This window comes from Cheilinus undulatus, linkage group 16 (assembly GCF_018320785.1).
Source record: "Cheilinus undulatus linkage group 16, ASM1832078v1, whole genome shotgun sequence".
NCBI lineage: Eukaryota > Metazoa > Chordata > Actinopteri > Labriformes > Labridae > Cheilinus > Cheilinus undulatus.
This window is the reverse complement of record NC_054880.1, coordinates 44,698,163-44,817,778: the sequence shown is the minus strand read 5'-3', so window position 1 is coordinate 44,817,778 and position 119,616 is coordinate 44,698,163. Positions and strand designations below refer to the sequence as shown.

General features: G+C 39.7%; 2 protein-coding genes across 3 annotated transcripts; one reads left to right on the top strand and one right to left on the bottom strand.

The window, feature by feature from the left end:
* The first annotated feature begins 3,463 nt into the window (after window positions 1-3,463).
* yars1 (tyrosyl-tRNA synthetase 1) lies at window positions 3,464-15,507 on the top strand. Its single transcript, XM_041809177.1, has 14 exons — window positions 3,464-3,562; window positions 6,561-6,634; window positions 6,728-6,874; window positions 9,682-9,857; window positions 9,959-10,088; window positions 10,218-10,298; window positions 10,498-10,590; window positions 10,664-10,799; window positions 12,697-12,782; window positions 12,891-13,026; window positions 13,147-13,259; window positions 13,374-13,567; window positions 13,654-13,795; window positions 14,833-15,507. Exons 2-14 carry the CDS (start codon window positions 6,578-6,580, stop codon window positions 14,941-14,943), a joined length of 1,602 nt encoding a protein of 533 aa, XP_041665111.1. The 5' UTR covers window positions 3,464-3,562; window positions 6,561-6,577; the 3' UTR covers window positions 14,944-15,507.
* Window positions 15,508-15,609: 102 nt separating this feature from the next.
* Window positions 15,610-106,697, bottom strand: kiaa1522 (KIAA1522 ortholog). Of its 2 annotated transcripts, none has more exons than XM_041809121.1 (10): window positions 106,563-106,697; window positions 105,536-105,921; window positions 28,732-28,890; window positions 27,456-27,499; window positions 27,208-27,346; window positions 24,330-24,437; window positions 24,081-24,247; window positions 23,801-23,992; window positions 20,292-23,703; window positions 15,610-18,745 (listed from the first exon to the last, which is right to left on the bottom strand). In XM_041809121.1, exons 2-10 carry the CDS (start codon window positions 105,759-105,761, stop codon window positions 18,705-18,707), a joined length of 4,488 nt encoding a protein of 1,495 aa, XP_041665055.1. In that variant the 5' UTR covers window positions 105,762-105,921; window positions 106,563-106,697; the 3' UTR covers window positions 15,610-18,704. The 2 variants fall into 2 exon arrangements, with proteins under 2 accessions (XP_041665055.1, XP_041665056.1); XM_041809122.1 differs by having other exon boundaries at window positions 20,320-23,703.
* Between the last annotated feature and the right edge of the window lie 12,919 nt (window positions 106,698-119,616).

The following is a 119,616-nucleotide window of genomic DNA, read 5'->3' as shown; positions in this document are numbered from 1 at the left end:
CATCAGAGCAGAATGACCTCAGTAGAGTAACTGATCTTTAAAAGAGTAGTTTAAACATGGACGTGTCAATGAATGTGGCTGTCATTGAAAGTTGTTTCTGAAACAAGGAGTAGGGGAGACTCGGGGCATTTTTCACATTTTCCTTCATAACTCCCATATTACCTGGAATACACACGCTGTTTTTAAGTGTAAGAAACATATAATTTTGCACTAGTTGAAAAAGCCATTGCTGTATTTTAACTCATAAAGACATGACTATTTTGTTCAGTTCAATCAAAGTACTCAAGGTGTTGCATTGACCAGAAACATCATGTTATTTACCCTCTGTATTTCAGATTAGGGTTAACTCTAACAGAGGGTTACTCAACACGTGGCTCTTTTATGTCTTAATTTGAAATATTATTCCCTCAGGAAACCTTAAAAAGGGAAACTTTGACCTCAGAAATTATCTATTGCAAGTCACTTTATTTAGGTTGTATCCCACACTTCTGTAGGTTTCAGTTTTATTCTTTGTCTGAGTATTTCCATTGCCTTTATTTGCATTTTTTTGCCCCTTTAAAAAAAAAATCCCACTTTTTTATAGATTTTTGCTGCTTTTAGCCCATTTTGCCACTTCTCTTTGCTAATTTTTATATCCTGCTTTTGGTTGTTTGCAGTTTTTCTGAATTTTTGGCCACTTGTTGATCATTTAAGCTGCCTTTTGCTAATTTTTGCCACCTTTTTGCTGCTGTCACTTTTCACTCATTCTTTGCTACATATTTGCCAGTTTCTGACCATTGTTCCAATTCTTTTTGCTACTTTTCCCCCCTTTTTGCCACATTCATCCTGCTTTCTGCTATTTGGAAAATTTTCTCCTTTTTGCCATTTTGCCCATTTTTGCCACTTTCTTGCTGCTTTTTGCCCATTTTAGTCACTTTTAACTCATTTTTGCTACATATTTGCCAGTTTCTGACCATTGTTCCAATTCTTTTTGCTACTTTTTCCCCCTTTTTGCCACGTTCATCCTGCTTTCTGCTATTTGGAAAATTTTCTTCTTTTTTGCCATTTTACCCATTTTCACCACTTTCTTGCTGCTTTTTGCCCATTTTAGTCACTTTTCATTCATTTTTTGCTACATATTTGCTTGTTGACCATTTTGACCCTGTTTTTGCTACCCCCCCCCACCCCGTTTTTGCCACCTTTATCCTGCTTCTTGCTATTTTAATTTTCCCCCTTTTTTACCACCTTTTTGCTGCTTTTGCCCATTTTAGTCACTTTTCGCTTGTTTTTTAATATTTGGCTACATATTTGCCCATTTAAGCTGCCTTTTGCCCATTGTTGGCCCCTTTTTGCTGCTTTTTGCCTATGTAAGTCACTTTTCACTTGTTTTTTGCTACATATTTGCCCCTTTCTGACCATTTTGCCACCAGTCACTAATGTTTTTGCCACTTTTCTCTTGTCACCACTTAGACTGTGGCTCTTGCAAAGACATTGTTTTTTTTTTTTTAACAGTTTGGCTCTTTGGTTGAGCAGGGTTAAGTAACACTGCTCTAAAGTTCCCATAGCTGCTACGGTATAATAAATTTACCAAGATTTTTTACAATATCATTTCTTATTTTTTCTTTTATTCAAGTAGGCTATAAAATGAATTCAAAGCAGAACATGCATCTGTTTATGGACACACCAAAGCTTTGTGCACTAATAAATCACAGTAAGAATCATTTTATAATCAGTTCATTTCTATTATTTTGATCTATCAAATCATTTCAGATTCATCAGTCGAGAATTCTCTGCAGCCAAACTTTAATAAAACTGTGCAAAATAAACACATTAACATCACAACTCAAATGGGATTGATTATAATATATTTTTATTTTAAGATTTGTGAAATATATCTATTTAGAAGATAGAGTAAGTTTGCATTTTCTTACTTGAGGCAGTATGGCTTGTAATAGGCTATGACAATTGTAAAAGTGTTACAACTGCCCCGAACCCAGCAGCCATAATAGTCTCTCACACTATCTACTAGTTCTGTTAGCACAGGTTGTTCATGTTGACTTTTTCACCAAAAGGCCAGGGATCAAATTAAACAGAGTTTGACTTTATTATCTAAACTTTAGACGGCAGAAGAAAACATCTATCAAACCAAAGAGCAACTTTTGTACCACAACATCAATATTTTTGAGGACATCTTCTGTGGTGTGGAAGCATTCTCGCTCTTTTTCAGCAGGCAGAGAGAAAATCCTTCTGAGCATGTGCAGAGATAATGTCATCACTCTAGCTTGTTTCTAATTGGAGGAACTGAGTGTGTTAGCCACCAAGAAAAACATAGTTAACATAGAATAGTCCAGATTTAACAGCTCATAAGATTTAGCTTTAACTGTTGAGTAAATGTAGCAAAAAGGTGAAGATGTTGCCCTCTAGTGGTTAAAATGCCCTACTGCATAATTTATAAATGACCATACTCCAACACTAACGCTGTGCCTACCCTTAAAAAAATTACAAAAAAGTCCTTAAAATCACACAGAAAATGTTCAACAGAACTTGTAAAAAATAAAAAAGGAAGTACAGTAATTTTCTGGTCAGCACACAAAATTATAAGACAAACTGATGTTTTTATTTAGCAAATATATGAGATAAAATAAGAAATCATGAGTTCTTAAGGTCAAAATATGAGATAAAATTTAAAATTGTGAATCTTAACAGTCAAAACATGAGATAAAAAGTCAAACTTGAGAGCTGACAAGGTCAAAATATTTGATAAATTCGAGACATTGAGTTTAAATGGTCAAAATATGAGATAAAGGTCAAAATCAAGAGTTTTAAAGGTCAAAATATGATAAAAAAAATGAATATAGAATGTCAAAATATGAAATAAAAGTCTGAATCATAAGTTTGTGAGTTTTAAAGGTCAAAACATGAGATAAGTTGTCAAAATCACGAGTTTTACAGATCAAAATATGAGTTAAAATTTTAAATTGTGACTCTTAAAGGTAAAAATGTGAGATAAAATTCAAAATCATTAATTTAAATGGTCAAAATATGACTGAAAATTTAAAACTAAACTTTAAAACTGAATATAAAGGGTAAAATGCTGGATAAAAAAATCAAAATTATGAATTAAAGGTCAAAATATTAAATAAAAATATAAAATCATAAGTTTACGAAGTTATAGTGAGATGTAAAATTGAAGCTATATAATGCAAACACATGCTAATTTCTTTTTCCACATTCCTGACTTTTTATCTAATTATTTTAACACTTTTTTAAATAATCAAGGTTAAATTTACATTTTTATACCGGAGGAAATCTGCAGACCTCAGACTGGTGGGCTAGTTATGATAAAAATATGATACGATCTTGCGGGTATAACTGTACCACGGGCCGGATTTGGCCCCCGGGCCCTGGGTTTGACACCCCTGACGTGAATGGTCTGAACCATACGCTCTGCACTCGATTGCTTTCGCCTGAGTCTTGTGTGAATCGATGACAGAGCTGGTGCTACTGCTGATGCAACACACTGACAGGTCCACCCAGCCGGCTTTTCTCACACACGACTCACTGTAAGAAGGCAGGTTTAGAGGTAAGTCCGCAGGCCTTACTCTACATCTTTGTGTTGGACTGATATTTTTCCCTGAACACTGAAATATCTGCTCTGAAAGCTGAAATTGAAGCAGAAACATCCCCAGAGCTGGGTAACGTTAGCTGCACATGGTTTGTTGCTAACTAGCTCCTTAGCCGGGCTGACTGATTCATTCATTAACAGCGGACGTAGAAGAAGATAGCTTGGATATGATCTTTGTGTTAACGAAGCTCCGACATAGAGTTTTAAATAAAGACATTCTTGTTAAGATTCTTACACTAGACGGCAGTATAACAGCATATAAAGCTATGAAAACACTTACTTTAGGCCAGGTAAACGTCTACGTCACTGTTCCTGGTGTCAGGCTCAGCCATGTATTACATGTCAGGTACTGTTTAATAGACACTGTGCTTAAAAAGCCACTACTTACAGATGAGGGCTAAATTATTAACCCCCCTGTGAAATTTCTGTTTTTCCTCCAGTATTTTCTCAGTGCTGCTAGAGTGGAGAGTTTTTAACACAGATTTTCCAAACACAACACAGCAGTGATTTCCCAGTTTACACCCAGTATAAAAGCCCCATAAAGAGTTTTAGCTGTCACTTGTGAAGGCGCCATGCCAAAACCAAATGAAACCAGTTTAGATTGAGAAAAGAAGGATCTACAAAGTTATCAGAGCGTTTCCAGGAGTCAAGAACTGGAGTGAGAAGTAAAATCAAGAAATTCAAAGAGAGCCACACAGTCAGAACAAGCCTGGCAGAGGGAGGAAGAGATTTTAAAGACTCTGGAAAGAAAACTAGTGAGAGATGTGTCTAAAGACCCCAGAACAACTGACAAGCCTCTAGGGCAGGGGTCATCAAGTACATCTGCACAAGGGCCAGATTTATTCTCAGCAGAGACCCTGGGGGCCGGACTTTGAAAGACACAAAAATCAAATAAATATTTTGGTCTGATTTAAATATTATTGCAGCAGAACTTGTTTTTTCTTTCAAAACGCAGGACAATTTTAGTCATTACCAGTGAGATCTATCCCTATCTATCCCCCATTTTTGACACTTTTAACCCTTTTTGATACTTTCTGCCCATTTTTTCCTCTTTCACCAACTTTTGCAAGATTTTAACCTCTCTTAAACCACCTTTCCTGCACGTTTTTGCCACTTTTTAACCCCTTTTGCAACTTTGCACATCCATTTCTGCTGTTTTTGGCAATTTTAACCCATTTTTGATATTTTTTGCCTCTTTAACTCTTTTTTTTTCAATTCTTGAGCCCATTTTAAACCATTTTTCTGCATGTTTTATCCTCTTTGTGTCACTCTTTTATCCATTTTTGCCACTTTTCTTCTATTTTCCACTTTTTAACCCCTTGTCATTAATTCTTTTCACTATTTTTTCCACTTTTAACCCATTTTAATACCATTTGCCACTTTTTTCCTCTTTCACTAATTTTAGCAAGATTTTAACCCCTCTTAACCCATTTTCCTGCATGTTTTATCCACTGATATCCATTTTTGCCACTGCTCAACCCCTTTTCTTTTTTTTTTTGCACAATTTTGACACTTTTAACCCATTTTTGTTACTTTTGCCCCTCTAGTCCAGTTTTCATAATTTTTTTTTCACCAATTTTGGTCCCTTTGTGCCACTTCACAACCCATTTTACTAATTATCACCCATTATTTTTGTAACACTTCTGCCAGCCTTACCTCTTTTTAAATATATAAGTATGACTGAAAGTACATTCCTGTAAAAACAGATCGAATGTTAAGTCATTCTAAAACTATATCAGTGTTAACTGTTTGTGGGATTGATTTAATAGCTGCAGACATTTAAAGCCAAATGATACTCTTAAAACCACAACATCTTCTTTTCCTCCTTTTCTGAATTTAATGATCTTTCAGGGGCCAGACAGGAAGCTTTGGGGGGGCCTGATTTGGCCCCCAGGCTGCTAGTTGATGATCACTGCTCTAGGGAATTCCTTAGCCAAGTCAGGAACTGTAGTCTCAAAGTAGACCACCACTAAAGTCCTGCACAGGAATGGACCAAGAAAGACCCCATTTCTGTAGAAGAGACCCCTTCAAGCCAACGTGAAGTCTGCTAAGGACAACCTGGAGAAGGATCATGAACACTGGAAGCGTGTCCTTTGGTCAGATGAAACTAAACTAGAGCTCTTTGACCACAGAGACGTTGGTGATGTTTGGAGAAAGAAGGCAGAGGCGTATCACCCAAAGAACACCGTCACCACAGTGAAACATGGTGGTGGGAGGATTATGCTGTGAGGATGCTTCAGTGAGTCTGGAACTGGAAACCTTGTCCAGGTGGAAGGACCCATGAAGAAAGAAGGAGATGTGGAGATTTAGAAAGAAAACCTCAAGCAGTCAGCAACAAGACTGGGTCTGGGTCGTCGCTTTGTCTTCTAACATGAAACACAACCCAAACCATGCGTTGCTTCTGGTGAAGAACTGCCTCAAGAAGACAAAAGTGAACTTTACTGACTGGCTTCCACAAAGTCCTGACTTGAATCCCATTGAAAATCTGTGGGATGAACTGAAGACAAAGTTTCATCAAATCTGGAGGAGCTGGAGAGCTTCACCAAAGAAGAATGAGCTGCAGGCTGCAGGCAAAAAATAAACACAGCTTTGGCAACTTTTATAACTTTGACCCTTGTATTTTTTTTTTTTTTTTGTGAAATAATTGTATTTCTGTGTCCAAAGAAAAATAGTATGAGAATCCAAAATAAAACGAGGATGTTTGGAAAAGCTGTGATGAAAATTCTTTGCTCTGTTTAACCTCACTTAAGAACTACTGTTAAAAACAGAAATTTTCACAGGGCCTAATAATTTAATCCTCATCTGTATAGGAGCAAACTTAGCTGCCTTTGAACTTTTTAATGAAATCACAAATGTGGTTTCTGACTGCTTGCTCACAACAGAGCATTTCTGCTGAGAGAATAGTGGTTTTAAACTAACATCAGAGCTTAACAATGTTAAATTTCTATCTGTCTAGTGAGATCTCCCTGCATCATGGCAGACCAGCTAAGTCCAGATGAGAAGTTCCATCTCATTACCAGGAACCTTCAGGTGAAATATGCTCACAAACAAGCTGACAGTCCACGATGTAAAAGCCGTTCACTCTTCAGTCGTCTAATGTGTGTATTATGTGTGTTTTTTCAGGAGGTTCTTGGAGAGGAGAAGGTGAAGCAGGTCCTGCAGGAGAGAGAGCTGAGGGTGTACTGGGGAACAGCGACCACCGGCAAGCCCCACGTCGCTTACTTTGTCCCCATGTCCAAGATAGCGGACTTCCTCAAAGCTGGATGTGAGGTAGGTAGATTATACTCAGAGGTGGGAAGAGAACAAACTTGCTGTGCTAAATAAAAGTAGTTACACTGGCTAAAAATCATTCCTGTAGGCGTAAAATCACTGGTCTATAAATCTACTTGGTTAAAAGTAAAAGATATTTCTTTTAAAGTTTACTCAAGGTACAATAAAGCAGTGGTTCTCAACCTTGGGGTCGGGACCCCCTTTGGGGTTGCGAGACACTGAGAGGGGGTATACTTTTACTTTACTAATACTTATACTAATACTTTTAAAATTACACTGTTGCCATTTTACAACAATTTTGTCAAAATTGTTACCCCTTTTCATCATTTTTTCCCACCAGTTTTAACACATTTTTACCATTTAACACCTATTTTTGTCAGTTTTAAAGTCTTTCCACCACTTTTTTCATTCTGTTTTTGCCACTTCTAAATCAAATCTTGCCACTTAAGCTTAATGTTGTCTCCGTTGACCCATTATTGCCACTACTAACCCCTTTTATTCCAGTTCTTCCCATTTTAACCCCATTTTACCATTTGATATGCACATTTTTGCCAGTTTAACCAATTTCTGCCAGTATCTGCCTATATTCTCTTTCTCAGTTAACCCATTTTTGCCAGATAAATGCAATTTTAGCCACAGTCTGACTCATTTTTACCACTATTTACACCAATTTTTGCCACTTTATCTCATTTTTGCCATTTTTATCTAATTTTTGTTACTTCTAAACCATTTCTGGTACTTTTAAAATACAATTTCACCACCTTTTCCACCATTTTTTGCCAATATTAACCCATCGTAGGAATTTTAAAAACATTTTAAATATGAAATATGGATATCATCGCTTAACTTTACAATGGACCATGGTTTTACTGACCCCCATGGTCCCCCAGTTTGGCTGGGCACCAGAACACTCGCCCCTTTATCCCCCTTTATGGACGGCCTTGTCTGCACATGACTATTCCTTATTGTGCATGGTTGTGTTCAACCACCTTCAGGTTCAGTGGGGGTCCCCGGTCTCTGGCACCTTTATTTTGGGTGTCGCGGGCTGAAAAGGTTGAGAACCACTGCAGTATAGTGTGATCTTTCCTTAATATGCAGTAACAACATGAGAGTATGAGTCTCCAGGTTGCTGAGGGAAAGGCACGCCTCTTTAATAACAACAGTTGTTTTTGGTTGTAATTTGGAGTCATTCTCTTAAGTCTGTGTATTTTACAGCCAAATAATTTTTATTTTGCAATAAGAGACACAGGACCAAGAAACAACCCAATTTCTTATAGCTGTTAAACAGAAAAAAATGCTGGTCTTGACTGTTTCAGGCAGTTTGAATGAAGCATTTAGACTGAAAGTGAAATTTAGACTCTCTGTTGTGTATTGAACTGCCTAAAGGGGCCAATGCCAGGGTAATTTTTTCTTAGTGTTTTGCCTTCCTGTTTTTAAAGAGCAAATGTAAACAGTTTATTTCTTGACTTTGGGTTTCTCATTTCAAAATATTGGGTGTAAATTGCAAACCCTCTCTCTTTCTACATGCTACCAACAGTTAGATGATCAAAAGTTAAACTACTGGCCGGTTTCGTGTCGTTGACAGAAAGCTCAAACTTTCTTTTCATGACTTTTATTGTTTATTTATTTACTCAGTTCTTGATGCTTTTAAAAATACTTCCCCCAAAAAATACTTAAGTAAAAGTAAAATCACTGGTTTTAAAACTACTTAAACAAGCACAAGTACAAAAAAAGCCAGACTAAGGCCGGCCTTACACCAGAGGACTTTCCTAAGACCTTTAAAAGACTCTAAAAAGACTGACACCCGAGACCCTCTCACATCTAAAGATGATTTGCCAGCAGCTCGCCTAGTTTTTAGTCTCAGACTGAGATTTTGCAAAGACTGGCGGTCACTAACTACAAGACTAGAATAGGATTCCTTTTGAGATCATTCCCCATCATGCATTTGGTGGAAACTCGAAACGATTTTGGGCAAAGAACAAGATGTAGAAGGAGATGGAGATCACATTTGAGTTAATATCTTCTACTTTTACGTTTTTAAATGATTTACATCGAGTAGAGACAAAAGAAAAGTTAAACACTGAAGGAACTTCGCATGTTACTGCAACAACAGAGGAACTATCCTGGAAACACTTAAGAACAAAAGCACTGTATGAAAATGCGAGTCGTCTCACAGCGGAAACAAACTGATCGGGCTTTTACTTTGAAAATCCCAGTGGTGGTTTACTGTTCCTGCCATGTCAACCTGGAATGAATTGACAGACAAACACACAGGAGCAGAGATCTGTCTGCAGCTCTGAGCAGAAACGCTTTTTTTGTTTTGTTTTTTCTGAAAAATCTCTTGAGTTCTGAGCAGACATTCACCGGCTCTAGATTGATCTACAATCTCGTTCATATTTTGAAGAATGAAGTGAAGTAATGTGCTTATGCACAACACCGGCTCCCATTGGTTGTGGACAACACAAATTGCATTAGACTAGACTAAAGACTTACGACCACCAGGACTGAAGAAAGACCGCCTCAAAATGGCTAAAATTGAGTCTTATGACCATCTTACACCTGACGACTGAGACAACGGGAGCGAGCTGCAATTTTAGAAAGACTCTTGGGATTTTACTCCGACTTCATAATTTTATCTGAGACTTTGACATTGCATGAAAAGTTGTTAGGTGTAAGGCCTCCTTAAGTGTAACATAGTTACTTTCCACCTCTGATTATTCTAAGCATTTTGTCTGATGTGAAGGAGTTCTGCTTAGTCTCTGCATCCTACTTAAAGGCATGCTTTTGCTCTTTACTCTCCTCTTTAGGTCACCATACTGTTTGCAGACTTGCATGCCTACTTAGACAACATGAAGGCCCCCTGGGAGCTGCTGGAGCTCAGGGTGAAGTACTATGAACAGGTCATTAAGGCCATGTTGGAGAGCATTGGCGTGCCTCTGGAAAAACTCAAGTTTGTCAAAGGAACAGACTACCAGCTCAGCAGGTCAGTTGTGCTGACGTTGCCTAAACCTTACAATTGACCTAATATATATTTAGCTCACAGCTAAACCAACGGCTTACATTTGTTTTTGTCATTTCTGTCAGAGAGTACACGCTGGATGTGTACCGTCTGTCCTCCATGGTCACTGAGCATGATGCCAAGAAGGCTGGAGCTGAGGTTGTCAAACAAGTGGAGCATCCTCTGCTGAGTGGTCTGCTCTACCCTGGGCTACAGGTAACAGTGCTGTCCCAGGATAAGTTTTAAATAGCAATAAGAATTGATGTCCGATTCTCCTCAGAACCGTTAGTGATGAAGTTAGCTGCCATTGTTACTGTCATTAACGTGATTTTTTTTGGTCACCAGGCTCTGGATGAGGAGTACCTGAAGGTAGACGCCCAGTTTGGAGGAGTTGATCAGAGGAAGATTTTCACTCTTGCAGAAAAGGTGCCTTCTCCCTCCATCTTTATGTGTTTATTTTAATGCTGCATGCATTCTAACAGTTCATCCCCTTTCTTCCTGTTACAATTATAATTCTAAACCAGTCATTAATAATAAATATTTACACACAGTGATTCTGTAATGGTTTTCAGAATGACATGTCTGTGTAATATAAACTTTAACAGCAGCCTTTAACTCCTTCCAGTACTTGCCGTCCCTCGGTTATGCGAAGCGGGCCCACCTGATGAACCCCATGGTTCCTGGACTGACGGGGGCCAAAATGAGCTCCTCAGAAGAAGTATGTCACATTAAAAGGTAGTAAATAAATGGTTGCAGTGTTCAGGATAAGCCCTAACTGATTTTGCCTTCAGGAGTCAAAGATCGATTTGCTGGACTCCAAAGAGGACGTCAAGAAGAAGCTGAAGAAGGCTTTCTGTGAGCCAGGCAACATCCAGAACAACGGAGTCCTTTCCTTCGTCAAATACGTCCTCTTCCCTCTGCGTGGAGGTGGGAATTGTCTCTTGAATTTCCTATGTCTTTGCCACAAACATTTCCTCCAAACCACTGATCATCAACTGGTGGTCCGAGGGCCATATCAGGGCCTCCAAAGCTTCCTGTCCGGCCCCCAAAAGACCATTAGATTCAGAAAAGGAGAAAAAGATGTTCTGTTTTAAGAGTATCTTTAGGCTTTCAATGTCAGCAGTTGTTAAATCAATCCCATAAACAATTAATTAAATATTTTTATAAAGACTTAACATTTGATCTGTTTTTACAGAAACTCTCTTGTCAGCCATTATTAGTAAATGTTTTAAAAGAATTGGTTAAGACTGGCAGAAATGTTGCAAAAATTGCCAGAAAAAGAGGTGAAAGGGGTAACACAGTGGAGAAAGGCTAATAAGCGTCAAAATTGGTCATGGAGTGGCACAAAGGGACAATAATGGCAGAAAAAGTGGTGACAAGAGCATAAAATGTGGCAAAAAACAGGGCAAAAGGTTTTAAAAATGGGTTAAAAGTGGCAAAAATTGATTAAAGAATAGCACAAAAGGGATAAAACATGCAGGAAAAGTGGTTTAAAAGGTGCCAAAGAATGGCAAAAAATATCAAATGGGTTTAAAGTGGTAAAAATGGTGCAAAAAAAGTAATGAAAGGGGATAAAAAGGGGCAAAAATGGATAAAGAGAGGCACAAAGGGGATAAAACATGCAGCAAATGTGCTGAAAAGAAGTTTAAATGTGGCAGAAATTGGTAGAAGAGGGAAAAAGGTTTAAAAATGGGTTGAAAATGGCAAATAAGGTGCAAAAAGTAATGAAAAGGGGAGAAAAGTGGCTAAATAGAAGAAAAGGGACAAAAATAGATAAAAAGAGGCAGGGAGAGGATAAAACATGCAGGTTTTTAAGGGGTTAAAGAATGGCAAAAAAGTATCAAAAATGGGATTAAAAGTCTTGAAAATAAAGTAAAATTAGCTTGACAAAGTAGCGTAAAGGGGTTTAAGTTAGGGCTGCAACAAATGATTATTTTTTATGTCGACTAATCTGGAGATTATTTTATTTAATTTATTTTTTTTATTTTCTGAGTAGTCGACTAATCATGGCTATTTGGCATACTATTTTGGATCCCCGTTTTACCTTGCCTTCTTATGCATGCACACCTGTGAAAACTTAATGGTTTAGCAAATTGACATGACATGTCAAGTTGCTACATCGTCAAGGTTTGTTTTTCCTCTAATATAAAAGTACTGAACTGATAACTAAAGTAAATTGCACACTGAATAGCGTTACTGAAAAACCGTTACCCTAACAACTATCAAAGATGGTTTTCCGACTGATTAACGTACGGCACCAACATTATAAGTAGGCTACTGGAATTAATCCTCGTGCCTGAGGCACAAAGGGCTCAGTAACTAAATGCAAAAGATCTAAAAGATCTTTTATAGTCGACAAAAACGATTATGTCGACAAATCGTTGCAGCCCTAGTTTAAGTGTGGCAAAATGGGCAAAAATTGGTTTAAAAGTGGCAAAAGTGGGGTTTGAGTGGCAAAAAATATTGAAAAAGTAGTGAAAAGGGGTTAAAAAGTGTTAAAAATTAGTTACAATTGGTGCTAAATCACAAATTGGGGAGGGACACTTCTCTGGGATTTTCAGAGGTTCAGCCAATCCTGTGGGCAGACCTGTCTCCTTGTGTCCTGCTGCATTATAGATAAAAGGGATAGATCTCACTGATAATGCCTACATAGTTCCTGCATTTTGAAAAAAAAAAAAAAAAAATAGAAATACTGAAACAATAATATTATTACCAGACCAAAATATTCATGTTTGTTATGTTTTTGTTATACAAATGTACTTGGTGACTGCTGCTTTTAACATTTAATCTATAGAAAGAATTGATTATTGATAATGTGTTTCAGAGTTCTGCATCAAAAGAGACGCCAAGTTTGGTGGAGATAAAATCTACGCTGCATTTGAGGAGGTGGAGAAGGACTTTTCTGAGGAGGTGAGGTTTATCTGGTTTATTTAGATAAAGGCCAGTCTTAAAGTAAATCCCTGTTGAAAAAAGCTCTAAATGTCCTGTTGTGCTTGGTCTTATCTTTGACACTGTCAGGCCATCCATCCAGGAGACTTGAAGGCGTCAGTCGAAGCAGCACTGAACGAGCTGCTGGAGCCAATCAGAAAGAAGTTTGAGTCCCCTGAGCTCAAGAAACTCACCAACTCTGCGTACCCCAGCCAGTCAAAGACGAGTCAGTATTTCCCCGTCATCCTGAGACAGTCTTCCTCTCTCATGCCATTTTAATTATTTTAATCCAAATACAGCGGCGTGACCGGTCTGATATAGTACTCGTGTTTATTTGCATAATCAGAAGGAGCAGTAAAGGGTGCCAAGGCAGGAGGAGGAGGAGGAGGAGGAGATGATGATGAGCTGGCTCCTTCCAGACTGGACATCAGGGTGGGCAAGATCATCAGTGTGGAGAAGGTGAGACACCAGATCATCGTTTAATGTCTGATCAGAGGTTCATTGAAGAATTACCCTTAGATATGCAGATATTCAGCCTGTATTAAAGCTGTTCGTCCCCATGGCTTTATACAGCATCCAGACGCTGATTCGCTGTACCTGGAGAAGATCGACGTGGGCGAGCCTGAACCCAGGACCGTAGTGAGTGGACTGGTAGCCTACATATCCCAGGAGGACTTGCAGGACAGGATGGTGTTGGTTCTGTGTAATCTGAAACCTCAGAAGATGAGAGGGATTGAGTCTCAAGCCATGCTGCTGTGTGCCTCCATGTGAGTGTCAGTTGTGTTTTTGAAGTGGACATGACTCGGGTTGTTTTTCTCTGTTCATCTGTCGTCATTTCTCTTTTGTTTGGTAGTGAGGGGGAGCCGAGGAGGGTGGAGCCTCTGGACCCTCCAGAGGGGTCATCTCCAGGAGAACGGGTCTTTGTAGAGGGATATGAGACGGGCAAACCAGACGACAGACTCAACCCAAAGAAGAAGGTGTGGGAGAAACTACAGGTGTGTATCATTGAGGGTTTACTGTTCAACACTGTAACAAAACTTCTTCTAATGGAACAGTGGCATTATAATTTCCTCTGTGGGTTGACCAAGCATGCATAAGCCCATCCACACATGCACATGACTCCTTTTTTTGATTGATAAAGACTTGTAGAATTGTTGCAAAAATGGCCAGCAAATATGATGAAATGGAGTAAGACAGCAGCAAAAGGCTGATGAGCATCAAAATGGGTCATGGAGTTGCACAAAGGGACAAAATTGGCAGAAACAGTGGAGAAAATAGGTTAAAATGTAGAAAAATAATAATAAAAGGGGGGGAAAGTTTAGAAAATGGGTTAAAAGTGGCAAAAATGGATAAAAGAGAGGCACAAAGGGGATAAAACATGCAAGAAGGGGAAAAAGCATTGCAAAAATTGGTTTAAAGGGTTGAAAGTATCAAAAGTGGGTTGAAAGTGACAGAAATTTTACAAAAAAAAGTTATACAAAATGGTTAATTAGAAGAAACTACTGGCAAAATGGTTTAAGGAGTTGCACAAAGGGGATTAATATGCAGGAAAAGAGGTTTAAAGGAGGTAAAAGAATGGCAAAAATTGGGTTAAAGGGGCAAAAAGTATCAAAAATTGGATTAAAAGTCTCAAAAATAGAGCAAAATTAACCTGGCAAAGTAGTGTAATGGGTTAAAATGTGGCAGAAAGGATCAAAAATAGGTTAAAAGTGGCAAAAAATGTTGCAGAAATGGCCGACTGAAATAGTGAAAAGGTGTTAAAAGTGTCAAAAATTAGTTAACATCACGATGGGGAGGGACACTTCTCTCTGATTTTTAGGGACTCAGACAGTTCTGTGGGCCGTCCTGTCTACATGTGGCTTTTTCTCCTCAGATAACACTGATTGGTCCGCTCCATTGTCAGACTTGGCACAGCCGTTTCAGACGAGGACAGATTATACTCATGAAGCCTCTTTGTTGTTTCCCACTAAAAACTGGAAAGCCTGAATGAAACCAGCTGTAACCGATGACTGTTTTACGTTCGTCTCCTCAGGTGGACCTGAAGATTTCAGACGAGTGTGTGGCTCAGTGGAAGGACAGCCAGCTGATGACCAAACTTGGACAGATCACATGTAAAACACTTAAAGGAGGCAACATCAGCTAGACACCCGCCCTTTACATTCACCACTGATGCTGCTCCTGCCGGCCACAAAATTCTCATCCACAAATCGTCATGGCAACAGTGGTCAGCCTTCACCTGGATGTCTTTGTGAAGAACAATGGGACATTGATGCCAAAACTCTCTTACTTTGATGGCTTACATAAATTCCCTCCCATTACTTTCAAAATGTAGAAAATTAAGTGTCTTGTAACTAATCATGGCTCGTTTCTGCAGAAGAGACGATGCACTTAAAGAATGGAAGTTATCTTTCTCTGATGGTTCAGTACCTGCCGTCTGTTCCTGGAGGATTCTCAGGTGATTGAAAAGGGACTTCATGTTTCTCTTCTGGGTTGTAATCAAACTGTGTTGTTTGCCTTAATGTCTAATCTGCAAACATAAGGACTAAGACTGGGGTTCTGTGTATCAGCAATCAGATGTTTGTAGAAGTCTGATCTTGTACTGTCACACATAGAAAGGTTGAACTCAAGGAAGCGTTGTATAGAAAGAATATCCGATCATAAATGTCATATAATGAAATAATTCATGACTAAAATAAAAGCTACCTGGAGTAAGTGGTCTGGAAAATTAAATATGCATGTGTAAAATGAGAGATCCTTTAAATGTAAAATGTAAAAAAAAACAAAAAACATTTTTAATACACTTAAATTTTATTTATAGAAGTAATAACTGTACATAATTCTTTATAATTATCAAGATGTAGATTTTTGACCCGTGACAGAGTCTGTAAAATTCACTCGCCAATGATTCTGCTGGGGTAAAGCATTTTGTGCAAAAAGTACTGAGCTTGGTTTTCCACAACAAAAGGGTCAGGGGTCAAAGGTTTAGATACAGAGCATTTAACATAAACACTGCTTTCACACTGAGGGCCAATCCCACTTCTACCCCTCAGCGTGGATCCCAGTTCTCTCTTGAATCAACGACTGAAACTGAGGGCTGTGATGAATTTCCCACCATGCACTGCGTTCACTTGCAAAATGGCACAACAGACCACCAAGGAGGCGCAGAGATATAAATATTTTCAGCATTTACAAATATTATAGAAAATACGACAGTTGTGTTTCACACATATCTCTTTAGCTACTAGGAATGGGAGTTTATTCTACACGTGTACACCAGGGCTATTAACTGTATGAATGTATGGAGAAAATTAACACAAGAGACCTCCAGTATTAACGAGATGGACCAAACTTTATTGACCGTACTACGTTTGATGAGGGTGTTTTGTTTATGTGAACTCAATGCAGCTGAACCTGAAGGTGGTTTGAACGCAGTCATGTGCAGACAAGGCTGCCCATTCAGGGGGGGCGGGGTGCTTTCTGGGGCCCAGTGTTACTGGGAGCTGAAGGAGTCATTATATGTTACACTATGAAATCTATAGTTTATTTTATTCCCGAATAATGACTCTCATCAAAGCAACAAAAATCTTTTCTAAATTAATTTGTGCCATAGTATAAAGCCATCTTATAGATCCAAACCCCTTTTCTTTAACAGCATAAAAATGGGTTAAAAGTGGTGAAATTTAGATAAAAGTGGCAAAAATGGTTAACAGTGGCAATATTGGCTTAAAAGTGGAAGAATTTGGTGAAAAAGGTGGTGAAATGGGATTTAAAAACTGGGTAAAATTGGTCTAAACTGGCAATTATAGGTTAACTGAGGCAGAAAAAAGTAGAAAGTGGCAGAAATGGTTTGAACTGACAAAGAAGGGCATAACAGTGAATGTGGTTAAAATTGGTATAAAAAAGGGGTTAATCGTGGCAATACTGGGTCAACAGAGGCAACGAAAGGGTGGAAAGAGGAAATATTTTTAAGCCCCATAAGCCCCAGCGTATGGGCCTACGCTATTAAAACCCGACTGGTTCGGTTTAGGCGTTTAAATCCGACTGGTTAGATTTAGGCATTAAAATTGGGGTAAGCCTGTCGGCAAGCGGATAGAGCTGAAATTTCGTCACGTGCAATATACGTCACGCCCCAGCGTAGAGGTCCGTCGGCTCGGGCAATATACATCACGCCCCAGCGCAAAGGTTACGCCCCACCATAGAGGTCTCCAGCCGAACGCCCCTGCGTAGAGGTTTGCTCGAGGGCTGCAGCCAGATGCCTCTCAAGCAAGCAGTAACAAGAGACTGGTGCAGATATGGTGGGAGACACTAGCATGGATGCTGCTAAAGCGCCAGTTTTATCAGAACTTCACGACATTTCCTCATTAAAAGAAGAACAAAGAACAGCAGAGAGTTGTTTTCTTTTCAAAAACCACAAAAGTGGTGTGCTGACATGTCTACAGTTGCCATGGTTCGTGTTATGCAGTTCTCTATGGAGTTTACTTGTCGGTAGGGGCTACGACACATATTTTTTTGCTCTGATTGGCCTGTAAAGATGTGACTGACAGAACATTCATCCAATCACCCTCTGAGTTTTTTTTTCAAAGGCTCTGCCCTTTCCCAAACGCTGTGTAGGGGTGGTTTTCCAGATGGATGTGTGAAACAAATCCATCTGACGTGTCAGGTATTAGAAATGAGTTTAATGTGGCAAAAACTGGTGGGAAAAAGTGGTTGAAAAGATGGCACAAGTGAATACTTTCAACATTAGAACTCAAAGAATGGGAGGGCCCAGTCTCTGGTTTGTCAGGGGCCCAGCAGATTTTTAAACATTACTTTAATTCCAGCATAAATCTCACCAAATGACTATTTTATTTTACATTAAACCAACTTTATGCATATATTTTCATAGAAATGATCAAATATACAATTTGAAATCATTAAAAAAAAATCTAATTTTTTTAAGGCATCTGGCGAACCCCTCTCTGCGTCCCGACCCCCACATTGAGAACCACCCTTCTAGGGGAAGGTTTTGACCCCTACCCCTTGAAGAGGAAGGGGTAGACAAAGGGGTAGAAAAGGGATTGGCCCTGAGTCTACTAGGGCCATTTTTCACTCCCATGGTCCTAAAAGTGTTTCTCATTTGAACTAGACTGCTGGTTGGTGGGAAGGGATGACGGACAGTGCTTTAAGAGAAACAACGCAGAAATTAATGTCCTAAAAGGTCTCTGAGTACCTGTCAGACTCTTTATTAAACCTGAATGGACTGTGTAAAAGCATCATGGCATTAAAGCAGTCGCTCTTATCTGATAAGTAAATCTTAATGTCTCTGTGCCAACCCAGCGTGACAAAAGTGCCTCGGTCCTATAAAACAAACATTACTGGGATTATGCAGCATCCCTTTTCTCAAACTCTACATACCAGGGCCACATTTCAACCCCTGCAGTGAAAAGCTGAGTGAGATTAATCCTGTTTAGATCTTGAAGCATAAAAGTGACGAAATAGTGACGTAAATTCATTCTATTATAACAGAGGGAAAGACTAACAGATGGAAAACCTTTGTACAGAAATGTTGTGAGACGAATCTCTGTTGAGCTGCAGTGAGCACTACCCATTTCTACCTCAGGGAGGCGATATCACACTAGACAAATATTTACAGTTCTGCCATTGTCCAGCCTTTCACCCTGAGGGGCCTCGATAAGAGAACTAGTTTAGAAAAATACTCCAGAATAAAGCTTTCATAAGAAACTCAGAGCAACACTTTTTTTTTTTGCATAAATACGAAGGAAGGCCGTAAGAGGCTAAGGCTTTTGGAGAAGACCAAACACACAACACTCTTGAAGTCTGTCCCTTTGTAACGTCCGGTTTTGAGTTGTCCTTGACTTGCTTGAAGTCTTTCCGTGAGCCGTCGTCAGTCATCTCCAAAATCGCTCAGAACAGTGTTTCAATTGTGTCTGCTGTCACTCGTGTAGCTGAGAGAGGAAGACAAGAGGACGGACATTAATCAGTGTAATACAGTTAAAGGGGGAACATGTAATGGGTATTCTGTCCTAATCAAATTCACTCACAGACGCATGATCATGAGCTTCAGGTTAAAGATGATTGAAGGACATGCTTGCACGTTTGACTGGCTGAGTTTTTAAGCTTGAGTGTGCAGTTATGCAGAACAAAAGTCTGCACTTTAAGGCAGTATTAAACTGCTTTGTTGTTCAAGATCGTGGTAATGATGAAATTTGCATTCTGCTTTTTCATGCTACTTTGATACATGCAGTTACTGACGTAGCATTATCCAGTCTCCACACTCAGCAGGCACGCTAACCCAGGGGTGTCAAACTCAAGGCCCGGGGGCCAAATTTGGCCCGTGGCACAGTTATACACAGCCCAGCAGTATGAGGTCTGCAGATTTCCTCCAGTACAAAAAGGTGAACTTAACCTTGATGATTTCAAATATCCCCGACAAGTCATAATAACTATAAATAGTAAAGAGTAGAAATTATTTGATTAAAAGTCAGAAACATGTAAAAGAAATTTGTTTTCATTTCATATTTTCAATGTTGGATCTCACAATTATGACCCAAAGTTATTGTTTTAACTTTATATCTCATATTATGACCTTTTCATCCCATAATTTTGACTTTTTCTCTGATATTTTGACCTTTCAGATTGACAATTTAAAATTCTGAGCAATATTTCGACTTTCAAAACTCATGATTTTGAATTATATCTCATATTCTGACCTTTTAAACTCGTGATTTTGGCTTTTTTTCTCACTTTTGACATTTTCAACTCCTAAGTTTCATCTTATTTCAACCTTTAAAACTAATGATTAAGAATTGAATCTCATTGTTTTGGACAAGAAAACTCGTGATTTGGAATTATATCTCATATTCTGACCTTTTAAACTTATGATTTTGACTTTTTTCTCACATTTGGACATTTTCAACTCCTAACTTTGACTTTTAAACCTTATTTTGACCTTTTAAACAAATAATTTAGAATTGTATCTTATTGTTTTGACTGAGAAAATCTGTCATTTGTAATTTTATCTCATTTTTTGACCTTTAAAACTCACAATTTTGAATTTGATCCCATAGTTGACCTTTTAAACTTGTGATTTTGACTTTTATCTCATACTTTCACCATCAAAAATCATGATTTCAACTTTCTATCTCATATTCTTGCCTTTTAAATACATTATTTTGACTTTTAAAGTAGTGTTTTTACCTTTTGTACCAGTAAGTTTGACTTTTTCCTCTCAGATTTTGAGCCTTTAGACTCATCATGTTGACTCTTTAATATCAAAAAATGTTTTTTTCCCCCCATAATTCATTTCTGGTGAAAACGAAGGTGATATCTAATGGTTAAATATTGACCCTGTTAGGCCCTCAGGTTAGACCCAAAGTCAGAATCCGGCCCCTGCTGTGACTGAGTTTGACACCCCTGGTCTAACCTAACCACACTAATGAGGCAGATGTGATGGCAGAAAAGCATGCTTACAAATAGAAATGCTGATCTTACTTGTCTCAGGGTATGTTATTCCACTCACATTCTGTACTCCTATGGCTCCATTTCCTCCAACACTTAAGTCCATCTTTGCTGAATAAGCAGGAAGATTTTGTGAAGGATATGCACTCCCATGGGCTGGTTTCTTAGCTACAGGTGGGGGTACTTTATCAGACTTCACCCCACCGTTGGAGAAGCCGGCAGTCTTTGATTGGTCAGTCAGCTGCAGAAGCTCAGCTGCCAAGCTCTGCTTCAGACTCGCCTGAACTTCTGGGCAGGAAGCAGACGCGGGCTCTATGACAACCTTCTTTGTGCTCCTGGAGAAGATGAAGCTGGCGGTATTGGCTGGCGACTTGTGCACGTCATGTCCTTCAGGTGATTTCTGCTCGCCGACAAAACTGTAGGCAGCTGACCTCACTCCCAGTCGAGACGTGACACAATCCCTGGAGGACATAGCAGCAGTTTTCATGCGTATGGCTTCCTGTAAGCGCATGGAAGGGGTGGTAAGTGTCACGGAAGATGTTTTGACTGTCTTTGGGGGAGATTTTAGCGACAGTGACTTGCGGATCGGCTTCTGTGGAATGTTTTGAGGTCCCGGGGTTAAGACTGTGCTATTCTCAAGAGCTGGAGCTTCTTGGTTTGTTGGTTTGTCCTCTGATGGAGCTTTTACCGGGTCCTCAGCCACGTTAACGGATCTAAGACGAACCATCTGAAGCAGTGAGGGAGTAACCAGGGGTATGTTAGCATCCTCTTTGGGAATGGGTGCGCTTTTGTGGCGAGAAAGGAGCTCCTTGCTCCTGGTGTCTCGATTTGCTACACTGTGCTGCCTTCTGAAGTTAACGCCATGGGCTAAATTCTCTGCTGGTAGTGGGGGGGCTACAGGAGGCTCAGAGGGAGGCGGATTTTCAGTCTCCATAGACTCTAGCATCAGAGCGGTACTTGAAGGAGCTAAAGCAGAGACGGACACTGAGTTCTCTTCTTTCGTGACAGGTTGTGAAATAGGTGCATCCACTGGTGCAAGTGGCTGGGTGTCGTCTGAAACCGGCAAAGCATTCTGCTCCAGCCTGCAAGCAATCTCATCACAGGAGTTGGCTTCTAAAACCTGTACATCAACCTCTGGTTTGACTGCTTGAGACACATCAGGAGTTTCTTCACGGACAGAAATCCCAGCTTCACTTGCATCCTCAGTCGTCTCTTCCACTTCCTCTGTGGGTCCCTCTGAGAGATCCAGCTCCGCCATATCACTGTCCATCACTTTTGGCATGCTCTCTGTCACAAAGGGTGGAGGAGGTGGAGGAAAGTCCACCTCATCTCCTCCGTCAAAGACAGAGTCTCCTTCCATAGGAGGTGGAGGGGGTGGCCAGCAAGACTCTGCAACATGGCTCTCTTCCTGAACCCTCTCTAGATCATCAGGTGGCGTAGATACTGACGATGTAGGGGTTTTTCTTGATAGAGGGGGTGTGGGGTGGTATGCTGGGGGAGGGGTAGGAGGTGGTGAGGTCCTACTGATTTTGGGGACTTCTACAGAAAGAGTCTGCATTGGTGGGACCTCTCTTTCTGTCTCATTCTCACTCTTATCAGCTAAAACAGAAACCTCATCCAGTGATGGGACTGTACTGTTCTTAACAGGTACAGCTTCTTTTGTTGCACTGCTGCTTATCTGATTTTGCTGCCTATCCACGAAGGGCTCCTTCAGATCTTCTCTGTGCAGTACTGTCACGGGTTTCTTCATGACAGGAGGGGGCTCCTTCTTTGGAGTCTCTTGACTCTCAGAAAGCTTGACTTCAGGGTTACTGCTCTGTTCTTGTTTCTGAGTGTCTGTCACTGCCTCTGTTCTGTCTTGACTGTCTGCAGACTCCCTGTTCTCCAGCTCCTTGTGAGCAGGGGCTTTTTCTGGCACCGCCTCTGGCTTGGCGGTATCCTCTTGCAGCACTGAGGCAGATTTGTCCACAGTTGATTGTTTTTCATCTAAAACTTTGATCTCTTCGATGGCTTCAGTCTGCGTTCCTGCTTGCTTGACTGTGCTGTCCGGTACCTCTGCTGGTTTCTGGGCTCCTTTGCCGGCATCGGGGCAAGGCCCACACAGGAGCTCAAAGGAGCGTCTGTTGTGGACCCACGTCTCTGGAGGAGGAGAGCATGGTGCTTGGACTTTAGGAGGTGGTGGGATGTTTAACAGCTCTCTGACTTCAGCCCCTAAAGATGAAGGACTGTGTTTTGGCATGTGCTCTTTTGCAGCAGCATTAGGGGAAGATCCCTGCGGAGGGGGACTGGGGCTACATGTGGAAACATGTGGATGGACAGACTCGGATGTACCGGAAGAGAGAGAGGTTAGAGAGGAGGAAGGAGAGGCTGCTGAGGATGAGGCCCGGGACACTGATCTGTCTGGTTTGACTGGTATCTTCTTCTGCTTTTCGGGGGAGGTTGGAGAGATCCCTTTTGGGGACAGTGTTGGTGTGCCACTCTGACTTGAGTACCCACTGGAAGGGGACATGGTGCGTTCAAATTTCCCTCCTTCAGAGGGAGTTTTCTGTGGAGATGAGTTGGTGCATTCCGACTTGGGCTCTGTTGCCTTTTCTGTGGTCTGTGAGGGGCTCAAGGGACTGGTAGAAGCCTCACAGGAGATGGGCCCAGTAGAGTTTGACACAGGATTCTTAGTGGTATCCTGAGCAACTGAACTGCTCTTGTCCTTCACTACAGTGTTTTCTGTATCATTTGCCAACTTTCCAGACACAGATTCATTAAGTTCTTTGCTCTCTACCAGAACCCTGGAGTTGCTCCTGATCCTGTTACCATGCAAAGAGTTTGTCCTCCTCGGAGGTGCAGGAGGTTGCTTTGTCTTCATAACAGACAAACTCCGAGCGAAATTCTGCTTGGTTTTTCCATCCTCTCCTGGTGTTGCCAACCCTGGAACACCAGACTCGCATCCTTGACCTGTAAAAACACTTTCACTTCTACTGCTGCTCATGCTAACTGAGCTACGGAGGCTGGCAAGGTCATTGTCCCCACCGGAACGCTCTTCCTGGGTTTCTTGCCCATTTGGGGTCGCTCTCTGTGAGTGAGCGCTATGTGTGCTACCCTTAGAGGATCCGGGAGAGGAGTGTGAAATAATCGTCTTTGAGGACTGGGGCTCGCTCCAGTTTGACCCTGAATCTGAAGTGGGCATAAGTTTGGAGTTGTTGTGAAAAGTGTCTGCCTGGGATCCATCACCGGCTGATCTTCTGGACAACAAAGGGCTGACTGATGAATCTCCTGATGCCAGGCTACTTTTGCTTACAGCGCGGACGCTGCCGCTGTGGTTCATACTGCTGCCACGTGTCCGGCTGCTGCTGCGGTCGATCTCGATGACTTCAACCGATGCTGGCAAGACTGCATTTGGGATGATCGTGGACAAGTAGGTTGCCTGAGGAGAAACTGACATCACCGGGCCCTGAGAGAAAGACAGAAGTACAACAGAGAAGTGATGAGGACTTAAATAGTTATGATGCTTAAGACTGAGGTTTCATGAACGAAGTTTTTATTCCTACCTGGGGTTCCTGAAGAAAGCTAAGCATTGATGCAGAAGAGAAGGTGCATGAAGTGGTCATGCCAGGTACTGCAAGGGACTTAGGTCTCAGATTTGAGGTGGGGCCGAAGCCCTGGTGATTGAAGGGCTGCTGGTTTTGATTCATCGCCTGGAGGTGCTTCGTCAGAAGCTGTTCATCTCTGGATGCAGCATGCTTCAGAAAGGAGAGAGGACCATTATAAGTCTTTAAAACTTGAGAATTTTTAACTGAATTAGTGCGTTCCTTGTAAGCACCCCTTTACCTCTAGCTCTGAAAGATGCACCCTCGCTCCCTCCTTGTTTGCAACTGGAGTTCCTCCATCAACCGTGGGAATAATCAGAATGCCCGATTGGCTGGTTCTGACCTGTCCGTCATGATTAAGGGGCTGAGTGGAAACAAGTTGCTGGAAGGTGGAGGTTCTGTGCAATGCTGGGAAGAGGGAAGATCACTGTAACTAACATGTTTACCACCGAGGATAGATGATGTCTACAGGATAATGGCAAAGACATACCAAGTTCTTTCTGGACCTGGTTAGGAATGCCCATGATGGTGGTCCTCCGGCTCCTCTTCCTGCTCCTGTCCAATCGTTTCACTGGGTTCAGAGGCTTGAATGTAGAACCTGAGAAAAAAGAAGACAGTCTTCTTTTGAATACGCTGAATGTGAGAACTAAGGCGGCATATTAGGGCCACTCTAAAAAATCTAAAAAAAAGGATCCAAAAATGTTCATGGCAAAAATATAAAAAACCTTTGTGTTTATTAAGTCAGTGGTTCTCAGCTGGTTGAACATCAAGACCCATCACCATCTCCCTATAGGAAACTGTGACCCATATTTTAAACATTTTCAGTGGCTTAAATTTCTTGACGTTTGCACCTTGGATGTAAAAAAAAAAACATAATAGAGCAAAAAGACAGGACCAAACATTAAGATTTTAAAAGTGCATCGTTACTGAAGGGCTTCATGTTTCTTATATTTAACTCGTTTCCCAACATGGAGAGCATGGAAATTTGGCAATTTCACAAGGAATTACTTTGATATCTTGGGAATGCCAGCTTTGACATCCTGAGAAAAGGAGATAGATAAGTTGAAGTCTTGAGAAAATTAAAACTAAATATTTGGATGTATGCCAGCTAAGGGCTTCCATGTGCCATGGGCTTTTTGCCACTTTTTATTCCAAGGCACCCATTTGCAACCCACTGGAAACAGCTACATGACCCACTTTTATGTCCCCACCCACCAGTTGAAAACAACAGTATAAAGTCATATATTTTTATGATAAACTAAACTCAACACTTTTGGTTAAAAACTCTCAAATTAATGATAACAAAATGCAATTTTCAAGTTTACAAATGGTCAATTTTGAATTCATAAATTACAGAATTTCAAGTTTATAAAGTCATACATTTACATCCTTGTAAAGTTTTACATTTACAAAAAACGAGGTTGAAAAGTGCACGACTAATGTACTCTAGTAAAAGTACAGTTACTCAGGTTAAAATCTACTAAAGTGAAAGTAAAGATAGTGGTCTCTAAATCTGCTCAAGTTAAAGTTAATGCATTTAATTTAAAGTTTAAGTACTGAGTAACTACTGAGGAGTGTACTGAAAAAATATATTTCCTTATTGAAAAGAACAGGAGAAAAGATCTCCAACCAGGCTGTTCAGGTAAAGACACACCTCTATAATAAAGTTATACACTGCAGAATTAACAGTGTAAAGTTAACTCATATAGAATTTAAAAGTGTCTATTTTGGTCTAAACCAGGGGTTCTCAAACTTTTTCAGCACGCAACTCCCAAAATGAAGGTGCCAGAGACCAGGGACCCCCACTTTATCTGAGTTTGGTTAAAGCATAGTTGGACACAGTCGTGCATATTCAAGAGTATTCATGTGCAGACTTATATCTTAAGGAATTTTTTAAAATGACTTTCATTAGAGTGTAAATATCCCAAAATGACCATGTTTTACCTTACATTTAACTAATTTACTGCATAGATTTTTCCAAAAGTGGGTAAAATATACAATTTGAAATGATTTAGAAATATTATTTTTTGGAAGGCATCTCATGACCCCCAAGGGGGTCCTGACCCCTAGGTTGAGAACCACTGGTCTAAACAAAATATGGTTGAAGTACACTCCTGAAAGTGTTGGATATTTTATGGTATGACAGAGCTGCACAGACTCTTGAAAATCTGTAGTTAGGTTGGGTTCCTCTGGCTTAACAAAGCAGAGTCAACTTCATAGCAAGGCATTTCATACTGAGGAAGAATATGCACTGTGTGTCCTTTGGGGTCATGTAAAGTCACATGCAGTAACTCTAACTCTGTGGATAACTTCACCCATGGTGCAAATGTGTCTCACATCAAGAACATTCACAATCCACCTGAAGACTTAACTAAAAGAACCCCAGCAGGGTTCAGAGTATGATCCACGACATCCAAACACAAATGAACACCTATAAAACACATGTAAACACTCTGCACAAGAGCATGATGGGGAACTCTGCCCACACATCCCCACAGATTTGAGACTGCAGTGGGCGGAGTTTAGATCTATTTACTCTCTACAGAGTTGAACCAACACTGGTGGATCAACACAGACCATCTCACTCAGAATGGAGTTAAAATTACACTTCTGGAGGTAAAAGCAACACAGAAATATTCAACACTCATATATCAACACTCTGGTTTTTGCTGTTTTGGGTTGAGTAGATTTCAAATTGCTGGTTAAAATGTACTCAAAAAGTGCCTAAAAAACTACACAGTTACAATAACTTGAGTAGATGTTATTAGGTACCTTCCACCTCTGCAGGACACAAAATTCCAACATTAGTTGGATCTGCGTCGTCTCCCTGTTGCTGTCAGTGTTGTTTTTTATGAATAGCCCTTCTTTACAGTGAACAATGTGCAATGAACAAATGCATTAATACCCAGCAAGCATGCTTGGGAATTTGTTTCTCTAAAGGATTTTAAAAATGGATGTCTGAAATATGGATCAGAATATCAATTACACATCCTCTGTGCACACGTATTCTCTACCTCCCAGCTGTGATGTGCAGAGGCAGCCACAGCGCTATCATCAGATGCTTAGAACTTTTGAGAAAACGAAAAAAGCCTCAGTTGTGTGTGTGTGTGTGTGTCTGTATGTGTGTCAAGTTTCTCCTCTGATATCAAACCATAGCTGCAGAGGCTCTGAGCAGCAGGGAATGAGATGTGCATGCTAAATCAGCACCCGACTACGACTCTTTTAAAGCGGTGAATTTCTGGAAAAGCTTGAACTGATGCGCTGACACAAGCTCTATGTTTAGCTACTATTTCACCTGAGATATGGAGATACATAGGCGTCCTCCTTCTCTAAACACACACAAACAGACAGGCCTGCTCAGTGTTTACCTTGGCGGGTGAGCACAGGCCTTGTCGACACAGCAGAGGTTACTGTGGTATCAGTGCTCCCTGCGGTGGATCTCGACTCCAGAGAGAAACCTCCGTCCTTGGAGCTGATATCCTGTTCCGGGCGCAGAGTGTCTGTAGACTGCAGCAGACACACACATGCACAAATACACAACAGTGTTTAGTTAGGTGGCATCTCAGCGTGCAGGAAGTGAAGGGAAAATGATCCACAGAGCTTTCAAGACACTTACAGCAATGCTCTCATTGTCAGGAAAGTTTACTCCATTCTTGTGTTCTGTGTGAAGCAGGCAGAGGGAAAACAGAAAAAAAATTCACCCAAACTCCAAACATCAGCATCCACATACAGATTTTATTATGGCTATGCTTCAGCTGCAGGGCCTATTGAAAGTATTTACCCCCTTTTTAATATTCCTGACTACCATTACACCATGAGAACAAAAGGACACTCCAAGCAACTCAGAGAGAAGGTTATTGAAAAGTACAAGTCAGGAGATGGATACAAGCTTCTGAACATCCCCCAGAGTTCAGATAAATCATCATGAAGAAATGAAGGAATCTGGCACATGTGTAAATCTGCCTAGATCAGACCGTCCTCACAAACTGAGTGGGCATGCAAGAAGGAGACTAGTGAGAGAGGACACCAAGACACCTATGACTACTCTGAAGGAGCTCCAAGCTTCAGCAGCTGAGATGGAGAGACTCTGCAGACAACAACTGTTCACCAGTCAGAGCTTTATGGGAGAGTGGCAAAGAGAAAGACACTGTTGAAGAAAACTCAGATTCAGTCTTGAATAAAGTTCCAGACTCCATGGTCAAGTGGTTTGATGAGACCAAAATGGAAATTTTTGAGCCTCAGACAAGACGCCAAACACTGCTCATAACCAGAAACACACCATCCCCACTGTGGAGCACAGTGGTGGCAGCATCATGCTGTGGGGATGCTTCTTGGCAGCCAACACTGGAAAGCTTGTAAAGGTAAAAACACTCCAGTTTTGGATTTCTGCATGTCTTAAAAGTCCTCTGTTTCAGCCCTGCTCAGAACAAGCTGTTTCTGTGTCTGTGGCTTTAAATGTTACTGAGCTGTCTGACTCCGCCCCTGACTCCGCCCCTCTCCGGAAATGGATGTGGCTCTCCTGCCCCTCCTCTCAGATTAGGAGAGAAGGACGGAATTTTCTACCAAGAGTGGAGGGCCAAACAAACCTGGGGGTGGGGCCAACTCCCCACATGACATCATGAGGGGAAAATCTGAGAATGGCTTGTTTCAGCACACATTTTCTGAAAGGTGGAGAAAGAGGGGTGGGGGGGGTCTTATTGTTGGGGGGATTGTGGACATATTTTTGTTAGAAAAGCCTTCAAGTGTATGTTGCATAATAAGTGACCTTTAAGTTGTCATTTACAGTTTGAAATAAGGAGGTAAATCAATCAGCCAGTCTTTAAACACTATGGGCCTTATTTTGCAGGGTTTTCACCCTCTGAAAATAGCACAGTTGTCTTGCTCAGTCTTGCCTTCCTGCTGTAGGATCTTGAGGCCTTCCTGGGCCTCCGTATGCAGGTCCTCCAGGTACTGTGGCCTGCTGCCCTCGATGAAGACATTCTCCTGGTAGTGCTGAGAGGTTGTGTAGTGGACGGTCAACCTTTTCTGGTCCTCATTAGCTTTCTGGCCAGCTGTGTGGAAGAGGAGAGAAATAAAGAAGACAAATTTAATTCATATTTTAGACACTGAATGTTTAAGGAGATTAAGTCTGTAGTTGTGCACATCAGAAAAATCCAATGCAACCTGCACACAACATGCAGCATACACGGGTGGTAGAGTCATCAACGAGATGGTTTTAAATGCAAACTGAAAAAGTCTACATCTAAAGTGTGTGTCACTGACACTGAACAGAGACAAACACGCCTGTCTAACTATGGTGACAGATCAGGTCTGTTTATGTGTATAAACCTGTAAAAACAATGAAAATAAGAGACGAAGAGTCTTCGCAAATGTCTCTTTGTTTATTTTTTCCTTATTGTATTGACAAAATATATAAATGCAAACATCCATGAACACACTTGACTAATTCAAATTAAACACAGGGACCGCTATGTCCATGCACAGAGGAAAATGTTAAAGATTGCAGCAGTCTGAGCTGACCTGATGTTCCTGATTATTGATGTTACTACTGTATAAAGTCTGATCTCAGAATTATACATTAAAATAAACTCCCTGAGTGTTGTCATGTTTGTAGTTAACATTCACATAAATATAAGAATGCTCTGACACCTGCAGAACACAGAGGGAAACAGTAGGCACGTCTCCAGCATTTAAAGTCATTCAAAGGTTTCTATACTTCCTGTCTCGTTTCTCCTTTGACCAAAAACACCAAACCTCATTTGCACTGTTTTCCCTCCTCTATTACCACAGGCACACCTTGCTCTCTCAGGATACAAACATCAGCAGGTAGATAAACAGACTCAACAGGTGTCCGCTGGCCTAATCATTTATCAGCTTTTCAGTGAATCCCCTGCACCTCCACCTGGTGTGACGCAGCACGCTCTTCAAATCTCCTCAGCCAGCAGTCGGGTGGGCAGTCTTCCCGGCCTGACCGGGCTCTCAGCAGTAAATTAGACTGGTAAATTGTCTGGGTAATCTCCTGCAGTATCGCTCTGCCTCCTTATAGTCCATGAAGGATTAGATTATCTGGATTGTCCACATTTAAAGATGCCACTTGACCCCCTGAAGGGTGACCGCCCATGTGAACTGGATGTGGCCCTGCCAGAGAAAATCTGACATTAAATTTAATACTTAATAAAACCTTTCATAAAACCCTCTTCATACATTCTAGCACTTATTCATCTTCAGTTTCTAACCAGTTATATTAACAACACAGCTACAGATATGTTTGTACTAAGGCATGACAACAAAGAAAATAAAATACCAGCAGTATTTATAATGCTTTATTGGAACATTTTGAGATCAGACTATGGGAAAAAGAACCCAATACCACCAGGAAGCTAAATAAAAGGTCTTATTTTTTACTGAAGCGACCTAAAAGTAGTTATACCACAAGCTTAAAGTGCCTTTTTACAGCATGGTTAAAAAGAACAAGTTGACCAGTACACATCAATGTTCAAGGAAAAAAATAACATGGTTTGGGTGCCCATGTCTATTCTTATTCTTGTTTATTCTGATGTTTCCATGGTCAATGAATTCAGTTTTCATAAGTCTGGGTGTAAGAATTTTCCAGGCATGAAATAATGGTGAAAAATTGACTATACTGAGAAAAGCTTTGAGGATGTAACAGCTCTTCAACGTCAGACTGGTAGAATTTAGAAAATCTCGTGGTTAAATGTGGACATAAAAATCAATGCAGAAAACTAGCCTGCAACCTATTTAGATGGATAGACTAAAAATAAATTAATAAATAAAAGAAATATAAGACCCTTTCAAATACTTTGAAAAAGCCTAAATTTCAGCTGAATCGATTTATCAACGTTTTATACTTTTAAAGACCCCACAGAGACCCAGTTTGATGATCAGGGTTCCTACATACCAGTCTACCGATCCACATTTTGTGCTGCAAACAATCAGAAATAAAAGCAGGAGTGATCTATTTTTGTAGACCTGACAGAGCTGAATATTGTGGTTTAATGCACTATTCATGAACATCAACTGATACAGGACAGAGCGATCCTTGGTCATAAATAACTTAATCTGGTACCCTGACACGCCAGATGGATTTGTTTCACACATCCATCTGGAAAACCTCTCATAGACAGTGTTTGGGAAAGGGCAGAACCTTTGAAACAAAACTCAGAGGGTGACTGAATGAATGTTGTGTCTTTACGGGCCAATCAGAGCAACAAAACACGTGACGTAGCCGTGACCGAGGAGTAAACTCCATATAGAACAGCATAATGCGAACCATGGCGACTGTAGACATGTCAGTACTCGACTTTTGTCGTTTTTGAAAAGAAGAAGAACTCACTGCTGTTCGTTGTTCTTCTTTTGACGAAGAAATGTCATCAAGTTCTGATAAAACTGGCACTTTAGCAGCATCCATGCTAATCTCTTCCACCACCATTGCAGCGGCCTCTTGTCGCTGCTTGTTTACGTCACGACTCTGCTGCGCCTGAAAGTACTGCCCCTCGTTGCTGATTGGTCCTGTCACCAAACGGTTCAGATGGGAGCTTTGCAACATGGATTCACCAGTAAGAAACATGGAAATGGGCGGATCCATCTGCTTCACAAGGTTATTTATCTGGTGATTTCTGGCACATTTAAAGGTTCTTTTCTATCAGTATTCACTTTAGTGTTATTCAGCATAACACATGAGACAAGCATACGCTCAAAAATGAAAGATTAGAAAACAAAGATTGGAAAAAGACAATTCTGGGTCTAAGTGCCCTCTAAAATTCAAACCACTCACTGGTAAAAATGAGACTTTTTTAGACTTTCTGTGATCTTACATTCAAGAAAAGTCCCTGTAAAGCACTGATCATCAACTGGAGGCCCAGTGGCCAAATCAGGCCCCCTACGGCTTCCTATCCGGCCCCCAGAAGATCATTAAATTCAGAAAACGTGTGGAAATGTGTGATGGTATTTACATTGTCTTTTCATTTTCAAAACTCCATACAGCTATAGAAGGAACCTCAAATTACGGGAGATTGAAACATTTTCCCCTTGATTGGCTTGATGCTTGACCAGTTTTAGAAAATAAAAACAATAAATAAGATGAATGACAAATACATACTCATCAGTCCATTCCTGTTTAAAGCTGCTGGTTACAGGATCAACAAACCAGTTCAGGTGCTTTGAGAAAGAATTTTTCCCTGCCAGGATATCAAAAACAAAAGACCTGTTTCATGCATGTGATTTTCACCAAGCAGGATTTGACTTGTTTGACTCATACCCTGCAATGAACAGGTCCTAAAATAGGTGGCTAAAATATCTCAGTCGCCCCCTTGTGGCTGACTGCAGTATAGACAACAGGGACTGAATTCCCTGCTAATGGCAAAAATAAGGTACATTTCAAAGGAAATTAAACACATTTTAAACAAATCTTATTTGCTTATTTAACAGTCTGGCCCCCAAAATTTATGTCAAGGTTTCATCTCTAGGTTTAGAAAATTAAGCTTCAAACTCATGAAAATGAGGCAGTAATATCTGCTCTAGGATGGTGTGGGCGTGTCTGCTGAATGAGATGAGCTGAAGCCACGCCCACTCAGGAGAAATACAATCCACTCAAATAAAAAAGAAAAATGCTTCTGATCAGAGCTCAGCTGCTTGGTTCTGTGGCAGAGCAGACATAGAAGCTTCGGATTCAATTTACTGTTTTCTGGTACAAATCTCTCTGTTATGATGCTTTCAATGACCCGTAGGCCACCATGACTGACAGATTTAAGAAATTCGCCTTGAAACACAGCATGTAGCTGGCTGTTAACTTTTAATTCAGGCTAACGTCAGACTGTACTGAGATGAACTGCTCTTTGACTTTATATCATTGCAGTGTTAGGGGGCGGGGTCATTCCCCATAGGGACTGATGGTGTTATGGGCTCAGATATTTGCCCTGCCCAAGTACAACCCAGCCAGGAAAGAGGTGAACAGCTTTCTAAGGGTCTAAATCAGAAATTCAGTCATAGATGTCAGTGTTTTCACATGTTTACAGCGACCTAATCCCGACATCCAGCCAATAAAGGCAAAGCTTGCAAGGCCGGTGGTAAAAAGTCATTCTGCAGTGTTTTGCTGGCTCACATTGGTGTTTTCTTCAGCTGTGAGGGGAATGTAGGTTATATAAGTTGTATTGTCTCTTATTAGTGAATCAAGGTCTCCTAAGGTGTCTGCTTTCCTTCCTTTGTCACTTCTAACAGTGAGGCGCTCAGTCTCACCTGGTTAGGTAACACTGTGGGACCCTGATGTACATACTGTACATGTTTGTGAGTAGCAGGAAACTCCCACCCCTATCCTCCCGCATTCACACAGGTGAGTCCAGACATAGACACAATACCTGCCCCTGTGTGTCCCTGGGAAATCTCAGGTAACCTTCAGAGACTGAATTGGCAAAGGTAGCGTGCATATTTCCACTCTTGCTGTGCCGTGCTGCAGCTACACGCTGTGATTAATTGGAAAAGCATTCCTGAATGCCGCCGGACCCCTGCAGAAGGTTCAGGGCTTTTGGTCAATTTAGACGGTCGCTGGAAAAGTCAGTTAAGCCCTTTATCTCATTAGAGAGGACCCCCATATTGCTTCAAAGCTAATTCTTGTGTGTCTGTGTGCGTGAGAGGGGAAACAACGACCGGCACGGTGAGTCTGTAATCATCATCACATCTCTGAACTGAATGAAAACTTCCCATAAATCCACCACCTCATTACCACCACTGTGTATAACAGGATTTTTAGGATATATTCTGCATGGTTAAATGTCATCTTAACACCAGAACCCTCAAACATGGCAAAGTCAGAGTATTAATGTTGGATCATTTCTGTCAGCAGCTGAGAGTCAAAGCTCCAGCTGGCATGTGAATCAGCACTCACCCTTCTTTTTGAAGACAGACAGCAGAGAGTGGATGCTCTTCCTAAAGTAGACCACCATGCCTACACCAGCGCCATAGCACGGTTAAAGGATACAGGGCCAAAAGAGTCCAACAGGTCCTCCCTGAGGAGATTCAGTATGTTTGACAAGTAAAGATCCAAAAGCTCTGACAGCAGTTTGCTTGTGAGCCACCGTAGATGGACTCTCCTCTTCCTGCAGACTGCCTGAGTGACTGGGGAAGGACAAGTGCACAATGAGATCTGCTCCAGCCAAGCAGGCTGTCCCAGCTGCCTTATCCCTGAGTCTGATACCTTCCTCCCTCCCCCCTCTGATCTCCCTCTCTCTCTCTCTTTCTCCCACTATTTGGCGCCGTCGCTCACTCTGGCATTCTTCATTTCAATTCGGTCCCTTTTGTCATGCTAGCAAAACGGCTGTCAAAGTTTGGCCCTCAGGAGGCATCAACCCCCTCTTCACTCAGACAGACGCGTGTGATTGTGAAAGAGCACATAAAGCAATCAGCTGAGTTTCCTCCAACATGAAACGGGCTGTAAATATTCAACTGTCAAAGTAAAATGTGTCACATTAGGAAAAAAAAAAAAATTTAGTGTGTCAGCAATGTTTCCCGTCCTTTTGGGTCTCTTTTCAATAATGATGGGACTCTTAAAGTGTCTCTAAACCAGTGTGGAGGCAGACAGGTCATCAAAGACGCCAGCTTTGCTGGTGCTTTCTGCTTTAAAAAGGCCATTTTTCTTTACCAGATGCTGACTCCTGTGATCAATGTTGGGCTTTGCTGTAAAAAACAGTAAATAGCAGAGCTTTAATCTTTGGTAAAGTGCTATAACATGTCAACTTTTGTGTCATATTGAGTAAAATAGATGGATTTAAAGACATATGTCCCAGATTATTTATTCAAAATCTATGAGAATGTATTCATGAAAAACATCCTAAGAAAATCATGTCAAGTTTTAAGTTTTTTATAGACAGTACAGCTGAAAGAGACGGAAAACTGTGGGGAAAGAGATGAAATGTGCCCTTAGATCATAGTTTTTGGAGCTGAAGTATTCGATTTTCTTGGGGTAAAGGATGCTGATTTTCCCAGAATAATATCACAGCATAATGGAGTAAAATTTCTCAAAGGATGAAGGAAATAATTTCTCTTACTTTCTAAAATACATCGTCTGAATGCACATCTTCCTGGAGCTTCTGTAACTGTGTGTTTTTCAACATGTTTGTTTTGTCCTGTCTCTTAATTCAGTGGTTCTTAACTGGTCTAGCATCTGGACCCAGCACAGGTTCCATAAATGTGACAAAATCTTTTGGATATATGTGTCAGCATACCAAATGTATTCAATAAAACGTGGCCCTGTTTGGACCCACATAGAAACTGGACAGAATAAATACCGAGGGGAATTATGAAAAATAATATCCACCCTTTTCCTGCTTATCCCGTTGGGGTCTCGGGGGGCTGGAGCCTATCCCAGCTGTCATGGGCGAGATGCAGGGTACACCCCGGACTGGTCACCAGCCAATCCCGGGGCTAACACACTCACATCTATGGGCAATTTAGAGTCACCAATCAAAGTAATGAGCGTGTTTTTTGCGGTGGGAGGAAGCTGGAGTACACGGAGAAAACCCACACATGTACAAGGAGGACATGCAAACTCCACACAGAAAGGCCCTGACAGGGAAGTGACCCAGGAACCCTCTTGCAGCCTCTCTGTGCAGCCCTAAACTGCAGAAATATTACTGGACAAGACTGCTATGAGAAAAGTTCTGAAATTCTCTTGTTCCTTGAGAAATCTTCTTAGTTTTAGAGGAAATGTCCCAGAAATGAGGATCAAAAGTTTCAGGGGAAACGCCTAAAGAAAACTCTTTAAAATTCTAGAAAAAAATCTCCAACCTTTTTGAGAAAATTAGCCAAAGTTCCTTTCAAAAGATGGTAGAGAAAATCTTCTGTGAGTTTGGATGAATTCACAATAAACAAATTTCATGTAGTTCAAAGAAAAAAAGCTGCAAAGTAAGTTTTAGAGGAACAAAAGGACTTAAAAGACTCTTGGATGAATCTGCGACCCACTGAATACTGCTCCGGGACCCACTTTTGGGTCCCATCCCACCAGTTGAGAACCCCCGTCTTAACTTATTTATATGTTATGTTCCATCAAAGTTCCAAATTGGAAGTTTTATTGATTATATTTTTCTTGAAATAAACTTAAGCTGGTCAGGAATATTAGGTGGTAATTGCTCTCAGAGGTGATGGTGGTCCTCAGGATAGACGACTGCATCGTTTGCATATGTAGCCAATAAAAAAACTAAAGAAAGCAGAAATAATGATGAATAGTCTGTCAACAGAAGAGTGATATATATTTATACTACCTGACTAAAGACTAAGATAACAGGTGTCTACCAGGCAGAGGAAGTCACCTTCTGAATAAGCAGATTTATTTTTATTGTCAAACATGAGAGAAATGTTGGCGTTGTTGAAATCACCACTACTTTTTTTTTGTTTGTTTTTTTCTATCATTTTTTTAGTCTCATTGTTGTATCTAATGATCAGATTTGTTTCATTTTACACTGATTATTTGTGGATTTATTTAATATGCAAATTTGTATTATGTGTAAATATTTAGTGCATTTTTATTTTTTACTCTGCTTTGGCAGTAACTGATCTGTCCATGCCAATAAAGAAAAACTGACATTGAAATAGAAATCTTACACTAATAAAAGAGATGAATGAATCACTGGCATGAGAGTTGGTTAAATTGTTATTTAAATAAATAAAACATCTCTATTATTTAGCATGCATGCACCATACTTGCTTTTATTTATAGATATCCCGATGTATGCAAATTATTCTGAGCTGATACTGGTATCATTACTGGCATTTAAACGTAGTTCAGACATTAAACTTTAGTCCTTAAAACACAGTTGAAGGCAGTGGTTCTAAACAGGTGGGTTGGGACCCAGAAGTGGGTCATGAAGCTCTTTTCAGTGGGGTTAGGGCTTCCTGTGATGATGAGTAAATGTCAGTATTTGTCTCAAGCTTTCCTCTTATTTTTCTCCTTTCCTTTGGATAACAAAGCAGATTTTTTTCCCAAGATAATGAAAAAATTCCTCAGAAATGTATCAAATGTCCATGCTAGTGATGTCTTGTCTCTTTGTTGAATGTTTTCTTCTCATTTTTAGGGTCCAAAATGTTTATTTTCATGAATTCAAGTGGTTAAACATTTTCAAAAATCCCTGGTACCCTGCATGATCAGAGGAGTTCATCTTGTTGGATAGATATTTCTACCTCTCATACATATATTGAACTAAAAAACTCACTAGATATCTGCATTTTGAGTCAATCAGAGCTCATATATTCACCAGGAGGCCGCCATGTTTTGGTCCACGCTGGCAGGCTACCGTGACGTCACTAGTGCTTCTCGCCGTTCCTGTGCAGTAACCTGTTTTTCCAGATAGTTTTTCTGCTTTTCACACCAGACATGAGTTTGCTGCGTGTTGGTTTTGTCTCCCTGCTGTCACAGCTCTGTCATTCCTCCTAGGTTTTACCTCAATAAACCTCCCTACAAGTGACTGGATTCAGCGTATAGAGGAAGTGTGCTGTAGCTTTTCAATATAAAAGCATTATGTGCATACGAAGGGAGTTTCTCAAAAGGAATGCTAAAGTGGACTTTTACTTTGAAAAGCACAAACTGAAAGTGTTTTTTTTTTTTTTTTTTTGCTGTTTATCTTTACCTGCAACATTTTGAACCGTGTGGAAACAGAAAGCCTCATAAATAGTAGAAGTTTGGGGAACAACTTTATTAAACAGATGCATTTTAGCTTGTGGCCTTCATCTGGTTCATCGATAAATAGATTTCAAACATGTGGACGTAAATATTTGCTACAACAAGGTAAATATGGCTCTGTATTTATCATTTTCCTGTCTAGTTTGACCGATAACCGCTCATCTCTGAGACACAGCCCTAAAATGGCTGCCAGTGTGGACCAAAACATGGCGGCCTCCTGGTGAATTTAGAAACTCAAATTACTCAAAATGCAGATATTTAGTGAGTTTTTTAGTTCAGTTTACATATGAGCGATGCATCATCTATCCAACACGATGAACTTGCAGGGTTCCTTTTAAGGTGGTTTGGTGGATCCTGATTCCCGACCAGTTGAGAACCCCTGGTTTAAAGAGGAGGATAAACAAGGAACAAGACTTGGGCTTTCAGGGTCTGCTGGTCCTGCCTGAAACTCTAAAAACTTAGTTACATGGCTGATATTTACAGCTGATATACTGACTGTAAATCTGTGCAGAGATTTCTTCTGAAGCTAACATCTGCTGATGCTACAATCATTAATATGATTAACTGCAGTATTCCCAAGCTTTAGTCACAAAAGTATATTTTTAATGGGCTTGGTGCGATAAAAGAGACATTCCTACTTTGGTTTATTGCTATTAGTTTTAATTACAGCTGTAATAAAACCATAATCTTTGATTTACTGGAGGGTTAGTTTGTCATTGTCCTGCTCCTGATGAGAGCCTGCAGCGTTTTTCACCCGTCTAGCACTCTGTCTCATTATCTAAAGACTACAGGGGCTGAAAGTGACAGCTAAGGTTGTGTCCTGACAGTGAGAAGCTAAATAACTATTATGATGGAGTCTAAACTCACGGCTCCCTCCTCTTACAGCCACAGAGGTCTAGATTGAGTTATTTATAGCTGACACAGTCTTGGTTCATCGTGGCTGCGCTGTGTGTAGACGAGTTTCTGCGAGTCTGCTAATGTTTCCTGACAAACTGCAGAGGGTATGAAATATAACACGGCTATGGAGGGGAGGGGGCTAAAAGGCTGACTCTCTATTAGAAAAACAACCAGTGCTGTGTTCAGGATTATTTTAAAGAGGCAGCATTTCAGTCTGCTTGTCCTCTGAATGGACCCATGAAAGAGGAACAGCAGGGGGCTACAGCTGGCTCCTGCGCTCACACCAGCTGCTGCAGGCTAACACAATTAGCTTCAAACATACACACGCCTTCCCCTCCTCACCGCCTCGTGTCTCCTGATGCTAGGGGCAAAGCTGAGGAGACACACCTCCTATCTCCATCCAGGGTCAGACGGCCTGGTCTGGGGTGCTGATGCTGGCTCTCACAGAGGTTGCATGGGGCCAAGAACGTTAGGGGAGCAGCTTTACACACTGAGGATTAAGTCTGTCAGTGGATTCACATGTCTCCACCTGATGCCTCCTCACACCTGACTTTTGTTTTCCCTGAGTCAGTCACATAATCCCGGCTCAGACTCAGGGTTTAAACATGACACCTCTTCATCACAGTAAAGTTTCTGTAAAATATAAATCATAAACTCCTTTCATATTAAACTGTGTATAAAAATCCTGCAGGGATCAAGCTTCTTCCCTCTCTCCACACCCGTCCCCCTAAACACAGACCTTTACAAAGTGCCAGTTTTGGGCGTCTTTGGTCCAGCCTAAGCACCCCCCTGTTGTTAACCAGGACCCCTCATATCAATATTCATTAGAAGGCCTAAAGAGACACCATCTGGTCTTGTGGGGGAGAGGCCAGAGGGCTTCAAACGCTTTTGATTCAGTGCAGACAACACACCATTCCACTGCATGAGCAGAAAATCACAATGCATTACAATAGAGGGAAGTAGCATATGCTAACTTCATGCTAATGTGGATTTTCCATACTCTTTTTTTTAACTTTAAGAGGATCCTCAAGAAACCGTGCACACTGACTGCCAAGTAAACCTCGTTTCAGTTCTGTTAAATCAAATGCTGTTACTTTTTAAAGGCTTCTCAGATGTTTAACGGCCTGATCTGTGGTCTAAAATATCGTAAATCACTTGTTAGTTGTTCCAGCAGCCGGTTAGAGGACAATCCCAGTTTGGACAGCCAAGAAAAACAGCATTGTTAAAATGTCAAAGGCTAGATGAGGCTCGCCTTGTTAGTAAAGAGTTGTGTTGATTTGAACGTTAGGATCTGACACATGAGTCCTTTCTCTGTGATTTACACATCCATGATTCAGTGGAATAACTTTCATTAACACATTTAAAATCAGCGATCAGCGATACTCAACAGCTGGCTCTGGAGCCACATGTGGCTCTTCGTGATGACCTGTGGCTCTTTCAACTCTTGCTGGGAAAAATACCCCCCCCCAAAACCTTATAAAGAGGGGGCTTTGGTATGCAGACTTTACTGTTTTATATTGTTGTGCTGCAGCCTAAAGCTTCAGTCTTTACAAATATTTTTTTTTCTCATTAATCTACACTCAGTGCCCTGTCATGACAAAGTGAAAAGACAATTTTTGATTTTTTTTCAGGCTTAAGAAAAATAAAAAAACTGAAATATCACATTGACAACAGTATTCAGACCATTTGCAAAAATACTGTAAATCCAGTTTAGGTTCCTCTCATGTCTCTGAATCATTGCTGAGGTGTTTCTACACCTTGATTGGAGTCCACCTGTGTGAAATTAAACTGATTGGACATAATTTGGACACACCCCTCTCTACAGTGATATCAGAGCTAAAACCAAGAGGTCAAAGGAGCTGCAGAGATGTGAAGCTTGCTTGGAGTTTGCACTAAAACTCCACCTGAATGCCAAGAGGCCATAAGCCCAGATCAGTGGAGGTCTGGAGAGATGGTTGTCCTCCTGGAACTCTGTCCCATCTCCACACAGGATCTCTGGAGCTCAGCCAGATTCACCACCAGGTTCTTGGTCTCCTCTCTTACCAAGGCCCTTCTCCCCTGATCGCTCAGTCTGGCCGGATGTTCAGCTCTTGGAAAAGTCCTGGTTGTTTTGTAAGCTGTGCATTTAAAGGTTAAAACATTTTTTTCCTTAGATTAAATTTCAATTTAGTCTTCACCTTTTGTTTTAATGTTTAGTTTAGTTTTAATCAGGTTTTACTGCTGATTTTTTTTTTTATTTAAGTGTATCTTTACTGCTGTCTTTGTGTAGTTTAATTTTTTTAAAGAAAATAAGAGAATCATCATGTTTCCATGCTATCAGGGGAAAATGGAGTAAATCAGAATTTCCTTCATGGTTCAAATAAGAATCTAAATTTCTGCCTGAGGCGTCTGATGTGCTATTTAAAGCTGTTTGATGTCCTGTATCTTTGTTCACTCATATACAGTATTTTTACCCACAGAATGTGCTAGAGATTCCTTTTCCCTTTTTCAGCATGCAAAAATGTTTTTTAGTTCTTTTGACAGATGCTCAGCCTTGAATGGGAGAGCTTTCTGGGGGCCAGCAAAATCATGGTCCATTGTAAAGTCTTGCTGGGGTATTTTATATTTAACCTGAATATTAACCACTCCTATCAAAGAAAAAAAAATCATGAATTTGTGCAGTAAATAGCCCTCTTAAAAATAATACTTTTGTTAAAAACAGAAAAAAAAGTCAAAAATAGCTAAAATGGATTAATAATGGCAAAAAGTGCTGGGAAAGGTGGTGAAACTTGCTCGTAAAAGTGGCAGAAGTTGGTTAGAAATGCCAAAAATTTGATCAAAGTGACAAAAAAATAACCAAAAAATGACAAAAATGGGTTGAAGTGACAAAAAGGGCTTAATAAGTAGTGAAAGGGGATTAAAAAGTGGCTGAAATAGTGTTAAAGTGGCAAAAATAGGTGGAAATTTGGTGAAATAAGATGAAAATTAATATAAACTGGCAAAAATGGTTAGATGAGGCAGAAAAAGTCATAAACTGGCAAAAATGGGCATATCAAATTATGAAATATGGCTTAAAAAGTGGTAAAAGGGGTTAATAGTGGCAATAAAGTGTCAACAGAGGCAACAATAGGCAGAGAGTTGTACAATTTGGTTCAGAAGTGGCAAAAACAGGCTGGAAAAATGTGCTGGAAAGGGTTTAAAATTGATGAAAATTAGGTTTTAAGTTGCAAAAATGTGTTAAAGTTGGTAGAATTGGTTGGAAAAAGTGATGAAAACTGGTTATAATTGGGCAAAATTAGTCTAAATGGAAACAGTGTAATTCAAAAATGTTCCTAGTTTTTTTGAAGGCATCTGGAGACCCCCCAATGGGGTCTCGACCCCAATGTTGAGAACCCCTGATTTAGGAGCAGATACTCCTGGGTGGGTTTAGATGCTCCTGGGTGGGTTTAGATATACCTGGGTGGGTTTAGACATACCTGGGTGGGTTTAGATATACCTGGGTGGGTTTAGATACTCCTGGGTGGGTTTAGATACTCCTGGGTGGGTTTAGATACTCCTGGGTGGGTTTAGATACTCCTGGGTGGGTTTAGATACTCCTGGGTGGGTTTAGATATACCTGGGTGGGTTTAGACATACCTGGGTGGGTTTAGATATACCTGGGTGGGTTTAGATACTCCTGGGTGGGTTTAGATACTCCTGGGTGGGTTTAGATACTCCTGGGTGGGTTTAGATACTCCTGGGTGGGTTTAGACATACCTGGGTGGGTTTAGATACTCCTGGGTGGGTTTAGATACTCCTGGGTGGGTTTAGATACTCCTGGGTGGGTTTAGATACTCCTGGGTGGGTTTAGACATACCTGGGTGGGTTTAGATACTCCTGGGTGGGTTTAGATACTCCTGGGTGGGTTTAGATACTCCTGGGTGGGTTTAGATACTCCTGGGTGGGTTTAGACATACCTGGGTGGGTTTAGATACTCCTGGGTGGGTTTAGACATACCTGGGTGGGTTTAGATATACCTGGGTGGGTTTAGATACTCCTGGGTGGGTTTAGATACTCCTGGGTGGGTTTAGACATACCTGGGTGGGTTTAGATACTCCTGGGTGGGTTTAGATACTCCTGGGTGGGTTTAGATATACCTGGGTGGGTTTAGATACTCTTGGGTGGGTTTAGATATACCGGGGTGGGTTTAGATACTCCTGGGTGGGTTTAGATATACCTGGGTGGGTTTAGATACTCCTGGGTGGGTTTAGATACTCCTGGGTGGGTTTAGATATACCTGGGTGGGTTTAGATACTCCTGGGTGGGTTTAGATACTCTTGGGTGGGTTTAGATATACCTGGGTGGGTTTAGATACTCCTGGGTGGGTTTAGATACTCCTGGGTGGGTTTAGATATACCTGGGTGGGTTTAGATACTCCTGGGTGGGTTTAGATACTCCTGGGTGGGTTTAGATATACCTGGGTGGGTTTAGATACTCCTGGGTGGGTTTAGATACTCTTGGGTGGGTTTAGATATACCTGGGTGGGTTTAGATACTCCTGGGTGGGTTTAGATACTCCTGGGTGGGTTTAGACATACCTGGGTGGGTTTAGATATACCTGGGTGGGTTTAGATATACCTGGGTGGGTTTAGATACTCCTGGGTGGGTTTAGATACTCCTGGGTGGGTTTAGACATACCTGGGTGGGTTTAGATATACCTGGGTGGGTTTAGATACTCCTGGGTGGGTTTAGATACTCCTGGGTGGGTTTAGATACTCCTTGGTGGGTTTAGATACTCCTGGGTGGGTTTAGATACTGGTGGGTTTAGATACTCCTGGGTGGGTTTAGATACTCCTGGGTGGGTTTAGATATACCTGGGTGGGTTTAGATACTCCTGGGTGGGCCACCCTAGTGTCAATGTTTTGTTATGTTATGTTTTGTTTCACTTATTGATTAAAGGCTTCTTATGACCAGTGAGCTGAAACTTAGTGTAACATCCCTTTAAACCAGAAGTAATAGGACTCATTTAGTCATTTCTAGACAGCCTGGCCCACCACACCTCCTGAGGAAAGAGGAGAAATATGTGACATAAGACTGCTGAGTCATTTCAAAAACAGACAGATCTTATTAATAAAAGGGGAATACATCATTTTACCAGAGCAGACACAGACCTCAGTCCTCTGAGGGAAGATCGCTCAGATACGCTGCCCTGTATCAAGTCTGTCATTTCTTCTACCCAATCATATACCACCATGCACCACTAGAGAGCGCTGCACCAACTCTGACTAAGAGGAAGAGATGAGACTGCAAAAATAAGCGGTCATCTGGTGTTGTAGAGCCAGCTAAATGTAAAATATGACTCCTAGAGGACAGACCAAGCCCAGACTCTGACACTGAGAGACACCCTCACTGGAAAACAAGACGCAGTGACCACATGGTGAGTATGAGGTCATCGGACATCCTCATATGACCCTCTCACTTGTTGCATGAGGAGAAAGGATCCAAACAGAGAGAAAGCAAAAGCTCCTCTGCCTTTGTCATAACGTCAACATCAGTATCAGGTGATGAGGAGTAACAGGGTTTCCACTTCATGCCCGGGTGGGCTTGAAAAACCGCCACTGTGCCTGCAAATTAAGGCTGGTGTGGTTCAGTGCCTGCATGCTTTAATCATGAGAACCGAAGGGGACAGAGCTGTGAGGACAAAGTGGGTAAAAACGCAGGTTGCAGACACACCTGCAGATCCTGCAGAACAACAACACAGCTGTGGAAGACATGAGGACAACAGGCGAGACAGGATTACAGCTCCTCATCCCCTCTAGAGTCTGATGTGTTTGGGAGATTAAGAGAAATTCTTTTAGAGGAGTTATCTGCAACAAATCAATGACATGAACTCCACTGCTCTGCCAGAGTTTGTGAATCTGACCCAGAACCCTAAAACATTTCAAAATGAGATGTAGATACTTAATTTTTAAAGGCTTCCAAAGAAGTAGCTAAAAATAGAGGCCTCTTCAGCTGCAAACAGCAACAAACACATGTTTTTGGGGATTTATCCTCAGATGGTGGAATTATGCATGTTTTATCCTGTAGTCCAGGGCTTCCCAAAGTTTGGGCTGTGATTTATCAGTCTTCAGAGACAGTACTGTGACCAGGAAAGAGCCTGAGGAGCCACAAAGTGTCTTTAGAGGAATGGAAATTAGTAGAGGTGAGAATATGTGTGCTGCAGCAGTATATATTACGGTAATGTCGAACAGCACCGCGAAAACGGCAGCTTTGGCAGAAGACGAGTGAAAAAGGAGAGTGAAGGAAGAGAGTAAAAGGAGAGCGAGCGAGAGTGGTGTTTGGTTTTCAAAAAATAGCGTTAGATAGTGGCATTTGTTCGTGTCTGTCATGTGCAATAACAATATGTTACTTGAGAATGTTGAGAATGCATTTTTCCACCTTTATTTGCACTAATTGTGGCCTATGCACAGTGCTTAACAAATTTATTAGACCAGCCTAACCCTAACCAAAGTAAGGTTTATGCCACAGCTGCCCTAAATTAACAGCATTGGTAATTACCAAAATCATTTTTGATGTTTCTGCAATGGTTAATACACCAATATGTAGAAGCTCTTTAACCCAAATGATATTTTTAATGCTAAAATAGAATTATTATTGTTATCCATGAATTTTCAAATTTACTGATTAACAAAAAAACTGAAAAAATAGTAAAGCACATTAATATTTCTTGATTAATATGTCAAATTAAAGTTATTTACTGTCATTCCTGAACAGAAAAATGAGTTTTAGTGGTTGAATGTTATGCTTGATTCATTTCTGACTTCTCAGAGAAGCCCAGTGAGCCGGCTCAAATTTGGGTATAAAAAGGTGAATTCAGTTTGAAATTCCTCATTCCTGTTCAAAATGGTAAAACGTGGAGAGCTCAGTGAAAATGAAAGAGTCAGCATTAAAGCACTTCATGATGCTGGATGGTCTCTGAGACAAATATGACAGGTGGTCTAATACATTTGTTAAACACTGTATATATTGCAGACTTTTTGGTACACAGGCTTGACATTTGAGCATGAAGAAGCCTTGGTGCCTTTGCTGCTATCCACATGAATCCCTCTGTTTAGTTTTTCATTAAAATATCAAAATATCCTCATCAACTTACACAAAGATTTGCAGGTATCTAATACTGTCATTTTAAACTTTTCTTATGCAGTGTGCACTACAAAGATTACCACGGGGAATTTGTTATCAAAAGTATTTATTCCAATACTTTTTATTAGTATTTATTATTTATTTGTGTGACATCACATGCCAAAGGTCAACCTTTTGAGTGCCAAAAACAGGCATTAAAAGTGTATTATACACAGGATTTCACAGTAAAAGATAAACCACAGAGGGGGTGGGGGGTTTCTAGTTTTGCAACCTCAGGATTTCATTTCTCCTTTTGCAGATGTTGTGATTCTGTTGGCTTCTTCATCCACTGATCTCCAGAAGGCGTTTGTGCAGTTTACAGCTGAGTGTGAAGCAGCTGGGATGCAGATCAGCACCTCCATGCCCATGGCCATGGTGCTCTGCAGGAAAGCAATGGATTACTGGCTTTGGGTAGAGAGTGAATCTTTGCCTCAAGTGAAGGAGTTCAAGTATCTCAGAGGCGAGGTTGGACCGTGACATTGACAAGAAGATTGGTACAGCATCAGATGTACTGCAGATGTCCTGGACCGTCATGGTGGAGAGGGAGCTGAGCCAGAAGGCAAAGCATTTAATTTACCAGTCTTTCTTCATTCCAACCTTCATCTATGGCCATAAGCTTTGAGCAATGATAAAAAAAAAAATCTGATCCTGCAAAATGAGATTGCTCAGGGTGAGGAGCTCGAACATCCGGAGAAAGATCTTTGTGCAGTGTCCTCTCGTTTGCATCAAAAGGAATCAGAGGAGGTGGTTTGGGAAGTCTTCCAGGCACGTCCAACTGAGAGGACACCTCAGGACAGACCAAGAACTCGCTGGAGGGATTATGTACCTCACATGGCCTGGGAACGCCTTGGAATTGTTGCTGGGCAGCAGTGTTGATTTTGGCAGCTATTTTGAATTTTAGTCTTATTTTTAGTCTTTAAATGAAATGCATTATAGTTTTAGGTCAAGCATTTTAGTCTTTTCTATCCTTCATAGTTTTAGTCTAGTTTTAGTCAATAAAAAGTTCTCACATTTGAGTCGGAACTTTTAGTCCAAGCATTTATTTTCTTGTCTAAATCTGGTACCAAATCATGGTAGTGTGTTCTCTGCACTCTGTCTAATCTGGGGTCCCTGCTTTCTACAGCTGAGAGGCAGAATAGATCCAGATGTATTTATTTTGACAGATTTACCCACAGTGGAGAAATATCACAGATTTTGAATGTCCGACAAAAACTACATTACATTTTAGGCTGAAAAAAAAAAGGTGTTAATTCGTCAACTAAAACTATGACTAAAAATGTTCATCAACAGCCTTTTTCTCCATGAGAAAAACTAGAGTAAGACTAACAAAAATAGATCTGTGATGACTAAAACTGACAAAAACTAAGTTTAGTTTTTGTCAAGATGACTAAAACTAGACTGAAATGTAATTTAGTTTTCATCGGACATTCAAAGTCGGTTATATTTCTCCACTGTGGATAAATTTGTCAAAATACAATGCATCTGTATCTATTCTGCCTCTCAGCTGTAGAAAGCAGGGACCCCAGGTTTAGCAGAGTGCAGAAAACACACTACCATGGTCCATCCATCCATTTTCTATACTACTCATCCCGTTCGGGGTCGTTGGGAGGGCTGGAGCCTATCCCAGCTATCATTGAGCAAGAGGCGGGGTACACCCTGGACTGGTCGCCAGTCAATCGCAGGGCTGACATGTAGAGACAGACAACCAGGCATATTCACATTCACACCTACGGCCAATTTAGAGTCACCAATTAACCTAATGAGCATGTTTTTGGTAGTAGGAGGAAGCCGGAGTACCTGGAGAGAACCACGCATGCACGGGAAAACATGCAAACTCCACACAGAAAGGTCCCGACTGGGAAGCGAACCAGGGGCCTTCTTGCAGTGAGGCAACAGCGCTAACCCCTGCGCCGCTGTGCAGCCCACAACCATGGTTTGGTTGCAAATTTAGGCAAGAAAAATAAATGCTTGACCTTAAAGTTCAGACTCAAATGTGAGGACTTTTTATTGACTAAAACTAGACTAAAACTAAAAAGGGCAGAAATGGATAAAATTTGACTAAAACTAAAATACATTTCATTTAAAGACTGGAATTAAAAATAGCTGCCAAAATTAACACTGCTGGGCAGAGAGGTATGCTCCAGCTGCCACTGCAGCACAGCTCTGGGTAAGAGGACAATAGATGGAAAAACCACAGGTTGTGATTGAGACAACACTGCCTTCTGCCTTCAAACATTAAATACTGCACACATACTAAAACTAGCCATCAGGTCATGCAATTTACACCATACTTATGCACATTCTCTTCATGTCACATGACTTTATCAGTCACATAGAATTTAAAAATCTTTACAAATGATCAATACTTATGCAGCTGTGCAGATGTGTGGATATTATTACACCAAATATAAAATGCATCACAGTTAGGGTAACATTTTATTTATTTATTTATTTATTTTGTGCTGCTTGATGGCTGACTGGCAAGCTCTGCAAGATAGTATGGAGATTTGCAATGCATTGTGGGGCAGAATTGCAGATTGCAACAACTTAGTATGCATAAAGGATTTATTGCATGCATATAATTGCATACCATGAATTTGTACTCAACGTGCTGTCATAATTAGTATGAATAGTACGAAGGTTGGAGGTGGAGCTGCAGTTTGCATGTTTAAATCTAATGAAAGATCATAGATTTCATGGCAAAAACTAATTATTTTTCCTCCACAGACAACATTTAGTGGAAGCATCCCTTTGTTTCTATGGAAAAATAGTGTATTTTTTACTTCAGGGTGGGTTTGCACTTTAAACAGCCTATCAGTAGATGTGCAGAGGCGTCCTGCAGCCTGATGACCTCAACAATCGACTGCACGTCTTCCACTCCCAGTCGCTCTTTCCATCCTATACAGAGGCAATGAAACTGCCAGAGTACAGGAAGAGAGGGTTAAAATGTGACCAGCAATAAACCTCTGACTGCCCCAGCGCACAAGCACAAACACACACTCACACACACACACACACACACAGGTGTCATTATTCAGGTGGTTGCTGCTCCCCTGATTTGTATTCTATGGCTGCTGTGCTGGACTTGAGTTATGAGCTCCACCACATTGACCGGTGTAGTATTAACCAGAGAGAGTGAGCCAGGCTAACCTCCGCCTTCTTTGCACATATCTGGAGGAATTTGTCTTGTACCTTGTTACGATAACATCTAGCGTTGCAGCATATAATATCTAGCGTTGCACCATCTGTTCAGAGAATAAAACATGAGCTGTGTGATAGGGCTGTTTGTAACAGTGACGGTCTGATGAGGGTGGATAAAAACAGAACATACAGAATGTGCCCCTAGCTGTGAAGAGACCCTGGAGACGACGTGAAGATGTGTGGAAGGAGAGGTAGAGGTAGAGGGAAGGTGAGGAAGGAAGCGAAGGAAACGGGAGGAAGAAAGGGGACGGGGTAGGTGGAGGACATAAATCACCGAGTACAGTAACTGTCACTACCAGGAACCGTCGGGATTTCAGAGTTCCTCTGGATGGCTACAGAGAGGGTGGGAGTGAGTGGGTTAAAAAACAGTGAGGAAAGACATAAAATAATAAAAAGCAAGAGACAAACTAGAATAGAAGTCTGAACCCTTGGTACGCATGTGGGTAAATTTTATGAGTCTAAGCATTCTTTCTTTAATGGCGAGATGCTTTTTGATATAAATTGATCAAAAACTTGATGTGCATTTTTTCTTTTTTGTGTGTTTCTTTTATTTTCATAGGTATCAGTGAAAAGCAGAGAGCTATCAAAGAAGCTACTGTTAAACTTTCATAATTATTAGTGGGGATGCTGAGCATCCACACTATTTATACTCGTGTCAGCCATTTTGTTTATTCTTCTTCTTCCGTGTCCGCGTTCTCCTCCTTCATACTTTGTCAGATCAACACCGTTTCAACTTTAAAAAATTCCATTTCTTCATCATTCGACTGCTATGACTTTTCTAATTCCTAACTTTAATGATTTTAAAAATAAAGCTATTTTCAGCTAATTCTATGCTGTTTTCAGCCATTGAATACAATTTTAAGCTACTTCTAGGCTATTTTCAGCTATCTTTATGCTATTTTCAGCTATTTTAAGGCTACTTTTAGTTATTCTTAGGCTATTTTCGGCTTTTTAGGCTACTTTCTGCTATTTATCCTTTTTTTGAGCTATTGAATGCCATTTTAAGCTATTTTTGTGCCATTTTATGCTATTTTAATGCTATTTTAAGCTATTTTTGTGCTTTTGGCTATTTTCAGCAGTTCTTCCACAATTCAGCCCTCAGCATCCCCACCCAATTACAACTGAAATTGCAATTTTGATCTAGTTTAAATGTGAAACTAAACTAAAACCAGCATTAGCTTTATTAGCATTACTAGATCACTTTACATCTTCCTTATATCAATGTCGCTTGTCTTTAGCAGAAATCTATCAAATATTTGCTGCTGTTTTCTATTTCTGATCTGCGTATTTCTGCAACATGTAATGAAACTTACTAATATGATCGTGAGACAAAACAGCAGTTTGTGCGTTGGAAAACACCGGCATCACCAAGGATGAAGATAGCACCACAAAGCGAGTCCAAATTCAAGGCCATGTGGTTCCAGAAGGGTCAGAGGTCAAGGGTAAATATTCTTACACAAAGGTTCTAGAAAACCTGAGAGGAAAAAGTCTGAAGAAAGAGAACACAGTGGAAAAATGGTGTCATTCTTTATCAGAACAACACTGCAGCTCACACTGAGCTCTCAGTAAAGATTTCCCTGGACCAAAAACAAACCGCAGTGATGATCAGCCTCTCTATTAGAATCTGTGCTCAGAGGAACAGGTCTGTGTCAGAAGATAAGAACCACAGAGGCTCTGAGACAGAGGAAGACCTGCTGCACTGTCCTGATCAGTGAAGACATGAATGCAGCGGTGACGAGGAGGTTGAGGAGAAAGACACTGAAAAAAAAGAAAAATTAATAAATACTGAAATACTTAAGCGTGGATGGCATGTTCCTTTCGTCCTCAGAGGTCGCTGTGACTTCACCAACACACTGCAAAAATGATCTGACTAGATTTAAGAAAAAAAAAAGATTCTAGACTGAATCTTCTCAAATCAAGTGAAATTATCGGCCGGTGCAGTGAGATAACTTAACTTGGCAAGATTTGTTGAAATAAGATTGTTAAATTTAGAAATAAGTGAGTTGGCAGAACCCTTCAAAAGGCTTAAAATAAGCAGAAAATGCTGCTTTTAATGTTAAAACTGAACTACAGCATATACGTATGTTTCTAATATTTCAACCTAACGAGCATGGTTTTGGTGGTGGGAGGAACTTGGAGAGAACCCACGCATGCATGCAGAGAACATGCAAACTCCACACAGAAAGGTGCTGACCAGGAAGTGAACCAGGAACCTTCTGCTGTGAGGCCACAGCGCTAACCCCTGCACCACCGTGCAGCCCCTGTCTAAGTCCATGTTAAAACTAAACCATAAAACTTAAAACCAGTCCATATTTGTAGACCATACATCCTAATGTTTCTACTGAAATCATAACCAGGATGGCCAGTATGATAACTGTCACCATTTATTAAACTGTCAGCACATCAACAGAGAGTCAGGGTTACTGCACATCCTCAAAATCAGTCTGACAACATTCAGACCTTTTATGGCTCAAAGACATTTTAACAGAACTTTAGCACCGCAGAGCGAATGGCAATCATCAAACAAAAATATGTTGTTGATGTCAAAGGAAGATGAGACAATCCAAAAGAAAAAAGGAAGAATAAAGATTTAAATCATGCGCCGTTATCTCTCAGCCATCTCAGTTCTACATCAACATTTTTCAATAGAAATATTTTTGAAATTCAGACCTCTGTAAAGTAAAAATGAGACCTAAGATCAACCCAGTGAGTGATTTAAACAAATAACACAGAAAAATGTGGAATAGCAAGCAATCGTACTTTTTGTGTGATTCTTAAATCAACCAACTTGAGTTTGTTACTGAATCTTGAAACGAGATTTATTCTGATGAGACTGTGGGTGAGAGAACTAATGAAGAGTATTTTAACAGTTATTTACTTAGTTTAACCCTTAGAGCTCGGCACATCCCTTTATAAATCACTTGGAAACGTTTGAACCGTAAGTCGCAGGCACTAAGTTGTTTTTTATCTGAAAGCTCCCTGTTGTGCCTTTCTGATGATGTCCTCCATGCATCTGTAGCTCTTACAGAACATTTTCTAGTGAGCTTTGCTGACTCTCCAGGGTCTCTGAGGACGGTGTTGTCATAAATAACGAGAACTCACTAGTTTATTAAAACATTAATAACTTTTGAACCATAAACCAAAGACACTCTCTTTACTGTTTTCCTCTAAAAGCTGACTTTCTTGTTGTTCGCTTGCTACCCTCGATGTCCGTGGCCCTAAAGGACGCTGTTCTAGCAAGCCCTGAACTTCAGTGACTTTTTGGGGTCTTACAGATTGAATCCACATTGTTAGATCCGATAATGAGCGTCTTTTTATCCATTTTTAATCCATCTTTGATCTCTTACTTCGGCTTTTTGCCCAGGGCATACCCATGTTGTTTACTGCAATGCACTGTGGGAGTTGTAGTCAACCAGTTGTGTCTCTACTGCTTTGAGGAATGGCACAAATGGATCGAACTGCAAAAATTACGCATGGACTTTTTCGTTGTATATATGTAGATATTTTGAAAATCGTCAGTCATAAAATGTTAATTTTTTCCCTGAGATTGAGAACAAGTCTGTGCAAAGAAAAGGCTTAGTCACTGATGTTTTCTGTCTGTTATAAATGGAAATCTCTAAGTATCAAATTCCAATTTGTTTTTTTCTTTTGTCTTTGGAGTCCTATAACTTTTTTAAAATTTAAGTGGCGTTGCTTTAGTAGATATATTCTTAAAGCCCAGGTTGTCCCTGAAGAAAAGCCTGTATATAGTTTGACTGTGCACCACAGGGTTGATATTTGATGATGAGACATGATGTTGAAAAAAAACAGCTCTGAGCTCTAAGGGTTAAAGACTTCCTGACTGATTGAGACAAAAAGATATGATCATGCTTGATTTAAGATTATACTTTAAAGTTACACACTAGAAATAAGAAATTCACTTTTAAAACAAGATCAATTATCTAACACTTCTTCATCTAAGTTTATAAATCTTGGTAAGCACCAAATCATTTGCAGTGCAGGAGGCCAGAGCAAGCCAACATTTCCACCTGACTAAGATGTTTCTTATATTCCCAAAATGACACATTGCACCTTTAACAGACTGAATTATATGGAACAAATAAATGACTTATTTCCTCATTAATGTATAACCAGCAGGAAAAAAAATAGATTTGATGCATTTTTATTTTTAAATGTGTCTGATTTCTTTAAGTCTCACTTGTAACCTTGAAGGACAAAGTCAGCATAAAAATGCCCTGACATTACAATAAAAACAATGTGTTTCGTGTTTATATCTCAGTTGTTCACTATCTCTGATAAAGAAAGAGTGTATTATAAGTCATAGGAGAGTTTTTTACAGTGTTTTTGCAAGCTGAATTGAAGCTCAGTAAAAACATTCAATTACATTTCTGTCTGCATTATCTTGGGGACACAGATGAGACGCTGTTCACTGCATCCATCTTCTGTTTTCTAACTAGATAATAAATCGATTTGTTGCCAGATTGTGTGGGAGTTAGCAGAGGAGAACTCTGAGTAACCCAGGAAAATTAGAGGGTACACCAGACACAAAGGCCTCCAGATAAAGCCACCCAAAGAGAAGACAGACGGAGCACCAGTGCAGAATAATCCCTCTGAACTTACGCTGAGTTCAAATGCAGAGTCACACAGACCGACAGAAGTTCAAGCTCTTATTCAACCTTTACTGGTTAAGTAATATCACCATGTCTTTAAAAGTAAAAATTCAACTTCTTGTGATAAAGGCTGAAGTTTTTGCGATGAAGGATTTGGTGAAAAGTCAAAAGATGCTCTATGAAGAAAAACAAGCCAACAGCTGTGAGCACAAGAAAGGCACAGGTGCTGCAGGTTATTCAAGGGCATGTCTCTCTAATGCTGATGGTCTCATTTAAAATGACTGATGGGTTAATGAGAAGACAAAGAGCTTCCGTACAGACTCATCTCCGAGCAGGACAGGACAGGACGGGACAGGACAGGACAGGACGTGCCCAGGTCGGACCCAAAACATCAGTCTGTGAAGTCTGAGTACTCAATCAGCTGGGCTGAATTCAAGTCAACTTTTAAAGGAGTCATCTTCAGTAAATAATGCATGTTACTGACAAAATAAGCAAGTGGAAATAAGATTAACATTCAAGCATTTTTAAAAGCCACTAGCCCAAATCGAACCACCTCATATTCTTATGTGCACTTTCCCACATTTCTCTGCTTGAGTGTGCGTATGTGCAGCCTGACGGGGGGAAGGGGGACAATGTTTGCAAACTTTTTTTATGATTGCATTTTTGAGTTACATAAATAAAGCCTTATGTGGTGTAAGATTTCTCCCATTTGCCAGAAACACTACAGTCAAATTTGAGCTAGTGAGCAGATAAAGAAATTCATTTTACCCACTTCCAGAGAAATGGCTGTGCATGCGTCACATGTTTGAGTTGTTTCATGTATTTATCTGCATTTTGGATGAATCAGAAAAAACTCTGACATGGGGCGTTGGTACAGTTTAAAAGCACAGGTGTCAAACTCAAGGCTCGAGGGGCCGAATTCGGCCCATGGTACAGTTGTATTCGGCCCGCAGGATCATAAGATCTTTCTATTATAACCGGCCCACCAGTATGAGGTCTGCAGATTTCCTCCAGTAAACATGTAAACTTTACCTTGATGATTTAAAATATCCTTGTTAAATTTTTTTAAAAAAGTAAAGAGTAATAGAAGTTAGATAAAAAGTCGGGAAGATGGGAAAAGAAATTAATGTGATCACTTTTCACCAGGAGATGGCGGACATGAGTAACTTATTCAAAGTTTTGGGGTTTATAGAGTTTGAAGGACGCACACCTGGTCGAGGAGACGAGTCGGAGCTTAACGGAGAGAAAGACAGTGAATTGTAGAGAGAATACTCACAATGCTGGGAGGAATAGAGGAATATTCACCTTCTGCTATGACTTCCACACGTAGCAAAGCCAATGCTTTGCCTCACCATGTCTCCACCCCAAGGGAGGGGGGGGTAATCGGCAAATTAGATTTTGGGAGTGATCCGGATCACCGTCCGGATCCAGGAATATTTTTGAAGGATTCTGCACTATTGGGAGATAGAGCTAATGGCGGAGGTCTGCGCTTTTCTAGTTTTAATTTTGCATATCACAATTCTGACTTAAAATCATGATTTTGACTTTTTCATGTTTGACCTTCAAGATTCACAATTCAAAAGTCTAAGTCATATTTTTACCTTTTAAACTTGTGATTTGGCTTTCTATCTCATTTATTTGCCTTTTAAAAACATTATTTAGCCTTTAAATTTCATGTTTTGACCTTTTGAACTTATAAGTTTGATTTTTTATCTCAGACTTTGAGTCTTTAAACTTATTATTTTTGCTTTTTTCCATCTTAGAATGATTTATCATCAGTATTATTTATATTTTTTCATATTTTACTAGTGGTGAAAATGAGACTGACACTTTATATTTAAATGTTGAACTTGTAAAGCTCTTAGGTAAGGATCGCGAATCCACAATTGACTTTCACAGTCCTGGCCTAACTAGTCCGGCCCTCAGGACTTCTAATCAGAGCAAATCTGGCCCCAGACTCATTATGAGTGACACCCCTGGTTTAAAGCATGAGTAGTGAAATATACAGCTTTTTGGGTCTGCAGGCTTCCTCAGCAAAAACAAGTAACTCAGCTAAAACAACACTAAAATGAGTGTTGTTGACTAGAGTGATGAGAACGTGTCGTTTACTGAGGATAAAAAGAGAAACTTTTCTGACTGAGAGCGAGGGGACTGGTTATCAGAGGAGATCACGGTTAAGTTACCTGGTGGTGCAGGTGTGGAAACTGTAAGCCCATGTCCATGAGAGCTGCTGCTGGCAAAAGTGGCATTTACAACAATTCTTCAGGATATTTCTGATTGAAAATAAAGGTTCACAGACCCCCACAGCCTGCATCACTCTCCCTCCAGAGTTCCCTGGTCTGTTCCATGTTTTACACACCACCCTCGACTTTCAGAAGACCAACCCTAGCCAGAAAAGCTGAATGATAATTGTCATCCAAGTAAGTTTATGGCTGTGGCTTTGTCTGACCTCTATAATTGGAGAGCTGTCTGTCTGTCTATCTGTCTGAATGTCTCGATTTGTAAACCTCCCTGTTGCTCCAGTTCTCATCCAGACCTCCCAGAGGACTCCTTGGGTATACTGGATCAAAACTGGAAGCATGATAACATCATAAAAATGTATAGATTTTGTATAAAACTCCAAAATTGCAGTTTGTACACTTCACATTGGTCACTTTCTAACCAGGCCCAAACGGTTCAGATGGAAGCTTTGCAAGATGGATTCACCAGTGAGAAACACGCAAACAGGCGAATCCATCTGCTTTGCGTGGTTAGTTTTGTGTCTCATTGTTACCAAAAAGTTGGAGAAACTGTACCCATCTGTTTCACTGTATAGCCTAGCTTCCTTAAAGGAGCAGTGCTCACTGAAATTCTGCTAGGTACCTCATATGGCCCAACTTCAGAAATACTGAAATATCCCTTTAATCCTACTGAGCCACAAAGATATATGTAGAAGCCACAAGCTGTACCACTCTACATTTCTCCTGAAATGACGGCGAGTCGCTGCAGTTTGAAGTATAGAACAACTCAGAGGTTTAGTGCATTTCTTTATCTATCAAGTTCATCTTCTTCATAAGCCTTTGACTGCCACCAGGCTCAGATGGATGCATGGAAGACAAGGAGATCTATATCTCTCTGCTGTCACAGACCCAGGAGGCATAGATTCTCACTGTAATATTTCCAAACATCTCATAGGAAACCGTTTCACATTTACAACTGCACAAATTCCAATCGCTTCGACCTTTCCCCGTTATGACACAAATCCAAATGTCACATTCTGGTTTGTTTCACACAATCTACAGCTCTATTTGACTTTCATTCAACCAAAATGTCACTAATACCATTCTATGTTTCTCTGTCTTCCTCTGTAAATAACAGAGATGGTAAAGATTTCCAGACATGGACGTCTGTGTGAGACAGTTATCTCTTGTTCTGTTCAGCCCATTAACTCTGTCTAAATCAGTGTTACTCTACCCTGCTCAACCAAAGAGCCAAACTGTTGAAAAATAACTTTGCAAGAGCCACAATGTAAGTGGTGAAAAGAAAATAAGTCAAAGATGGCAAAATTGGTCCAAAAGCAGCAAAAATGGGGAGAAAACGTGGAAAACTAGTCAGGAAGTAGTGAAAATGGGTAAGAAGTGACAAAAAATGAGTGAAAAGTGACTAAAATGGGCAAAAAGCAGTCAAGAGTGGCATGATTGGCAAAAAATAGTATGTAATGCAAAAGGTAACGTAAATGGGCAAAAAGTGGCAAAAAAGGATGAAAAAGTGCAAATGTTGGATAAAAGTGGCAACAAAAAGGGGCAAAAATTGGAAAAAAAAGAAAAAAGGGACATTTAATGGCAAACTTTAATACTTAAATGCATGAAAACTGGCAGAATATGCTTTAAGAAGGGCAAAAAATGGGATAACATTCGCAAAAATTGTGAAAAAGTGTCAAAAAGACATTGCGAAAATGGGCAAAAAAAAAAAGGGGATATTTAATGGCAAAAGGTAGCTAAAATGAACAGGAAAAAAGAAAAAAAAAAAGGGGTGAAAAGGGCAAAAATGGGATAAAAGTGGAAAAAATGGGGAAAGAGTGGCAAAAAGAAGTTGCAAAATGATGCCAAATGATGCCAAAAAAAAATGATAAAAGTGGTATTTAATGGCAAAAGGTAGCTTAAATGGGTGAAAAGTGTCAAAAAAAATTGAAATTGGCAAAACAGTTCCCCTTTTTTTAAGGTTTTCTGGGGGAATAATTCTTAAAATTTAGTCAAAAAAGCCACAAATCATCACAAAAGAGCCACACGTTGAGTATCACTGCTCTAAATGTATCATCACCGTGATTCAGCCACAAATGTCTGAAACACAAGGATTAAACAACAGACACAAAAACAACATTTTGAGGATGACGTGGCAGTGAGAATCCTGGTCGTTTAAGATTACCCAGCATGCTCGTGCAAAGTGAGGGTAAAGAAAAGGAACACTTCTCTGAGCTGTGAGCTCGGAGCGTCGACAGACAACCCTAACTTCATTTGACTGCTTGTCATCCGAATCACACCGAACACATTAGGCCTGAACAGATTCCCTCTGTTGTTGACACACCACGCATGATGTAACACACACGTAAACGCACAGGCAGCGAGTACGACTGCTCGTCAGCGCAATCAGAGCTCCACTGTGTGGATACTGAGGATGGGTTTGTTTTGCATGTGCTTCTCACTAACAGAAAACATCTCAATTTGCAAATAGAGAGTTTTATTAAAGCCCCCCAAACACACTCCTCCATGTCACTCTTCCTCTCTGAAATCCCATTACGCACGGCCAATGAACTAAGCCTCCCTTTTGGTAAACAAGTCAAACCCATTCTGACTGAGTTGCTTTGAAAACACTTGTAAATCTGCGTGAAAAGAGGACAGCTTGTTTGAATACATTTGCTGCCAAATGCCGAAGTACAAAAGGTGGCCCAGGCTGGCGCTCTCACCATCTGCTTGGCACAGGTTCCTGGCTTCCCAGTGCAACCTCTTCACCGGACCAGTCAAATGACATAACTGAAGATGTTAGGGTTAATTATCGCTCCAGACATCAAAGAATCACTCTGATCGGTGCATATTTTTGTGCTGTTATATTTGTTTCATTATGTCTTTCCATATGAAGAGCTAAAGCAGAAGAAAATGCCAAATAAGCAGAGACTCATGGATTAGATTTAGCATTCACATTTATGATTTTACACTAAAAGGTGAAGACAAGCCCAGCACATATCAAGAATGATCCTCTAATAATCACAAGATAGGATGTTCCAAAATGATTTTTGTCCGTGGTTGTTGGACAAACTTTTAAAATATGCAATGATTTCAGGAAATGAACAAGTCTATGTGAAAACTATTAAAGTTGTAAACACAAATAGTAAGCAGAGTTCTAATTCTTTGAACATCTGAGGGCAGATTTAAAGTGAAATGGACTTTGTAGCCTTTAACTATTCTCCCCTCAAGAGTTAAAAAATAAATGCACACCATTGTATTTGGATTCACTGTTTCTGTCATCTCTTTGAGGTCCAAAAATAGCTGCATGTTTAATATTCCCCATGAAAACATGCAGAGACAATTTTAGAGTGTTTTAATCTCTGTTTTGCTTTTGCAGTTCTGTGCTTTGCTTCAGCCTTTAGTTTGCATTTGTGCATCCTTTGAAGCACATCCATGCAAACGCTGCTTAAAAGGCCTATGGTCCAAACCCTCATGTGCACCTTTAAGATCCTCTGTTGTCTCTAAAAAGTCACATTTGTGACCTTATTATGTGCTCTAATTTGTGCTATTTGTATAATTTACTGTAAATTACTGACAACTGGACAACATTAGAATGAGAGGGCAGAGGGCAGTGTGCACGATGGAAACAAAATTAGACAAAATGAAATACTTATTTAGTCCTGAAAAGCATGCAGTCTCTGTCGGCCTCTCTTATGGACGATGGTTGCTGAGCTGAGGCGTTGCAGCAGCTGCACTGCTGTGTCTTTTCAAGGATGTTTCTCCTGCTCTAAAGATACTTTAATGTGCTGTATTTAACCCATTTCTTACATCATATTTAGCTCTTTCTTTGATTTAATCATAGACAGTTCATAATTAATGGGTGAAAATATGTATTTTGAATACTTGAATTTATGTATTCGAAGATTTATATATTTCAAAAAATGTCCTTTTTCCACAAACACCTCGTGGGCTGGATGGGACCTGCTAGCAGGTTGGAAGTTTGTCCCCCCTGTGCTAAAGTTATATTGAAATTACAAGTGTAGACAATCGCTGGAATAACCATAAAGATTGTATATAAAATAGACGTGGCCTCAGTGACATCACCCATAGTTTCCTTAGGTGGACTTTTGAGGTCGTTAGTGGCGGTTTTTGAAAACCGGCTTTCATGATTGACTTTTTAAGGGTTTGCATGTGACTTTTAGGACTCTCACTTGAGGAACTGCAGTTTTTTGCACCTCAGCAGTTGCTTCATTTGTGGACCCCAGACAGCTGATCATCTGGGAAAAAAAGGACGATGTTTCCTTACTTTTGGTCAAATTAGTCCTCTAACTTTGGTTTAGGATGAAACGTCTAAGATGGAACATACCAAACTGAGTTACTGGAGCCAGCCACTTTTATCTATCTGAGGAAAACTCAATGAGCACTTTTTGGTTAACCGGAACAAGACCCTTTAACTTAATTTTGGTGATCTTTGTTTAATGTTGCTTTCTTCCCCATTAGCAGGGCAGGGCACGCTGAGTTAAGACTGTCACAAGCTTCAGATTACAGATTGGAAACAGTGATGTTAGAAAAAGAAGCCTAACACGAGCAGCAGAAGATGACTTTTAGATGATACATCTATAATCCAAGCCATGACCAGAGCTGAAGTAATGACCTTCGGTTGAAAAGGTCACACACAGGTCAATGTGTTTGTGTGTGTGCCTGCTGAATGTTGGTATGATCTGATACTTTAATTCAATTTAGGTGGCAATGCAGGAAGCTAGCGGACCGATTCCCATTACAGCACAATCCACACACTGAGTCCTTTGATAGTGGAGACTGAGATGGCTCTCACACACTCAAGCTACTACATTTCATGCAGATAACATGGTCATTGGATGGGTTATTTCACTCTAAAAATGCTGGTCGAAGCAATGACACAACCATATTTTGAACCAATATGATACTGAAAATCTCCCCCCTTCATAAACTCAGAACTGCATCGTTATATATTCCTGATGAATTGGGGGAAAAAGCTGCAACACAGCTCTGACATATACCTTTAAAATTGGCATGATTGCTTCGTATTGTGCACAGGTATGATTGCCTCCTCTCTCCTCTTCCTCAAGCCCAAAACACACCAGTGCCACAACAGTGCAGCACATTATATGACGAGCCTCTAATGCCACCCAGGCACATCAGCACATCAACAGGCAAACTCCTCACCAGCCACTGTGCCAGGTGCTTTGTACCAGAAGCAAGAGTTTTCTCTGGGCTCGCCACATGTCTCGCTTGGTAAGTGACGAAAAAACTAACCATTGTAGGTATTCACTGGCAGCAAGAAAGATGCCATCCTTACATGTCTTGATGATGCAACTGCCAGTAACTGCGACAGAACACTGCCTGATCAACAGGAGACTACTGAATGCTACCTATTGAGGTAGTATGGGGCGGCATGTACGAACGCAGCGGCCCGGCGCTCCATCACTAGCAGCAAAACAAAGCCCTACACTGACACCAGAAGTGACAGCGTGCCCACAGAGTTTACATCTTTCCTGATGGAGGTTATCCAGAGAACAGGGCGCTCGGAGACTGGAAGGAGGAGGACGTGGAACAGCACAACACCTACAGCCAGTGGGGAGGAGGCAGAGACGGCGTTGTGTGAGAAGGCCAAAGCGGGGCAAACAAGCCAGGCGGCAGGCTAGGCTAAGAGTGGCCCCACACAAACCTGCCGTACTCAGCATCTTCCTCCCAGGTGCCCGATCCCTCGCCAGCAGGATGGACGACGTGATTTCTAACCACAGCTTGGACCACTGTGTTCGCTGCTACAGAGAAGACTGCCAAAAGGAATTTTGTTGCATTTTTATAATGCAAAGACAATAAATGACTATCTATCTACTATCTGTATTCACTGGCAGCAGAGGCCTCCCACGTAATCAACAACTAGACCAGACGGTGGCACTAAACGACCTCTTCTGCGCTCTCTAACAGACCTGCTACTACAGCAGCCGAGACGTACAAAACAGCTGTTCAAACTGTGCCTGCGAGAGCTGCCTGAGCATCTACAGGGATGTTTATCAGACATTAGCACTGGTCTGTTCAAGCACATTTTAATTCTGTCAGATACTGTAGTGGAAGTATGAATGCAGTTTGTTTGCAAACCCACCGTGAAGACAGAGGAAGACGCAACCATGGCAACCAAACAGGCTGGTATTTTTTTATACTCTGAGTCAACAATGGAGTCCATCCTGCCAGTGACTATGGATTTTTTTTTCATCTAATAAAGTATATTCTCCCTACCCGTATCTAAAAATATAGCAACCCCCCCGCAAGTATTCATTATTATGACAGCATATAAGGTTCAATGTAAAATATAAAGAGAATCTGCTGATTTTCAGAAAAACAAAGTCAAAATTCTCACATTTTAAACGTAGATTTAAAGGAAAACCCCCTATAAGTATTTGACTTTGAAACTAAAGTGTAGGATTTTTGAAATCATAAAGCTAAAGACTGTATGGTTTCTGGTAAAGTTTAGACTATGAAAACTTGAAATTTCTGAATTTTAATTTTAAGTTTTTAACTCAGAAATTTCTTTTTTTTCATGTAAATTTATGACTTTAAAACTCTAAATTCTGAGTTTAGTTTTCTTTAAAATTTTGACTTTGTAATCTCAAAATGTTTCAGTTTTTCTCAGGAATCAGTAGATCCTCTTTATTTTCAGTCCTTAACAGTGGCCCTATTACACTGACATAAATTATGCTTTTCGTGATTTTATCAAATATATCCACATCTAATTATGACATCAGAGCTGATAGAGCCCCACGCCCAACGATTTTTGCATACCCCCATGGGTATAAGGACCCCAGGTAGGCCCCAACAATGACCCACGTCCTACTTCCACATCTGCAGCAGCTTGGAGCATGAAACAGGCCTGATAATTATAATAGTTTTCCAAAGACAGGGGGGATTTGAAAGTGACTTTACAACTGTACTCACTGAAGATATACCCAGTGTTCAGGCAGGGTTGCTTGAGCACGGCACGCTGTCATCCAGATGGAACCTGACTTTGGGGTCGAGTGTACTCAGAGCACTTCTCTCTGGATTATGAAAATGAACTTTCTCTGTAGTGAACATTAGCTCATGTTTAATTATTTTAGCATCTGTACTCGAGGAAATATCAGCAAGAAAACACGAAAGTAATGTTAATAATCACATGATAATAACAGCTCTAGACCTGAAGATGGACCCTGGAAAAGACAGATCATGCAAGTTTTCCTCCATTATTGCCATCGTTGTTGGCAAAGCTGATACAAACTCAGCAAACTCCAAGGCAGTGGTGTCCAACTCAGTCTGGCAGAGGCCAGATTCTGAGTTTAGGTCTAACCTGAGGGCCTAACAGGGTCAGCATTTAACCATAAACTGTCAACCTCATTTTCACCAGTAATGAATTATGGGGAGAAAAAACTTAGCACTGATGATAAATGATTTTGAGATTTAAAAAAGTCAACATGAAATTTAAAGGCTCAAAATCTGAAATAAAGTCAAACTTCAAAAGGTCACAACATGAAATTTACAGTCAAAATAATATTTTTAAAAGGCAAATATTTGAGATATAAAATGGAAATCATGCATGTCTAGGATCAAATTTGAGATAGGATTTGAAAGTTTTACAGGTCAAAGTATGAGAAAAGTCCAAATCATGGGTCTAATAGGTCAAAATATGAGATAAAAGTCCAAATCATGGGTCTAATAGGTCAAAATATGAGATAAAAGTCCAAATCATGGGTCTAATAGGTCAAAATATAAGCTAAAAGTCCAAATCGTGGGTCTAATAGGTCAAAATATAAGCTAAAAGTCCAAATCGTGGGTCTAATAGGTCAAAATATAAGCTAAAAGTCCAAATCGTGGGTCTAATAGGTCAAAATATGAGATAAAAGTCCAAATCATGGGTCTAATAGGTCAAAATATGAACTAAAAGTCCAAATCATGGGTCTAATAGGTCAAAATATGAACTAAAAGTCCAAATCATGGGTCTAATAGGTCAAAATATGAGATGAAAGTCCAAATCATGGGTCTAATAGGTCAAAATATGAGATAAAAGTCCAAATCATGAGTCTAAAAGGTAAAATTATGAGATAAAATTTAAAATCATGAGTCCAAAAGGTCAAAATATGAGAGAAAAAGTCTAAATTGTGAATTGAAAAGGTCAAAATATGAAACAAAAAGTCAAAATCATAATTTTAATAATCATAATGTGAGATGCAAAATTGTAAAAAATGAAATGAAAATACAAATTATTTTCTTTTCCCACATTCCTGACTCTTTATCTTATTATTTTAACCTTTTACTAATTTTTATGACTCAACAAGGACATAATAAATCATCACGGTTAAGTTCACATTTTTATACTGGAGGAAATCTGCAGAGCTCATACCACGGGCCAGTTGTAATAAAAATATGATAGGATCTGGTGTGCTGGATTTGGCCCCCAGGCCTTGAGTCTGCACTAAGGGTAATTTTTTGCTAAAACGCTGGAATGCATTGGCTTGTACAACAGGTGCTCCTAGTGCTTAAAGAAGTGAACCTGCACAGGCCCTTACAGTGTTTACTGCAGTCTTACATGATATCCCTTCATAACAACTTCCCCTTCAGCTCTGTGCCGAGGTTGCTAGTGCACTCACAGACCTGCCTGGATATACGGCAAATAAAAAGAGAGTTCACAGACTGGACAAAGAGTGAAAGAGGCTAGAGTCGAACTGTGGAGGACTGCACCAGCGTTATTCAGACTCTTACTCTTGTCAGCTTTTTATGTAAACCTGTGAGCGAGTCAAGCCTTAATTAAGAGAGGAATTAAAGTCTGAGTGTTTGAATGTATTACTACCTCAGGTGATAATTACAGTTTTTTTAAATCAAAGTAACTCTGCTCCCAACCAGGGCTGAAATGAAAGGATTCCTTTTCTAGAGGCAGCTTAAGTTAAATTTGGGTCATCACACTGCAAACTCACAAACACTCCACACAGACGTTTGTTTTTTACATGCATGGAACTTCCTAACTTTTTCAAGATCATTTAGATGCAATTATCCTTACTTTAAAGTAGATGCCATCCAACTGCTAAAAAAAATTCCCATGCTAAAGTTAGACCTCAACCACAATTGCACGTTGTCAGAAGTGTTCAAACTACAAACGTTTCTATTCGTAGAGGGCATGAGAGGACAGGGCAGAGAGCAGAGGAAGCCTCCTTTATTTCCACGTCAATCTGAGCGTGACAGAGCGGTACGTCAGGCCAACAGGTAAAAGAAGATGAAGCCAAATAAAAGAGGTATGATCAGAGGAAAACAGAGCTGGCATCAAGCTCTTCGGAGCATAATGCCACAGGAAGGAGGGGAGAGGTGAGTGACGGGGCTTTCCAATGACTCTAAACACATCATGGGCTCATTACTTTCCACGCAGAGATGGAAACTGTGGCTGGAATAGAAAGGTTAACAGGGGTAAATAAGCAGACAAAGATTGATACCCTGATTTTTGCATTTTTTACAGCAAATACAGATGCACAAAACCCAGAAAAGACAAGAAATTATGTGAAACTGTGCACCTCTGAGATTTAGTGTGCAGGTTTTGCTTGTAGAGAGGGCAGCAGCAAGTTCTAAAGAGAAAAGCAGCAACAGAGCATCCAAGATGAGGCCTGGAGAGGGAGGTGGGGTGAGGCGTAGGAGGGTGAGATAGCAGAGACAAAAAGTCATCTCCTCTTGATCCGGCTGTACGTTGCCTAAGCTCTCTGTGGGGAGTCAGTGGCTCACAGTAAATGGGATCTTCAAAGGAGGACCAAGACGAGAGCGTCTCAGCCCCCGTTACAGAAATCAAAAGGCTTAGGCGAGCCTTAACCAGCAGGATAATGGAATATGGAATATCACGCCCGACACACGACAGCTGTAATAAAAATGGCAGGGAAATCTGCTTGTAGCCTTGTTCTGGAATTATACACTGCCGTATAGAGCATGCTCCTCCCATCCTCTCCCCTTTATATTCAAGTCACCTCCTGATGTTCTCCCTAATTCTGTCATCAGTTTTCACTTCACCTGCTTACTTATTTATCCCTTAAACCACTGTGTTTGACAGTAAAACATGCGCAGTTAATCTTAGCGTGCTCACAACTTCCTCTTTGGCGTGCTAGAGCATAAATAGCCAGCAAATAATCCAAGGTCATGGAGATAACTGCACAAAAGACAGGAAGCAGAGGGAAGTATGGAGGAATAAAGAAAAGAAAATGCATTCTTCAACATTATGCCTTCAACCCTCTGAGCCTCCTAGAACCATTCTAGGACCTTTCAATTGTATATTTTTCATCTCATTTAGGATATCTGACCAAAATGTCTGTTTTTAAAACATTTTGAAATTTCAGCATCCACACTGTGTTTACAAAAAAAAGGACAGTCTTCCCCTGGAGCCCTTTTAGGCCTCACTGACTACCATTAAAACCACTTATTTTCATGCTACTGCCATTGCAATAAAGAAATATGAAATCCTCTGTAACCCTTCATTCAGAGGCAAAAAATGCACACACAAAAAATCACCTCCAGGTGCTGCCATTTTTTTCAGGTTTGCAGAGAGGCATTGTGGGAGATAATTGTCTTGTTTGAAATGACAGGATATATCAGACCAGTGGAATACATTATTTCAACTAAAACTATGTTGGGTGTTTTCTATAGATGTCAGAGTCTGATGTGCATGTGTATTGAGAAGTGTGTGCAGGTGAGTGTGTAGTTGTGGCCAAAACACACGAAAATCTGTGTTGAAAAAACAATGTATTGATAAAAACGAAGAAAAACTATATTTTGCATCTCATAAAAAACACAAATTTGATTAAGTTGGGAATGCATCCTGGACTTATGCCTTCAAAGTTGTAGTTTTTAGTGTTTTTCCTCTGATTCACTCATTTCTTATATGACTGATCTGCAGAGACATTACATGGTATTTCCAATAGGTTACATTTTATGGTGCAAAATGCTACTTTCAGGGTTAGAGAGATTTAGAGGGCTATGAGCCAAGTTTATTCATTAAAAATGGTGTCTTTGCATTCCTTGACCTTTGCAACCATGTCTGCATCATAAGGTAACCAAGAAGCAGCCAATCCCTGCTGAGCAGAGTGTAAACAATGCAGCCAGGCGCCTCAGGTTCACCTGATAATAGAGTAAGAAGTTTAGCCAGGGAGAGGATTGTACATTTCTACATGTCTGCAAACAAAGAACAACTATTTACATGTTTGAAATCAATTTCATTTCAGAGTTGAAAAAGTTGATATACAAACAGGAATGTAATATTTGTGTGTCATGCTTTTATCATCTGTTAAGGCTTTTCATTTATGATATCCCTTTTAGGGCTGCAGGGGAAAGAGTGTAACTTTTTTTAGTGCTTAGACAAATTGAGTCAGACTACCTTAAATAAGCTAGCCGAGGATCGCCCTGCAGAGTGGACAGTTCTGAGACTGTGATATGAAACGTCCGGAGACCAATCAGCTGCTTCACAGGAGCTTTAAAAACCCCTGAAGGTCCAAAGAATCAAAAAATGAGCGGACAGGGTCTCAGAGAGTTCCTGTGTCTGACAGATCACCTGTGGATGCTTTAATAAGAGTGAAGAGTGAGCGCTGCTGCAGCTGTCCTCCTGCTCATATCACCAGACTAAAAGGAAAGCTCAGCAGGCAGCACGTCTTCTCTGCACACCACATTGTGTCTGTAAAAGTTAATATGCAGGCAAACACATCCAGTCACTCCCCTCTTTTATGCAGAGATCCTCTGAAAAAGCCGCTAGGAAGCTCAGCTATGATGATGGCTTTGCTTCTTTAATCTGCATCAAACAGAGCTTGCACTTTGCTGTCCCATGCGTTTTTTATTCTAGATATCATGCCAGCTTTCTGGGAGCAAATAGAGGCTTGATGTGTAAACAACTCCTTCATCACACACACACACATAAACAGCGCTGTCCCGTCCTGCCACTCCCCAATTTACTTCAAAACAGCTCTGTTTCTACCTTCTCTTCATCCGAACGGTGGAACGACACCATAGCCCCATTACGTCTCAGTATCTTTCATACAGAACAGCGTGGCAAACTAATGTTGTGACAATCCTGTCCTGAGAATGATGTTTAAAAGTGGAAACTTAAACATTTAAAGTGATGGTGATGAAACTGAACTAGGTGAAAAACATGCAGCTTTATCATGTTGTCAGCAGAAATAAATGTCCTTGTCTTTCAGAAGTTTTCAGAATAAGAACCTTAAACATAGCCTGTTTAGTCACGACGGCTGAAATCATAATTTCATTGATTTACTGACAAAGAATTGTTATGCAAACATTTGAATGATCAGTTTCTTTTGTCAAACAGTCTCCGGCTAACGCCTTTCAACCGTGACAGTTTTCTCCAGCTCTTTTTTATGCGATAATAGTTGGAATATCTTTGCTTTTTATAATTAAAGATATCTACTTTCCTTTCATAAAACTATGATGAGCATTTTTTAAATTGTAAAATATTTTGCAACCTAATTGTGACTAAGGATGCACAAATTACTGGGATATTGGTATCAGCAGATATAAGCTTTTAAAGTTAAATATTGGTATCAGCAGATATAAGCTTTTAAAGTTAAATATTGGTATCAGCAGATATAAGCTTTTAAAGTTAAATACTGGTATCAGCAGATATAAGCTTTTAAAGTTAAATACTGGTATCAGCAGATATAAGCTTTTAAAGTTAAATACTGGTATCAGCAGATATAAGCTTTAAAGTTAAATACTGGTATCAGCAGATATAAGCTTTTAAAGTTAAATACTGGTATCAGCAGATATAAGCTTTTAAAGTTAAATACTGGTATCAGCAGATATAAGCTTTTAAAGTTAAATACTGGTATCAGCAGATATAAGCTTTTAAAGTTAAATACTGGTATCAGCAGATATAAGCTTTTAAAGTTAAATACTGGTATCAGCAGATACAAGCTTTTAAAGTTAAATACTGGTATCAGCAGATATAAGCTTTAAAGTTAAATACTGGTATCAGCAGATATAAGCTTTAAAGTTAAATACTGGTATCAGCAGATATAAGCTTTTAAAGTTAAATATTGGTATCAGCAGATGGAAGCTTTTAAAGTTAAATACTGGTATCAGCAGATATAAGCTTTTAAAGTTAAATACTGGTATCAGCAGATACAAGCTTTTAAAGTTAAATACTGGTATCAGCAGATATAAGCTTTTAAAGTTAAATACTGGTATCAGCAGATGGAAGCTTTTAAAGTTAAATACTGGTATCAGCAGATATAAGCTTTAAAGTTAAATACTGGTATCAGCAGATATAAGCTTTTAAAGTTAAATACTGGTATCAGCAGATGGAAGCTTTTAAAGTTAAATACTGGTATCAGCAGATATAAGCTTTTAAAGTTAAATACTGGTATCAGCAGATGGAAGCTTTTAAAGTTAAATATTGGTATCAGCAGATATAAGCTTTTAAAGTTAAATATTGGTATCAGCAGATACAAGCTTTTAAAGTTAAATACTGGTATCAGCAGATATAAGCTTTTAAAGTTAAATACTGGTATCAGCAGATATAAGCTTTTAAAGTTAAATACTGGTATCAGCAGATATAAGCTTTTAAAGTTAAATACTGGTATCAGCAGATATAAGCTTTTAAAGTTAAATACTGGTATCAGCAGATATAAGCTTTTAAAGTTAAATACTGGTATCAGCAGATATAAGCTTTAAAGTTAAATACTGGTATCAGCAGATATAAGCTTTAAAGTTAAATACTGGTATCAGCAGATATAAGCTTTTAAAGTTAAATACTGGTATCAGCAAAAATAAGCTTTAAAGTTAAATACTGGTATCAGCAGATATAAGCTTTTAAAGTTAAATACTGGTATCAGCAGATATAAGCTTTAAAGTTAAATACTGGTATCAGCAGATATAAGCTTTTAAAGTTAAATACTGGTATCAGCAGATATAAGCTTTTAAAGTTAAATACTGGTATCAGCAGATATAAGCTTTTAAAGTTAAATACTGGTATCAGCAGATATAAGCTTTTAAAGTTAAATACTGGTATCAGCAGATATAAGCTTTTAAAGTTAAATACTGGTATTATCAGCAGATATAAGATTTTAAAGTTAAATACTGGTATCAGCAGATATAAGCTTTTAAAGTTAAATACTGGTATCAGCAGATATAAGCTTTTAAAGTTAAATACTGGTATCAGCAGATATAAGCTTTTAAAGTTAAATACTGGTATCAGCAGATATAAGCTTTTAAAGTTAAATACTGGTATCAGCAGATATAAGCTTTTAAAGTTAAATACTGGTATCAGCAGATATAAGCTTTTAAAGTTAAATACTGGTATCAGCAGCTATAAGCTTTTAAAGTTAAATACTGGTATCAGCAGATATAAGCTTTAAAGTTAAATACTGGTATCAGCAGATATAAGCTTTTAAAGTTAAATACTGGTATCAGCAGATATAAGCTTTTAAAGTTAAATACTGGTATCAGCAGATATAAGCTTTTAAAGTTAAATACTGGTATCAGCAGATATAAGCTTTTAAAGTTAAATACTGGTATCAGCAGATATAAGCTTTAAAGTTAAATACTGGTATCAGCAGATATAAGCTTTTAAAGTTAAATACTGGTATCAGCAGATATAAGCTTTTAAAGTTAAATACTGGTATCAGCAGATATAAGCTTTAAAGTTAAATACTGGTATCAGCAGATATAAGCTTTTAAAGTTAAATACTGGTATCAGCAGATATAAGCTTTTAAAGTTAAATACTGGTATCAGCAGATACAAGCTTTTAAAGTTAAATACTGGTATCAGCAGATATAAGCTTTTAAAGTTAAATACTGGTATCAGCAGATACAAGCTTTTAAAGTTAAATACTGGTATCAGCAGATATAAGCTTTTAAAGTTAAATACTGGTATCAGCAGATATAAGCTTTTAAAGTTAAATACTGGTATCAGCAGATATAAGCTTTTAAAGTTAAATACTGGTATCAGCAGATGGAAGCTTTTAAAGTTAAATACTGGTATCAGCAGATATAAGCTTTAAAGTTAAATACTGGTATCAGCAGATATAAGCTTTTAAAGTTAAATACTGGTATCAGCAGATATAAGCTTTTAAAGTTAAATACTGGTATCAGCAGATATAAGCTTTAAAGTTAAATACTGGTATCAGCAGATATAAGCTTTTAAAGTTAAATATTGGTATCAGCAGATATAAGCTTTTAAAGTTAAATACTGGTATCAGCAGATACAAGCTTTTAAAGTTAAATACTGGTATCAGCAGATATAAGCTTTAAAGTTAAATACTGGTATCAGCAGATATAAGCTTTTAAAGTTAAATACTGGTATCAGCAGATATAAGCTTTAAAGTTAAATACTGGTATCAGCAGATATAAGCTTTTAAAGTTAAATACTGGTATCAGCAGATACAAGCTTTTAAAGTTAAATACTGGTATCAGCAGATATAAGCTTTTAAAGTTAAATACTGGTATCAGCAGATATAAGCTTTTAAAGTTAAATACTGGTATCAGCAGATATAAGCTTTAAAGTTAAATACTGGTATCAGCAGATATAAGCTTTAAAGTTAAATACTGGTATCAGCAGATATAAGCTTTTAAAGTTAAATATTGGTATCAGCAGATGGAAGCTTTTAAAGTTAAATACTGGTATCAGCAGATATAAGCTTTTAAAGTTAAATACTGGTATCAGCAGATATAAGCTTTAAAGTTAAATACTGGTATCAGCAGATACAAGCTTTAAAGTTAAATACTGGTATCAGCAGATACAAGCTTTTAAAGTTAAATACTGGTATCAGCAGATACAAGCTTTTAAAGTTAAATACTGGTATCAGCAGATATAAGCTTTTAAAGTTAAATACTGGTATCAGCAGATATAAGCTTTAAAGTTAAATACTGGTATCAGCAGATACAAGCTTTAAAGTTAAATACTGGTATCAGCAGATACAAGCTTTTAAAGTTAAATACTGGTATCAGCAGATATAAGCTTTAAAGTTAAATACTGGTATCAGCAGATATAAGCTTTTAAAGTTAAATACTGGTATCAGCAGATATAAGCTTTAAAGTTAAATACTGGTATCAGCAGATATAAGCTTTAAAGTTAAATACTGGTATCAGCAGATACAAGCTTTTAAAGTTAAATACTGGTATCAGCAGATATAAGCTTTTAAAGTTAAATACTGGTATCAGCAGATATAAGCTTTTAAAGTTAAATACTGGTATCAGCAGATACAAGCTTTTAAAGTTAAATACTGGTATCAGCAGATATAAGCTTTTAAAGTTAAATACTGGTATCAGCAGATATAAGCTTTTAAAGTTAAATACTGGTATCAGCAGATATAAGCTTTTAAAGTTAAATACTGGTATCAGCAGATATAAGCTTTTAAAGTTAAATACTGGTATCAGCAGATACAAGCTTTTAAAGTTAAATACTGGTATCAGCAGATACAAGCTTTTAAAGTTAAATACTGGTATCAGCAGATATAAGCTTTTAAAGTTAAATACTGGTATCAGCAGATATAAGCTTTAAAGTTAAATACTGGTATCAGCAGATATAAGCTTTTAAAGTTAAATACTGGTATCAGCAGATATAAGCTTTTAAAGTTAAATACTGGTATCAGCAGATATAAGCTTTTAAAGTTAAATACTGGTATCAGCAGATATGTTTTTAAAGTTAAATACTGGTATCAGCAGATATAAGCTTTTAAAGTTAAATACTGGTATCAGCAGATATAAGCTTTTAAAGTTAAATACTGGTATCAGCAGATATAAGCTTTTAAAGTTAAATACTGGTATCAGCAGATATAAGCTTTTAAAGTTAAATATTGGTATCAGCAGATGGAAGCTTTTAAAGTTAAATACTGGTATCAGCAGATACAAGCTTTTAAAGTTAAATACTGGTATCAGCAGATATAAGCTTTTAAAGTTAAATACTGGTATCAGCAGATATAAGCTTTAAAGTTAAATACTGGTATCAGCAGATACAAGCTTTTAAAGTTAAATACTGGTATCAGCAGATATAAGCTTTAAAGTTAAATACTGGTATCAGCAGATACAAGCTTTTAAAGTTAAATACTGGTATCAGCAGATACAAGCTTTTAAAGTTAAATACTGGTATCAGCAGATATAAGCTTTTAAAGTTAAATACTGGTATCAGCAGATATAAGCTTTTAAAGTTAAATACTGGTATCAGCAGATATAAGCTTTAAAGTTAAATACTGGTATCAGCAGATATAAGCTTTTAAAGTTAAATACTGGTATCAGCAGATATAAGCTTTAAAGTTAAATATTGGTATCAGCAGATATAAGCTTTTAAAGTTAAATATTGGTATCAGCAGATATAAGCTTTTAAAGTTAAATATTGGTATCAGCAGATATAAGCTTTAAAGTTAAATACTGGTATCAGCAGATATAAGCTTTTAAAGTTAAATACTGGTATCAGCAGATATAAGCTTTAAAGTTAAATACTGGTATCAGCAGATATAAGCTTTAAAGTTAAATACTGGTATCAGCAGATATGTTTTAAAGTTAAATACTGGTATCAGCAGATATAAGCTTTTAAAGTTAAATACTGGTATCAGCAGATATAAGCTTTAAAGTTAAATACTGGTATCAGCAGATATAAGCTTTTAAAGTTAAATACTGGTATCAGCAGATATAAGCTTTTAAAGTTAAATACTGGTATCAGCAGATATAAGCTTTTAAAGTTAAATACTGGTATCAGCAGATATAAGCTTTTAAAGTTAAATACTGGTATCAGCAGATATAAGCTTTAAAGTTAAATACTGGTATCAGCAGATATAAGCTTTAAAGTTAAATACTGGTATCAGCAGATATAAGCTTTAAAGTTAAATACTGGTATCAGCAGATATAAGCTTTAAAGTTAAATACTGGTATCAGCAGATATAAGCTTTAAAGTTAAATACTGGTATCAGCAGATATAAGCTTTAAAGTTAAATACTGGTATCAGCAGATATAAGCTTTAAAGTTAAATACTGGTATCAGCAGATATAAGCTTTAAAGTTAAATACTGGTATCAGCAGATATAAGCTTTAAAGTTAAATACTGGTATCAGCAGATATAAGCTTTAAAGTTAAATACTGGTATCAGCAGATATAAGCTTTTAAAGTTAAATACTGGTATCAGCAGATATAAGCTTTTAAAGTTAAATACTGGTATCAGCAGATATAAGCTTTAAAGTTAAATACTGGTATCAGCAGATATAAGCTTTTAAAGTTAAATACTGGTATCAGCAGATATAAGCTTTTAAAGTTAAATACTGGTATCAGCAGATATAAGCTTTTAAAGTTAAATACTGGTATCAGCAGATATGTTTTTAAAGTTAAATACTTGGTATCAGCAGATATAAGCTTTTAAAGTTAAATACTGGTATCAGCCCCTATAAGCATTTAAAGTTAAATACTGGTATCAGCAGATATAAGCTTTTAAAGTTAAATACTGGTATCAGCAGATATGTTTTTAAAGTTAAATACTGGTATCAGCAGATATAAGCTTTTAAAGTTAAATACTGGTATCAGCAGATATAAGCTTTGTAGGTATATATTGGTTTCAGCAGATATTATGTTTTAAAGTTCAATACGGGTATCTGCAGATATAAGCTTTTAAAGTTAAATACTTGTATCAGTATATATAATCTTTTTAAGTTAAATACGGGTATGAGCTGATTTTATGTTTTAAAGTTAAATACTGGTATCAGCAGATATAAGCTTTTAAAGTTAAATACTGGTATCAGCAGATATAAGCTTTTAAAGTTAAATACTGGTATCAGCAGATACAAGCTTTTAAAGTTAAATACTGGTATCAGCAGATATAAGCTTTTAAAGTTAAATACTGGTATCAGCAGATATAAGCTTTAAAGTTAAATACTGGTATCAGCAGATATAAGCTTTTAAAGTTAAATACTGGTATCAGCAGATACAAGCTTTTAAAGTTAAATATTGGTATCAGCAGATATAAGCTTTTAAAGTTAAATACTGGTATCAGCAGATATAAGCTTTTAAAGTTAAATATTGGTATCAGCAGATATAAGCTTTAAAGTTAAATATTGGTATCAGCAGATATAAGCTTTTAAAGTTAAATACTGGTATCAGCAGATATAAGCTTTTAAAGTTAAATACTGGTATCAGCAGATATAAGCTTTAAAGTTAAATACTGGTATCAGCAGATATAAGCTTTTAAAGTTAAATACTGGTATCAGCAGATATAAGCTTTTAAAGTTAAATACTGGTATCAGCAGATATGTTTTTAAAGTTAAATACTGGTATCAGCAGATATGTTTTTAAAGTTAAATACTGGTATCAGCAGATATAAGCTTTTAAAGTTAAATACTGGTATCAGCAGATATAAGCTTTAAAGTTAAATAATCAGCAGATATGCTTTTTAAAGTTAAATACTGGTATCAGCAGATACGCTTTTAAAGTTAAATACTGGTATCAGCAGATATAAGCTTTAAAGTTAAATACTGGTATCAGCAGATATAAGCTTTTAAAGTTAAATACTGGTATCAGCAGATATAAGCTTTAAAGTTAAATACTGGTATCAGCAGATGGAAGCTTTTAAAGTTAAATACTGGTATCAGCAGATATAAGCTTTTAAAGTTAAATACTGGTATCAGCAGATATAAGCTTTTAAAGTTAAATACTGGTATCAGCAGATATAAGCTTTAAAGTTAAATACTGGTATCAGCAGATACAAGCTTTTAAAGTTAAATACTGGTATCAGCAGATGGAAGCTTTTAAAGTTAAATACTGGTATCAGCAGATATAAGCTTTTAAAGTTAAATACTGGTATCAGCAGATACAAGCTTTTAAAGTTAAATACTGGTATCAGCAGATATAAGCTTTTAAAGTTAAATACTGGTATCAGCAGATGGAAGCTTTTAAAGTTAAATACTGGTATCAGCAGATATAAGCTTTTAAAGTTAAATACTGGTATCAGCAGATACAAGCTTTTAAAGTTAAATACTGGTATCAGCAGATGGAAGCTTTTAAAGTTAAATACTGGTATCAGCAGATGGAAGCTTTTAAAGTTAAATACTGGTATCAGCAGATATAAGCTTTTAAAGTTAAATACTGGTATCAGCAGATGGAAGCTTTTAAAGTTAAATACTGGTATCAGCAGATGGAAGCTTTTAAAGTTAAATACTGGTATCAGCAGATATAAGCTTTTAAAGTTAAATACTGGTATCAGCAGATATAAGCTTTTAAAGTTAAATACTGGTATCAGCAGATACAAGCTTTTAAAGTTAAATATTGGTATCAGCAGATGTGAAACTTTCAGACCATATTTACAGCTGATATATCTGCTCTGCTCATCAACAACAACATACATCATATATCAACCTTGAATATCAGGAAAAATGGCAGTGAACAATCAGGTTTAGCTGTTGACTAGGGCAGTGGTTCTCAACTGGTGGGTCCTGACCCAAAAGTGGGTCCTGGAGCCTTTTATAGTGGGTCTCAAACGTGTGTCTGGAAAAAAAAATTGCAGCAAAAAGTCATTTAAATTCCTTTAAGACGTGCTTGTTTTCTACTGTTGGAAGTCCAGACTGTCTTATTTTTCAATAAATGTATCTGATTGGTCAGAAAATATTCCTTTTTTTTGTTTTTCAAGAAATTTAAATATTACCCTGGGTGCTTACTTAAAGGGATATTCCTGATTTTTTTGAAGCTGGGTTTTATGATGTGTTTGTTGATAGTAGTGCCATTAGCCATTTATATGATTGTAAACAAAAGGGTTTTTTTTTTTTTTTTGGAAATTAATAATCATTTTGATTGGATAGTGGTATCATAAAAGTGTGTATCAAATATGACACAATTGGCTTTAAAGGGTTAAAGTTAAAATGGGCCAAAATCAATGCTGGCTATATGTGGCATTTTTGTAACGTCTCATTTTTCACCGTAAAGCTGCTGTAATGCGAGCTTCAAGAGTTTATTTCACACTGCCTGAGAATTAAAACAAAACATCTTCTTCCTTCATGTGTTTTTCACCAATGAGGACACAGCATATTCACAACAGACTACATGGCAGCCCAAGAAATATGTGACCTAAATATCTCCATCGCCCCCTTGTGGCTTGCCACAATATAGGGATTTAACTGTGTGAATAGGAACATTTTTAAAAAACACAATTATTTAGACAAAAATGTTTCTTTTATTTAGTTAATTTAACATATCGGCCCTCACAGTATCTGCATAGACATGAGCTGGCCCTTGTATAAATGTAGTTGTAACAGGAGAGATCCAGTTACCTGTGCTGTAGGTGTGGAAACTGTGAGCCCACAGGAACAATGAGAGCTGCTGCTGTCACAAATGGGACGTCACAACCCTTCTTCAGGGCGTTTCTGATCGAGGATAGCTGCTAACATGCCTGCAGCCTTCATCACTCTTCATCCCTGTCTTACTAAATACCAATGTTGTGTTAGGGAACCAGAGATAAATTCCCGACCAGAAGCGTTGACTGAGATGGGATCAGGACATAGCAGGACTCAAATGTAAAACTTTGGGTGGGAGAATTTTGTTTAAGTCCTAGTGTATCTACCTGACGGCTAGACCTCCCTGTGTTTACCCTCGGTCAGGCTATGAAACAGAAAAAAAAGGGGAAGAGAGATGATGGGGAGTTTACCTGGTCCACTGGGAACACTTGAAGTGAGAGAAAAGTTTGACTAGTCACTCTGCGTGTCAGTGAGCTGCCTTTGGTCAGTGATGGAGCTGCTCTAGTCACACTCATCCAAAAAGGTTTATGACTGTGACTTATCCTTCTAGTGGCTGATAACTTGATACCATTGACTAGATCAGCCCCGTAAGGCAAATCCACATTGCCCCCCGCAGCTCACCTGAATTGGGCCCTTGCTGGGCTGTAAAGTATACCCCGCAGCACCCCCAGTCCAAAGGGCCCTGTCCTTGCCTGACAATTTGTAGGATATGGGATATCTGCACCGTGGCGCCCGCATTTGCCCACTGTAAGCACAACGAGTAACTGTTTACTTTATGAAAATGCTGTGTCAGCTGTTGAGCTGCAAAACTGAGCTGAAATAAGTCGCCTGAACTCAGTTTAGTGCTGATTATTTTCTGCCAAAGCCTGCGGACCCAAACAGCTCACCAGATATACTGAGGCGGAAGAGCACGTAGCCAAAGCTCGCATTAAATAGTGCCAAACACAGCGGCTTTCTGGGTAAAAAATGAAACGTTACAAAAATGCCAGATATAGCGTACAGTTGAGCTGGCATTGTTTATTTGTTCTGTTTAATTCAATTCAATTTAATCATTTTCATGTACGACGCCATACAGCAGGCCTCTTCAATCAGCGGCCGGGGGGCCACATGCGGCCTAGAACCAACCCCAAAGTGGCCCAGACTGTGGTCATGCCAGAGACGCAGCAGTCAACCTGTACTGCAAGTTTTCATAAATTCCCACAGTATTTCAGACAGTGAATGCAACACTCTGTGTCTACCTACAATGCACTGCGTTGTTTTGAAGCGTGGTTAGCCATGCTGACGAAAGTAGCCTCAAGGTACCGAGTATAAAACATGTCCTTTCCAACTGTAGCTGCAACTGTGCTAATTTAGTTTTTATGTACTTCAAGACATGTAAACACAATTGTTATTTACAGAATTTCATTTTATTTTTTTCATTTCATTTATTTTGTTTTTATTCAAGTGAAAAAAACATTTCTACTACCCCAGGTTATGTTCAAATACAGCTCTGTTGTGTTTTTATGCACTTTTTGATGTGCTTTTGTCATGTTGGCAAATTTAAAAGGGAGACTGTGAAAAAAAGTGCATATATTTCATCAAATTGATCTGCATTGGTTCGAAATTTGACATTACCAGCTGCTTACTGGCCGCTGAACAGTCTGGCCCGGCTACATTTCTGGATTTTGAAATTTGGCCTAATTGAATTTGTAATTGAAGAGCCCTGCCATATAGCCTAGCCTCTCACAGCGATTTCTTATAAAAAGGGAAATGCATGCTGAAATCAATCACACAACCCATGTTTTCTTCAGAACACACTGTATTTTAATATATTGATTACTCAAAATATACTTTTTAACATCCAGAATTTGGGAATATTATTACCCCTGGTGAGAATCTGCCTCAAAGTAACTGAGCATGAGCAAACAGAAACCCTGATGCAAAGAAAAATAAGGCACCCTTGAATGACCTTGACTAAAAATACAGAAACCCAGGGCTTCCATGTGTGACATCCAGTAGCTTCCCGGTCTGTTAGGTGTTGCACATCCTAACATAATCAGCCTCTCAGGTGTTGGGAAGGACACAGGCAGGGCTTCTGCTTTGAAAAATTGCCAAAACCACAGACATGACACATACTTTAGAAGCACAGAGTGAGGATCCAGTCACTGAGTTCATCTTCTGCATGTTTCATCAGCCTGCTACACAGAGGAGCAGCTTCACTGCAGCACAGACATTGTGTGCTGTATGCCTGCTGCCTCTGCTGGGGCTTTAATCCATTAGCTTTGGTTTACAGGTATATAAATGAAACTTTGAGGATTATTGCATCAAAACAGCTGCACATAAACATGTACATTAGCAATTCACAGTACCACAGAAGAAACTCTGTTGCTCTTTCTGGCTTTTCGGGAGGTGGGTGGCGGCTTCTGTGGCAAAAAAAGTAGTAAAATTATCTGTAAAACCTTCAACAACTTTAGACAAGTACGTGTCTTTGGGTGCTGGACGGGTGCTCATGCGTGAGGAAATGGGCTGGAATGTAGGAATGCATTCACACCCCAAGTTTCTGAATAAACTCGCCATCAATGAGGCGGCGAATGAGGAGTTGAGCACAGGACAACCGAGGACGACAGTCAAACACGCCCACGTCTGCCTCGACCACCCTGACGGAAAATGAAATCAAGATGTGTTTATACACACGTGGTCGTTATCTAGAAGCCCATCTAATTTGTGGACTCACTCTCAGAACAGCCGTTACGTTGTGAAGCATTGCTAAAGAGTCCAGTCTCATTTAACAGATAGTGCTGCACACAGGTCAGAGAGGTCGGCTGTAACCACAGAAACCAGGAGCGTCAGGGGCCACTTTAAGCAATACTGGTAAAAACAAGATGCACTTATGGCTGGACTGAACAATCGAGGGGATAACAAAACAACAATTTCAGCAAAACACAGGCTAACATGTGGAATCTAAAGGTCAGACAGCTAAACAAACAAACACACATGGAAAAAGCTTGTCAGTCAACAACTGATTAGTCTCAGTCTTAATGCTATTGCAGCTGTTTGTCATTATCAGACACAAGAAAATTGATGCACTGTAATACTCTGAAGAATCAATGATAGCTAATGTGCAGAAGGCCAAATCATTATTCTGAGTTGGGCTGGTGGTGGACAGACAGATCTGTCATGTGTTCATGGAAATCAGCTAAACGTGGGTAATATTGTTGTTTATGAGCTTGTGAAAAACCTGAACATTTCTGCACCTTTCCTGCAAGAGCTGGGGGAATGTTTTCTTGAAACTTTGTAGGGGGATTCACTCTTTTCGGCTGAAATACATTTTTTTCTTAGGTTCAAACCATCACAAAGATTAAAGGGACATTTCCGTCTGTAATACTGTGATATTGAGCCAATCGGCATTAAAAATGACAGAGAAATAAACAGTCTGATTTCCTTGAGGGAAAAGTGATATAAAAGTAGTAAATCCCGTTGTCATGGGACTAATCCTCTTTAATTGTAGACTCAAAATAATCCTGACCACCCTGGGGGTGTCCTCACAACACCATCGGTGTTACCTTAATAATTCAAGCTGAATGTGTTTTGATTTGTTTTGCTATGTTTTCTAAAGGTCACAGTGCTAAAGCTAACAGCTAGAGCTAATGAAGCTATGTAGCTAACAAAGCATTACAACTAACGTAGCTAAAGCTAAGCTCACAAAGCAGCTATGTAAGCTTTGTTGGAACATTATCTACGTAGCTACACTAACTTTATCTATGTTTGGTAAATCTCACATTGCTAAAGCTAATGTAGCTACATTGGCTTATGGAGTAATGTTGATTCCATAGCTAGTGTAGTTATGTTAGCTTTAGTTAAAGCTAATGGAGCACGCCACCATTCGTGGTCTGCTACCTCAGTGAATGATGTGTTTGGCTTTCTGTCTGCTAATAGGTAGACCAGCTACCTGCTGCAACAGGAGATGAGGTTACAGGTCTACAGAAAAAATGTTGCTCGACAGAGGGGACTGGCTAGTCCAACCCAAAATATTCTCTGAGGATATGGCTGACTTAGGCTTTGAGGCCAGAGTTGATCCACATGTTTTCAGGAACTAACAGTTCAACATTTGACTGGCAGAAGAATGACAGCGTGGATCTGTGAGATAAACAGACTAAAAATAGTCCTCTATGAGAACAGAAAATAAGAAACATACAAGGAAACACCTGAGAAAAAAAACATCAACATCATCGTTGTGAAAGAGAAATCTCTGAGGCAGAGCATTATCTAACAATCTGTCCATGTCAGTGTGAGCTTGTGTTAAACCTGTTTGTCTGGTGGTTTCTGTTGCTTCAGGGGCTGCTCACAGAGACAATGATCATTTAAGCTCTGTTTCCCACTACAGGTATACTGGTCTGGCAAAAACAGCTCCCAGAGACATAAAATAACCCCCACACCCAAATACTTGCAGGACGACACCACACCAACAATCCCTTTGGTAATGAGGTGCGTGGAGGTTCAGGGGGAGCAAGCAAAGTCAGTCAGTCTTAAATTAAAGTCCTCCGTCATCCTACTCACCTGTCAGCAGGGGAGACAAATCACATGAACAATAACACTTTTGCCCACACAGAGCCCTCTTCTGCACACTTGTGCAATAAGCAGGAAGCCTTGAAGCTGACTAAGGTAAAGTCAGCATGGGAATATTGTCCCTCTGCACCTAAAAGGCTTACAGTAGGAACTGTCTACACAGATGACCAACCAACCAAAGGCATGCGCAGCAAACTTCACAAACCAGCTCAACATCACTTAAACTGCTTACATTTAAAACAAGATTTCTGAAAATGAAAGTAGAAGCTACTTCCTAAGACTATCTTCCAAGAACACAGTAAACAACATCCTGACATCTGCACATCCACTCTGGACATCCTGCACTCTTACCTGCTCTCACTTTGTCTTGCCGTCCAAACAGCCACGAGCCTTTTGGTTTTTCTCTGTTTGGGCTTAGGGACGGGGATGCTGTGAAGTTTTTCTCTGTTTGGACCTTCTTCTTCTTCTGGATGCTGTTCCCCATTTTGGGGCAGTCCTGAAGCCCCTAAAGAGGGTCTTACATCTCGCTGTCCTGTAATGTTACATCTATATTTCTACTTCTAAGACCGTCCCACAGTCCCTCGCTCGCCTGCATGAAAACACACCCTGAGTCACAGTCAATAACCTGTAATCCTTGTGGTCAACTTATTCCTGCTGATTCAGTCCTGCCGACACACCAGCCACCGTAGTGTTTGTGCTAAAGACCCACTGACACAATTCCTGTCAAAGCAGCCCGCTCTAGCTCTGCTGATATCACACAGACACGGATCCAGGATGAAAAATAAATGACAAACACTCAAATCAGTCCCATTCTCCAGGGTGACACGCTTTCAGTCCTTTACATCCAGCTGCTGAAGACACGACAGCATCCAACACTGACAAGCTCACTACCAAGTGTGTGTATGTGTGTGGCTGAGTGTGTGTGTAAGTGCCCCTCCCACTCTCTCTCCCAGTGAGCGCAGAGCTCCAGAGCTGAGCATTCAAACAGCTGAGCGTTTTCAGTGTTGAAGACGGGTAAAAAAACACACATTTATCACTCTCCTGTAGATCATTAAACACACCTTTCCTACACGCCAAATGGCACCTTTAAATTGTGCCCTTATTTCCTCTTAAATCATGCAGAGATCAGTTCCATTTATAGTAAACCATTATAATCACAGCTGACAGATCCTGTCAACACATTTGTAGTGATGGAGAAAAACAGATTCCTCTACAGCAGAGGAAACAGCAGGGAATCAGGGACATTTCCCCATAGGAATAAATAAAAAATGTGCTATAAATTGACTTGAAACAATAAAGGGATGCTCAATTATTCACATAATCTTCAAAGGTGCAGCTCTCCTGTCTGGCCCCTTTTGAAATTCTTGGTGACACACACCCACATGAGCCTATGCATGCACTGTGACATAGATAAACAGTAGAGAGAGCTGGATATGTGCAAGTCAACCGGTCAGACTGATCAAAGCTTCCTTTTTCGAGATGAGAACATTCCTGCTATGCTTAGAGGAAATACAGATGCTGAGCCAGATGGGTGAGTCACAGAAAGAGGGATGTTGGGGGATTTAAGAAGCAAGGCTGCTTATGTTAGGCGATGTAATGTGTGATGAAAATTAGCCAACATGAGAAAGCACTAAATGAAGAGAGCAAGAAAACCCCCGACAACTCCCTGATATAAAAGGGGACATAATATATAAAAATCACATTTTCAGGCTTTTCTAACAAAAATATGTGCCCCTAACAACCTTGAAAAGCTCCAATCTACGATGTTTTTGCCAAACCAAACACTGTTCGGACAAATCAGCATCGTTTGCGGTGGCTATGGGCGGGGCTCAGTTGTACTCAAAGCAATGGCTGCCTACAGTGCAGTGACTAGCTCAGATATAGCTCTAGTGTAGCGTCAATTATACCAGAACTGGACCAGGTTTCTGCATGAAATGAAGAATAAAAACCACACTTAAAGTTTTTTATGATGGGAAATGTTTTTGCTCTTCTGCCGACCTGTTCCGGCATGAGTTTGTGATCGTTACCTGGGGAAAAGGTAAGTTGTTGTGCAAGCAGGTGTGTGCAGTGGCTGCTAGTGGAGTGTTTAGCTCTGACTCAGCCACAGTGGCAGTGTTGTCGGCACTGGATGAAATTTATTTTTTAAAACGATGGCAGAGCAACACTGAAAGCTTTTCATGACTAAGATGTTTGCGCTCTTCTACTGGTTTGCTTCAGCACAGGTTTGCGATCAGTTGTGGCTTTGTGATGTTATCCAATGGCTGCTGCCACAGTAGCACAGATGTAGCTAAAGGAAAGCAGCTTTGAAGCTCTAAGGGCATCTTTTTTAAATTCTAGGGTAGCTGCACCTCAGCTGAAACTCTTTAGACAGTCTTTAAATGTCATTTCTTTTTTTTCCCTTACGCTTATTACCCCTTTGCCGCTTCTAGTCGAACACCTTGTGAATATCCTGACAACTCATCATCAGCTGGTCATGGCATCATCATATCCAACAATGATGAAGCTATGACCCTCGATGAGGTATGGTATTACTCAAATTCAGCTGACACTGCTGACAGGGCTTGCAGATCGATGACAGTCATTCAGCAAAATGAGGTCAGAGAGAGGAATTATCATGGAGCACGCTGCTCATATCACATGAAACTGAGATTCAGAGGAACAAAATGGAGGGAGAGGAAGAGGCAGTGTGATGATGAGGATACAAGAAAGTAAAACCACACACTCCTCATTATGGTCAACATAGTCACGTGTCTTGCACCCCCCCCCGTCCCTCTGATGTGCAGAGGCCTGATGGGAGATAAAAAAAAAAATTAAAAAAAAGCCTCCCATAAAAGTAGATTTAGAGACTGGGGACGTCGTGAGGGGAAATTTACAATCTCTACATTTTCTAGAAGAGGAATTGATTTTTTAGCTGGAGGACTTTCTGGGAAATTCCACAGTACACTGTGTAAATATGTACTGCACTGGAGACAGAGGGATGAAGGCAGAGGATGATATCACACAAGAAGCTTCTAATCTAGGAGGGTAAAATGATCTGCAATAAAATGCTCCAACAGAGACGCTGCCTCTTAATGCATCTCTACCAGAACCACACCCAGTCCATTTGTACTGTTAGACTCCTCTGAGCTCACGATCTCATTTGTCATAGCGCTATGAGAGTGCACTTAGCGTGTGCGTTCATGTATTTGGTGCTCTGCACTCTGCCATCACCTTTGAGCTGCATTGCAACATGCCAAACATGCCCCAGATACATTCAAATACAAGTGTGATCAAAGTGTGTGACGCTGTCAGGAGAAATATTTGGATGTGACAGCTGTGGGACTCTCAAAGGAGAGCGTAGCGAGCCGGTGTGTATGCGTGCACGTCAGTGTGCACGGACGCGTGAGAACATAAAAGGACACCGTTGTGGAGGAATGTTGTCGTCAGGGAGTAGTCGTCAGGGAAGGTGGTTGTCAGGGTGACCATCACCAGGGCCTCAGACAGATAAGGGGATTTACCTTATTTAGACTAGGAGGTTTGGAGGCGTGTGGCCTTGTTTGAAAATGTTGCTAAAGAAAACTGATATCCCTTATAGATTGACCTACATAGAACTGACGTCGTCTGTCTTCTGGTAGACTTTTTTCTGTTTATTTTCCTATCCAGTGAACCTGCCAACATCTGCCCGTCACTCCCATCTTGTGGCAAGGCCCTGCCATCACAATGGTGAGAGGTGCTTGAGCTTAGATAGTTCTCTTCTAGTCGTCTGATGACTCAAAAGCACGTTTAACACTGTAGGTCAAACTCATTCATACCCTGATGTTGGAGGCATTATTCAGATGAACTCACATGACAGTGGGAGCAATTCAGGGTTTAAGTTTCTTTTCAAAGGACACACCGACGTGTGTCTGCAGGAGCGCCTACCGACCAACATCACCTCTAAGTCACAGCTCTCAGACTGGTGAAGTTGGTCGACTCTCGACCAGTTTATCAGTGTTTGTTCCCATGATTCTACAGTAACATGTTGATGTGTCCTTGGGAAAGATGCATAACCCTGTATTGCTCCCACTGCTGTGTCATTAGCTGCGTTTCCATTGCCCTTAAAAATGCACAAAATCTAAATAGCGCAGTAAAAACCTGGTAATGGAAAAAACTCTCAAACATCACTATTAAGTTTTTACGCTCTCATGAGGAGGTTTTCAGACATCACAATATGGAAATATATCGCAAAAGTGCAATGGAAACAGTTTTTCCGCGTTTACAAGTCACAGGACGAGACGTACGGTGTCACATGACCAGTCACTCTGAGACAACATGGCGGTACGAGTGGACAGATGAGACTTTTCTTAACATCATACCCGTACTCTTATATGTGGCGTTTGCCATATTGACTGACTTTGCCTCTGAACTATCATCCATTTCCTTCATCTTTTGTTCAGAATTATCAAGACAACCACTGTAGATGTGATCATAACTGTACCAACATGCAACAGGTTTTGAGGGGCCAGCTTCCTTGCAGAGGATTCATGCGAGATGAAATTTTACAGGAATTGCGAGGCTCATGCCCAAAACTCCCTTCAATGGAAACTCATTTAAAGTGTACTTAGTCGAAATTTAGGAAATATTGCCATCTTTTATTTGCGATAAACTGTAATGGAAACCCAGGTCATGACTCGTAAATGTGTATAAACAAGGGTTGTTAGTTTGACCACAAATTCCCCCTGTTGTGCTCGAGTGCAGATGTTAACGTGCCTGGGAGTGGAGGTCTTCTCAACGGTAAATTCAGATTTAAAAAGCAGCCGAATGGAAGTTAAGCTTAAACCAAAGATGTGTGTTAGCAAAGATGCTAACATCAACACAGGATCAAGCTATGTGTCAAGCTACAGTGGCAGAGAATAGCAGATATGGGTTTGTCAACAAAATGACGACAACTAAGCTAACAAATGCAATCGCTAAAAGGGCCACCAAGGACTGCAGACCACCAACATCGCTGAAGACGAGGGGCTTCAAGACGAGAAGTTTACATTCACTTATTCTGGACTTGAAATGTTTGTCTGCAGATTAAGTTTGCAGTTTATAGATATCATTGCTCAGCGATTTGAGCTAGTGTAATTTATATCCATGACCACATATTTCTTTTACCTCAATTCAAAATGTAAGTAAATGGTAGTATTTCAAATGAATGATTAATCATGATAAATAACAGCGTATTTATGTGATTAACCTGACTGTTTTTTAATCCATTAACTGCACTGGTACAGATGCATATGAATAGGATTGGCTAATGCTGATGGCCACTCTACATAACCTTTGCTGTGTGAATGTGTAGTATGTGGGTATAAATGGGTAGGTGTGACATGTGGCATAAAAGTATTTCAATAGTCAGATGATTAGAAAGGCTTCAGTTCGTTTACCAGATGAAGTTTACACTGCAGCTAATGTACTGCAGCAACAGGAAATGAAAGTAATGAGCTACATTTCTGTAGTTTATTTTGGTTATAGCAGCATTTTGTGTAAGTGTATTTGCATGATTGGAGTAGAGAGTTCTAATTTCAGCATATTTTCTGCTAAAATCTAAGAAAAAAAAGTTCATATATACAGATACAACATAAATACCTGTCTCTGCCTTAGGCTGGCCACATAATACATGATTTTTCAAATCGATTTAAATTGATTTGATTTTAAACGATTTAAAAAACATGGGAGGCCATGGACAAACAATCTTTTTTGAAAAGGTTTTTCATTTTAAAATCCTCTGAGCACACACACTGGAAAACATAACCAGACTGTGGGACCACACACCTGGCGACCTGCACAGTGAAGATCCCCTCACACCAGATTTCACAGAACCTTGCATGATCAAATGCGACTTTGGAATAAAAATAAACATGAATATCAATACCCTCTGTCCCTCCTCAATAGGTTGTCCTGGCATGCGTGAAAGGTGCAGTGAAAATGACAGGACAAGGAAAAGACAAGCTCTACGACCTGGAATTGCAAATATCAAATGTGTTTAATATTTACGATCCAAGGTCTGGGAGGCTTTAACATGATTTGGAGAAGTAAAATAATCGTATTTACACCACACACTTAAGGATCATCAAGACAAATAATCATTTGCGACAAGCCTCCACTCAGAACACGATCCTCAGAGGAGGCAAATCTGGCCTTAGACTGGGCTTAAAATCCTGCAGTGTGTGGCGAGCCTGAGAGAGTAAATGCTGTTTGACCTATATGAAGATCCTTCTACTGTAGGCTACAATACATGAGAAAATGCTCTACTTATTGTAAATCTGCAGCAATCTGAATGTCTTTTTTGATTTAAAGGATCCCATTTGACTTGTGGGGACCCTTTCCACAACCATATTTGTTGGATTATTAGATGAGTAGAGCAGCAGAGCTTTTAATAGTAGTAAAATGCCTTTGGTTCTGATGGATGCTTAGATTGCTGCTGGGTTTGTTGGATCTTAAAATGGCTGTCCTGCTGTCGGATGTTCAACAGGTTTCACTGATAAAGTTCACTTCTGTTAATTTTGAACAGAATTAACAGTTAAACTGTTTTTGGGAGTCAACATCTCTGTTAATGGATTAACAAGTTAAAGTGTTTTCATTAACTGCACCCACCTCTGTCTATTAAAATGTGACTCTGGGTCTCTTTCCTCCTGATTTGTCAAAGATGTGGAAGCTAAATATAAGAATGAAATCAGGAAACACTCCGTGAATGCTGACTTATTTTTCTGACTGTGATATCTTTGACTGTAGTTGTTCCCCAGGACAACTTGCAGAAAGCATGAACTTAAATGTGCTTGTTGGATGGCTGAAAGGCGTCTTATACCAGCCGTACACCAGAGGACTTTGCTAAAACTCTTAGGCCGGGTATACAATGTGAGATTTTCCTGAAATTCAGCCACGAATTTAGAGTCGCACAACTCACTCAACAGCCGACCACAGCCCGACTACGACTTGACTACCCACTCCCGACTGGTTGGAAGGATTTCTGGCATGCTCAATATTTTGGTTGTACGACTCCAGACACTTCACAGTGAGAGCAGAAACGTGAGCATAATAAACACCTTTGGGGGATTATTTTCCTTTGTAAACTGTCAGACAACATCCTAAATTACCATGACAACAATGACTTTCTGATGCACCCAGCTATGATATAGGAAATAAATGAGTAGGAAATATTCCCACCCGCGGACTCGCAGCTGACACAGAGGTGATGCTGTTTGTGTGGAAACACCTCAGACCCCGAGTCTTTTAAAAAGGAAACGCCACAGGTTTCTGTCACAGTCCGTCCTGAGTCCAGTCGCATAGTGTTAGGACTCAGGTCGTGCGCGATGGTCCTGGTCATAAACGATTCAGTCGTACAGTATGAAATGACATTCTGCCACGACTGTCGTACAGTTGGCTTGAAATTGCACAGTCTACACCCGGCTTTAAGAGACTCTAAAAAGACTGACATCTGAGACCCTCTCACATCTGAAGACAATTTGTCGGCAGGCCACTGAGTTTTAGTCTCAGACTAAGATTTTGCGAAGACTGGCGGTCACTAACTACAAAACTAGAATACGGTTCCTTTTGAGATTATTTCCCATCATGCATCTGTTGGAAATTCACAACATTTTCTAAGCAGAGAACAAGATGTAGAAGGAGATGGGGATCACATTTCAGTAAATATCTCTTATAATCCGATGTTTTTAAATAATTTACATCGAGTAGAAATGAAAGGAAAGTTAAACACCAAAGCAACTTTGCATGTTACTGCAAAGACCGAGGAACGATCCAGGAAACACTTTAGAATAAAAGTATCGTATGAAAACACAAGTTAGTGGCTCTAAATTGATCTAACGTTCATAATTTGAAGAATGAAGTGATTTAATGTGCTTATGCACAACACCGACTCCCATTGGTCGTGGACAATGGTCGCATCACTGAGAAACAATTTTGCGTAAGACCAGACTAAAGACTTACGACAATGTCAAACCCGTTTGATATTATCACAACACGGAGACTGAAGAAAGACTGCCTTTAAATGGCTAAAATCAAGTCTTATGACCATCTAACACCTGACAACTGAGACAACAGGAGCGAGCTGCAACTATAGCAAGACTGCCATGATTTTACTCTGACTTTGGAAATTTGTTCACGGCTTTGAAATCAGAGGAAAAGTCATTGGGTGTAAGGCCGGCCTTAGTTGATTAAAATATGTCTAAAACTGTTATTTTCAATTTAAAGGAATCAAGCAGAAACCTTCAATTATCTATCCTTATATTTTCTATACCACTTATCCCGTTTGGTGTTGCGGGGGGCTGGAGCCTATCCCAGACTGGTCGCCAATCAATCACAGGGCCGATATATAGAGACAGACAACCAAGCACACCCACATTCACACCTACGGGCAATTTGGAGTGATCAGCTAACCTAACGAGGATGTCTTTGGTGGTGGGAGGAAGCCGGTGTACACAGCGAGAACCATCGCATGCACGGGGAGAACATGCAAACTCCACACAGAAAGGCCCTGACCAGGAAGTGAACCAGGAACCTTCTTGCTGTGAGGCAACAGCGCTAACCCCTGCACCGCCGTGCAGCCCCAACATCCAGTATTACAGTGATTTGTGGATTAGGTTAGAAAGTAAGAACAATCTGAGCACCAACCCAGAGTTCCCCTCATTCATCGCTGAAATGCATCTGTTTATCTGTTTACAACTAGTTGCCACAGAACATGTGAAATGATAGTCTGCAAATGCATACCATAATCCCCATACTTAGAAAAAACATGCATCAGGCCTCTTCCAGAGATGTGGAATTACAGTACAACCCTTCTTAATGTGTTTGGCATGGAAAAGTATTTATCTTAACTCAGGCCTTCAGTCCAGGCCATAAAATGTACATCAAGTCCTGCTCAAGAAAACTCAAGATAGAATAAAATGTCAAGATATCTCTGCAGCAGAAACGATTGTAACTGTGTTTGTCTTCACTGGTGTTAAAAACATGGATTACTGAACAGTTCTTGAGGGGGAAACTGCAGCATGCTAAAAATAAATATGCAAGTTTAGATTTATTGGAGGGGAAAAACACAACTGAATGATAAGCAGTGGTGTGACATTCCAGCTATAATCCGAAACAAACACTGAAAGATAAAGTGACACTGGGCAGTGCTCCAATGTTTTATTCAGCCCGAGCTGTCAGAACATATATGGCCCCAAATGTCTCTATTCAAATCTGAGTAAATTCCTTTCTTACTTTGTCATCGTCTGGTCTATTCTAAGGAGAGGACACGCAGCTGGATCAGGTAAACATTGCTCAACAGGTGTATCTGTTACAAGTTATGTAACAGGAGCTACACACAACACATGCAGTCCTGAGGGTAAATCAGTTCTATATCCTTGTGTATACAGACGCCCTCTCCATCATCCCCACACTGATGTCTTCCAGCTGCTTCCCTCTCCACATCAAACACTCTGCATGTCCTATAAAACAAACCATTAGCTCTGATTCCATAAACAATACCTCTTTGAATGTTGATTGCAAGTAACGGAAGTAAACCCTACCCTCTGTCTGAACAGTGCTTTTTACTGTTTCTGTTATTTAAATGTTTTCACTGAGTATGTGCATGAAAAAAAACATTACATAATGTTCTGTAATGTTCAGAGTTGTGCCGATTTCTTCAGCCACTCTGCTTCACCACACCTCCGCATGCTTTTCTTCAGTATGTATGCTCACATTGAAGTTGACTTGAACGATTAATGTTTCACTCCCACGTCATGACCGGACCCTATTGTTGCCTTGCAGCGCTGCTGCCACACTGAGGTCCTCTCAAAGCCGTTGCCACTGGAGAAGTCTACCTCACCTGCATGGCTTTAGGTCTGCAGTGATGAATGAGGGTTGGAGGTATCTGCTTACCCAGGTAAAATTACTTCACTCGTCGTAGAGTGTGTGAGCGGTGAGGGATGTTTGCAAGGTTGCATTAAACTTTCACACTCCGCCCTCTTTGCCTTTCTTTGCCCTCCACTCGCTGCCTTCGTCCTGTCAAACTATATTAAAGCAGCTCTGAGTAGTGGCCTGTAATAGAGCTAAGGCTGTATACAGTGCTCTCAGCATAATGAGATGTTAGCTCTTCAATTACTCTGCTGGCTCTGTAATCTGTGTTATATAGTACGAATCTACACACCCTGGCTGTTTTTTTGTGATGTGGCAGCTGCACCCCCACATGTGAAAACGAAAGCAGACGGAAAACTCCACAGATCTGTTACAAATAGTTTTTACATGATACAAAGCAGTGCAGGGCAATTATTTGATTTTTTAAAATTCCAATGGCTTCCCACAATCATAAACAAGGGAACCTGAGGGTAAATGATTAGTGTATCACAAGCCATGATGCATTTGTTTTATGTGTGATAGAGCGCATGCACCCTGAATGTGTCTGAACATGATTTGTTGATATTTTTAGTGAACCCTTCAAACTACATGTCACGAGTGTGTGCTCACATTACATTATTCATTAAAATCATCAGGTACAGGTGATACTTATTTGACCTGTACCGCCCTCTCTGACTGTTGTGTGCATGAAGTGTTTGTTGCACCTGTATGTCTGTTAAGCACAGATTGTTTTCCTGAGACCAGTATGATAACTTTAACCACCTCTGTGCAGGTATGAGAAACAGCCAGTAAATCTAGAGTGACTAAAATGTTGTAACGGCATGCATTTATTAGTGAGGATGCTGAGCATCCACACTGTTTATACCATATATACTCGCATTGGCCATTTATTTATTCTTCTTCTGTCTCCTCCTTCATAATTTTTTGTATCAACACCGTTTCAACTTTGAAAAATTCAGCTTCTTCATCATTCAACTGCTATGACTTTTCTCATTTCAAACTTTTAGAAATTTTAAAATATAGTTATTTTCATGCTATTTCCAGCTATTTCTATGCTTTTCCAGCAACTGAATGCAATTTTAAGCTATTTTAAGGCTACTTTCAGCTATTCTTAAGCTATTATTAGCTATTTTTAGGCTACTTTTGGCTATTCTTAAAATATTTTCAGTTATTTTTAGGCTACTTTTGGCTATTTTTAGGCTATTTTGAGCTTTTTAGACTACTTTCAGCAATTTTTTTTATCCTTTTTTAGCCATTGGATACAATTTTTCAGCTATTTTTATGCCAAAATCAGCTATTTCCGTGCCTTTTCCAGCTATTTCTATGCTTTTCCAGCCTTTTCTATACTTTTTCAGCCTTTGTATGCCATTTTCAGCTACTTTTAGGCTATCACAGTCATCTTTATGCTATTTTCAGCTTTTTTAGGCTACTTCAAGCTATTTTTATCCTTCTTTAGCTATTGAATGCCATTTTCTGCTACTTTTATGCCATTTTTATGCTATTTTTATGCTATTTTCAGCTGTTTTTGTGCTTTAGGTTATTTTTAGCAGTTTTTCCACACTTCAGCTCTCAGCATCCCCATGCAATTTCAGCTAAAATTGCAATTTTGTTCTGACCCTTATTTTAAACTCTCATAAAATTCAACACTTTGTTATTGAGCTGTGGCTGCCTCTCAAGGTAACATAACAATTTACACAGGAATTATTATTTGAAATTCATTTACAAATACAGAAATAAAACCAGTTAGCGCTTGTAATTAAGGCACATCTATCATGCAACGCTCCACAATCTGAAACTTGTGCCATGTCTGAAAGCAGACCAAAATGATTGGCGTCATTTAAGGAGAACGAGGCTGCAGCCACAGGATGTACTGAATGCCAGTAGCAATGGCTGCCGCTGGTGTAGCAGTTAGCTCAGATGTTGTTATAGTACAGTGACAATTATAACAGAAATGGACAGGATTTCTTTACTAAAAAAGAGCAACGGACCACACTGAAAGCTTTCATGGTGGAAAAGATGTTTTCCTCTTCTATGTACCTACTTCCACATAAGTCTGTAATAGTTACAGGTGGAGCTTAGCAAGCAGGGTACTGCAAGCTGGTAGCAATGTCTGCCACTGCTGTAACAATAAGCTTAGATGTAGCTTTAGCGCTAGCTTTTAATCTGATCTGGACGGGATTTCTTTATTATAAACAAGGCGCAAAGAACCACACTGGAAGCATTTCTTGGCAGAGAAGACATTTTTGCACTTTCCCACAGCCTGTGCTTGAATTTTATCCACCAACAAGTTCCACTGCTTGTAAACTATGACAGCGCCTGTCAGATTAACATTAACCTCCTGCAACCTGAGCTTTTGTTTGGAATGCATTTTTTAGTTTCTCCCACTTATTTTGGATTAGTAGGGCCTAATAAGTTAAAGCATCAGTCTTCTCTTTGGACAGGAAATTCTTGGAAATTTTTCATTCCAAACTCCACATATATTCCATAATCTTTCAAAGAAATAACATACATTTTCTATAAAAATTGTAAAATATATTTTAAAGAATTTTCACATGAAAAGTACCCAAAATTTCTTCAAGTAGTCCCAACATGGTTCAGTTATCATGATTCACTTTATTATAAATGTGTGTAAATTTCTTTAAATTTTCAGGCAAATTTCCCTTAAGATTTCTAAGTAAATTGCAAAAAATGTACAAATACATACTATAAAATTCCATGAAAAGTGACAGAAACATCCAAACAAAGCCCTGGAAGCTTGCATGAAAAATCTTTCAAAATTCAAAGGACCACCCCCTCATTACCCAAAAATAAGAAAATAAAAATGTCGCAAAGTTCTGCAAGAGTACCTGGATGCATCTGAGGACCTCCACTTCACACCAGAAGTCGGAAAATCACAGCCATATCTCACCTTCTAAAACCAGAAGTTACTTGAAGTGAACGCTGTCTTCGTTGTTTGCTCCGTGTGTCACCTCCATGTTAATAGAGGCAAGTTTGTCACATAAGGAAAAAAAGTAGACAAAAAATATGAGTTTTCACACTAACAGGCACAGCAATTACATAACATTAATTTTACTACATCGATTTATGATCCATATTCATGTATCGCTGAGCACAGGCATAAAATGCGATGGGAGACTGGCTGGCTGGACGTCGGAGTCGGCCATGTTGCCAGAGGCGAGTTGCTACGTCATTCAATACAGTAGACAAGGACTGTGCAAGTTTTCTGAATAAAAGCTCAAACGATGAGATTACATGGATTTTAATGAATCATTTATAACAAATGATCCTTATTAACCCTTTGATGCGCAACATGGGTCAAAAGTGAAGGGGGGGTACTTGTGTTAAGCTTGAAAGGGTTAAAATTATAACTAGCAGTGAAACATAAAAGCAGAATCTGCTTTCTTTTCTCATGAAAAGATGTACGACATGATTTAAAATAAAATAATTTTACACATAATACAGTTTCATATATGTATTGATGTTTTTATTTTGAATCTATATCTATATATTTATATATTAATCTGATTGTTTGACCTTTTTATTCCGATAACATGCCCAAGGCCCTTTTTCACGCGTATACAAAGTACTTCTGGTTCAGCGTTTATTGTGCCGGACCACTTCCGCTGAAATGGACCGTCTGCACGAAAAACGATTTACAACTTATTTTTATATATATATATTCACTCTGATCTGATTGATCATTTATTAAACGATTCATTCAATTTCCATGTAATCTCGTGGTTTGAGTTTTCTATTCTGAAAACATGCACAATCCTTGTCTACTGTATTGAACGACGTAGTGGACTTGCCTCTGGCAACATGGTGGCTAGGTCAGCATCTGGCCAGCCAGTCTCCCATCGCATATTATGTCTGTGCAAAGTGATACTTGAATTTGGATCACAAATCGATTTAGTAAAATTAATGTTATGTAATCGCTGTGCTTGTTAGTCTGAATAGTCACACATTTCTTCTACTTGTATTTCCTTTTGTGACAAACTTGCTTCTATAATATGTCAACGATGCACGAAGAAAACAAGAAGACATTCAGTTCAAGTGACTTGCCATATCAGAAGAAGAGATATGGCGGCGCTCGTCTGACTTCCGGTGTGAAGTGGAGGTCCTACGATGCTCTCAAGTTCTGTGAAATTGCCTCAAAATTTCCAAACATTTTCATAAACACCCAGAGAAAAAAATGTAAAGCAAATTTCCCCAAACGTCCAAAGAAAGACTCAAAAAATATGCCAACAGATCCCCAAAACATTCATGAAAATTTTCAAACTAATTCCCTAAAATATCCAAACAGTATATTCTACCGACAGTTCATGCAAATTATTTAACCTCAATATGCATATTATTTATTATCTCACATATTCTAAGCCAAAATGTAATGTCCTCATATGTGCATGCAGGGCCTTCGGAGGTTATGAACTGGAGCCAGGCATGCCTACTACCTCATGTTGTCCTGATGCTCAACAGACAAAATATTTGTCCAGTCAGCTTACAAGAATTCTTTTTTAAGTCTCGCCCTTTTTTTTTAACTCTTGGCATGGGAGGTTTCCCAGATGAATGTGAAACATGTCCTTTGCAGTGGATATATGAAACAGTCGATCTGGCGTGCCAGGTTAGAGTCGATCAGCTCTAATAGAGAGTATTCTCATCCCATACCAACAAAACACAGAACCTCACACACGTCGAAAACAATGACTTCACACACTGACGCACATGTGGAATCTCAGGGATTGTGTAAAATGAGCTCACCGCTCGCCCAGCCAGCAGCTGAAGATGCACTGTGCCGGACAAAGCAGGTAGTTGCGGGAGCTCTATGCACCCTTGTGTGTGTGTGGGAGTGTGTGTAGGTGATGTAATGAGAGCTGGCGCTGGGTTGGCGCCGCCCTAAGCCTAGCAATATGCTGCTGACACACAAACACAGAGATACCCTCTGATACGGGGCAGCACCCGGTCACACAGCTCTAAAAGCGTCCACACACAACTCTGAACACACGCTGATTACACAACAATAAGCAACACACCCCAGCAGTGCTGAATCAAGGGTGTATAATAATCAAATCACAGACAGTATCAGTAATGAAAGAGACGCATTAATCTGAGAGTGAGAGACAAAGGTGTGTGTTTGTGTGTGCTGAGTGGTCGCTCTAATTAAAAAAGCATTGAGAGAGTGTTCCCTAAGCGTCCTCTCAAGGCTGAATGGGGCTTTGTGATTTGTTGTAATCTCTCCCCTCCATCACATAACTCTAAGCCCAATATGGCATCCAGGCTGCCATGCATGCACACATGCACACCACAGGACCTTGACACACACACACAAACCGCTGTGATACACAGCTCCCAGGAATTCAGCACATCAAAGAGTGCTTTTTATTTTTATAGTGGAGGAATGTCTGTAAATTACAGCTGGTAGTCAGCGCTGGATTGCATGCAGAGCTTTGGATCAGGGACGAGCAGATCCAATCCAGCGGGATGACGAGGGCTATGTAAACCCACCAACAAAGACGTATTATCATTATAGCTACACGTCACTGCTTAAGGATCAAGAAGTGCTGGGAACAGGAAAGGAGGAGGATAAGGTCTGACTGCTTCTTTTGTTGGGATGGGGTCCATGGAGGAGGTTGAAACATCATGCAATATTTCTTTAAACTGTAATGCATCTCTATCTTATGAACAACAACCAAGCTGAAACACACCGCTGTGCAGGAAACTGTTTCCTGGATATGCATTAACTTCACCCCCTATAGTAAACATTGATCAGGTGATCTGATGCAGTGTTGGATTTCAGGCAGTAAAATCTTTGTGGAAACTTTATAAAGTACAGGAGAAATTAGAAGCTACTGTTAAAGTGTGATAGAGGATGGTGTTGATCTACTTGTGCCGTACAGTACTTTGTTGAAAATAGCTGTATAATGACACTATCACCAAGAGAGGACAGCATAACATATGTTTAAGTAATGACAGAACAATGTTTTTGCTTGTAAATTTGGAAAATGTCAACAAACCAGTAGAGAAATCTCTTAAAGCTGCTTCAATGGGAAAGGAGGATGTCTATGTGAGTGTACAGTGTGTGTTTAAAGACTCTTTCTTTGTCCCGTCAGGCTGGTAGAGTCACCCAGCAGGTTCAGGAAGAATGAACACAAGCGATGCTAAATAATAATAATAATAATTTAGTGTTGGGAAAAAAGGCCAGCCTCATTTTCTCCATGAAACACTTCAGTGCCAAAGAAGACAAAAGGATCTAAACCCCAGAACTTTTTCTCACACATGCACAGGTGTGACATAACACACCGTCTGTCTGTGACAGTGAAGAACAAGACAAGTCACAACCCCATTTCCAAAAAGTTGGAGCGCTGTGCAAAATGTGAAGAAAAACAGAATGAACTGATTTGTAAATAAAGTGCAAATAAACCCATATTTTATTCACAATTTTAGCTCATTTTTAATTCAATGGCAGCAACACATCTTTAGAAAGCAGGGACAGGGCCACTATTGTTGCATCCTCTCTTCTTTTAACAAGTCTGTAAAAATCAGGGAAGTGAAGAGACCAGTGGCTGGAGTTTTTGGAGAGGAATGTTGTCCCGTTCTTGTCTGATGTAAGATTTTAGCTGCTCAGCAGTCCTCCTCTTTGTTGGGTTTAACGTTTAATGATGTACCAAATGTTTTCCACTGGCCGCGATGGATGCAGTATGTGTTGTAGCATTGTTTTATTGAAATATACAAGGACTCCCCTGAAAGAGTCGTGGTCTGCATGGGAGCATACGCTGCTACAAAACCACTATATACTTTCCAGTATTGATAGTGCCTTTCCAAATTCGTAAGCTGCCCATGCCATAGGCCAGTGGTCATCAACTCCATTTTCACAAGGGCCAGCTTTTTCTTGAACGAAGCTGTGGGGCGACATAAACTGAAATCAAATCAATACTTTATTACCACTTTGTTTTCCAACCTTTTGGTGCCAGGTCCCAACTTTTTTTGAGTTGTATTGCTGCCATCAAATGTAAAATGAGCTAATATTTTTCATAAAATGGTTGTATGTCTTAGTTTCAAACACTGATTTTTTTTTCCCCACTGTGAATAAAGAGTTTTGCAAATCATTGCATTCTATTTTATTTACATTTATACAGCGCCCCAACTTTTTTGGAAATGGGGAGGCATCCATACAGACTACAGACATTTGAAAACATCCACACAACACTTGTTTTAAATCTTAAATTCCATGTTTCTAGTGTAAAAGATTCACTCTCTAAAATGAGACTTTAACAAGTAGTGAATGATGCAGCAACATTAGTGCATAAAAAATTCAATACACCAACTAAGATTTCATGATTACCAGTGATTACACTCTAAAGAAAGGAAGAGTTGTTGTTAAAATCTTATCTCAAGACAGAATCAGCCTAAGAGGCTGTGAAACAAAGCAAAAATGGAGCACAGTGAATCAGCAAAAAATGCCAGTCACAAATCTCAAGGTCACTGATTCTAAATCTGCAGGCTGTCAGAGTGTAGACTTGTTCAGATACGATATGAGCCATGTGCAGCTTAAAAACAGCAGATTAGCAGATATGTCAGTCAATGCTGACATACAGTATCTGAGTCTTTTAACTTGATTCTTCTCCCTCAGAACAAAGAAATAAAATGATGCGGCTGCAAGCAACAAAAAGACAAAGTCATAACTCAAATCTGACAACATCCGTGTGTTTCTAATACAATCCTCGGGGCTTTAACATTTTTAAGTTATTGACTTCCAACACAGACTAAACTGTTAAACAATCAGTGTCTGTGTTTCATTTTGTTCTTCTGAAATCAGAATGTGAACTCAACATTGGCCTAAAGCAGTGTTACTCAACCCTGATCAACCAAAGAGCCAAATTGTTGAAAAATACATTTGCGTGAGCCACAATCTAAGCGGTGAGAAGCGGCACTTAAAATAAGCTAAAAGTGGAAAAAATGATCAAAAAGTGGCAAACACTGGGAGAAAAGTGGCTAAAATGGGTGTGAAGTGACCAAGTAATGAGTTTAAAGTCACAAAAATGTTGCAAAAATGAGTGAAAAGTGGCAAAAATGGGCAAAAAAAAACAGAAAAAAAGGTTGGAAAAATGGGCAAACAGTTGCATTGAATTGCAAAAGGCAGCTTAAATGGGCAAGAAGTGGCAAAAAGGGGCAAATAATTGTAAAAAGCAGGATACAGTTGTCAAAAAAGGGAGAAAAGTAACAAAAAGAAGTGGCTAAATGGGTTTAAAGCAACAAACACTGGGAGAAAAGTAGCAAAAAAGGGTAGAAAGTGGAAAAAATGGGTGAAAAGTGGCAAAAAAAAGGCTACAGGTGGCAAAAATGGTCCAAAAGTGGCAAAAACATGGAGAAAACTGAGTGAAAAGAGACTAAAATGGGCAAAAATCATAAAAAAAAAACAAGAAGCAAAAAGCATGAATGAGTGGCAAAATGGGAAATGAGTGGCATTTAATCACAAAAGGCAGCTTAAATAGGCAAAAAGTGGAAAAAAAAAAAGGCAAGAAAGGAGCAAAAAATGCATAAAGCTGTTTAAAAGGGGCAAAAATGGGCTAAAAGCCGTAAAATGGTGTTAAAGTAGCAAAAAAATTGCAAATAAGGGCAATGGGAGCATAGAGACAAAAAATAGAATAGAATTAAATTTGACAATTTAAGCTTACTGTGTAAATGTGGGACACAAAACTGATTAATGTTACTTGCAATGAATAATTTCTGAGGTCAAAGTTTTATCTTTTAAGGTTTTCTGGGGGAATAATGTTTCAAATTTAGACATAAAAAAACACAAATCATCACAAATGGGCCACATGTGGCTCTAGAGCCACAGGTTGAGTACCACTAGCCTAAAGTATAGGGATGGGACAAAACTGTAATGCTCAGCTTGGTATTTATGCGTCTGTTTCCAAGGAATTCATGACAGTGAATTACTTAAGTCTTAAAATCGTAAAAACATGGGGAAAAAAATGCCAAAAATATGGTTCCCACACATTCTTACATCAGCCTTTGACCACATCCTCTGCTGGGAAAATATTAGCCCTACTACTAAATAGTCTCGGTTTCTAAATGGAGTCATACCCATCCAGTATTCAGATCTCCATAGACTGTCCTAAACCACAACGTTAGGCATAATAAGGGATCACAGAGGTCTTTTTTAGGTGGAACAAGCACAAAAACCACAAAAGACCAAAAAAAAAAAAAAAAGCTCTGACAGACTGTGAATCTCAGTTTCCTAAATGAGCTGGATAGTAACTACAGCGACACAAACACACAAGGTCACGTACACACCGATGCACGCATACACAAAAGAAAGGGATGGCTTTAGAGATGGAACAAAAACAGGAAGTGGGGTCTGAGGGTAATCTCTGTGCTGCCGACCAAGCAAACGCATCAGTAAACAGAGAGAGGGATTAGACCCCTTTTAAACATGTGTGGGTGTGTTTGTGTGTTTTCACTTTTACCAAGTTTTAAATGTCTAGACTGATGTTCTTATGATAGCAGCATCAGTGGTACCCTCCTTAATCCAAAGGCCAACACGTTCCTCCCAAAACACTGCATGACACACAGGTTATGATCAGGACAGCCAAAACTATCCTGCAGAGTCCAACGAGCCAACCGAGTCCTCTACGCTCTAATCCTCAGCTGCAATAAGACTGAACACTGAATTCCCATCCAGGACTTTACTACTCCTCTGAAAGAGACAGGACATCTCTAATTTATTCATTTGGAGAGTAACTTGACTGTATAAAGGGAAAAATTACAGTCAGTAGACTAACAGTGCATGTCCACCAAGTGGTCTGGCTTCATTCAGGACAGTTTGATACAGTTTGGCACAGTGAGCCCTGATCTTGATTGCATTTCCACGGTCAATGTCCATCCAGCCTTGCTCATAGAGAGGGGATTTCCAGTTCTTATATGGATCCAGATCATTGACTCGACTCAGTAATAAGAGCTTCTGCTTCCAAAAGGGTCTTTATTTGGTGCTGATTTTGTAATTTTAATGTGTATTAAATGACAACTAAAATGAAAAAAAGACACTGGCTGTCAAACAGGAGCTGGCTCTTAAGTAGGGAGGGGCATTTAATTGCAAATTAGATTAAACCGCAATTTGGCCAGCTGCAGTTAACAAATCACACAAGTTGGAATATTTCTTTAACTTGTAATGTGTCAAAATACAAGTTTAATAAATCCTTTTTCTTTTTTCTTGCCACAGAGATTTTATGTACAGTGCTTAACAAATGTATTAGACTACCTGTCATATTTGTCTCAGAGACCATCCAGCATCATGAAGTGCTTTAATGCGGACTCTTTCATTTTCAGTCAGCTCTCCACGTTTTACCATTTTGAGCAGGAATGAGGAATTTCAAACTGAATACACCCAAATTTGAGCTGGCTCACTGGGCTTCTCTGAGAAGTCAGAAATGAATCAAGCATAACATTCAACCACTAAAACTCATTTTTCTGTTCAGGAATGACAGTAAATAACTATTATTTGACATATTAATCAAGAAATATTAATGTGCTTTACTATTTTTTCAGTTTTTTTGTAAATCAGTAAATGTGAAAATTCATGGATAACAATAATAATTATATTTTAGCATTAAAAATATCATTTGGGTTAAAGAGCTTCTACATATTGGTGTATTAACCATTGCAGAAACATAAAAAAAGATTTTGGTAATTACCAATGCTGTTAATTTAGGGCAGCTGTGGCATAAACCTTACTTTGGTTAGGGTTAGGGGGGTCTAATAAATTTGTTAAGCACTGTACATGGTGCAAGTGTACAAGTGTCAAGTCTTTTATAATGGTTTCTTTTACAAAAATCCTCTTTGTCCTGTTTTGTGTTTTTTTCTTAAAAAAATGAGTGACATAAAAATGATAATGCCCTTCAATAAAGCAACTGACATCAAAATTGCCATATGAGCAAAAATAATGACTTCATTCTATGTAAAAGTGATGAAGCTTAGTGTTCGTTCACATAAGTCATACCTAAAACTGTGGTCAGCTGATAGCCAGCTTCACTTCCTCCACCCCAGCCGCCTCCTTTATAGCTGAAAGCTTGTTGCACCTTCATATTCAGATTCATGCTGCTATGGGTTTATTTCTTCTGAAATAATTTCATTGTTTTCAATATACATCATCATTTATGTATCTATTCATATGGAGGTTTCTATCCATGCACTCCCTGGAAAGTCAAAGCATGCTTGACTAACCCAGGGAGCATCTTTAGAGCAGAGCCTTCTCCGCCAGGTAAAACTGTAAATCCATTTTGCATTCAAATGGTTAAATTAAATGTATGATGAGAGTGTTCCTAACTGAATGTAGGTTACGATATAGAATGATGCATTGCTTGAATTTGTCTAAAAAGTAGATAAGATCAGGAAACTAAGAATAATTGCATATTAAATCACAATCGTATTTTAGGGGGGAAAAAAAATCACATTTGATTTTTTTTGTAAATCGTTCAGCTCTTAAATCTGTTGCACATTAAGGACCATGCAAAAAAAAAGCATGAAAATGTAAATAAATTTGGAGGCAAATCTTTCTGTAAGTCAGGAGCAAAACAATTTTGCTATTAAATCATGCACATCCTGAAAAACATTCATGGTGTAAAAGGCTGCAGTGTGTTTTGCACAATCCTCTGGTATACTGAGATACATTAGAGCTGGAGATAAAATTACGTCTCTGCCTCTGTCTCCTCAGGTCTGTGTGTGACAGCATCTTTCAGCACAGGTAGGTCAGTGTGTTTTTTTTCCACTGTTTTTTTCACGGCACTGCTCCCTCTTACCAGCCATGTTGGCTGGGAGGAGAGACTGCACTTCATTCATTCTGTAAACTAAATCATATCACTGGGGGAGCTCCACTTCTAGAGGTTTGCTGCAAAGAGGCTCACCTGTTTGTGCTACGGACTGGTCAGAGGAGTAATTTCAGGGAGCTGATTGATCCGGAGCAGTGATTAGATATATGTCTGAGGTAAGAGACATAAACAGACAAGCACAACTGCAGCTGTGCACATAGCACCTAACAACCCAACAAGGGTTAGTATGCCACTTCCTGCCCCACAGTCAAGGTTGCCCCATTGTAGAGGTCTGCAACAGATGAGCCAAAAATGCCCCACCATAGAGGTCTGCAGCCAGATGCCTCCTAGGATAGCACATCACTACTTGCTTTGCTAATCTAACCAGCATCCATCCATTTTCTATACTAGACAACACTGACGTACACGTCTGTAAGGTGTTATGGAAGATGAATGAGCTTGCACAAATAAACTAATTCCTGCAGACACAGTGTAACTTTAGGGTGTTTATGAAACTGTAAGCATCTGGCATATTGGCACCCCCCTTGCCTCATATTAGCTTCTTTGGGCTTCACAAACTGATGATGGAAATATCTAGCATTTTACATTTTAATGCTCGCCAGCTGTCTTTAACTTCCTGATGTTTGGTATAAGACATTGTGTTTGAGTGGTTTATATTCTGCATAGCTATTGAAAACCAGAGTTTTAGAGGAATGTTGAGAGATCCAGTAATACTAACAGGAGGTCCATCCAACCCAATTTCTGAACATGAAAGACGACAAAATGCTGAAGGGGAATAAAGCTTGGCCGTAATTCTCTGAGGATTCAGAGCATTACAAAAAATGCATCCAGCTTATTATTGATGCCAATGTAATGGTTAGTGCATCATCAATGGTTTCATGCGGCTGCATTTTTCAAATTAGACTGATTTTATACATACAGACCACAATTCGAGTTCTACTTTCCTGAAGAACATCGATCCAGCTCAACATAATTTCATCTAACTCAAAATCAAATCAGAGTTTGATGGTCATTTGAAGCTTTTTGGTCAGGTAATAGTGCTTGCCTTGATGCATGATTTTCACATGTATAAATATGTGCAGTCATACACTATATTGCCAGAAGTATTCGCTCACCTTCCTTTGCCTTGCATATGAACTTAAGTGACATCCCATTCTTAATCCATAGGGTTTAATATGATGTCGGTCCACCCTTTGCAGCTATAACAGCTTCAACTCTTCTGGGAAGGCTTTCCACAAGGTTTAGGAGTGTGTTTATGGGAATTTATGAACCATTCTTCCACAAGAGCATTTGTGAGGTCACACACTGATGTTGGACGAGAAGGCCTGGCTCTCAGTCTCCACTCTAATTCATCCCAAAGATGTTCTATGGGGTTGAGGTCAGGACTCTGTGCAGGCCAGTCAAGTTCATCCACACCAAACTCTCTCATCCATGTCTTTATGGACCTTGCTTTGTGCACTGGTGCACAGTCATGTTGGAACAGGAAGGGGCCATCCCCAAACTGTTACCACAAAGTTGGGAGCATGGAATTATCCAAAATCTCTTGGTATGCTGAATCATTCAGAGTTCCTTTGACTGGGACTAAGGGGCCAAGCCCAGCTCCTGAAAAACAAGCCCACACCATAATCCACCCTCCACCAAACTTTACACTTGGCACAATGCAGTCAGACAAGTACCGCTCTCCTGGCAACCACCAAACCCAGACTTGTCCATCAGATTGCCAGATGGAGAAGCACGATTCATCACTCCAGAGAAGGAGTCTCCACTGCTCTAGAGTCCAGTGGTGGCGTGCTTTACACCACTGCATCCGACGCTTTGCATTGCACTTGGTGATCTTTGGCTTGGATGCAGCTGCTCGGCCATGGAAACACATTCCATGAAGCTCTCTACCACTGTTCTTGAGCTAATCTGAAGGCCACATGAAGTTTGGAGGTCTGTAGCCATTGACTCTGCAGAAAGTTGGCGACCTCTGCGCACTATGTGCCTCAGCATCTGCTGACCCCACTCCATCATTTTACGTGGCCTACCACTTGGTGGCTGAGTTGCTGTCGTTCCCAGTCTCTTCCACTTTGTTATAATACCACTGACAGTTGACTGTGGAATATTTAGGCGTGAGGAAATTTCACCACTGGACTTGTTGCACAGGTGGCATCCTATCACAGTACCCCGCTGGAATTCACTGAGCTCCTGAGAGCGAGCCATTCTTTCACTAATGTTTGTAGAAACAGTCTGCATGCCTCGGTGCTAAATTTTATACACCTGGTGATTTTATACACCTGTGGCCATGGAAGTGATTGGAACACCTGATTTCAACAATTTGGATGGGTGAGTAAATACTTTTGGCTATATAGTGTACATGTAAATGCATGTAGGTAAAGGCTCTGGTTCTAACTTAGTGTGAAGCACCTCTGTATATAGAGGATCACTATTATAGAGAAAACATCAATACTTAAATACAGATGTAGAACACTAGGGTCACTCACTTTTTGCAGGTTCATGGTTCTGAAGTTTGGTATCCGTCACTCTGATAACAGCCCGATTCAGCCCATTTCCGATGCTCTTCTTCTTCCTGCTCCCTTTAAACCAGCTAAAGGCGTGTCCCAGGGAGCTTCCCGACTTCTTCTGCCCACGTTGAATCCTTGCCTCCCGAGCTAAGATCTCGCTGATCTCCTTAGGCACCAGGTCCCCTGTAGACCTCCTCCGGGACATCCTGGAGGCTGGTCCTGGGAGTTAAGGCCCAGTACCAGCGTGTCTACTGACAGGGACCAAGTCAGAGGATCTGAAACCTCCCCGCTCTCCAGGGTGTGATGTACCCCTCTGTCCCTCTTTGGCCCTGTTCAGAGTCTCTGTTTTTCCTGTCTTTCACCACCTGAGACAACAATGAGATCAGCAGGATGAGACAGATAGAGAGTGAGCTGGAAAGTCTGAAAATAAGGGTCAAAATGATAGCAAGTGGGAGGACATGAGAAGGCAAGAATTACAGCGAAGAAACAGAATGGATTAATTAGAATGGGAAGATTAGCTGGAATATTTCAAATTCACATACCGAGAAAACAAAAAAAGGATTAAAAAGCAATAAACTAGGAAGGCGAAGCAGAGAAGATCCTTATTTTTAACAGTGTATCAGGAGAGTCCTCACTCTGTCCTACTTAAGTTTCCCCTCCACTCATCTGTGCTTGCTTTCCTTATTCCTATTGTCTTTTTATAAATATGTAGAGGAGAAGCCCCGGGGAGGAGAGCTGGACTTCTGCAACGTCTGTATGCCAGTGAGTGTGTGTGTGTTTGCATGCATATGTGACATGTGGTTCACATCAGCAGAAAAGAGTGTATGGCTGAGTTACAGAAAAGAAAGCTCAATTCAATAAACTCCCAGTGGCATAAAGTGCATACTTTCTGTCCTGTAGATACATTTAAACAGTGTGGATGAACACATGCAGAGTCTCTCTGTGTTGTCATATTAGTAAATCATGCAAAACATGCTGTATAATGGTCAGCGAGAACACAACTTACTCAGCCAGCGTGCTATCCTCTCCTCCGCTCCCCTTTTCTCTCAGCCTGAGAACAGCTTTGCAGAGCATGTGTGTGTGTGTGTGTGTGTGTGTGTGTGTTCAGCAGAGTGAATGAAGCTCCATGGTCTCAGAGTCCCTCCCTCTGTGTGAGAGCCAACCTCTCCTCCCACCTCTCACAGCGTTGTTAAGAGTTAGCCACATCATTCCAGCTGGAGCTGCTTCCATTAGAGAGATGATATTTAGCATATTAGCTTCAGCTGGAGAGTCCATAGAAGAGTCTGGTCCTGCTGCTGGCTTTCCTTTAGCCTCCTTTACGGGGATCAGGTGCAGTGAGTCCCTCCTCCCTCAAGAGGGGAACCCCATGGACAGGAGACATCATTATGGCTTGGAAATAGAAATGCAAATCTTGGGCAAAAGTACAGAACTTCACAACCTAAAATGCAGGACAGAAAGCCTTGTGTGTTCTCTTTGTTGCTGTTATAAAAGGCAGTTGAAAAAGTAAGCTGAAAAAGTCATATAATCAAAAAGTCTGAGAAGCTCCTGAGCAGTCCAGTGTCAGAAAGGTGGCCTTGCAGAGGTGAAAAGGTTCAGCTGTTTTCCAGCAAAGGGGGAGTGTCTCTTTCCTGTCAGTGTGCAGCCAGGTGGAAACCTGAAACCACTTGTTAACATAACAAACACACAATGAGACAGACAGGTAGTCACAAGGGGTCAGTTACACTTAAGTCTCGTCCACTTGTTGTCATGCTCACTGTACAAGCCTGCTGATCTCTGAAGCGTGTTTCAAGTTGCGCAACAGTCCGGGGGAGACGAGGCTGACATCACTGCATGTGTGTGGGTGGGTGGGTTTGGTTGGGGTGAGACTTGGATGTGGGTGGAGTGTGTATGTCTGGTGGGACTGGCTCGTCTGGTTTGATGCGAAGACCCACTGGGGTAAAAGACGGGGAAGCAGGAGGACAGAGGGTGGAGGAGGTGCAGCAGCCTGGAGGGGGAACGGACAGAGACATGCCTACGTATCAACAACAGTGGGCTTGTAAACTCTGAATTTGTCCAACAATTTATAGTTTTCAGAAAGTTCAAAGACAAAAACTTCATCCAATACCCCTCTGTAAACAATTTCTAAACAGTAGCCTGTATAGAAAAAGCAACAAAAGCTCTGCAAAGAACCTGGATGATGACAAAACACTTTTAAAAGTATTTAGATTATTTCAAACTCGCTGAGTTTTCACAGATTTTGGTACAATGATCTGCATCCAGCAGACAGTGAAAGAAAACAGCTGAAAAATTAAAATGAACAAATCTTACCTAACGTTGCTCTGTCACACTCAGATCTGTCTCATCTTCTGTCCGTCAGCTGTGGGTCACTATCTTCTTTTAGCTCCTGAGATGAGGCAGCTAAATTACCTGTCTGATGGGATTCCTGGGCTAAATCCAGCCCATGTCCTAAGGATATCACTGTCACTATGGAACTCATAGGCTTTACATTAATGGGATAAATCCATCAAGTGGATCATATATCCTCAGTGCGAGCCAGAGGCCACTTGCAATGGAAATTAGGAGTTTATTTAAACACGTGGAGCCACTTTGCTTTATACACTACATAAAGTGTCAAACTAAGTTAATGCGTTAGAATGTATTTGTTTCCATTAAAAATCCATAAAAGTTAATCTACTTCTCTTTAATGCTCAGAAGTTTAGAGCGAGCAATGACTCAGGCTTTCTCAGTGTGAGGTGAACATTTTTGTGCACATGTGGTTGGGGAATCCATATTCAAAGTGTGCACTGGTGTGTTGGGAGGGGTTAAAGTGAGTCATAGTTTACTTCACTCATGCCTAACAGATTGAAATGTTTAGCTGTTTCCGTGGTAACACAATACAGCCACTCTGTATGTCTGTGAGGAGGCTGTACAGTCTGTGTGTGTTCAGAGAGGTACGAAATCTTTAAGGACCAGAGAGCCTGCTGGGGAGTGGATCCCCAGAACTCACTTTGCTTCTTCTCATTTGCCTGTTTTAGCTGTGGGACTGTATTTTTAAGGCTATCCAGCAAAAAGAATGTGTTTTCACAGTTTCGTTAATCTCAGAATTCCTGAAACTGTTATTTTTTTTGTTTGTAATTTCGCTGTCTCACTGTGTTCTTTCATGTGGATGTTTGTACTGTCGTTATCTAAGGGTGTTTGACTTCCTCTTTGCATAGATCCTTGTTTTTATTTTGAGAGAAAGTAAGGAACTTTGTGTAGATTGAAGACTATGGCATGGACTTAAATGCGGAAAAAATGAACTTGTTTTGGATGATAGATTTCTGCAGATCCAAACCCCCTCTTCAGCCAGTGAACACTTGTGGCGTGGACATCGAGGTGGTGACATCGTATAAATATTTAGGTGTATACCTGGATAATAAGTTGGACTGGTCTAAAAACGTAGACTTCATCGACAAAAATGGGCAGAGCCGCCTCTTTTGCCTGAGAAGACTCCGATCAATAGACATCTGCAGTAAGATGCTGCAGATGTTTTATCAGTCTGTGATGGCAAGTGTTCTGTTTTATACTGCAGTCTGCTGGGGAGGCAGTGTAAAACACAAGGATGCAAGATGTCTGAACAAACTGGTGAAAAAAGCTGGCTCTGTGGTTGGAATCAAGCTGAACTCATTGGAGGATGAGGTGGAGAGACGCACACTGAAGAAGGTGGAGGCCATTCTGAGGAACATGGATCATCCACTTCATATCTCCCTAAATGACCAAACAAACAACGGTGGTGGACGGCTCCTCTCTCTTCGCTGCAGGACAGAAACATACAGAAGATATTTTATACCCTCAGCAATAAGACTATATAAATCTACTATAAACAGATGAGACTCCAGACAAATGAATTTCCCTTCGGAGATTAATAGAGTTATTATTGTTTTGTATTGTATTGGTAACAGAAATAAGGACACAGTAAAAAATGCTGTTGCTTAACCACCAAAATGAATGCACTCAGCATGGACCTTAGTTGCACTGCAATTAATGCATTAATGCCAACAGCCTTAAGATTTTTGTGATGAATTGGCATTATATAAATGAAGATAAAGAAAATAAGCAAAGCTATTTATCAATTATAAATGAAAGTTAGTTAGCCAAGGTAGCTTAGTAACCAAGCAATTAAAAAAAAACTCCACAGCTGACAGTTACTGTAGTGCAGTCAGGATTTTTATGTCTATAGGAACTTGTGAATGTATCATGGAGATATTGCTGATATTAAGTTTGTATGGAAAATACTTTGTGAAGAAGAATATGAAAATGGCCAAAACTATGTTAACAGTCAAAGGTCATGTCCATTGTTATAAGACATTTGTAGAAAAGTCAAAATATGTTGTTTGCTCAGCAGCAGACAAAACATCACTACAGAGGGTTGTCAAAACTGCTGAAAAATCATTGGCTGCCCTCTTCCTTCACTTCAAGACATGGCAAACATCGGTTACTATTCAAGAGCAGAAAACATTATCACAAACACGTCTCACCCCGGTCAGCACTGATGTACCCTTCTGCCTTCACGGAGGCGATACAGGTCAATCCAATCTCGTACCACCAGACTCATAAACAGTTTCTTCCCAAAAGCCACCCACTCTCTAAACCAGTGTTACTTAACCCTGCTAAACCAAAGAGCCAAATTGTTGAAGAATACCTTTGCAAGAGTCATACTCTAAGTGGTGAAAAGTGGCAAAAATGGCTTGAAGTAGCAATAAAAATAAGTCAAAGGTGGCAAAAATAGTTCAAAAGTGGCAAAAAATGAGAGAAAAGTGACTAAAATGTGCAAAAAGCAGCCAAGAGTGGCAAAATAGGGCAAAAATGGGATTAAAGTGTCTAAAAGAAGTTGCAAAAATGGGCAACAAATGAGGACACAGGTGGTATTTAATGGCAAGTGGTAGCTTAAATGAGTGAAAAGTGGCAAAAAAAAAGGTGAAAAGGGGCAAAAATGGTCCTAAAGTGGCAAAAACGTAGCAAAAAATGAGAGAAAAGTAACTAAAACGGGCAAAAAGCAGTCGAGAGTAACAAAATAGGGCAAAAAAGTGAAAACAAGTGGTGTTTAATGGCAAAAGGTAGCTTAAATGGGCAAAAGTGGTGAAAAAATGGTGACAAGGGGCAAAAATGGGGGAAAAAGTGTCAAAAAATAGAGGCAAAAATGGGAAAAAAAATTGGGGAAAGGGAGTACTTATTGGCAAAAGGTAGCATAAATGGGCAAAAAGTGGCAAAAAATGGTGAAAAATGGCAACAGTTGAGAAAAAGTGGCAAAAAGAATTGGCAAAAATGGGCAACATTGTATGAAAAAGGTGGTTTTTAACGGCAAAGGTAGCTCAGTTGGGTGAAAAGTGGCACAAAATTTTGAAAAAGGGCAAAGATGGGATAAATGTGGCAAAAATGGGACAATTAAGTTTGACAATTACAGCTTTCTGTATAAGTCTGGAAAACAAACTGATTAATGTGACTTATTTCTGAGGTCAAAGTTTCCCTTTTCTAAAGTTTTCTGGGAGAGTAATATTTCAAATTAAGACATAAAAGAGCCACAAATAATCTCAAAAGAGCCACATGAGGCTGCAGAGCCACATGCTGAGTATCACTGCCCTAAACCATCAACACATACCATAAATGCCCCCATTACCATTCAAGATCTGTGCAATACTGTTTTTAAATTTGTTTTTATATTCTATACTCATGCACTCTATTCTGATGCACTTTTAAACTCATGCACTTTACCGTACCTCGACTTTTTATGATTACTGAGTGTGTCTGTTTGGATTATTTGAGCATATTTCTGAGTGTGCAGTTCGAGTGTTCTCTGTAGTCTCTGTAGGGAGGGGCATGTGCAGTTTGGTTGTATTTATGCAATGAAAATAAAGGCTTCTAAGTATTTCTTGCCCTTGTTCCTACTAACACTAATGGGAATATTTTTCTCAATAACTCAGGGACATACTAAACCAGTGGTTTTCATACTTTTTTCGCCCAAGGCACACCTAAGGTTAAGCCAAAATCTCAGGGTACACCATATTTAAATCAATACAAAATAGACTTTTTAAAATCAAGGTAGCCTATAAGGGGAGATAAAGGGGAGTGCTTCCTGGGGCCCAGCCTCCTGAGGGATCATGGAGATGGCAAAGTGGGCCAAACAATGGGTTGAAATTGAAAAAGCTTGTTGAAAGTGTCAAAATAGTGACTAAAATGGGTTACAAGTGGTCTAACAGGGTTAAATGTTGTAAAAAGTTGGCAAAAAATGGGTTAAAAGTGATTACAAAAAAGTGCAAAATTGGGTCAAAAACATGGTCAGACGAAGGCAAAAGTGGGCAAAAATTGGCAAAAAGGTGGCATAAATGGGTTTAAAGTGTCAAAAAGGTGGCAAAATAGATCACAAATGGCAGAAAAGTGGCAAAAAAGGGTTAAAGTTGCTTCAAGGTGATAAAAAGGGGTTAAAAGCAATGAGGAAGATGGCCATACAATAGCAAAATTGCATGAAAAGTGGCAAAAAGGTACCAAAAATGGACTAAATGTGGCAAAAAGTGGCAAAATGGGTCAAAAGTAGTAATAAGAAGTGGGAAAAATGCTAAAAAAAGACCAAAAAAAAAGCAGCGTTATGTTTTAAGTTGTCAAAAGAAGTGGCAGAAATGGGTAGCAATGGGTGGCAATAATAGCCTGCCATTCTTTTCAGCTCTAGATGAGGTAACTGTTAGCCAGGATGCTAGCACCAATGCTACTGATCCAACACACACACACTGATATCATCAATAAATCCCAGCTGGGGAGGTCCCTTTCTCTGAGGTTTTTCAGGGGTCCAGCCAGATCTGTGGGCAGGCCTGGTTACAGTACTTGCTATAAAGTTGTAGGAATAAAATATTGTACAAATTCCCACGGCACACCTAGAGTTGCCTGAAGGAACACCAGTGTGCCTTGCCACACCATTTGAGAACCGCCTGACACGCCAGATACATTTTTTTCACACATCCATAAGGAAAGCCTCCCATAGACGGTGGTAGGAAAAGGGCAGAGCCTTAGGTAAAAACACTCAGAAGGTGATTGGATGAACGTTCTGTCTGCCACATCTTTACTGGCCAATCAGAGCAACAAAACACATGACAATTAGACTCGTTTATGCAAATACGTTAAGGTAATATGTTAGTCATAGTTTTAGTCAGTGAAATTAACACTGGTGGGAGACTCCATGGTCAAGTGGAAGAAAGTTCTTTGATCTGATGAGACCGAAATGGAGCTTTTTGGCCATCAGACACGATGCCTGTGAAGCACGGTGGTGGCAGCATCATGCTATGGGGATGCTTCTTGGCAGCTGGGCCTGGAAGGCTTAGGTAGAAGGTAAAATGAATGCAGCAAAATATAAGAAAATCCTTGAGGACAGTCTTTTTCAGTCTTCAAGAGAACTATAACCTGACACGCCAGATAGAATACCTTTCATAAACAGTGTTTGAGAAAAAGCAGAGCCTGTGAAAAAAAACTCAGCAGGTGATTGGATGAACGTTCTGTCACATCTTTACGGGCCAATCAGAGCAACCAAACGTGTCACAGCTGCTACTGAGGGGTTAACTCCATAGAGAACTGCATAACGTGAACCATGTCAGTACATGATTTTTGTTGTTTTTGAAAAGAAAACAACTCACTGCTGTTCTTTGTTCCTCTTTTAATGAAGAAATGTCGTCAAGTTCTGATAAAACTGGCACTTTAGCAGCATCCACGCTAATCTCTTCCACCATAATTGCACCAGCCTCATATGCCACGACTCTGCCACGCCCGGTAGAACTGCCTCTTATTCCTGATTGGTCCTGGCACTTTCTAATCGGGCACAGACTGTTCAGATGGGAGCTTTGCAAGATGGATTCGCCAGTGAGAAACACGGAAATGCAAGGTTAAGAATATACAGTTTAGCTTTATTTCAAGATAATAAATTTAACACAGCTCTCTTGACATCAAGTACATCTTTGTATCAAAAGCTGCAGGTTTTATAGCCGATACTCACTGGTGTAAAGTTTCCTGTATTCTTACATAGAAAAAATGACTTTAACATCCTTTTGCAGACAGTTAAGGTAATATGTTCCCTGTAGTGTCCTTTGTTTCTTGTGTGTGTGAGATGACTTTTTGCTGTGTACTTTTCTTCTTTTCTCTGTGGAAACCCCTTTTTCCACCAAAAGTCCCAGCCAACAGTGTAACATGGATTGTAGTTGGGACACAAAGCTGTCTCTGTCCCACAGAGGAATCCCCTCTGTGTTTCACAGCTGAGTATCAACCTGGAACCTCTCCCTCCTCTCTATAAAACCATTATTACAAGCAATGATTCTTTCCCTGTCCTCATTCCTCTTTCTCTCACCTCCCTTTCCTTTCCACCCCTCCCATGCTCTCAGTTGGTCGGCGTTATAAATAGTAGACTGTGGAATGTAAGTTTGGAGCGTTTTAGTGCTTTTGATCACTCAGTGGTTTTTAGAAATGCATTTTAAAAGGTTTAAACATACCAACAAATCATGAAGTAGGGATTGCAATAAACTTAATGCAGTGTGACCTGTTCTGATGTTTTTTGGTGTCGTTTCAGCGTTGCATGCTTTTGTTACAGAAACGAACAGAGAGAAGCAGTCGGTGCAGAAAGAATGTGTCTGGTGCAGGACAAAAGCAGGCCGGGAATGATAATGCTGGTCCGAGAGAGCTGGGCTTATCCCAGCCGGTAGAATGGATTTCCTGTCTGCAGCCACCCTTCAGTTACATCCAACACACAAACACACACATATACGTGCACACAGGTCATCGGCAGAGTTTGTGTTGCTGTTATTACAGTTTGATCCTGGTACTACAAAGTGTTCCAGTGCCTCAGTTGTCTTTGCACCACTAGTTTAACCTGGTTTCTTTAGTTTGTGCTCTCTTCTTTGTCATTACTATGCAGTTCATTGCTGCACTGCAGTTTTTTGCAGTATCCATTTATTTCAGGATCATTTGTAACAGAGCATAAAGCTTATTTACAGGGTAAAAACCCAAAATGTTTTAGTATTCCTATTTATGATCCATCGGCCTAAAAAACAATCTATATTCTCCTAAGCTTAAGCTTTGCCTCTGTTCCTGCTAAAACTTTATTGAGATGGCTCCAGTGAAAAGCAATATTTCTGCATTTTATTCTGCAAGTTGTTGGTCTCACAGAGAGCAACTGGGGGTCTTAAAAGCAGGGGTTCTCAATCTTTTCAGCCTGCAACCCCCAAAATAAAGGTTCCAGAGACCGGGGACCCCCACTGTACCTGAAGGTGGCTGAACACAGCCATGAACATTCAAGAATAGTCATGTGGAGACAAGGCCGTCCATGAGGGGGAAAAATGGGAGAGCTTTCTGGGGCCCAGCTGAACTGGGGGCCAGCAAAATCATGGTCCATTGTAAAGTTGTGGTATTTTACATTTAACCTGAATAATAACCACTCTTATCAAAGAAACAAATTTTAATTCATTTTTTTAGTAAGTAGCCCTCTTAAAAGCAATCCTTAAAATATGTTAAAAGTTGCTAAAATTAGTTAATAATGGCAACAAATGGTAAGAAAGGTGGTGAAATTGGATTTTAAAAGAAGCAGCAATGGGTTAGAAATGCCGAAAATTAGATAAAAGTGGCAAAAAGGGCATTTTAAGTGGTAAAAAGGGATTCAAAAGTGGTTGAAATGGTGTTACAGTGGCAAAAATAGGTGGAAATTTGGTGAAATTGGATGAAAACTGATATAAACTGGCAAAAGGGTTAGCTGAGGCAGAAAAAGTCATAAAATGGCAAAAATTTGCATATCAAATTGTGAAATATGGTTTAAAAAGTGGGAAAAGGGGTTGATAGTTGCAATAATGTGTCAGTAGGGCCAACAGTAGGCAGAGTTGCGAGATTTGGTTTAGAAGTGGTAAAACCAGGCAGAAAAAATGGGCAAAAGGGTTTAAAATTGACATAAAATGAGTTTTAAGTTGCAAAAATGTGTTAAAAATGGTAAAAGTAGTGGGAAAAAGAGATGAAAATGTGTCGAATTAGGCAAAATCGGGGTAGAGTGGCAACAGTGTAATTCAAAAATGTTGTTAGTTTTTTGTAAGGCATCTGGAGACCCCCTCTCAGTGTCTCGCGACCCCAACGTTGAGAACCACTGATATAAAGGCCCAGCCATTTTAAACCAACCCCCTCTATATTTTAAAACCAACACCAAAAAATAAACTTAACCAATCTAGATCACTTGTTGCAACATAACTGGAAACAAATGAAATACTCTAACAAAAATAGCAAAAAGAAATATCTACTAAAACAGAACTAAACATTTATCATATGGATTAAAAATATTCCATCCATCTTGATTTCTTCTTAGAGTGAAAAACAACATGTCAGGAGTCTGAAAGCTTAAAAAAGTAAAGACCCCACCCCTCTCTGTGCTCCGGATAGCTATGTCCAGGCATGTTGTTGTCCTTGGTGGACAGAGAACGGCTGTCACGACCACATTCCTCTGACCCTCCTTTAATGGACGCTCAAAAAGACTCAGCTGTAAGAGCATGAGGGAGATGTCCGTTACACTTCACCTCAGAAGAAGAGGAAGAAGGTGGAGGATACTGTCCAGACATATCACTGATAATAGGGTTTACGGGTGATGAGGAAGACAGGAGAAAGAAACTATGAGTGTAACCTGCTGTAAATGAAGCTGTAAGGGTCGTCTGCTTCATGGTGCCTCTGGGGAACTATTTCATCAAAAAGCCTGACGACAGACACAAAAAGGTTATGGAAAGATCCTGACTCGCTGTTGTCTGTACCACTGAAGAGGTGTTTGGAAGTCTTAAAACTGCTTTACTGTGTAATACAAGAGTAAGACGAGTGAGAGAAAAATGACACAATAATGAAGAAAACACTGCAACAGTGGAATCCATGTTTGCTACAACTTCTTTAGAGCCCTTAGAAATATTTTATCAGCTGCAGTGCTTCAAAAATAGAGAAATAAAGAAAAGAGCCCAAGTGTCTCAATGTATGTGATATAATCTGGAGATGAGGAGGAGGGTGGGGTCTCGTGTGTGTGTAACCCTGTCATGGATCAGCTTGGTGACCCCTGAGCCGTCCATCAAACTTTATTAGCCTTTGTGTGTTTGCTTCTGCATGAACAAGATGAGACCTGCCTGTTAGTTTTCCTTCTGAGTTAACACGACCCTTTCTGGACATATATACACAGACGTGTTAAATAAGGGGTACAGTAAATGTTACACAGGGTCCATGACCGCCTATGTTTTTATTTAAGGATGAAATAAGAAAACACAGAAAGAGAAAACATACAAGGCCCCTTGTGTACGATATTCTTAGTGAGAATGTATGCACAGTGGACGGTAAAGGATTTCTCAGAATTCAGACGGTCCAGAGCCAAAAACAGACTGGCTGTGTGCAGAACCTCCTGGCTGGGAATCCACATAAAAATACTTAAACAGACTCATGAACAACTCAAATAAAAACTATACAGTAAGAATTATGATTACATACTCTACTTTTGACTAAAGGAAAGCATCAACATTGCTTTATCTTAGAATGCAGAGCTCTTTTGTCCCTTGGCTTGTTAATGGCTGACGAGGCAAATAGACAGTCATTTCAGGATATGAGGGAGCCAATCAGATTTCAGGGGGCCCTGTTTGGCCCTGGCTACCACTGGCTCTGCCTCTGAAATGCTACTGGTGCTGCCATTTGCTGCAATAGTCTATCAGGACATTATTAATCAAGATATCTTCTTGTCAAAATGTTTGTCTAGAATCAACATGGTAGCACAGCTTAGTGCTGAAACTACAAAGTAGCTGAGCACAAGCTCCATCATCTCATACGAGCCATATTTCATTTCATTTCTAGAATTTGCTGTGGGCCAATCAAAAACAGACTACGGGCCACATTTGGCCCCAGGGCCATAGTTTGGACACCCCTGCTCCAAAGCTTCCCTCTCAACCTTTGGATGTATGTTTTGCTACCCACACTAAAGGGCCAGTACTTTATTTCAGGGTTAGTTAATGAGGCTGGACAGTTTTACAAATCGAATACTGTCCTATGTTTGACCTTGAAGTTTAAAGGTCATAAATGATTTAAATGAATATACTAGACTTTTAATCTCATCATTATGACTTTTATCTCATAATTTAACTGTTTATACCATAATTTTGACTGTTTATATTGTGATTTTGTTTTTATATCTCATAATTTGACTTTTTATCTCACAACATTGACTTTTTATCTCAAATGTTGGTTTTTATCTCAGAATTATGAGTTTTTACCTCATAACTTTGACTTTTAATCCCATAATTTTGAAATTTTACCTCATTATTTTTAACTTTTTATCCCCCAGTTTTGACTTTTTATCTCATAATTATAACTTTTTGTCTGGGAATTTTGACTTTTTATCTCATAACTTTAACTTTTTATCCCATAGTTTTGACATTTCATCTCATAGTTTTGACTTTTTATCTCGTGATTTTCTCGTTTCATCTCATGATTTTGACTTTTCATCTGGTAATTTCGATGTTTTATCTTATAATTTCGATTTCTATCTCAGAAGTATGACGTTTTATATCATAATTGACTTAGGATTCTATTTTTGATTTTTAGAATTCCCTAACTTTCAAATTTCTATTTTTAAATGGGAGAAATGGGCTTATATTTATAAATAAATTTAATTGAACCATATTGAAAATATTGCTCATAAATTGAGAACTTATCATCCAAAAATACATTAAAATGCGTAGATATTTATAAAAATGACACAACATTTGTGGTTTGGCTAGCCGGTTAAGGGGGGCCAGTGTAATATTCTTTCTGGGGGCCCAAATTCTCTTGCTACGCCCCTGCACACAAAGGAAGACAAAACATTTTCTCACCAGTGACTTAATGGGAACAGGAGGATTTTATATTTCTGTACAACTTGTTTTATATCATTTCTTTGTAATCTCAAACCCCAAAAGCTGCCATGGTGTTTAGAAACACAGCTAAAAGCTACCATGGGGCTAAGCTCAGTGAAGTGTTTTCTCATATATGTGAGGTGGTAAAAATGTACTCGGATCGTTGGTGATTTCTCTATTTTACATTTGAAATTTAAATTCTGATGCACCTGTTAGAATTCTTTAGCTCTCTGTTATTGTGTTTTTAAAATTTCTGAACTTTAATTATTTCTTCTTGATTTTATTAAGCCTGTTATGCAGCCCTCTTAGATAAATTTAGATCTTCTCTGCATGATCAGTGTTGTATATGAAAGAAAAATAATGTGAACATAAAGTAAGTAGGTGGCTCCAAATGCATCCTTTCATGGAACATGGTGTCTTTTCAGCAGGACAAACATCACACTCGTTATTGTAGTGGATAACTGCGGCTTTAAAAAACATGATAAGAAATATTTTGCAGCAGGAATTCCTGAGAGGGTGTGGTTGCTGCTGAGTTGTTTGGGACTGGACAAAAACAGGCCACAAGTTTCCATCCATCCATCCAACAATCCCTTTTTTCCTTTCTCTAATTCTCTGTCTCCCATTCTCTCTCTGTTTGCAGAGGAACTATCTGCCTGTTTCCATGCTCTCTGGGGGTTCTTTTAAATGAGGTACCGACTCCACAGACAGGAAACCTGAGGTGACCTTTGTTAAACTGCTTAAAACAGGATTGGCACTCACACAACATCTAATTAGGGAACTGCAAACAGAGTAGTGATTTCTTGGGTGAAAACATCTGAAAACAGCTGGCATTAAGAGGAACGAAGTGGAGCACTCAAAGTCGAAGGTTTCTGAGACGCTGCAAGAACTTTAAGAACTAATAAACCTTGAGTTACCGTCTTAGTATTCGTAGTTTTACCTCAAAGTAGAATTTTAACCACATTATTCACAGAAAAAAGAAAATGCCAGCTCTCTGACGGCTGCATGTTCATGCTGAAGTAATAACTGAGAGACTCTACACACACACTGGCCAGAGACACACATTCACCTTACAGCTTAGATTTATTGGTTTGGGTTGGTGGACTGAATTTCCTCACTGAGCCTTTATGGTAACGTTTCTGTATGAAAAGTGGCACCAGGAGGAGCTAGATGAGCCTCTTATGGAGG

Coding starts and splice junctions, on each gene's coding strand:
- kiaa1522 (XM_041809121.1), bottom strand. CDS start 105,761: ATGTCCCGGAGGAGGTCTACAGGGGACCTGGTGCCTAAGGAGATCAGC. Junction 24,438..27,207: donor GCCTGTGCTCACCCGCCAAG/GTAAACACTGAG, acceptor CTTTTTTCTCAG/GTTCTACATTCAAGCCTCTG. Junction 23,993..24,080: donor TGCATCTTTCAGAGCTAGAG/GTAAAGGGGTGC, acceptor TCCTTTCTGAAG/CATGCTGCATCCAGAGATGA.
- yars1 (XM_041809177.1), top strand. CDS start 6,578: ATGGCAGACCAGCTAAGTCCAGATGAGAAGTTCCATCTCATTACCAGG. Junction 9,858..9,958: donor ACAGACTACCAGCTCAGCAG/GTCAGTTGTGCT, acceptor CATTTCTGTCAG/AGAGTACACGCTGGATGTGT. Junction 10,591..10,663: donor AAATGAGCTCCTCAGAAGAA/GTATGTCACATT, acceptor TTTTGCCTTCAG/GAGTCAAAGATCGATTTGCT.